This window comes from Harpia harpyja, chromosome 22 (assembly GCF_026419915.1).
Source record: "Harpia harpyja isolate bHarHar1 chromosome 22, bHarHar1 primary haplotype, whole genome shotgun sequence".
NCBI lineage: Eukaryota > Metazoa > Chordata > Aves > Accipitriformes > Accipitridae > Harpia > Harpia harpyja.
The window spans coordinates 7,997,970-8,142,148 of NC_068961.1; the positions used below are offsets into that span (position 1 = coordinate 7,997,970).

General features: G+C 38.1%; 1 protein-coding gene and 1 long non-coding RNA gene across 2 annotated transcripts; one reads left to right on the top strand and one right to left on the bottom strand.

The window, feature by feature from the left end:
• Positions 1–13,924: 13,924 nt before the first annotated feature.
• LOC128135316 (uncharacterized) lies at positions 13,925–15,088 on the bottom strand. Its single transcript, XR_008233047.1, has 2 exons — positions 14,703–15,088; positions 13,925–14,588 (listed from the first exon to the last, which is right to left on the bottom strand). It is a non-coding gene; the product is annotated as an uncharacterized LOC128135316 (long non-coding RNA).
• Positions 15,089–27,986: 12,898 nt separating this feature from the next.
• PRKX (protein kinase cAMP-dependent X-linked catalytic subunit) lies at positions 27,987–89,924 on the top strand. Its single transcript, XM_052773994.1, has 9 exons — positions 27,987–28,505; positions 58,531–58,699; positions 62,597–62,860; positions 69,235–69,354; positions 75,263–75,358; positions 79,683–79,740; positions 82,311–82,388; positions 85,429–85,577; positions 86,104–89,924. Exons 1-8 carry the CDS (start codon positions 28,316–28,318, stop codon positions 85,552–85,554), a joined length of 1,101 nt encoding a protein of 366 aa, XP_052629954.1. The 5' UTR covers positions 27,987–28,315; the 3' UTR covers positions 85,555–85,577; positions 86,104–89,924.
• Positions 89,925–144,179: the final 54,255 nt, after the last annotated feature.

Here is a 144,179-nt window from a genome sequence, read left to right on the forward strand (position 1 = left end):
GCAATTATGGTATAGTGAAGTTTGTACTATTTGCAGCTGAAAATTGCTTATTAACTATATATGAAAATTTAAAGTATTATGTCCTAGCAGCACTGTTCTATGTCATTTTACAGAACTAAATTCTATTTTAGTTTAGCAGAACTAATTTTATCTAAATAGCCAAAATGCATTACTTTAGACTACAGGATGAATGAGACAAAATGCAAATCACACTAGTGAAGGCTAATTGTTCCATTTCATTCAAGTGAAGAGCAACTCATTAAAAATCAACTTGTTGCACTGATTTCTCTGTCATCTATATTTTTTCCTGAGTTTACTATGGAAAGGCAGGAAGCAGAGCACAAAACCTAGAAGTTTTCCCTCCTGAACACATGGGCCTCTCACAGCAGCAAGTTTTAACTGCCTCAATCACCCAGCACAAGGTGTAAACTCAGCTTTACTCGAAGCAACCAGAAGGCACTGCAAATCCAGAATAAGATGCAGTACGAGGATTACCTGAGCAGAAGCATACAGAGCCTACATTTGCCTGCTTCCTTTTGTCTATCACAAACAGCGCTTTTAATGGAAAATCTTGGAACTTTTCCTGGGTCATCTTACTATGTTTTGTAGTCAGTAATTACTTGATAATTTTAGTTAATCAATATTTATTTTTTTAAATCTCTCTGCAATTGTAAGCACTTGCATTTTCCCCACATTTCTAGCCAGAAGAAGCTATCTTCAGGAGTTAGCTGGCTGCCTGTAGTCTGAGGAGCTTTAGTGAATGCAGGAGTCCTTACATGACTTTAGGCTGACCCTTGCTTGACTCTTAGTAAATCTTGGCTATGGTAAAACATTGTGGCTTCTCTGCAACATGACACATAAAGCACACCCCTCATAGTAGGTTCCATTCCTGTCTAAGGTTGTATTTGTCTGCTCGTCCTTCATCACTGGAGAAGACTAGAGCTGTTTTTCTGTGGTGACTTTCTATCCATCAGGCCTCTCTGCATTCTTTGCTCTGCTACTTGTATTAATACTTCTTTCTACAATGGGGTAGGGTTTTTCCCCCCCATTTTTATGTAGGTTTTTTCATACTACTTATTAGGTTCTCCTTTTTTTTTAATGTAAGCCTATTAAATATTACAAGTGAGTTTCTTGTTGGCAAAAGAGGCTGGATTTCTTGCATTAAAAACTGACGTGCTCATCATCCATTATTTTGAATAATTTATTAGTCCAAACCCCAAGAGTACCTTAGAAAAAAACAAAACCTTACCTCCTGTGAACATACCACACCCACATCCACAAATGCTGATCAGTTGAACACTCTGCCTACAACCTAATTAGTATATCAGAGCCATTGCTTTTGTGCCAAAGTAATCTATGGCCAAAGATTCAGCCAAAAGTATGTCAACTCTAAGTGTTTTTGTTGCTTTGCACCTGAAGTTAAATGACTTTTCAAACCTCAGACTACATTCAAAAAAGACTGATAAAAATGCATTACCTCTTCATACAGTGGGGAAGCTAGCGGCTCTGTGTAAGCCTCTTTTCTTCCCAGAAAGGCGCTGGATCTTACCACAAGATACGATGTGAGAAATGTGAGCACAAACTGAACAGGGTGGGTAGTGTTTAAGGGCGGGATTCAGCAGATTTAAACCTCAGCAAGAGTTTCAAAGGGCTGGTTCACTTCCAAAGACTTGACTGTCAGTTTTGAACTGTGCCAAAACAAACCAGTGACCTAAAAATAAGATTCTGCATTGTGTCTACCATCTTCCTCCTTGGTCTATTTTTTTCCTAAATAAAAGAAAATTGCAGTGATACAATCCATCAGGAAACAGAAGGAAAATGAAGGAGTTTTTTAAACCATTTCCCACTGAACAAAGATGTGATCCAAATGAGAAAGGGTAAGCAGACAACTGGTTTACAGTCCACATCAGACAAAGGAAGAAAGAAAATAATATCCTTCTAGCTTTTATAACTCATTAATTTAAAAGAGAAAAAAAAAAAAACCAACTCTTCTAACCAAATTAGGTTAACAGACTAGTGAGGCTGCCTGCTTCCTATTTCATCTTATTTTCATTTTGTTAATTAATTTTGAGAATATTAACATTAGCTTTAATGTTGAGCTTCCTACTTTGTAATCAGATTAAGTGATTCCAAGGTCTTTCATGTGTTTTCTAGTTCTCCTTTCAACAGCTTTCATAACTGCCTGCTTCTATTTATATTTCTCCTACCGCAAAGCCAATGTCACTGAGATACTTCTGTTCTTGCTTGTGAGAAACGTTAAATCTGCTATTTTTGGAAAGGGGATCAGCATCATTTGTGCTGACTAATTACATTAATTTCTTTCATCTCGTTTTCCGTTTTCCATCTCTTTTATTTTGCATTAACCCTTATTGCTAACGTCCTCTGGGCAGCAGTCTAGTGGAGCCAGGCTACCACAGCGCTGACAGCTCCTTAACAATAGGCAGAGATGCTGGAGTATTTCTGTGTGCCGGGCTGCAAAAAACATCCCCACTTTCTTGATACGGTCACATTCAGAGATAAGCTGTGATGGGTCACATGTTTTCCTTTCGCACTGCTTGTTCCTGCCCAATTGAGCAACGGCAGCAGGGAGACATTTTTCTCCTAGCACTCATCAAGATGTAATAACAGGGTTCCTATTGTCAGAGAGGCAAGCCTTGCTTTTGTTGGCACCAATAAGAGTTTTAATGTAAACACCGGCCTTGAAAGACAACATACTTGTAGTTAAGAGAATACAAAAATGTCTAATAATAACATATCTTCATTCTAAATTCTGACACGTGCTTCTGAGATCGCCAGACTTTCTCGGTTTAAGTCACAAACCTAACGCTATACCTTAAGTTACAGCAATCCTATAAAAGACATAGAGGTTAGAATACAAGGTGGTTTTCTCCCTCATGAAGCTTGTTTAAAGCTAATACTGAAAACACCCAGAGCCTTCTCACAAAGAAATGGATGTAAAAATAAACGTCAGGATCCTGGCTCTGCCTGCCTCTGCCTTGGCCAGAAGAACCAGCCCAGCAAAGACATGGAAGCACCTAACTTTATGCTCCTTCACAGGGCCAGCAAGGGTGACACTGACATGTGGTATGCATCAAAACACAGTGCCTCCTGCTCTTTGGTATTAGCTATCAGACTTGATTTTACTTTGCTCCAGGCCTGCACGTGCACAAAACACTTCAGGAGCTCCTAGTCCAAAATACCTTTCAGTTTGGTACATGCTGTCCCTACTCTACTTGCAAGCATCAGATCTCCATACAAGATTTAGCATGATATATATCTAACTATTAAATGTTGTTTAATAGTGTAAGTCTACCCATTAAATCTTTCTACAAACCAGGTAATTTTAGGAGTAGTCAGAGGTGATAATAAGCTTTGGTATACTGGCCTGCTTTCTCCTGGTTCCAGAAAATGAATGGAATGAAAAAGTCACTTGGTATTTCGCCACTACTATAGTTCTGATCCACCAGCGCAAAATCGTACCATAGTGAAATGCAAAGTCAGAAGAAAAAAAAGCAACTCTAAAATGTCAAGTTTGTACATCTAACACCAGTGGTTTACATCCGTGCTCAGACAGGTAACAAACCTGATCACCAGTTACTGAGGTCACAGGACCTCCACCAAGCCAAGCGTCTGATTTTGCAGATTTGGTTTCTGGTTGCCAGAGCACTGCCCAAATGTAAAGAAGTTTTCCAAAACATTATATAGTTTATTAAAAAAAGTCATCAGTGCCCTGACAACAATTACCCATAAGATCCGCAATGTCATTAGGACCAGAAAGACTGGTCATAATGATATTCATTTTTCTATTGCCCACATAAAGCCAAGGGTAATGACTGCCAGATATATCCCATCCACTTTGCCTAGGTCTTACTGCCAGGGAATGTGTATAATTTGATTACAGACCTGGGCACATTGCTGTACTATGTCAGATGCTTTTTTAAACTGCCATCTTCCAGATTCATGATTTATATTTAAAACGCCTCTAGTCCCCGTGCTTTAAAACATAAAATGAGTGTGTAATCAATGCAGCGATGTCTCTCTGAGTTCACAGTCTGGAACAATGGCTTGAAATGGCATAAAATGCCTTGTATTTCCTGGCAGGATGTTATTACTGAAGTCTGGTGACAATTCTCTTAACATCAATTATTTCACTACTGATTCTACTAGATTACTACTAGGTAATCACCCACGCTGGACGTACCTACAGCTTTTGGCAAATGTTTGCTGTGCGAGGTTAAAGACATTCATATCTTTTCTTTGCATGTTTAAAGCAATTCCCTACCTGGCCAGCAAAGTCAGGGAATGAAGAAATGTGTCTCGTCCAAATCAAACTGGTCCCTCAATACTGAAAACCAAACTGTCTTATGCTGGTTTAGGTGCCTGAGGACCCAGTTACCCTTTCTCTAACTGCCAACCTTCGGTTTTCTTTTAGCTTCTCAAATGTCTTGTGTAGCTGAATTTAATTAAATGATATTTAATATAAAGGTAATACTAGAGGAGCAGATACCTATTCAACATGACTGTGCAAGAAAGTGGAAAACAAGAAAGAAAGCACACTGACCCAGCTACTTAATTTCATGGTGCCTACTATACATTTCAAATCTAATGTGTGTCAGAAGTCAGTGTTTATCTATTGTATCTTAATTGTCAGTGATATCCATGGATAGATACTGCTCCAAGAGGAGGTTATTGCTGGGTCCACAGAGACACCATCTTAATTTTCCTCACCTACTCAGAAAACGTTCCAGTTTTCTAATACGCAGCAAATATTGCAACATGCAATGACTGTGCCACAGTCACCTTTCTGTTTTCTGACAAATTTATGACCACGCTTTCCTCAAGAACAGTTGAACAGGTTACTCCATAATGTGCTACCATGACTGTGGGAGAAAAAAAGCCAGAAACAGGTTTACTTACTAAAAACATATGCTGCCTTTTTCTTGAAGATCATTTGGTTTCATTTGGTTAGCATAAGGGAAGGGGGTGGGGGGAAGGAGAGAGCAAGCAATGTAGAATAAACTGTACCCTCTGAAAGCAGCATTTGGCACACAGACAACTCACTAACAGTTTCTTAGTAGTGATAATTAGCAAGTCAGCTTCTGTCTGTTTGTCTGTCTCCTGTTCAGTTGTGTTTTGCTATCACAACAGTTCCAGTCATCTTCTTTCTTCGCACACAGCAAATCTACCAGTAGATGAATTATTCTGGTGCTATTTAATAATTCATTTTTTTATTGTCCACAGGGTTTACACGTAGCTATTTTTGTAACATGAGTGAAATTGCATTACGCAGAGTATTTTTGAACATTTGGCCTGTCATATCCTTTGCAACTCTTATACTTGTGGAGGACGAGTTCAACAAAGTAGTTTATGATCTAGATATAGGCATCACTAAATGAAGGACTTGCTCAGGATGGGAGCAAACTTCTGGGATTAAAGTCACGGTCCTGGGGCAGCAGCATTCCCAGAGGGCAGAGAGACAGTCAGATGAAAGAGGAGGGTGATGAGCCTTGGAGAGGATGGCTTTATACCTCTTCCAGAGGCTAGTTCTTTTTTGCTAGACTGTGTTTCTGATTTACCTGTACTGTCACAACAGCTCCAAGGACACGTCATGACAGCTTTTCCCCCACTTGTGTACAGAAGAAATGTTCAGGAAAAGGTGAAGTTGCATGCTGCAAATGTTGAAGCCTCCAGACATTGAGACAGAGTCCTTCAAACTCTTCTTTTTCCCTTTTTCTCCCTTCTTCATGAGACACATTCATCTTTTCACCAGGTTTCTTCCATCTTCTTTTCTTCATCTATACTTTTACTTTCTACTTGTTCTTACATTTTAAGGAAGTTTTCTTTCAATTACTGCTACTTCTTCATTCAATCAACTATATTTTTTTTCAGATTTTGGGGGGGAATTGTGAGCAACTTATTCCCCTAAATGTACAAATAGATTGCTTCCCACTCCCATGATGCTAGAAGGAGGGCAGGTCAGGGAAAATATAAAGGATAAAGAACACAACCGAATCAAAAATTCTGTTTTGCATTCACGAACTGTTTATAAGAATAAAATCTTGCCACTGATTGTCTAGTTACAATCAAGATGCACATCCCAAGTGCGACTAGTAAAAACTCTATAACCGCAGCAGTAAAGCTGCAAGAATAATACAAATCAGGCAGCAAGGCAAAATGACTTTTCCAGACAAAGTGTTTATAGCTTTCTTGAAAAGCTTTACTGTAGGTTGGTTTGGAATAGAGAGAAGGGAAATAGCTAAAAATATCAAAAGAGAAATAATAAAACTTTTTGTATTTGCAGAAAAAAATTCTCATGTCACAATACCAAGGAGACAATGCACTGCAAAAGAATTCTGAAGTCCTGGCTGAAAAAAATACATATATCATAAAAAAATGGAACTGTCTAGAACCATCTACTATCAAGCAGGGATGAAATGAAAATAAACAGAAAAAGAAAGAATCACAAATAGATGGAAAATGTTGGTATAAAACTGCTTAGGAATGAAGATGAGTATAACAAGCTCCAGTGAAACTTGGAAGAGAAAGCAGCTTTTAAAAGCAAATTTTCCTCTTGAGGTTAAACAAAAAACAGATTGCAGAGAGATATTTACCCATGATAATTCATACTTTTCACAGGCAATTTTTGAGTGCTGAACCTAAGGCCAAGGCAAAGAACAGCCCAGACTAGAACTCAATGAACAAAATCAAGCTCTCAGAAAAACTCAAGCAACTAAATTACGGTCACCTGTGCCACCTTGACTCAGGTTCCCACTATATCATCTGCATTAGCATGGATGTTATTACATGTTCATTATTCTTTTGCTACATTCAGTGAATAATTGCAGTACACAGAGTAGATGGTGTTTATTTAATAGAAAGCAAGACACTAATTTTTCAAAGCTTCCAGCTGCAGTGAAAATGAAACTTAAGATGCTGTGATGACAATTGCCTCCATTATAAAAGCAGGCCCGTGGGACCAGGTCCTGTGATCATGCAAATAAAGGTAATACTATAGCATAAGAGGCAAGCCTCTGTCTAGCATTTCTTAATTTTGAATATTTGGAAACTTTGTATTTCCTTAATCTGTCCTTTTCTTCATGTATTTTCTAAAACGTAAACTGAAGCAAACCAATAAAACAGAAACTGTTGTATCATGGTGATGGTCTGCACAGGTTGTCAGTAGAATCAGGAACTACAACAGAAGGTTGATGACACTTAAGGAGTATCTACTTGAACCCTAATTTCTGAACAGGAGCATGTGATTGTGGTTGCAGAGCCGTCTGCAGTCTTTACCCATGCTTTTCTATCTTCTCCAATTTGTTCCACACCAGGCTTTTCCCCACGGGCTACCTGATTTTTCCTTTTTCCATTCTCCTTGACTGCACAATGACAATTTCCTCCTTTCAGCATCTCACTCCCACCGTTTGTCCAATTTGTCTCAATACTTCACTAATAACTGGATTTGTCCCTGATGACCCCAGCCGCCAAGCTTGGGTTCCTCCCTGCCCTGTCCCAGTTCTGCTGAGCTGTGTATCACAGCCTCCTCCTTCGCTTCCAGCAGACAGCCCAGGATTTTCCACCTCTGTATTTGAGACAGGCACTCAGAGAGATTTTCATAAAATGATCCTCCGGTTCAGAGAAGAGGCTTAATTTAGAAGCCTCTCACTCTTCACAAACTCTACAGGATTTTAAAGCAAAATGGGTTTGTATCTTGAAAGCCTAATTTTAGGTGGTACATCCATCACCTATAGTGCCTGGGCAGTGACAGCAGTGATGGGAGTTCCCTCATTTATCCTGGGATATAATCTTAAGGTTTTTTATTGATGAAATCTAAGAAATCTACCCAGTGGTTGTATACGACAGTTCTTCAAAACCTAGAATGGCTGGATTTCAAAAGGGACAGCAAAAGATGATGGAAACTTAGCACAGTGGACTACCTCTATTTTCATGAGCAGATGTTCAAAAAGAAGGAACACTCTGAGCATTGCTATCATATCTGAACAATCAACCATACATACAGATTGAGTTGCCTGTAAGAAAGAGATTTTACAGCAATTTAAGGATACATCTCTTCTTACTCCTTTCATACCCTGGTACTAAGGAGTGTGTTGCTTTTAAAGAGACTCAGTTGTGTTACCATAAAAATAAATACCCCTAATGTTTTCTTCTACATAACAGAAGTCAATGGGAAACCTATTCTAGGTAGGTGTCTTTGTGTGATCTTTCACAACTGACTTATACAATAAGAGTACATTAATATATCACTACTTGCATAAAGACTGCCACTGTGTGGAACTATCATTTTTCTATTTATTCAGAGAAAATCAACAACTTATGTGGCATTACACTTTGCAGTTTTGTTTTCCGTTAGTAATGCAATGTTTACTATTGCTTTATGTTGTTGGTTTGGGGGTTTTTTTCATAAGAAGTGTTGTAATTTGAAATGTGTTTGGGTGACACCTATTTTTCAGGCACAAAGTTCTAAAATATCTTGTAGTCAGAAAGCATGGCTGGACACTCAATCTCCAAATTGTAAAAATTGCTAATAGAAAATTCCTGGGTAGCAGCTCTGACCCTCTCTAAAGGCAGGTGATGATCTGAATGGGCTACTAAATCATTGTATTAATTATAACACTGGTTATGTGCTGGTGGCTTCCATTGTACAAGGCTAGCTCTTGAGTGATGAGTTCTCTGTAATTCATGACTGACATTGATTTGATAGGGAGATGCAAGTAATTTTTTTTTTTTACACTGAAAAAATGTAAGATGAGAAAGACTCTAGCGTTCAAATTTTCCAAGTATTTTCTCAAAAGTCAGTCCCTCTTCAATATTTAATGTGGGTGAAGTTTTTTTTTATTTAGAACATTATCCGATTACCAAAGGTATAGTTTCATTTGGATTTATTCATTTATTTATGTTAATTTCTGCATTTGTTCCCAATGATTCAAGTAAGATTGATAACATATCACCCACAAGAATAAAAGCTTCTTAGAATGAGTCAATTATAATGAGAATTTATAATTTGAATCTGAAAGAAGGCACTCAAGTGGAAATTATTTTATTTTAAATCGTTAGCATCAATCTGAACTCCTATAATTATGAAAATTTTCAAATACCATGATGTAGCTGAGCTACATCCATCTAATTATCCAGTTTCTGGGGAGAATACACTAAATCCTGTGATCCAGTATAAAAACTGGTAAGAGGTAAGGAGGCATAAAGCTCAGTCATGTATTCTGCTATTACATTTTCCATGTACATAGAGAGTAATTCCTAAAATTAGACACATCATTTTAGCTGAGGCCTCACTAGATCTGGAAAAAGCAGAATAATTACTACCTGTGTTACGTATAACACAGCTGCTAATACCTCCTAGAATGAAATTTGCATTTTTTTTTAACCACATCACACTGTTGATTTACATTTATTATGTTGCTGTATGCAATATCTCCAAAATCCTTTTCTGTAATTCTTCTGCCTAAGGGGTGATTCCCCATTTCGTATTTGTATTTTTTTTGATCCCCAAGTGCCTTAATATGCATTTTTCTTTACTGGATTTCATCTTACTGACTTCAGATAAATTAGAGAAATTATCATATTCGTTAAATTCTCACCTTTTTTTTGTATTGAGATATTTTGCTGTTGCAAAATTTAATTAATTCTTTAAGTGAGGTATAGCTTTCTACCTTGATAGTTATCCTTCTTTCATCCTATCTTCCCAAGAGACCCTACCTAACAGCACTTGGAATTTGCTAAGTCTCGTTTGTTGAAACATACTTCTGTCAGTCTATCCTCCTCTTCCATCCACGCATCCTCTTCCTAGAATCCTAGATACATCATAATCACTTACATCAACATACCTTCTGTCTTTGGATTTTCAAGTGGTATTGTCTGGCTAGTTAGAATGACATCTAAAACTGCTAGTACTAACCATTTATTCAAATGAAAATATTGTGTCCGTCTGACAAGTTGTTATTCCTTGTGTGAAAAGCAACATTACTCTTCCAAAGATACAAACTTAATTAAAACCATCTACTACAACCCTGTTATTTCAAAGCATTACATAGCTACACAAAAATAGCCTCATCCACCTACTCCTTCTGTTTGGCAGTTTATAGTAAATCCTTACCATTAAATTAACCTTATTCTTTTCCCCTTTCATCTTCACCCAAGTATCCAACCACACTGCCTCCTCCTGAACTTCAGAGCAGGTATGTGTACATTCTTGATCCACAGAGCAACAGTTCCCTGTGTTTTTCCTTCAGCATGGGCCGGGTTTCACCCTATGTTTAAACTAAACATGAACACGGTAACTATTTCACATAAACGTTGACTTATATCCTGAAGCCTCAAAACTTGCCTGGGTACTTTTCAGAGAAAACAAAGGATGATCTATTGTAGTGACCTGCATGTGTACCAGCCCAAGAACAATGCAGACTAGAAGTGCATGTAAGGAGAAGCTACTTGAGTAGGGATTAAAATGGATGAACATAAAAAGGCAGTATTTTATTAACACAACAAAATGCCGCACAACATAGCCAAGCGAGTAAACAAGAAAAATCGGTAACAGGCCTATAATTATCATGCAAATTGAGATTAATAATAGTAGAAATACTCATCCCATGCTCTTCTAATCAACAAATAGTAGATTACAGGGTAATTAGTAGGGTATTTATATATGATTATTAGGCTCCAGATTACACGGTGACTAATTATAGTAGCAATCTGAAGGCATGCTAATGACCATGGAATCATCTGGCAAAAAGTACAAAAATTAAAGGTGTAGCATGTCCTAGAATTGTATACATGATCAAACATGGATAGAAATATAACAAGATATTTTTCATTATTTATCCATTTCTCCAAAATAATGAAAAATAAGGCATCTAAGTAATATTTTTGAAAAACCACAAGGTATCAGCACAAGATTTACTAGAAAATATTATTCATGATTTATTGAATGACCATGACCATAAAAATATCTGTACCAGTTTCACTAATTTGCAAAAAGGACAATTCAGAGAAAATTTGAAAGCCTAAGCAGTATGATGGACACATGCTATTTTTGTGACTCTCACTTCTAACTAATTCCTGTGAGCAATATATAGGACAATCTCTGTCCTTTCGAATGAGAGCACATCCTTAAGAACTTAAAAACAATGTGAATTCTTCCTGAAAATGTAAAAATAAAATTTATGAGATTTTCTAATTCGACCAAATATAAAACTGGCTTCCTATGTTCACACAGGGACACCAATACCATGATTTTCTGATGTGGTAGGGTATGCAGCAACTGTCTTGGGTGAAACTACAGGAGACTGAGCATTAATGAAACTCAGACCTTAATTTAGGAGCCAAAAGTGAACTTTCAGTCTTCAGTTTAGACAGCCTTAAAAACAATCCTCAGGAGAAATTACCATAAAGCACTACTTTAGTATGATTATTTTAAAACAATGATAATTTATTTCCTGGGAAAACCAGAAGAGTGGGTAATTTCTGGGCAATAGAAGAGAACGTTTATACAGCCACTGCCACATCTACTCTTTCATTTATCAATGTCTGTTTTCTACTGCAATCCAAAACAATAACAATGATCTTTAAAATCAACAGAGACTCTGTAACAGGCATGAAAAGAGAGCAAGAGAGGTAATGGAATGGCGCATACACTCTGCAGAATGTAATTAGAAGAATGGAAAAGTTAAACGCTAGTAAAAAGAATAAAGTGTGGGAGAAAGACCATCTAATGAGAAAAAATAAGGAAAGAGTGTGGACCATATTCTTGTAGCTGCCTAAACCAGCTTGACTTTTATGTTCTAGTTATAAATGCTAAATAAGATCAAAAGACTTGTTCTCAGGTGAACAATTTGACATAGCATGCCTCATTCTCATATTAATAAGGACCTGGGAATGAGCACGAGAAGATTAAACTGTCCAGCGCTGCTTAGCCCTGGGGAAGATGCTTCAAAAAGTCTTACACAAAGGCTGAATTCTGCTTATCAGTTAGCAGTTCTCATAAACTGTGAAGAGCACTTACAGAATTGGGACATAGAGCATTTGATCTGTGAATCTTCCATTACTCAAGGCAGGAATTATTTCTGAAACTCTAGAACTGTCTGATTTCTTTTGAGAATGGGTTTGGGAGGAGACCTGGCACGCACAGTTCTTCCCCCTGCAGCGCAAAAGACTGGCTTGGTTGCCCCTCTGGCATCATCCAGCCTCCTTAAGCCGGTACGGAAACGTCATGGGCCGAGGAATCACACAGAGAAGAAGAAATGTTTATTAGTAGCCCATTTTCTGGAGCTAGTGATGCAGGGATCAAAACCAGGGCTGTTCTCAACCTCAAAAAAGATTAGGAAGCCTGAAGCTGTTTCTTTTCATTTTGTGCTAATATTTTACACCTTCCCTGCAGGGCTTTTCTCCAGGGCCTTTTTCCAGACAAAGCTTAGCAGTGAAGTGACTCCGGTATTGCTGGGAAGAGCACAGTGAGGCCAGAAGTGGAAAAGGATACCTTCGGCTGTGAGATGCAGTTAAAGCAGTAGACTTTATAATGACTTATATAGCTTATATCGTACTCTGTCAGCATATGTCTCTTCCTCAGCTGAATTTTTCTTTCCATATGGTCTTCACTGATGTTTTCTTAAAAACATTCCCACACTAAGGCCACTACTACAGGGCCCAATAGCGTTAATATATTTACCTGGTACAACACAGAAGTAGCATTGCTATACTAGGCATCGCTGCACCCGAGTTAAAAAGCCCTGTCAGCTGGGTACTTGCATGACTTCACTGCTTCCAAAATCCCGAGTGAGGATAACTACGGACTCTGTTCCACCCTTCACTCCACAGTGGAAACAAATTCTAACTCTTTTCTGATTTGCTATCCTTTTTAGGGAAATCCAGTTGCTGTATTTACCTTATGCTCACGTACCACCAATCTTAGCAACCCATTAATCACTCACAGGGAATTCTTGCCAAACAGATTTTGAAAAAAAATAAAGGTTCAGCTGTTAAAATAAATGTGAGATGGATGAGAAGGTCAGAGAAGGACAATGGCATAGGAAATCTGCTAAATATTTATATTCCCGCAAAATAAGTAAAAAAATTGAATCATTAGGGATCAATACATTTTTAAAGACACATATGCAAGACATAAACAGAAATGCTGCTACAGAAGGTGAAATAAATCTAAAACAGCAGAAGGGAAGACAGCTGTGAGTGAGAATGAGTGAAATATGCCATAAATTGTTGAATGTTTTACAGAAATGAAAATTAGATAGAACAGAGGGTAAGTAATTTTGTAGGCTACTAAACAACAAAAAGTAGCAAGAGCTCCAAAACAGACTGTTTGTATTACAGCATGGTGAAACAGATGAAAGATAGGGAGAAATACGGAGAAATAGAAATGTTAAATACGTCATGAGGAAGAACAAAAGCTAACACAGGTAAGTTAGGATGAATTTTACAGCAGCTCAGGGTCTAGTCTTCAAACTAACAGCCATGACAAATTTCACATATTTTATATTATAAATGGTGAGATGCAATTACAGAAGAAAGAAAAGAGATTGTTAAAGACAGGAAAAACAGAGATGTGAAATAATGGAAAAAGGAATGAAAAAACGTCAAAAATCAGAAAAGATAATAGCACCTTGATAATAACTGTTGAGAAATTCATATGGGGACCTGTCCAATATTTGTGGCAATGTGTTTCAAAGGAAGATAGCAAAGAACTATGAATGATAAAAATAAGTCAAGATTGGCAAGATCTTGGGTTAAATTTGGCTCTGTTGAGAGATTCCAGTAATAAGATTACAACAAAACAAATAGACATTAGAATGTCACATTTCAACTGCATGAAGATGGGTTCTTCCCAAATACTTGAAAGCATAAGGCCAAAACAAGAAAAAAAGACAACAAAAGACATGTCTCTGTTATAAAAGGTAGATAATGCGCTACAGGAATGCAAAAGAAATAGGAATACAAAAGAAATAACTTCACTTGGAATCAACTTGTGGATCATATTGTGAAGGACTACAGTTTAAGATTCAACTGTGAATGCAGTCCAAAGAATGCTAGAAATCACTAGAGACAGGTTTCACTTTCTTTGTGACTTTTCTGACTATTCTTATTAATTTTGATGAACCAGATTATTTCTTAGGTAAAACAATCAATTTCATAAGTAAATGTAGATAAGCAAATGTCAGTTGTTTTTTTAAGAACAGTGGTCTTATAAAACAACTTTAGATGATATCTAGATTCAGGAGGAAACACAGGTGGTGTGACTCTACTATATTCTGTAGTGAGTCAATGGCAAGAAACAGCTTGACAAAAATACGTCTCTGAGGTCATCATCTTATGTGGGTTTCTTCAGCTGCAGCACCATCGCACGTGGCTCACATACATCCTCTATTCCTGACCACCTCTTCCATTTTTCTGGGAGAGCTATTTTTGCAGCCGTGTGGTGACCCAAACCGAGGAACTGGTGAGCCTGAAAAAAGCCCTCTCTTTCTATTACATCAGTTTTCAGCCTGATGACTTTGCCAGGACCGTTCACTGGGTGGTGGTGCAACCGAGGGAACAAGTGGAAGGGGCTGGGGGAAAACGAAACAATATCAGCTGCGGGCTGCTTAACTTGGCCTGAATCCCATTTTGCCCCAATGGCTGAGGTGATACAGCACCTGCATTTCCATCTTGATTTTGTATACCACTAATCTGCATATCAAAGGTAAAGTCTTCACTTTGCCCGCACCGCACTTGCCCTTGCCTCCTCTCGCCTCCGCTCACTCGTGGATGACTACCACTTCCTCACTGAGTGCACTGGGCTCTGCAACTCTGGTTTCAGTATTACGTTAGTGTAGGTAGCAGTGCTCATTGTTTCTTCTTTTTATGCCACAGAAATAATCTAGTCCTTCAGGAAGAAACAAAGAGAATTCTGCAGAGTGAGAAGAAAAACCAGGTAATTCCCCTGCACTCACAGAAATGGAATTTTGTTCAGAAAGCCATGTGCTATCTTGAATAAATATGCCTGTTTTCAAAATTTAAACAGTGAAATTCTCAATTTTAGATGAAATTTCTAAAAGAGAACCAAAGGTACAGCATGGCATTTTACATTGTAATTATATGCTTTTGAGAAAGCGCAAAGCATAACTGCCATAGAGGCACTCAAGTAATTATCAGATGTGTCTCTAGAAGAAAAATGTTAGACCCTTAAGCAATGTTTGGTTTGAATTTGAAACATTCTGTTTCAAACTAAAATATGGCAATATAAATTCTGATTCTAACCTAGTTTTGAAGTTCCCTGCATCGGGTAAATGAACTACTCAGAAAATGTCTGATTTTCATTAGCATAAACCTAGATAAAACCGGGAAAACTTAAATAAGTGGTAGACTACTTTATGTTCATGTTTACATGTTACAAAAGCAAAAACTAATGAATAAAACAGTGAGTTAATAATTTGAGTTGGTTTTTGGAGGCAACATATAAAATTCTCATAAAAGTTTTGATGTGAACCCTTCCTTATTGTAATGATATGAAACTTTGCTAAGTAAGGACAAACAGATACCAGCAGAAATCTTTCTGTGGTATAGCAAGGGGTCTTGAAGGGCTCCAGAGGTCATATAGTTTTCCCTGTCTTCTTAAAATAGTTCCCTACTTAGACCTTAACAGGCTTCACGGCAGAGGAGATATTCTCATGGCCTTGAATGATTGTCACAGCTTCAGCAGGAACACTTCTCAGAACAGAGGCAGACCTTCCTCTCATGCAAAGAATAATCTTTTCAGGAAATTTATATCATTGCAGTTTTATTTTGAGATGTCTAATGCGTAATCACTTCTAATGACAACTTATGGTATTTCTGTAATATGGGGGAACCCAGTTCTTTATATTAACACATGTGGACTAATAGAAAATATTTTAATTCTTTGGAAGGCCTTAGCACAGAGATTTACATGTGTCAATGATGTATCATTTGCTAGTCTTTTATTTCTGCACTGCACTGTAGGGTTCATTTGGCAAGAAATTATTTCATATTTTCAGCAAATGTATAAAAATGCAAGAACGTACATTTCTAATATACTATTTCCTTTGCATCAATAGTTCCAGTTTTCATTCTTTTACTGCTTTGTGAAACTAAAATTTAGTACATCTTTGGAAAATAATAAATTGGGGTGCTAAAGAAATACTTGAAAGTGAATTTTTGAGTTTCCAGCAAATCTGTGTCATGAGCGCATCTTTTCCCTCTGTCAAATCATTATCCACTGTCAGAAACCGTCAGTGTGGTACTATATTTTTATGACGTATTCCTTGCTCTGTGCTTATTTCATGCTTTTGGATTAGCAGAAAACAATTTCACACCCAGTGAAATTAGTGTTACATGTAATAAGAATACATAGTTTGAAGCTTCATTCTGCTGAATTGGCCTGATTTGGTATAAATGGTTCCTAGAGAGCCATGCCTATAATTTAAATGGTTCAGTGAGATCAAAGGTAATTTTTCTCTTCTTCTTTCAGTGTACTCTTACCGCAACTGGAGAAAACGTTTAAATTATAAGAGTTTCAATCTAGTAAAGCACTTACTGTTATGTATGTGTTTAGGTTTTTGTTAGTCAACAAAGCACTTACTTACTTACTTAAACATTTCTTTCGTTCCTACTGACTTCAAATTATACATAAGCTTAAACTGAAACACACACGTATTTGCTTTCAGGAAACAAGGCCAAACTGAGAAATATATTTGAAATGGACTTATCCAAGAAAAGCTTCAAGCTGCCATCTGATTCCACTAAAATTCAGTAAAGATTCTATCCTGTGCAAAATCCGTGACTATAGCTAGGGAGATTAAATTGTCAGCCTTTGGAACCTTATCTAAAGTTAAAACCTGTCAAAAAACTTTAAATAACTATCAAAGTTGTCATGTTATGTTCAGCAAATAACTAGTGATTTTTAAGAAATAAAAATAATGTATGATGTAATGAGATTAAGATATGCAATATTTGTAATATTGCCAAATAAATGCTAGTAGTGCTTTTCAAATTAGCTAGTGATAGCCACTTCTCACTGAATCTCAGGAATAATATCACCAAGTATTCTCGCATCTCTTCTCAAATGCACAAGTCATCTTTGTGCTGTCTGTTTTTTTCCCCATCGAATATTATAAATTAAACAATATTGGTAGAACAGCAGACTACACTGTTGAAGATCTTGAATATTTACAGTGAACAGAATATCTATCAATGGTCAGGTAAAAGTTACTCCATCCCACATAACAGAGTAGAAGAGTACTGAATAAACCTGAAGAAACGTTTGATGTCTCCATCTTCCAATTCAGCCTTGTTACTCCACTATCTGTAACACCATCATAATATGATTTTCACATGTTCAGCTCTCGGTTTCCTAGCTTCTGAAAACCTGCCTGCATGTCCCTTTGTTAAGATCCTTGCTCATCCTACGTGACATCCACTGGGGCCACAGGCTGGCACAGCCAGGAATTACCACTGACAGAAAACCGAGGTGCTCAGCTGTCCAGCCTGAAGAGCATATGCTCATTCCAAAATGCCTCGCCAGATGTTCCCCGAGCCACCTGTGCCCTAAAACTTGTACTGCTGCATTTTTAGGGAAGCACTTCTCTCTCTTCACCGTTTCTTTGAGAAATCCCTGTATCCCCTTACCCATGTTTCTTTCTGAATTACAGTAATTTTTGTCTTTTCAATACTCCCCAAGTTCCAGCTGTTCAAATTCAGATACTAAAACCAACTGATGAACCCAGCGAAGTCATCGCTAAAGAACTTCTTTCTTCTCCCATTAATTTTAGAATCAGATTCGTATCTGGAGTCTAAATGAACCAAAGCTTACATAAACTACAAGCAGCACAGATGCTCACGTTGGCTCGGAACTCCTGGGCAGCCCTCCTCCTCCTCGGCAGTGCCGCCTGGAAGCGCTGCCCTGATTCCCACGCCCCCACCCACCCTGCATCTCGCTCAGTTTTCAAACAGGAACACTCTTTCGCCTTGGCCTATGTGTCCGCTATTATTTGTTACTGACATTTGTCATTTTTCACATACTATGCTTTTCTACAGTGAATTTGGGTATCCTTTTAAATGGAGAATGTAAAAAAAATGAAGCCACCTGGCACAGTTTTCTATTCATTTTTGAGTAGTAACCATCTCAGCTGTGTAAGTGTCACTGGGAGATACGAACCTTGTTCTAAGCAAGGAGACTGCTTGGCTCTCTGATGAAAGGGTGTGTAAAAACAGAAGCAGATAAGAAACCCACAGTATATAAACATGAGGAGAACAGCTTCTTATAACATGAAAGCAGCACCGCTGATAAAGTGGTTAAGGCAGTAAAGTATCTGAAGAATAACAGTCACAAAAAAGGAGTAACCAAACAAAGATCAAAACCTTATCGCCATGCTACAGGACCTACCAAGTGGTTAACTGCAGCCCAAGTTAAAAACAAAGTTAACACACACACACAAACTTTTATTAAAATACATATGGTCAGAATTCTTTTAGTAAAATAGAATATATAAATCTATGTGGCTTTCATGACATATAATATACACGAGAGAGAAAGAAGGAAAATAGAACTGTTCAAAATGAAACTTATTTGATTAAATACAAAAAAATTTCTTCCTGAAGTAAGTGCAGAAAGAGCATTGTTATGGTATTTGTCCTCTCCCCCACCCCAAATCCTATCTTTTTCCCCTTCTATTTCTAGTTAATAGGTTGCAGACACGCACAGGCACACCTGAGAGCTGAAGAGCAACAAGAACTAAACTTATATGTGGAAAAAAAGTGAGCGCAGATATATTAGATAAAATAGATTACAGGTACATTATGTAAAATATATTTTAAAAATTAATACATAATATTAAGGGTGCACGAGTAAAAGAAATGTCATCCATTATACCATACCTAAAAGAAATGTCATCACCTTATTCTTCCGTATCCGTTTATGCATAGCAGTATCAGACCAAAAGGAACAGGGGTTCTGGGGGATTGCTGTGTCCGCTTCTCAAGCATGGCCAGAAATGGAGAAGCAGGGTGATCAACAGAGGCTGTGGTCCCAGCTGTTTGCCTTGGGAAGCCCATCTGGAGCAGCTGGGGACTGTGAGGAGACAAGCCATGGCCGAAAAGAAAACCTTACAATTCATTCCAGTAGAAAACTAATGAGAGGTTTCTCTTGCTCTGTGGTGTGCTGATTAGCAGTCAGCTCCATGCCCAGAACGGTGAGCCCAGTGAAATCAATGGCAAAACTCCTCTTGTTTTCAACATGAGCAGGATTGCCCATCATATTTATAAAGGATAGCAGCAGCTACAAAGGTTGATCTGCAGTTCCAGTACAATCTCCTAAACATCTCTTCTACCTGCAGTTTCCTTTACCTGCAAATATACCAAAATGGAAAAAAGCTACAGTCGGAGCCAGTGAGAGCCTTCTGCACAAGAGGAACGTCCACATGCATGCAAAAAAGCATCCACAGCATTTCAGACAAACTTAAAGTATTCCATCCACATGCATGCAAAAAAGCATCCACAGCATTTCAGACAAACTTAAAGTATTCCAAGAATTGCCTATATTAATGTCAAGGGAAACACTTGATATGTTTAAACGGTAATGTTTAAAATTGGATTCCAAGTTATAATAAAGTAATTTTTAATACAACTTAAAGTTGTCATTTTTTTAATATATAGATATATATAGATATATACATCACAGGAAATGTGAATAAGCACATAATACACTTTGAGAAATTTACTAAAATGGAGAGAGGAAAACATCAGAACTAAAGGTCCTTTTCCTGTAAGCTGAGACTCCCAAAGATAATTTCTCCTTTTACAAAATCATATTATCTACTAATCTTGGACATCAGTAAGTGCAAGATTCATGTTAATTTCCACTAGGTTTGAATCAGTATCTAAACAACCACCTCTTAATACTTGAAGTGTGTCATTATTAACTAATCACAGCAAACAAACAAACCAACAAACCAACCCCAAGTGTATGTAGATTATACCTGATACAAAGCCTCTGTCATCACAGAAATATCCCTGTGCCTATGAGCAGAAGATGGGTGGATGAAGAAAAACAATCATGGCAAAAAAAAAAAAGATAAACATGTTGAGAAACTTTCCAAAACACTGGGTATAGGCCTTGATAAAGTGAATTTGTTAATGATGCGAGTAACTTCTCTGCCTCATGACAGACATGATCTGTTTCTTACATATACTTAGCTCAAAGCTGGCAAAGAATGCTTCCATTTATTTTTAGCTGTTTTAAAGCATCTCTTCTTCCTAAATGAATTTTTTCTCTGATTCAAGCCACTGTGTTCTTCATTCTCCTCAGACTTGCAGGAAATTGCATTGACAGTGCGTCAGTTGAACACAGTTACCTATCTCCTGAAATGCTATTAGCTTGAATTCCAGCTGTCAGATTTTACATTTAATTAAATAATCCTAATTTCATCTGTACAAAGGTTGTAAAATTACATCAGTCTGAAATCTGGATAACAGAATGGCTGGGCACCAAACCTCGGCTTTCTAAAAGTCCTCATCCTGAACAGAACTAGTGATCCACTCCAGCCATCCAGAGAAATGATCCATTGCCTTCCAACAAACACGAGGACTGGAAACAAGATCAGCTCAAAGGCCAGAGATCAGCTGCTAAGTATAGTAGGGAAGTTAGGTAATTAGGTATTTTGCAAAATAAATGAAGTATTGGTCTGCTTATATGTTGCTGAACTCATCTACGTTCATACTCTGTATTGCCCAACATTCACTGTGCTATATATTTGTTATGTTGACAATTTTGCAGATTTTATACTACACAAAAGCAATATAGAAGGAAAAATAAAATGTACCATAAAATAGCAAAAAATGTGAGAGCACTAAATGAATTCACATGTAAAGCCCTTGATGGTAAATTGTCCTTCTTCAGGAGTGAATGTGCCCAGCTATGTATTTATATATGCTTGGACATAACCTAGGGTTTGCATAGATCTATAATGATCATGTATTAACCTGATTTTTCCAAAAAGCCACAATGCTTTTTTTTGCTGAAGTTCATAGTTAAATGGGCAAGATGTCTGAGTAAAATGTATTTCCATTTTATATTTGAAAATAGATCCATTCTCAGTTTTGTTGCTTGAACAGTTTTATGCGTTTTGGTTCATGCTCCTGTTCCTAAAAGCACGTAAGTGCGTGCATGACTTTAAGTATGTATATAAACTCAGCTGTCGTCATTGAAACATTGCACCTTGTGACTAATTCCCTTGGCTTTAACAGAACCTAGGCACTTGCTTAAAACTAGTAGAAATTAAGTAGGTGCTTAACTACTTTGCTTAATGAGTCTGCAATGACTCTCATGTACTGAACAGTTCATGAACTGAACTGTAAACAGAAGAATGAATCACACTTATATCACTTTATATTTCTTTGGCAAAATAAATATTTGATTAGCAGAAAAAGAGTTTGAAAATCATAGATAAATTTTATTTCATACATAAGAGTACAAAAAATGAATTCTAAGAAATCTCAAATCTGTTTCTTAGCCTTCAGTAGTGATCAGATTGTAAGAATATCAGCAGAAATATCTTGAACGCTTTTCTATCCACTTTAGCTCATGTTTCTATAAGGGTATTAACTGATAGTGAAAGATAAAAGTATAAATCAGGCCAGCTTGGAGTGTTAAAGTGGTAAGTGTGCCATTACAGAGTGAATTTACAGAATTTATAGTATTTTAATTAAATAAAATTAATGAATTACAGAACACCAAAGAACAGATTAAGAAAAGAATATATTACTTCACAGCAGAAGATATCAGCTATGGGTAATAAAGGCATAATTAATGTTGCTGGATTCAACTGATAATGTCCTCTCTTTTCACAATTCCATTCCTTTTTTAAAGAGGTAGCTAACACACATGCAAGCATTTTGCTTTCAAAAAATAAGTAACAAGACTTGCTTACTTTTAGCCGTGAATATCAATATTTATAAAGCATCTTTGCATAGTACCTGTAAAACTTTGTGGATTGTGGTGTCATGTTCGTTTTAGCGATAAACTGCAAAGATTTGTAGAGATTTGCCTAAACTGGGAGTTAGTAAGGGTCAGACTTTGCTTAGCTGATTTCAAGTGCTACAGAAGTAAGAGAGAGAATGCCAGCCTCTTGCCTGGAGCTAGTAACTACCTGTTTCCTGAATAGAGCTAGGCAGATACCTCCAGAATACAAGAAATCCTGATAATCTAAATAAGGTACTCATTTTTTTCCTCTGTTTATGGCGACCCTGAATGCCCCTGTGAAGCGATTTGTTTGTCCCGAACACTGAATGAAGATCTCTCTAAAAACCATTCACGGGAAACAATAACCTCAGCTGCAGCCACGTACACCCATGGAGTATTCAAAGTGCTGATTTTTGCTTTTGAGGGGCAATAGGAGGGATGGCAAAGGCATAAGCAGAAGAAAGTGGAGGATAAAGCTGAACCAGCTTGATGGAAACGCAGCCTGCCTCAGAATTCCCCACAGCCGAGTGGTTAGGGCACTGAATGCCCTAAAACCTTGTGCGTGGCAATGGTTTGGGGAGCTGATCTGGCTAAAAACCCTAATTATTTTATAAATAAATCCCTGAACTAATTCCTGAACTGGCTCACCAGGGAGCTACCTAAATGTCAAATGCAAAAGCAAGGGCATGGGTGGGACTGCTGATGCGAGAGAGGGAGGAGGACGACAGAATTGTGGCAGCCTGGATTTGGATCAGCTTAAAATGAACCACACCTTTCTAAGCCTGAAGCTTGCATAAATTGTGACATGGGGAAAACCTGACACTAAATCAATGAAGATACGATGGACTCTAAAGCCTGGCGTCTTTCTCATTTTGATGCCTGCGACTAAAGGACAGTTTTTGCTGTCTCTTTTTCCTTCTGCAAGTCCTTAGTCTTGGATATGAAGATACCAACATGACACCAAATAGAATTTAAAAAAATTTTGAATTAAAAGATTTATTCTGTTCATGCATTAGATGTGTCTGCCTTAGAAAAGACATTATACGCAATTTCACTTTAAAAGCCCTTTAACTATTCTAAACATAGGGGAAAAAAATGGTTCGGCACAGAAATTTTACATTTATCTAACTGAGGACTCCTTGATGAGATAGCTTAGTTCCCGGAGGTTGGTAGCAACAGATGGGTTTTCTTGTTCTGTTTGACTACCCTGAATGTTATGTCTTGCTACAAAAAAAATTGATAAAGCTCATACCAATTTAATAATTTGTGGAACTTATTATTTTACAGTAGTCTCTGCAGAACCTTGACAAAATTTGTAAGAACACACCACAGTTACATACCAAAAATTGTATAAATAAATGTGACTTGTACTATATTTAATTTCTACAACTTTTGCAACATTCCACAGAGCAGTGAACTAAACACCTCATCTCATGGGCACAGTAAAAAAGGAGTGTTTGTGAAGTAGGAATGCACACTATGGGAGAATATGTCCTGCAGTTTCCTTTGGTAATTTAAAGGAAGGAGGCTGGAATGAGAACTCCTTTCATACAATTAAGATCAAAAATGCTGGATATTCCATTTGCAGAGTGACTGCTCTAACTAGTATGCTATCCTGAGTATTCAAAATGAGATGTGCTAGTATGAATATACATAACTAGTTCTTTGGGGAAAAGAATGAACAAAAAGATGTCCTAGTGTATTGCTATTCTATCCTGTCTTCCATCTGAAGAAAATATCACCATCTGTCTTTGGAGAGCTTGTCCAGCACACTGGTAGTTCAGTGTCTCCCATTAGCTCACACAGCATTCCTCCAACAATTTTTTCTAAAAAGGTGGCCACCACTTAATTTTGTGAGGGGAGCAGCTTTGCATATATGTGAGATATGCTTTCAGAATGCTTACCAGAACAAGTTCCTCAGCAAACGTAGGCAAAGCAATGTCTTGCTTCCAGATCTCAATCTAGTTTTGGCAGAAGCTAGGCACAAACTTGCTCAGACTGGGCAGAAGTCTAGACACCCTAGTAACAGCATGTCCATGTTTGAACTGGCTAAGACGATGCACTTCCGAAGCGAGGCATTGACTCGGCAAGACTCGACAGAATCACAGTTTTGGATGTCGGCATCTACCTTATATTCTTGGTGCTTAAATTCTCATTTGGATTCAGCCACTAGACTCATAATCATTTCAATGTTTTTACAAAAACATTAAACATAATCATATTGAAATACAAGTGTGATAGTTGCTTTATGAATGTGTAGATACATTCACATGATGTGTGATTGTTCATTATACGAACGGTCTTATTTCCATACTATGAAGGAACTACTTCAGATGGGTGGAAGAACTTCCCCCTTCCTTTGTCACAGGCAGAGATTTCTTGCATGAAAGGGAACTTGTTTACTTCATAGAACCTGCCTGATCATGAGATTCTTTAGCAAAACAAAACAAATGAAAAACACATACCAGTCCTAATTATCTTTACTAGTTATTCTTCCTCCTCAGAGCAGTCCCACGTTTTTAGGCACTGCACATAATGTGACAAAAGGAGACGATACAGAGCTATATATTAGTAATAACCACCATTGAAGGACTTGTCCATTTTCTCCCTACAGGTCTGAACTGGTTCTCTAGCAAACTTGTTGTAGTAGTTTTACTATGACACCGATGGTAAAGATATGCTTTAACAAGATTTGTAAGGAAAATTATATATTTGCAGGGAAGAAAAAAACATGCTTTCAGGTAGACAAATGCAAACCTGCTCAGACCACAGGAGAGACTCTTTTGTCTGCAGTCATGGAGACATTTAAATGACTGATGCCTTTCTCAGAGAACCAAAAGACCAAGAGTTAGGTGCTTAAATCATATTCCATTTGCTTGATATGTGTATCACAATGTCCCTTCAAAACGACAGAGAAATCATCTCATATCAATTCATAGTCAGGTAGAAAGTTTGTAATCCTTCCCTTTAGTTTAAAATTGTTAACCAAAGGTTTCCTGGGGGAAAATAAAAAACCTACAAACAAACAAAAAGGAAGGAATGGGAGCTAGGTTAGTAATTTAGCACCCAAAGCATCACTGAACTACTGGTGTGGCTGTACGTGCGGCAAACTGAAGTTTGGCAAACATACATACATGAAAGGCAGTATGGAGTAACCAAATTGACACCTGGGACCCTTTTGGCCCCTCAAAATTCTGAGCATATAAAGGAATATAAAGTACACTGAACACTTTTTGCAGCTGAAATGGAATAAAAAAATCCTCACCTAAAATCATGAGTATTTAGAAAACTACTTAACTACTGTTCTCTGTATTGAAAAAAAAAAAAAATCTCTTTTAGTAAGGCATTCACTGTCTTTGTAAAGAATCATCTGTAATATCTGGTACTGTTAAGGGAAAATGAAAATAGAGCTAACCCTTGGTGTAAGCATCTTCAGGGTAAAGGAATGGAAACGTAAGGCATTAAACTGTTTTAAACTGAAGGAACCTGGCTGTAGGCATCTACCACATGTGTGGGTGAAGTGAAAAAGATGAGAACTATGAATTATCGAGGGCAAGGGAAAGGCTAAGATTATTCAAAAAGTACCTGTGACCAAATGTTCACATATTAAGTTAAAATAGTAGCAAAAATGAAAGACAAAAGAAGAACAGGGCTGCAGACTTTCCTATGAAGTGTGGCCAAATTGGGCAAGAAACTAAGTTTCATATCCAGTATTGCAGCCCCGTGGCCAGCTCTACTTCCACATGCAATTTATGAAGTTATGAGTTTTGATTCTCAATCTCGTCGTATTTCGAAAGAACGGCATTTTCTTTCCCTGAAATATTGTGAATAATAATCAGTGTCTGCAAGATAAATTCTAAGTAGGTTATACAGAGGTGGTAAAGCACACTAATAATATGTTGACGTTCTAAATATAAACATTGCAATTATATTGCTACAACTACAACTAGCGAATGCTTTGGATGCCAGTCTAGGAAGGTAGGAAGCTAACTTTAATCATAAGAAAAGAGACACTTCATTGAATGGAGCTAATCCTGTGCTTACAAACCTTGCTGAATCATAGCCTTTTTGAATGTGTGCTGTCATACAGGCCACCAACTGTGGAAGTACGGCAGTAGGAGGCTCTTTAAAGAAAGTTTGAAGTTCCTGAATGCAAGTAATTTAATCACTAAGTAAAGTTTGTAGCATAAATAGAAATATCAGTTGAAAGTAATCTGTACCTTCTGTAAAGTATTTTATGTCCTTTTTCACATCTAAGCAGTGAATGATTTCTTAGTTTTTATGGAAAAAAAAAAAAAAAAAGAGGTTTCAGGAGGATCACATATTGACCTTCTTGGATAGACTGAAGTTAAGGTACTCTCTCTTGAAAATGATGATCACAATTAGCTTGTACCTTCTCCTAAATATCATCTCAATTTGCAATTATTTGGCTAAAAAACAAAGTTACATTTTTATATACACTGAGATTTCTTCAATGTTTATTTTTCAAACTGATATTTTAAGCAAAATTTTCTGTTACTGTTAAGACAGATTTGTTGGCTTGCTCACCTTTTGACCAAACAGGAACTAAATTTAGAGCCTGACAGAACATTTACAACTTGCAGTTTAGGGAATCTTTAAAACATTCAATTCAAGGCATGAATCACGATAATTTTTGTATGCAATGTACAAAACATAATAGAAAAGGAAATTAAGTAGTAAAGCAAAACAGAAGTGCAAAACTCGCATTCCGAAGAGTACACAAATGAAATTTGAAATTTTGTAGCATAAGTGATGTCATCCTTATTGACCAGTAATTCTTTTCACAGGCTGACAGGAAGCAGAGATGACCTAGCATTTTTCCAAATTAGTCATAATCCTTCATGTCAACAAGCTAAAGATAAAAATACATGCTATATCCTCTGGGTATCGTGACTATAAACGAGACTGTAAGGATCTCTTAAAGATCAGGAAAGATGTACATAAATTTGTAATTCTGATATACAATTCATATATTTATACTCATTTTTTGTACACACACACGTAGTTATTTCTCATTATTATTGAGCCTACTCCACACAGAAACTAGTAGGCCTTACACTCCCATGTTTTCACATTTAATAAAAAGGAGATGCAAAGTGCCACCTGCGTGACTTGATTTACACGTCAGCTTTACAGATATCCTGCTTATTGGAGCACAGGCTCGGAGCTGCGAACAGCCTAAAACTGGGCCCGAACAAGGCATGGAAAAAATTAGGATTTCCTTCCCAATTTTGACGCGACCGCTTCTCAGTGACTTGGCTCGCGCGCCAATATTCCCCGTCTTTCGGCGTAATCGCCAACAGTTTCTTGGCGGCTGAGGAAGGACCGGTATCGGTCACTCGGCCGCTGCCACATCAGGAGCCTTCTCAGCTGAGCTCGGCGCAGCTCGGCGCACCCGCCACCCATCCCCGGTCCCCGCAATATTTTGGGGGCTCGAGCAGGGAACGCGGAGGGGCCGCGGCCGTCGCGATGTCCGCACCTCACGTGAAAGCGGGGAGTAACACCACGCCTGAGAAACCCTTCCCAACGCGCGGGCGAGGGACGCTCGCCAACCCCGGCACCGCCGAGTTACTCGAACACGCGTGGGGAGCGACTGGCTCTCCCCCCAGCTGTCACCGTGAAACCAGGGAGGCCAGGAAGCCGCTTTGCAAGGGCCACATCAATCATTTTTAACTTGCCGTGGGGAGCGGACGGGACCTCCCCCCGTCGTTGCCCCCCCGCAGCCGCAGCACTGAGGGAACGCGGGGGCGGGCGCGGCATCCGCCCGGGCCCCCCCCGCTGCCTCTGAGGCGGGAGGCGGGAGGCCGAGCGAAGGGCGCCGGCGTTACCAGACGCCCCCGGGCTGTGCCCGCGGCGGGGGGCGAGCTCCGCGCTCCCGCCGTGCGGCGGGGCCGCGCTTCCCCCACCCCTCCCCGCCCGCCCTCTGCGGGACCGTGCCGCAGCGGCAGGAAGGCAAACCCCGCCCCTCCGCCCCGCGTGTGGCGCGGCGCGGCTCGGCTCGGCACAGCTCGGTACGGCGCGGCTCGGCTCGGCTCACCCTCGCCATTGTCTCGTCTGCGCGGCGGTCCCCGCCGCGAGTGGCGGGCGGCGCGGCGGCTGGCCGCGATGCTGAAGGGCTGCGCGCCCCCTCAGAGGCGGCAGCGGGAACGGGCTCCAGCCGCCGGCAGCAGCCAGCCCGCCTGCTGAAGACTGAAACTTTGCGTCCCCGCCGCTCTCCCTCTTCCCGCCTTCCCCTCGCCGGCCCGGCTCGGCTCGCCCTTCTCCATGCGCTGAGCGGCCGCGGGGCGCCCGCTCGGCCCCATGGACGCCTTCAGCGCCGCCAAGGCCAAAATGGGGGCGAAGAGCGGCGGCGAGGCGGCGGCGGCGGCGGCGGGGCTGGCCGCGCCTCAGCCCGCCGCGCCGGCCCCCAGCCCCGCCGGTCCCGGCTCGCCCGCCGCGCCCGAGCCCGCCGCCTACAAGCTGGAGGACCTGGAGACCCTGGCCACCGTGGGTGAGTGAGTGCGGGAAGGGGGGAGGCGGCGGGACCGGGGAGGAACAAAGGAGCTGCCCAGGTGCCTGCCTCCGGCCGTCTGCCCCCTTCCCTTGCCGGGCGCCCCCCCCCCGCCTACGCCCGCCCTTTCTTTCCGCCGGAGCCGCGGGCGTTGCGGGCCCGTTCTGAGGCAGCGGGGCTGGACCGCCGGCCGTTTAACGGCCGGCAGGTGCCGTTGGGAGCGATCCTCCCCCCCCCCCCCCCCCCCCCACACACACAACGGCGGCGCTGGGGAGGGGGCCGCCGGCTGGCCTCACGGCTGCTGGGCGCCGCGGGGCTGCCCGTGGTGCCTGCGGGCGGGTGGGGAAGAGGCGCCGCGGCCGGCTCGGTGGAGTTCGGGAGCCGCGCTTGGGGCGGGCGGGCGGGCGGGCGGCATTGTCTGTCCCTGGCGCGGCTGTGCGGGAGCGCCCGGGGGCCGCGGCGCTGCCGGTGTCGCCGGTCTCTGGCTGCGCGATCGTGGTTTTGATCTGCGGCTGAACGAGCCTGGAAGCGGGTTTGGCCTGCCTGTGAGACGGGGACGGTCACTGCAGAAGGCGAAAGAGCTTTTGGTGTAAAACCTGATTTGTCTGGGTTAACTTCACTTACCTGCATCGTGATAGAAAATTCATCATTTAAATGCAGTTGTCGGGCCGGTGGAGAGATCAAACAGGTTAACTGGAGGCAGCTAAGTATATTTCAAAACCCCAACGCGCTGTTGCCCTGAATATTGATGCAGAGATGCTTTGCGTGTGTAGAATTTTGGTACAAGGCAAGGCTGCATGTCACATCTACCACGCTTACTGAAAACCGCCTGTAATCAGCGGCACTGCAGAGTAAACGCGTGTGTTTATTAAATTGGCACTTCAGACATCAGGGATGATGTTCATTGTGTTCGTATCCACTGTATCTGTCTGTGCATTGTGTTTGAAAGTACGTATAGTTGCATACGTTTTTGCACCTGGTTTGAAGTCTTGTATGTTCAACTATACGGAAGTTTTATTCTTTCTGTTCTTCATAGGACTGTGAAATGATTTTGGATAGGTTTATTCCAGTAGGTGCTGTAAATCTTAATTTCCCTTAAGCTCTCTTTAGCCAAAAAGGTGCGATTTAAACCCTTTCTTAGTGAAGTTGATGGGTTTAATAAGTCTTTAAATATGGAGTTGGAAAGGCCTGAGAATGCTGTGATCAGTGAAGACCATGCCTGAGAATGTGATTGGTGAAGACCACATTATCATCTCTTGAAGCGCATTGGGTTTTGAGAAATTTTTTCCAATTTGAAATGTGAACAGGCATTTTATTGAGAAATTAATTAAAATTATTAAGAGACTGCTTGAAAGGTTTGTGATGCTTTTTTTTCCACCAAAATTGTTGATCTTTTTTGTTACATCATGACTAGTTGCTGTGGATACAATTGTCATCACAGAGGATTATGACTTAAAGTGAAGCATAGGCTGCAGAAAAATTGTAATTTTTAAAGAAGGCATAAAAGTCACGGAAATGTCCCCAAGGCCAAGGAAGAAATGTGGAAATAATCCTGGTGTCAATTTTAAACGGCATATCTTTTTAGAGTGTTCTGTGAGGTGTTCCTTAGAGGTTAAGGAAGAGGAAAGTTGTGATTCCAAAAGGTATAGAGAGACTTAAAAAAGTGAGGCTGCTTGATATGAAGACACAGAGAAGGGAATAAAATGTAAAAGGAGCAGATAGCTGTCTATCAGGGCACTGACAGGATACTTAAAGAACGGTCTCCCTTCCTTCTTTGTCTTCCCCAGCTTGATTTTTTTTTTTTTTCTCTTCTTCTTTTCTCAGATAGCTCCATCTGAGATGACAACCATTCTTTGCATCTCTTATGAACCGTGGCATTGGTTGTTTTGTAGTGAGAAGGAAGACAAAACGCAAAACTTGAAGGGTACAAAAATATGCACAGATAAATACATAAGGCCTTACCCTACCAAAGAAGCTGAGCTGGCTTGTTGTAAGTTGGTTTTAAAATGAGTTTATGATATGCCTGTGCACCTCAATAGAAGGCTGTGAGGAGGGAAGGGATCTAGCTCCTGAGCAGGAAGCAATACAGCAGCCTCAAAGTGATACTGAAACTCAACACATTTATACCTGCCCCTGAGTGGCAGAGTTCATAAAAGATGCAGTGCCCCGCTAATGTGTCTGTAGTGCATCTGAGATCTGAGCCGGTAACTCTGTGTGAGGTTAGGCTGCTCTGTACGCACCTACTAACATGCTACATTGCATTCCTGAGTTTAATGGGCTGCAAGTTACATCAGTGCAGAATACTGCAGAGTACTATGTAGATGTGTATGTAGTTGAGCTTGAAAGGCTCATTTTTGCTTGGCTTAAATATTTTTTAATTGAGTTTGCTAAGTACAGTTTAGGTTTATGTCACATGTACTGAAAGAGTATATCTACGGGGTTTTGTTTAGCAGTGGTTTAAGTCAATATTACCCTATCCTGTTTTGATCTCCCTGCACAAATAGATGAGCTTAATGTATTGTCATCAGTTTCACTACAGCAATTCAGAGTCGTCTGCAGTTTGATTGCTGTCATAAGAATAGCCATTTTCTTTCTGCTGATGTTCTCGAAAGCCATGTGCTCTATCTGAGATATTTGGAGATGGTTGTGGTGGGGAGGGGGATACCCAGTAATTACAGGACAGGAAGTTCTGGTATCTTCTCTACTGGAATCATTGTTGCTTATAGACATACTCAGGTTTAGAAACAGTGTGGCCTTGGAAACTATCAGCTTGAGAAAGTAGCAAAACAGGGAGGGGAGCTCCATGCTCTTATAGCTGAATGATGTTGGTGTCTGTGAGATTGTGGTCATGCCTGACTTTAGGCACCTTCTCTTGGAGGATGGAATAAAGTTCATGTAAAAATTAAGAAAAAAAAAAAAAAAAATTGGACGCGGTACCTGCTTTGACTATAATAGCTACTGTTTTAAATATCCTTCATAGTTTAAGAGGATTAAAATCTGTTGACCCGATCACCATAATGCAGGCTGGATTGGACATGTTCTCTGTGATTTCTGTTGGACACTGTGCCTGGTTTAGCAAAGAACTCGCTGTGAGGGAAGAAAGAGCAAAAGGGGAGAACAGTTTAGCATAATGATTGGGAGGACGTTTCTCTCCCCCAAACATCCCAGGACTCAACCTTTGTTTTGGTGTTTGTGGGCCCTTTGGTAAAAGGCATTGGGAGCAGAGACTAGAGTACAGGCATGCTTTTGGGGGAAGTGCCCTTATATTTGGTCCATAAAGTGGAGTTACAGGTTTGGGGAGGGCACGGGAGTGGGGTGCATACTGGTTTCTGGCACTGAGAGAGGTTGAACAGGAAGGGTATTTCTTTGAGGGTACTTCCTGAGAGGTTGAACATGTGGCTTTGAACCTTTGAGGTGTATGGGTTTTTTAACTAGTCCTCCTGTATGAAAGGTGAGCGCTCTTGCTCTGGAGCTGTTGAAGGTGCCTGGTTGTCCACTTCTGATTCTGGATTAATTTTCCTTTCAAAGGAGGTCAAAATACGAATATTTGCTCGGCAAACTTAGAAACTGCTGCTTGGACCAGGCTGAAATATTCTGTGAATCTCAGTTGAATTTACATACTCAGCTGTGCCAAGACTGAGGTAGTTCTGTGCTGCACAGAAGCAAAAATTTATAAGCCATGACCACCATGTTCATTGAAACTTAACTGCTGAAAGTTCATGGCCCAGCCATGCTTATCTGAACCCATTTCAAACTTTTTGTAGGTCTGGTTGGTGGAAGAGAGAGACTATGAACACTAGTGGCATAGTTTCTGAATCATCCTTGGTTTTGATGAGAATTTAACAAGAGCAACCTTCCTATTCCAGTAGCCAGGGGGGTTGCAGTTGGACACCTGACATATGTCCTGAATTTGAGATATTAAATTTTTAATTGTGCCATAATGAAGAAGTAATTCAGATAAACTAGAATAATAAGTACAAGAAAACCAGAAGATATTTCTTCACTTTTGGGTAGGTGAAATTGGGAGAACAAATGTTTTGTTCCTAAATGAAAAGTATGGTAATAGGGAAGGGGGAAGGAAGAGAACTCTAGGAGGAGAAAGATGACAAACTTATTCTTGCCCTCTCTCCTGTGAGATTTGTTTTCTGCCCATTTTTCAAAGTGCAATGAATTCCATAGCAGGCTTTATAAATGTAAATTGGGTTTTGTAAATCTATTCAATTGATTGAAATATTTTAATAATAGTATTTTCATGCGAAAAGATTCATTTAAACAACTGTTCCCATGAAGTGCTTTACACTAAACAAATGCAGAATAAAAAATTGGGCAAACCAGTATTTTAATTTTTATGAGCATGGGAAAATTTTTAAAAGTACATGGGAAAAGTGAGGTGCAACGTATTTTTAAATACTTAATTTCACTGTGTTCACACAGAAAATATGCTAGCCAAATATATTTCAAATGGCATTATATCAGCAGGACAGTAGGTACAGAACTGGAGTCTAATGCTGTAAGAAGGAATCTGCTCCTGTATAGGACGTTACAGTGCTAGTTTCCCTGTGTATAGTCTAGGTAAAAAATTCTGCGCCAGAATAGCTACGTTCTTTACTAGCGGGGAACACTGGTGGCTTTTTTTTTTTTTTTTTTTTTAAAGGGGCTCAAATTAGTTTTGTTTCTTACCAAGTGCTATTTTTGGTTTCACTACTAAGGTCCTCACCTATTTAAAAATAATTAAAAATAATTCTAAGGGATCTGTGAGCGTTTTTTTCCTGTTTCTTCACCTTTTCTTGATACTGAAATGATAAATAATAATCCATGATTTTACTTGGCAACATCCTTAAATGCCACAAGTTTTGAAAGAAAACATGGTCTGAATGTTGTGACTGTAATGGTGACCTGAATTCACCATTACATTTGTACATCTTTGAGACTTTAGTCATAAAGCTAAATGACTTGGATTTTGTTTTCACTCTCTGTGGAATGTCTTTCTTGCTTCATTTTTCCCTCCCACAAGATCATACTTGTCCCAAAATAAATCCTTAGTATTGTTATAGCTGATGTTCTAGAGAGAAAATGACCAGGTGTGACTCAGCTTTCTTCTCTTGCTTTTCCTGTTATCCACTGCTGAGGTGAATTTCAGTAGCATAATGTTTATTGTGGAGTAGGCAGCACCAGGTCCTTTCCCATAAGGTTCTTGTTCTCATTAGGCTGGAAAAAGTGGATTGAAACAAATACTCTTTTTTATCTTTCAGAAAGGTCAGAAAAGTGAGAGTACCTGCAATAAGTCTGAACATGTGAAAACTGAAAGTTCATGCTTCTGCTTTTCTATCTCCAGTGTTTAAAATCAGTGTTGAGGTAAACGGCTAGTCACCTGTTTGCCTGTCACCTGTTTCTTTTGCCTTAATCATATTTATATATCCAGCTGACTGTGAAAAGAAATTCAGAATTCTTTCCCTGATGTAGTGAACTTCATGGTATGTTATAGAATGGGCTTTGACACTCAAATACAATTCTTGAAGATAAATAATTTAAGTCCTATAAATAGCCCAGAGATGCCCATAAGTGCCTGATGCAATGAAAATAATCAAATAATCTTGAACCCAGCTAGTGCTAATATTTCAGAAATAAGCATGCAAAACTCCTTTTCCACAAAATCAAAAGCATCTAACACCACACTTTCCTCCTGCCAAGTTTATGCTTAAATAAAATTAATGTTCCAGATGAAGATGCTGTTGAAAAATTCTTCCATCAAAAGTGTTGTGTGTCAGCCCAAACTGAAAAAGATAGAAGAGAAATAGAGATTTGATTTTTTTTTTTTTCCCTTCCCCTTCTTCAAAGGGAGGAAACATGAACTTAAAGTACTGGTGGTTGACAGCACATAGGTTCTTAGGTCTTGACTCACCTTTTCTATGTTTAGATTCCTGAGTTTGCATGTCTGGACTGTTTGTAGTGGACAGGGAGAGCAGCCTTTTGGAGATGGATGTCTTGATATTTTGGCTTTTACATCACGAAAACTTACAGAACTTAATCCCAAGCTAAAGTGCATTTAATCCTGGTTTGGTCCACTTTAAGGGTGATATGCAATATGTAAATACCAGAAGAAAGAAAGGGTGGTGGAGTTTATGTACTACTTTTGTTTGTTATGAGAGGCATAGATGTGTATACAGCAACAAAGAGTGAATTTTTGTGAAGTAAAAGATGGGAACTTTGTGTTCACGTTGCAAGGGCTTGTCTGGGATAAGTTGTTCTTAACCAAATTGGTTTAGGTTAAACAATACAGTTCCCTTACTGTTGATACTTATGAGTGTAAAAAATCTTCAGCATTAGCTTGTACTACTTGGAATAGTACTTGGAGTAGTTTAACACGATGTCTTGGGAAAGCATCCTCCCATTCCTACACAGTTTTAGAGGTTTTGTAGCAGCTTCAAAGACGTTGGCAAGTAAAATTTTGCTGAGTACTGTGTGTTAGTGTGCACCTGGGATATTAAGGTGATAGGGAAGAGCAGTTCTCAAAATTAGACTGTATTTCTGTTTTCCCACAGGAATAGTATCTCGAATGAACAAATGTGGCCTCTTTTTTTTTTTTTTTTTTTTTTTTTTAAAGGAGGGGGCGAGGTATAAGGTACAACATTCTTTTAACCACTGTTTGCACTTCACATTAGAGTAGTGGTTCAGTTTTTATTTGAAATACATATTGCTTTACTATTATTATGATTATAATTTTTTTTAATACTGAAGGTGGATCAGAGATTTTTTCCCTTAGTACAGCCCCTTCTTTACTACAGAAACTGTAAATTTAGAGTGCTAAGGAAATTCACCTGGGAGACAGGTGAGTAAATTGTGAAAGTAGTTAACAAAACACATTGTATTTGGAAAGTGAGTGGAATGTTACAGAATGAGAGAATATTAAAAACCCACTTATGTCAGTCATCTTATTGTATTTTTGTGGATAATTGTAGTCTTGCTTTGTTAATTTTGGTAAAGGAAATGTTCAAATTTTTGCCCTTTGTATTATGTTTACCATTTTATTTTGGGTAAATAATATGTTTCAAGGGTATTGAAATAATTTCAGTTGTGATGGTAAGCTGGCAAATTAAAGACTTCTTTCTTGAGGGGTTTCAGGGGACGGTGTTTGAAAAGATGTAACCTCTGAAGCAGTGAGGGATGTTTGTTTTTTTCTAAAGGTTTAGAGGGACAGGGTATAAAATAGCTACAGTGTTTCTGTGAGCAGGTTTTCCCTAGACCCACTGATAATCTTAAAAAAAAATATTCTGAGAATAATACAGATTTGTCATTTCGGAAAGCTTCTTTGAACTTGAAGAAAACATCTTGTTCTACTCTGAAGAGCATTCTGAAAATGCTAAAATAGCAATCTCATTATGAGGATTAACTTAAGCATCTGTTTATAGACAGTTTAAGGGCTGCAGTCTTATTGAACTCTAAATTTTGTGTTTTTGCAATTCAATGTAAGCAACATAACTGTTCTTTGTAAATACCTAAGCTTTTTCACTGAAAGGGCAAAAGGTGGCTGGAGCAGGGAAAACGGTGTTGAAACTGTAAATCCTAGCATTACTAGAAGTATTCAGAATGTGGTCTTCTGGACATATCTACATTGTAGCATATACAATTACAGTTCTCCTTTTTAGGCATACCTAAACTAGATTTAAACTGTTTTCACTTCATTTCAGTAAAACTGCTAGTTGTATTGCTAAAGTGCTTGTGCTTTTGGGTTAGTGAAATAAGCTTGCCTGAGCTGCTGTGTAATGCTCATGCTGAAGGATTTGTATTAATATCTATACCTATTTTAAGGTAGTTCGAGGATGTTTGTGTTGCAGAGTTGCTCGTGGAAGCTCAGATTTTCTTTTGGTGAATTCTGACACCTGTCCTATCCAGTCTTAAATTGTGGTGATCTATGGCATTTGTTCATGAAAACTTTCCACTTGGCTGCCCTCTTTCTTCTGCCCTCCTTCACTCCAGTCCCAGCTTGGAGCAGTTGATAGCTGGTCTATTAATGGATTGACAGTAACTTTTGTGTATATGTGTTGTGATTTTTCTCCAGGGAATCAATTGGTCTGCTTCGATACGCTTCACCTCAGACAAATTGCTAGTGTGTGTGTTTTATTGATTTATTTATAACTGAAACACATTAAAATTAATGAAGGAAGCATCGTTTCCATGTGAATGAACTGCATGGTATAACTTATTTCTGTATAATACCAATGTCAACGGAATGTTAGACTTGTCTTTTGGGTTGATCTGGTCAGCAGAACCATTCCCAAAGTCCTGCTTTGACCCTCAGCTTTCTTAGTCCATTGAGGGAGCAGGGAAGTCCGGCTCAATTTGACCTACGTTATAGTTAAGTAAATCTGAACCGCACTACTCAGGCGATTTGAATACTTTGTGAAGTATCTGGATTTCTAGTCTTGTGACTCTTTATTTGTTGGGGAGTATTTATTTAATACCAAAGTAAAAGTAAATTGGTTATATGGTTTTTACTTGGTTTGCAATGTATTTCGTAGCCCTTATGCCAACAAGTTATGGTGTCTAAAACAGACTAATTTTTATGTAAAATGTTCTTTGTTCTTGTTTCTTCTCTGGATATTCAGTTTGAATATCACCTAGAGCTTTCTCTGTTGGATTATCGATTTTATATATATATATGTGTATATATTTAAATTTATATAAACTTATAAAACCTAAGTTCTAGAATTTTATAGCTTGATGTAGAAAGAATGAGAATATGGAAAAGTCTGCTCGTTCTCTGCCAGCATATATAGAATTTCTTAATTGGCTGTCTATTGCACTTAGCAGTTTTTTCTTCAAAGTATTCATACAGTATCTACAACATGTAGCAATTTTTTTTTTTTAAACAGGATATTTTTTACTTAAAGGATTGATTCTGAGCTAATTTTTCATGAAAGGTCACATATCTGGTATTTGTTAATTTGATTCTAACATGCAATTTGCAAGAATTCAGGTGTAATGATTTATATGTTGTATTTATTGGAGTACTTGGGAAAGGCAACTCAAGGCAGAAGAGCTATATAATATAAGCTATTATTAGCAGTTGTAACCTGCAACTTAAATGCGCTTTTGTTTTTCTTGTGTACACTTGACATTGTCTTATACATACTTTTAAAAAGCACTAAAACTATCAATACAATACATTATTTTGCCTGGAAAAAGCGACTATATAATCTCTTACATTGCCTAATACAAGAGGAAAGCATGTGGAGCTGCCAAGGTTTGGGGTTTTTTTGTTTCATTGGGGTTTTTTACGTGATTCTTACATTGGAGGTAATGGTTTGTTACCAAAATTATATAAAGTGACCATTTAGGATCCCCACTATGCAGTATTTGAGTTTTGGTATGGTTCTTCATTAAAACTTAGCTTCTTATACAGCATTTGTGGCATTTGCTTGAGTGTTGTTCTGTTTGTATTGAGGAATATGGGCACTCTGAGCAATTTGAAATATTTAGGGTAATGACACTGCCATTATTGTTTGAGGTGCAGGGAGCTCTCTGGATTAAAGCAAAATATCTAGTCAGTATTGCTTTTTATGGCTCTGTGGTAGCGCTCCAGTCAGTAAATTAAATGCTCCAAAGTTGTTTAGGTAGATGCTAAGAGAGAACTATGCCTCCATAGACTCTTCAGAAACAGGCTAAACTGGGTGTAAGATTTTTACTTTGCTGATCTACTAATTAGGATGCACTGTAATAGCTATATGGATGGCAAATATAAAAAACAAGAGGCTGGAGCTGACTGTGTTTATGTAAAACTTCTGGGTGCTATAATAGCAGACTCCTCTAGCCACCTGCCTCAAAACTGATGACAGACTTCTAGCCTCAGACCTCTTCCCCCCAGCTTGGTACTGGCTTCTTTACAGCTCCTTGGGTGCAGGAGATGATAGCCTGTACAGTTTTAATTTGTATGGTCTGCCAAAAATAACTTCAGAGTATGCATTGTAAATTTTTAGTTTGTTTTCAGGAAGATTAGTGGGTAACTCCTTGTCTGTCCCTGGAGAACAAACAATGAGGACAGCTGCTGGTCAGTCTGTTTCTAAACTGGGATTCTTGTCCCCTCTTTCATGAAAATGTTTCAGGTTGCATGTTGGTATGCTGAATTTGTGTTCTGAGGCCACTAAACTCTCCCTGAATTTTGTGACTTTCAAAGGCCTACGAAGCCTTCTGCAGCACGTCTTTATTTAACCCACCCAGTTGTCACACTCAGAAGTGGTGGATATAGAAGTTATACTGAATCAACAACATTCTTCTTCCTCCTTTTTTAGTGACTGACATAGTTCAATCCACTTAAAATAAGTTCATGTTAGCAACCATATATGTAGAAATTGCTCTTTCATTAATATCTTTGGAAATAATGTCATTTGGGATATAATATACTTAAAAGTATTTCTAAAAGTTTCCCAGTATTACAACTTAATTCAAAATATTCTGTTTAAAAGCTTTTTGATTCTCTCCTAGTAATTTCATAGTGAGTAGCAGTGATTCCTTGGATCTGTTCATGGAAAATTTTCCTTGATTAAAGTTGGTTTTGTTACTTCTTTTTTTTCTGCTAGAAAAGGCAGCTGGGAAGAAGCTGTGAGAAAGACGGTGTGTCCTACAAGACAGAACCATTAGAAGGAAAACAAAGTAACTGAGATTTGGAAAGAATCTGAAAAAAAGAACTAACACCAAAGTTAATGCAAAGTGTTTTAAAAGACATGGAAATATATTTCTTCTTGGGGGGAAAAAAAAGGTGTTTTTTAAAGTTAATTTTTTGGATTTCAGTCATATACATTTTATACTTAGTCGTTCGAAAGTAGAAACAAATTGGGGCACATCCATTCCTGATGCTGTAAAGCCTATGAAAGCTATTCCTTTTATGTGTTTAATAAAATAAACTATATCCTTTGTTCTAAATGTCTAAGTGAAGAGAGTTTCTAGAATTGTCTCAACTCTTTGTATCTGCAACACTTATTGTAAGCTAAAACATTTATTTTGGTGGTAGTGGAGACGTTTTTTTTGCTGCCTTTGTTGTTAGGTAGGCCTAAATTTTGCAATGCTCCTACTGCACTGTCGGTTGTAAGTTAGGCAGAGTACAGCATTGTTGGCTTGATTTGGTATAATTCTGGGAAAACAATGCTCTGTGATAGGACAATTTGAGTGAGTCGTGCATTTGGTGAAATAACAGTATTTGACATCTGAAACCCAAAGGGTATTTTGGAATTATGCCTTCCCCAACCCCCACCACCGCCCAAAAAAAGTGTAATATGATTTAATTTTGTGAGCAGAAGGTGATCGTAAGATGTAGCTAGGGTGTAATTCCATAAATATTCAACCTGACTGACATCAGAGGCAGATTGAGAAATAGAATCTTAAAATCCTGTTTAGCAAGGATTTTTAATATCCTGTTAATGTGAAATATGTATGAATTGTGCTATACTGCAGGTGATGTTACTTATCAGTGAATTCGTTTACCTGTTGAGAAGAGCTTGCAATACATGCTAATAGTAAATAGAGAAGCAACATTTTGAAATGGGAAATGCAGAAGACAACTGGCTTTGTGGCTAATTAGCCAGTCCCTCAGCAGTCCTTATTTTTTTTTTTTCTGACAGGTCTGCAGGTAAACCCATCTAACTTAGAACTAAAGCAGGAGTTGGTTGCATAGCTACTGATTTCATAGCTTAGAGTATGCCTGTTTCACATTGCTTTTTAGAGTTTCCTAGGAGTGTACCTTGGTGATAAAAGCCTGCAATATAAATAGTCTTTGAATCTTGATCTTAAATGTTTAATTGCAAGTGAAATGGTTTGACACTGTGTTTGGAGACAAGGGTTCACACCTCTGTGTTAATTTTAAACATTCTGTTTGAATTTTACTGACTTTTTTGCATGGTTGCTATTTGTGTATTAATAAAGAGGGTTCTTAGTGAAATGGGGACTATCAAAGTGGATGAATAGTCAGAGGGGGCTGGCAGGCAGTAACAGAGATGAATGCTTAGGTGAGGCTATACCTTTGGTTCAAAATGTTGGAATTCCTACATAAAAATGATGTTGGAAAAAGAGAGTAGGATAAGAGGATTTAACGCTATTTTGATACGCTTCCATTTTGTTTAGGTAGGTTTGTGTTTCCTTGATATTGTTTCTTTTCAGAGCAAAACAAGTAGAACAGAGTAAAAGTCTGGCTAGGAGCACAGTTGGGTATTCTACGTGATTGTATGTGAAGAAAACGTTACTAGTGCTTGATTTGGTAGGTATATCTGAACTTGTAGTTGTTGCTAGTTAATACTTAGTGTGTGATGTCAGCAACTTTATGTTACTGCTTCACCTGGAAATAAACCAGCTAAGGATTCACTGATACCCTAAAGCTGGGCACTCTCGCATGAAATACTGCCAGTTTATCTCCTGTAAGAAAATACGTTGATAAACCTCTCTCTAATCTTCACGTGTTTTGGCATTTAAAATATTTGTAGGAGGAAAAAATTCTCCTGCTGGCAATTAGATGTAACAGGTAGGGAGAGATTCAGAACTCCAGATATTCCCAGACTAGTTGTGATTTCTAGTCTAATTGGCTTTCATTTTTGATAGAGATGTTAGGAGTTGCATTGTTTGAGAACAAACACAGCTTTGTTGCTTGGCCTCCATTGGTTCTCTGAAATGTGATTCTTGAAATAAAATTAAACTATGATTGTAGTAATAGGAAAAAAGCATAGTTGGTTTAGTTTTATAAGCAAGACAAATCCTTTTTTTTTTTTTTGTGCAAACTATTGAATAATTTACCATAAAGTACAGTCATCTCCAAAGAGTTTTGCATGTCGTACACAGACCTCATTTTAAAAGACTGAGGAACTCACTAAACTTGACTTGACTAAAAAGGGCAATACAGTGAAAACAGGTGCTTAGGGACTCTTTAAACATTGATGGTATTTAACTTGTGTACTGGCAAATCCTCTTAAGGATAACATTTTATGTCAAGAAGTAAGATATTTGTATTAGTCATTGGCACAGCTTTCTTCTGGTACCTCCTGAGGAGGTATATTTTGGATAGTGCAATGCAAGTTTCCTTTTCTGTCAGTGATGTAGGAGGACCTCTTATATATGAAAAAATAATTTCATCAGTCTCTGTCTTGTCTTCTGAGACTGTTACTTGTTCCTAGGAGATGTGCAAGCATCTGAAACAAACTGCAGTTCACTTCATAGAATAGTAAATATCTAATATGCCTAATAATTTTTCTTGTTTGGCATATTTCATCTCTCTTCAGGGCAGAACTATGCCTTTTATCTTTGCTGCTGTAAACTTAATATGCTTCAGCTTCTGTAAAAATTGTAAATGGATGATAAACTAATAACTGTCAGATACCAGTCACCTTCAGTTACAACTGATTTGGGTTATATGTGAACCGATGACCTGGCCCAGGTAGATTGGTGTCATGGTTTAACCCCAGCCAGCAGGTAAGCACCACACAGTCGCTCACTCACTTCCCCCCACCCAGTGGGATGGGGGAAACAATTGGAAAAAAAAAAGGTAAAACTCGTGGGTTGAGATAAGAACAGTTTAATAGAACAGAAAGGAAGAAAATAGTAATGATAATAATAAGATAACAATAATAATAAAAGAATTGGAATATACAAAACAAGTGATGCGCAAAGCAATTGCTCACCACCTGCCAACTGATGCCCAGTTAGTTCCCCAGCAGTGATCCATCCCCCCCTCCAGGCCAACTGCCCCCCAGTTTATATACTGGACATGACATCACATGGTATGGAATACCCCTTTGGCCAGTTTGGGTCAGCTGCCCTGGTTGTGTCCCCTCCAGCCTTCTTGCTGTCTGGGCATGAGAAGCTGAAAAATCCTTGACTTAGTCTAAACACTACTTAGAAACAACTGAAAATACCACTGTGTTATCAACATTCTTCTGCTGAATCCAAAACATAACACTGTACCAGCTACTAGAAAGAAAATTAACTCTATCCCAGCCGAAACCAGGACAATTGGTTTTGTGTTCATTTCTGATCCTTTTATCTGGCTTTCTAATTTTAGCACGTTTGTGCTTGTGCACTATTTCTTTAAGAGTAAGTCCTGAATTATAAATTATATCAAAATGCTTATTCTTTAAAATGAATAATTTAAAATACATTTCTGTTGAAAGGTGTGCTGTGTCAACTATAACAGTGAGTGAACCTCTTAGTAAGCAATGATGCTACAATTTTGGAGAAAGTCTGCAAGGGCATGACAAGTACTCTTGGCGTGTGAACTACGGCTCATGAATTCAATTAGCTGTAATTTAATCTATCCTATCAAGGTGGTGTTGGATTTGCTATTCATTGCTCTCTTTGCTGCAGACTGTGAACCTGTTTTTAAATATCAGATTCGGTTCAGATAATTAATTCTGAGTTTTTATGGGGTGAGAGAATGGGAGAGAGTAGAAGTGAGAAGCAACTATGGCAGTAAACAAAATAACCTGTGGTTGAGTAAATGGGTGTATGTGTATATGTATATTATATACCCATATATCTATGTATGATATGGGTATATGTTGCTAAGAAATTTGTGTATGATGAAGACATACATCAGATAGCAGAGTGAAATAACTGAAAATCTAAAAGAAAATATTGATTCTTATGAAAAAAAGAGAGCTTGGTTTTCTTTTCAAGATCTGAGTATTAATGACTAACTGCTTTCAGTGACTGGAAAGCGAGAACACTGGGGATATAAAAAGGGCTCTGTATGGCTGACTAGCTCATAACTGTAACTGTGATATGATGGGTTGGAAATTCTGTTTCTATTAGTAAGGTCTATCTAGTACTCTTCACTATTATTACTACTACATAATGTCCTTGATACTCTTCATGACCATACAGAGCATTATGAGGTAAGATCCAGGAAATAACTCCTCATGGCCTGTGGAATAGAGCAATTGATAAATGTTTAATGCTGAGAATAAGTTTCCATGCAGTAGTCTAAATACACTATGTGTAAAAATTAAAATCTTGTGTCTAGAGTAGAGGTTTGTGAGAAGGGGTGTAACCAGGTAACACTAATCATGGACTGATCAGTTTTAGATCTCAAGGTTCTGATCTCCTCATGCTTTTGACTGTCACAGACAATGGAGAGGGGTTTGGGGGGGTTGTTCTGTCGTCTTGTTAAAGCTTTGTTTTCCATTTGAGGCATTCTTTAGATTAGCCAGTCCAGTTAGGATGGAGAGCTGTCCATGTGTATTGAGTCAGTGTATTGTCCAACCAGTTGTCCTGAAATGCAGTTTTTTAACATCTCAATTGACTTTTCTTGTGTACACACCTTAAGTGATTTGCCACTGTACTACTTTGGGCTTAGTCACCTCAAGTTAGTGGGTGAATCCAATTAATTGTTAGGCTGAGATTCTGCAATTTGAGGTAAGTCTTCAACACTGGGTCATTAGTAAGGATGAGATTTTATCAGTCCAAACTCAATACATGTGAAGAGTTATGTGGTCTTTTCTTCTCAATGCATTTAAAAACTGAACTAAATTTGTTTGACAGTGTTTGAAGTGCTTTCAGATTTTATGGCAAGTTCTCAGGTCTTACGGAAGGATTTGTGTAGGGTACGTGCTCATGTATGTACCTACTGTTTTCCTTCTTCTGGATTTATAGGGATTTTTTGTCTACGGTATTGTTCAAATCCTGCAACATGAAGATGAGGTGACTTTTTTTATTTATTTTAATGGAGCCAGTCCTTGAATTGACAGATAATGTTTAAGAAAGTCCTTCTCAAACAATTTAGGAGTCATAAATTTGAACACAATTGTCGTCAGAAATGACACTTGATATCTGTATTTTGAAAGATTGTATACAATTTAAAGGAGCATATACTGTCCCATTAATGGGACTTAGTGTTCTGCAATACAGGTTTTGATTTGCTCAGGTTTAAGCATTCTCATGCTACATATTCTGTTTTATATTAGGTATGTTTGTCATTCTATAAAACTAGCTATCGAATAGTATAAAATGGGTCTGAAATAACTTACCTGCATTTTGATATAAATATTCCAAGAAGTAATGAGCTTAGCATTTCTCCAGTGTTTATAATAGCTTGGAAATTCAGGAATGAATATTGCAGCTTGGTAAGTGTAAATTAAGGTAAGCTAAATCGTGCTCACCTGTCCAAACAAAGCATCCTTTGGGGAATCTTAAAAGCCTTGGCCTATGTGTGATTGAAGCATAGGTCCTGTAGGGTATTTTATTTCCCCATGTCATGGGTGTTTAATTTTGAACCTTATCCATCTCTTTGCTCTTCATGTGACTGTGTGAAGAATTCTGTTTCATATTGTGACTCATGAATAATTTAAAATCTGATAAATTCTTTATTATACATATTTACTCTTTAAGTATCTTTGTTCAGGAGCAGGTAGTAGTTATTGCAAAAGAGATTTATTTCCATAACCTTGTATGTCAACCTTGCTTTTGGATGGGGAAAACTTTATTGTTAGGGAGTTCACCTATATCCTTGCCTGTTTGTGACATACTGCATCTTCCCACCTGTGTTTTCAGATGTATGAAGTTAGCAAACTATATTTAATGCGCATGGCATTAAAATAAATGTTGTACCTTAGATGATTTTATGCTTTAAAAAAAAGAAAAAAAATGTACAGAAACAATGTCGGGTACAAAAATGCCATCTTGTATCAGCCAAAAAGTCTAACCTTACTGTTACGACTGTTAAGATATATGCCATAGCCTCTGAAACTTACTTTAGTGTTTACTGTAGTGACCTGTTCACCTCTTGATTTCTGTTTTCTTGTACAGTTTGTTTCTTGAGAGTCACTTTGAAAATCAAGGTTGTTTTATGAAAGGAATTTACTTGTAGGTTGTTTGGGTGTGTTCTTTCATAAATTCTCAAATGTTTTCATCCTGGTTCATTTTTGTCCATCTAAATAATTGTCAGTGATGTACAACCTTCTCTTTAAAGTCTTATTTGTTGGCTTGGATGGGTTTCTTGGGTATGATATTCAGAGGTATAATACTGGAGAGAAACTGGATCCCAGTTTGGAGATGGGAGGGGAAGGAAAGTGTGTGTATAAAACTAAAACGGGCAGTTGGCTTCTAAATGTGGAAATTTGGTAGAGTGGCTTTTCTTTCTTATTAAGAAACCGCATAGTAAAAATAGAAAAAACCCTATCTATTCTGTGTTTCAGTTGCATAGTAGGCTGAACTGAAGTTAGAAGACAGCAGAATTTTAATTGAGTTTAGACTTATTTTTCTGCATTATAGAGAAAAAACAGTGTAGTTGTCTATACAATCCCGAATAGCCTGAAAAATGTAAAGACCACAGTCCCTTTCTGCTAGACTATTTAAGTGTTTACAGTAAACATAACTGTTAAATTAACACTGGCATGTCTTCATTAACATTAGGTATTAATACAGTCTTCTATCAGTAATGTAATTCCTGGGCACTACAGAGATTTTCTTCTGAAATGTTTAATTGATATTTGAGAATGGAATTTGGAGACTGAGGTTTTGAAACTTAATATTTGTGCTAGTATATTTGTTCCAGTTCCTTATCAGATATAACTTTATTTGGATATTCTAGACTTACTTTCTCTTTCTTGCATGATAGCTCTTTAGGTGCAGAATATTATTATGTCCATTCTAGTGCCAAGCAACAGTGATTGCACCACCTTACCTTGGACAGTGTTACACTATTTTTTTTGTATGGTATAGTATGAGAGAATTTGGAAAGGTAATGAACACGTGAAGTAAATTCTAGATACATAATGCATCTTTACTCTGTAGTGTCTCAGGAATATCAGTTGATGCTGCCTTATGAATATAAACAAAGCCTTCTCTTTGAGGAATACTTTGTTCCACTCGTGAATTCTCAGTGTATTAACCCTCAACTAAAAAGAAATCCATTTGCAGTGCCTGTTACAGATCGAAATAGTGTTTTAGGAGAAGATTCTTACTGGTTTGAAGCTTGGTTTTGTTTTGAGAGACTTCATTTACAGAAGATAGAATACAGGGTCTCTGTGGCCCAGAACACTGTTCATAGCTTACAGATGTAAAAAAAATTATTTGAGTCTTTTGGGAAGGTATTCGTTTTGCTATAGTTACTAAGTCCTTTGTGCATGTTATGATAAAATCTCTAGTACTCAGTACAACCCATTCAAAGCAAAGATCAAACTAAATAAAATTTTCAGAGAAGGGCTTAGTTATATCAGAAATATTTTTGTTTCTGTCTACACTTGAGCTGTTATGCAATGTAAACAACAATAGTTTAAAGTACCTTCTAAGACTCTGTTGTGCTGTATAAACTTGCATGACATGTAAAATTACAGATGATACGGGTAAATGCAAGCTTGCAAATTGGATGTGGTTTGAGCTGTGAATATTTGTAAAATCTATATCTCTTGTTTCTTGTGTGTAATGTCTGTTTATTAACTATATAGGTATTTTTTAAAAAATTGCTAGATGAATGAGCTGACTTTTTAATGGCACGTTTGTGATATTGTGCCAGTAAGTTTTATTTGCGTCACAGTGCTGAAGTTGTATAGGTATCATTTGGCATAGTATTGGTGACACATATGAATAATTTAGTGAGTTGCTAACAATTCTTTTTTTAAACCTCACAAATGTATACTTCCTTACACAAATTAGCATATTCTGTGTCAGTAATTTCCATGTCATGAAATCCCATGTGCACTTAGCAGACCATATAACTTCAAGGTTGGTTTCTCCTGTCTGAACGTAGACCTATGCAGTGTAAATGACTCTCAAACCTACATTTGTAGAATCACTTTATAATCAGCAGAGGGAAATAGGTACTTCTGAGTTCATAAATTGGAGGTGTAAAACTTCTCAATTGAATAAAGAAATGCCTTTTTTCCCTATGTTGACTGGGAAAGGATTCCACCTGGCTGGTGCAAAGGTAAGCTCTGTAATAAGTGAGGAAGTTCCAGTTCAAGGTGTCTGGGGAGGCTGTTGTTTGTTTGCCTAGAAGGTGGAGAAATTCTCTCAGCTTGTGTTTGGGGTACAAACGAGCTAGTCAGTTACTGCTTGTACACTGTTAGTCTGCAACTTTACTACTTCCGTTTTTTTATATTATGAAATGACTTTTTATAAGTTCCCACCATGAATTTCAACAGGCCAAGAACAATGGCAGCCTTTCAGGACATATATCCATTGTATCTTTTAATGTCCAACCATAAAGAGATGATGTGGAGCTATGTTGTCCTCTGTGGTGGTAATCTATCTTTGAAAGAAGAAAGAACTCCAGTTTGTCTCTTTTCAAAAATACCAGCCTTCAAGTTTGAAGGTAGAATGCAAAGATCAAACTTTCTGATGCTTCGAGGCCTTTAGTTACTACTCAGTGGACAGGCTTTGTCTTCAATGTGAATGTCCAGAGGTTCATTGTTTTTTCTTTTGTTATCCTGAGTTAGCTCTAGGTCAGTGAATTTAAAAAATGAAAGTAAAAAGTCTGAGTGAAAAAAGGTTAAACTTAAAAAACAAAAAAAAACAAAACAAAAAACCAAAAAAACCCAACAAACTGGAAAAGTAGGTATTGGCCACCACTGAACTTTAATTTCACTGCTGATTTGAAAGAATTTGCTTTCTGAATATTAGCGTAAAGGCCAGGATTTCAACCCGGCCTTTCTAGCTAAATTTCAGTTTTGCTGGTACGCGTGTGCATAAATATGCAAATGTGTTTCCGGACTAGGGCCTTCTGTGCCTAATTCTGTGGTAACACACAAAATAGTAGGGAATAGGTAATCTTGAACAGTTTTCTATTAGTTGCCTATTAGCTATTTCCTGAAACACGAGAGAACTAAAACGTGCCAGTACATTTAGATTAAGTCAAAGTCTTTGATCTGTCTTCATCCAAGAGCTCTTCAAAAGCATTGTAGAAATGCCAAATTAAGTAATGAATAGATAATCTGTTTCAAAAGTAGTGCACAAAAACCATATTTTTAAATATGTGAAATGTCCCCCTCGATTTGTTTCTCCTTTAGCACTACTTTAGGTGAAGATGGAAGCGAAATGTAATTGAAAGGAATGTATAAGAGGTACCAGTCCCTCAAAGGCTTCTGTCCAGCACTGGTGAAGAAGGAAATCGGTCAAGTACAAACAATGTGGCTTTTATTACATTCGTTCAGCAATAATAACCCTTTGTACTTTAACAAGATTTTTTTGTTTGCTTTTTAAAAGGACACAGTCAAGGATATTAAGCCTGATACTTTCTTTGCCTTAATATGGGACTGACTTGCATCAAGTAGTTCTATCGGAGAAAACAAAGGAAGAAATCTGTAAGAGCTGAGTTTTGGGACAGACAAAAATATGCTGGTTATGTAAAAATCCTGGAAGTGTGTAGAGGCACATATTTCTGGACTGAAAAGGAAAGTGGCTAAATCAGGTGTTAGGTACCTTCTAAGCACCCCTATTTAGCCTCCCATAGTTCAGAGGGGGCTGCTGTTAAAGTTTCGACCCATGCTGCTGCATGTGTCTCTGATCTTTATCAGACTCCACTTCTGTGGAACAAAGTCACTCTTTAAATCCTTCATGGATTATTGCATTTGTGTTTGTTTCTTAGTCATCAAAATGTTATTTTTATTTCTTTTTCTTAGATGAGAACATGAGTTTTGGGCACAGCCGTGTTCTGTAATCGTTTGGCTAGTCAACTTCATTTTAAGGTTTTCTGTTTTCTTTGGGTATAATTGTAAGCTTTGTCCATACAGTAGTTTCGCAGCAACCTTTGGACCTAATACATTCATCTGTAGTAACTGGCAGAGCAAAAGCTACTGGAACAATCTATTAAATACCTGAACTGTGGTGCATCTTCTACAGAGGTGCTCTTTTAAACTTTTAAGACCTTAATAACTGTTTCCTTAGTTGAAGTTACTTGAAAAAGTTAAGTCTGTCCTTGACTTTGTGATGTAGCAAATTGTTTTGGGTTTTTTTTTTTGTGGAAAACTGAACTAAATATCTCCATGCTGAATTTGAGTAAAGCAACTAGCCAAATCAGTTTTGTAAATGCTTCCTGTAAACAGGGAAACTGAAGGTGAAGATAGAAGTGCTGACAAATGATGAGAGGGAAAGCTTTACTGCCCTCTTGGGTAAAGATTTGATTGTGGGAATTAAACCTAGCAACAGAGATGTTTTTTCCAATTTAATATGTCCCTGCATAGGTTTTACTCACCATCTTTCTTCTTACCTTCATTGGGAGGGGGGGAAAAATCACTTGGAAGCACTTCTAGCTCATCATCAGAATAGAATAAGTGAAAAATGGTGTATTAATGTTTTACCGGAATTGATTCTTTATGTACTACCAGAGATAAACTGCAAGTTATTCATCCTCATAGAAAATTAGAGGTTAATCCCTTTTGGCTTAGACTGCTCATGGGACATCCAGTTCAAAATTTTGAATGTAGTACTAATGCCAACTCAAGAAGTAGGAGCCATGCATTCACAACAGCAGACCCAAAATTAAACATTAATTAAATCCTGAAGAGAGATCAGGATTCATAATTTTGGGTTATAATATAAAATGTTGCCGTCATAGCTTTTTTTTTTTTTTTTTTTTAAACAATCAGAAGGAATCTTGTAGCTTAAAACCAGGGATTTGAATAATGCTAGAGTGATCTTTTTGGTTTTCCTTCTCTTTGCCTGAGCTGGCTACTTTGTGATGTGTTCATGTATTATTTTGGTTTTGGTAAGCAAAAGTGTAACATACTTCAGTTAAAAATAGTAACTTTTAGCCTAAATGTCCGTCATTTTGTTTTTGGTTTCATTTTAAGAAAGCTTTTTCATAGTATTTTTAAACACGTAAAGAAAAAAATAATTAAAGCAATTGTAAAAGATTAACTTTGAGCACAAATTCATTTAGAAAGAATCCTGAATTGCTCTAAACTTTATGGGAATTTTGAGCACCAGTTAATGGACAGGAGGTGGCTGGATGTTGGGTTTTGTATGTCTGGCTTTTGTTGTTTGAGAGATTTATTTTTTTGAAAAAACCAACACAAAAACATCCTTCTTTTTCATATTTGCATTCCAAGAAGCTCTTGGTTAACATGCTTATTTTAATCTTTCCCTACCTGAAAGAAGCAATTCTGTGAATAGGATTTGAAAGACGTTTTATAACTTTAAAAAGTCCAAAGATGGCCTATCTTGCTAGTATACTTTCTGATTTACAGATTCTCTTCCAACTATTAAAAAGTGACACTTGTTGATAATGCTTTAATTACCTGAATTCTCGTCAGATGAAATAGGTAATTTAATGCTTTCTAGTGTTTTAACTTGGAATGTGTTGCTAGCTAGAGAGGTAACCTGATTCTTAGCTTAACTGTGCTTGTCTTTTAAAACGTGATAGGTGAAGTTTTTTTAAAATCGGGTCAATACAGATTGTTATGCTTTACTTCTAGTAGGGGTTTGGTGTCATTTAAAATATACTGTTTCAACAGGCCTCCTAAATTTAGTTCAGCAAAAGTAGTATAGAGCTTAGCTTCTAGGTGAAAAAGGAGTACCTCTTTAAAGGTTTCTGTTTGAGCTTTTTTTATAAAAAAACAGTTTTGCAGTTGAGGCCTATCAACACTTCATGTGCAATATTTAATAGGTAAAAGTAGGAGTAATAGTGACTTTGCAATGTCTTATTTTCAGTACGGAGGAAAAACTTTTCATCCACTCATCTGTTCATTTTTATATCAATATGTCACGAATCACAGGTAGCAGAAGGCATGGGAAGAGTTACAAAAATACCACTGAAGAATCAAGTGGGGAAATACCAGTTTCATGAGAATTTGTTCTGAAGATTGTGGATGTGAAAGTTTTGTGAAGGGACATGGACATGCATTTAAATTCAGTGTTCTAAGAGCTGTTTAGAAATGGAAAGGATTAAAGGTTATCACCAGCAAGCTGGTGACTTTCTGGTCTCATTTATTTATTATTATTTATTTATTATTTATGGTCCCTGGTATTTCAAAATAAATAAATAAATAATAAAATAATAAAAGAGAGAGGAGAAACTTTCAAGGATTCTGCTTATTTTGTTTAAAGACACCCTGATATTTACAGTATTTTTATAGAGACCAAGTAAGTTGTGAGCCAAAAAAAAATATAATATCTGGAATTAGAAGGAACTCCCGTCATGGGCATTCTGCTGAATGGCACTTTTTGGAAATCAGGAACCTGTCTCTGAACTATGTGAAAAACAGGAAGCTTGACTGATGGGTATTAATTAGCTTGGTGATTTCTGTGTTCTTAATTCTTTAAGGATTGTAATTCAGAAAAATTTAATTGGGTGGGTCAACAGCAACTGTCGTTGACACAATTGCTTCGCATTCTCTGGCATATCAAATCTTGTGTGAAGTTGAAAGAGACTACACCAAATTCCAGATTGTTAAATGTAGTTTTAGTGGTGCATTGTTATAAGCTCCCTGTATACCAAATAAGAAGGAACCTGAAAATATGTCAGATCTTTAGAATCTGGAAGCAGCAAAGAGGTGGAATTCTTTTACAGCAGCATCTTTGAGTGAAAAGCTAGGCTGTACTTTGAACATGCATTGCTACTTTCTTTTCGACTCCAGCTGAGCTGGGATAAAGAATTAATGATACTGAGCTTTCAGTTGAAAAATGGGTTGACAAAGGATGAGTCTAGAATCCAAAACAGAAGTAAGAGAGAACCACTGCTATGCCACTGGCAATAAAATTTCTGGGACAGATAGTCTGAAAAGTGATGATGTTGCCTGGAATGTAGCAGGCATATTTCTTGCTGTGTAATATCTCACATTATTGCTAAGTAGAAAGACATTTTCCCTATCCAAGGAGTTTCTAGTGTAAACTGCATCACAGCAAAATGGATGAATGAACAAAGTCGCAGAAGTAAGCTGCTCTGGCAGAGCTGCACATGGTGAACACTACACAAGGCATCTATTTCTTTACGCTTTTAAGCTCTCTTAATCAGGCTGTCTCCTCAGATATTTGAATATCGAAGGATATACAAAAGCTTTGCAAAAAGTATTTGACATTTACTTCTTGTATTCAGTAGTATGAGATACGCAGTTCTAGACAGAACAATAGGTAGCCTGTAAAACCTCCTCTAAATTTCTTTATTTCTGTGGCATGTTTTTCAGGTTTAGATCAGAACCCTCTAGAGTGGTACAGAAGTATAGAAGCAATGGTCTAGGAGTTACAGTGAGCAATCTACAGCTGGTTTGTGGAACATTGTGAAGGCACTGAATTTGAGAAGGTTGAGTGATAGTCTGCAAGGCATTTTCAGTTGACACTGGTCTATGGGTTGGGGAAAAAAAAAAGTGAACTTGGCTACTACGATGTCCAAAATCATCATCCTCATTCTGTGTTGCCCTGTTCATGTGCCAACCATGTCTTCTGTTGTAGAAGCCCACAGCTGCTCGTGTCATGTGGTTTCCCCGTATCTTTCTTTCAAATGTTAATCTTCTGATCACCAGTCTATTTGGTCAGGCTGGTTTCCTTTGCTGTGCCACTTCTTCCCCTTCTTTGTCAAGACTTATTGACAACCCCCACTCCTCCTTGTAAGATATGTATTGCTAGGCTGTTTAAGTTCCATCCCAAGATGAGACAGAGATTAAATAGCTGACAAATTTGACATTCAATAGTGAGTTTGAAATCTGATACAATTCATTTAGTTTATCTCTGATATTCCAACAGAATTAAGTCTGTTGTGCTTATGGCTACCAATAAAGACTAACATGTGGCACAGTAGGAAACGTTTCTTCTAAGTAAATAAAAGCAAATACATCTGATGCTTTTTGTAGGCATCTGTGGAAGTCAGGACCAACCCCTTTGGGACTCAGAAAGCAGCCCTCAGGGTCATGGATCTCACATGACCTAGTTTATTCTTCATTAAAACAGATGGTATCTATCTGAGCAAGGCAAACTTGGTTTTAAGAAAGAACTGGGGATTAAAAAGATGGGAAGCTGGAACAGCTGGGCCTAATTAATGGGAGCAAATAAAGAGGCAAACTGAGCATTAAATTAGTCACCTACATCAATAGCAAAATAGTTACTACATGACTACTCAATTGTTTTAGCTGATCAAAAGTTGCAGGATTGGTTTTCCTAGCATCAAAAGTATCTAAAATTGCATCAGAAATATTCTCACATTCTTTATTCTTTTTTACCAGGCTTCAAAGAGAGTAAAATCCTGGAAACTGGCTATGGTATTTTGGCATGGTGTTAGGGACTCCAGCTTGTTTTGTAAGACTGAGAATGCCCTTCTTGTGTTTGATACCTAGGCCAAGCTGGTCCTCTGCAGTTTTTCGCCTCTTCCCTTTCTGTGTGTTTAACATGAGAAGGTTACCTAATTGAGAAGGTTGCTGGCATTCCTTCAAGTTCTGCAACCACATTAAATTTGCAAAGGGATCCAAAATTTTTATTGTTTCTGTAGTAAACAGATTGTACTGGATTAGTGGTTAGTATTTTGCATGTTTTATTCTGTTTGCCCATTTAGTCCTGAAAATCTTGAATTGTGTTGCATGTTGCAAATAGCACAGGCACTCTTCACTTGCTTTTGTTACTGGTGGCCAGAAACCTTCTTTTGCTATATGCCTTAGCAGGGAGAAGGGGACTGCGTAAATAAACTACAAATCCTCCTTTAGACCTTCTAATAACAACTGTTTTCATGAGGTATAGTTTTCTGATGTAAGCACATTTTTGCTCTAAAACTCTGGCATTACGTGCTATAATAGATACAGGTAAGGATACGCATGCGTGCCCCTGTATGTGTATAGCCATTGCTCTTCCTTCAGCAGGATAGTACTCAGTAGACCCCGGGACTCATCCAGAATGGTACACGGTCCCTGACATTCTCTTGGTTTGAAGTAAACATTAAATAAATGTCAGTAGAATACTGTGCAAATCTGTAAACATTGTATTTCCTTTCATTATTATGTGCAAGACGGGCAAGTACAGAATATTTCTATTTTAAGGTAATCCTAAGGAATGTTTACTTATCTGTCACAGAAGGTCAAATTTAGCTGGTTCATACAGCTGAGCTCTGAGGTGATCGAGGCAAAAAATTGAACAATTCTTTCATGAGGATTAACAGAAACTGTTTCAATAGCTTAGTGTCTCCTTCCTGGTGGGCAGGAGGCAGTGGTGCTTTGATGGAAGACTAGTAACCCTGCCTTTTTCTGCTTCCAAAAGCCTGTCCTCAAATTTATGGAGCTGGGCTTCTATCTTACACGCTGCCACTTTGCTGCTTCAATTTTTTAGTTTTCTTTCCATGAATGTGAGGGGCAGAATTTCCACCTAGTCACAACAATAAGACCTGTTTTTATAAAACAGCTAGATTTTCTTGACTGTCATGTCCCATCCCATTCCTCCCTCACCACCCCACCACCCCCCACTCCGTTTGCAAGGAAGAGAATTTTAAAAATCTTTGCAGAAATGGCTAAAAGCATGAGCAGGAGATCCAGACCAAAAGTTTTAAAGTTTGAAGTGAGGTATTTGAATTGTAGTCATCTTTGTATGCAAACTTTATCTGGTTGTCTGAAGACTGGCTAAGCATAAAAAAAAAAAAAAGCTCAACAATTAGTCCTGTATGTGGCTGCGCAAAGGCATAAATTAAACCCCATTTGCATGCTTTACACAACTGGTTTTAAGTTTCAGCCAAGTTCCCCTGCTCCCCCTTGTTAATGGCCCCACATGGTTAAAGTCTTTTTTTTCTTGGTTGAAAAAATATGTAGTACTCGCCATGTTTGCTCTTAGCTTCTCTTTGCAGTGAGAGGAGTTTGAACAGCTTAAATGGTGTAAGTAAATTCCAGAACATCACTATTATTTTTCTTCAGGGCTTTAAGAGAATGTATTGTTTGTCAAAAGTGCTGGAAGGCTGGTGGTTTTGTGTCTGGGTACTGTCACTACCAACTGATGTAGGCCTAATGGATTTTCTGAGAAGACTTGAATGGGAGAAAATTCATATTATGAGAACAGACATCTGAAAACAAATGTTAGATGGCTTCTTGGTCTGTATTGTCGTCTTGATTTCCATAGTTGCTTGAAATTGGGCTAAAGATGTTTGAAGAAAGACTGCAATCAGTTCAACAATAAAACTAGCTAGGGAGGTTGTATGTTCTCGCCTGTCTGTGTGGTCTTCTGGTTTTCCCGGAGGCTCTCGAGATTAGGTGCTTGCCACTATTCTGGAATAGCCTGCCAGGCTTTGCCGTTCCTGGCAGAGATGTTTTTAAAGAGGCCGTGTTTCCAAAGTTAGAACTATTGCTAAATAAGTCTCTGACAGGTCCTTCTTTGAAAATGGATGGAACTTGTGATTGCTATTATTATTACTGTTACTATTTCTCAGCAGCACCATTTGTAAAGCTAGACCAACAGCATAAGGAAAAATTAAATTGTTCTAAAATAAAAATTTCTAGGACAAGTAGAACAAGTCATGAAACATGAGATCACTGGAGACCTAGGAACAATTAGGTATGTGTTCACTTCTGACTTTCCTGTTGAATATGTCTATGGAAGCACTTTGTTCATACAAGTATAAAAATGCATATAAAACCAGTATTTACTTATGGGGTTGGTACTGTTAATTTCCCTGAGTCCACATTTGGAAGTCTTAAAAATTTAAGATGATTTTTAGTTTTGGTGTGTAAAACAGATATAGTTATTCTTGACAGTGTTTTTACTCAGAACTTAAATTTCAGCTCCTAATTCTGAAATAACCTGATTTTTTTTGTCTATGCATTCAATATAGATGTACATAATCAGTATTTTAAGTAGCTTGAACAGATGGCTCTGCTTGGAAGCTTTTGGGCCTTTTTTTTGTTATGGGTGTTTTTACTGCAGAAGCCCATCCCCGTGCAAATAAGGTTGTTTACAGGTATAGTCATGTAATGTGACTGCATTGTTAAAGGATTTAATTGCATGATAAATTTTCCGGGGTAACCTGATGGCTTACTTCACTATAATAGCAGGCTTTATCTGAGACCTATTTGCAGTTTTTATGCTTAAAGAACTGTAACTCAGGACCGGTGGGAATGTAAAACTGCTTTGATAGAATCTTCTGTGCTTGGACAACTGTAGTCCTTGGTGGGTTTGTGCAGTGAGAAGTTTTATCTCGAAAGCTGGTTTTGAAAGCTGTATTGGTAGTGGACCTGCAAGTTCCCTAAAACTGGATTGCTGAAGTTGTTAGTTTCTAGTTTGTAATATGAGTATTTTGTTTTGGTTTTTTAGTAAATGCCATGCTCTTAAACAATATTACAAGTGACTGGAAAGAATAACTGTTAGATAAAATGTAAATGTTTTAAGTGAGAATACACATACAGAAAACAAACTTTTTTTTCATAAATTCTCAAGATTCTTGAACCTACCAGAGGCAAAAACTCCCTTGCTTTTTCTCCCCTCCCCAAGTAATACAGTTTTGGAAGTTCATTTTTTTTTGGTCTTTCCCCCCCTGCCTGTCTCTCAAAAATCTATTTCCTTTCACATACGTACTCGTCTCCCTGCACCCATTGCATGTCTTACTAAATCGTCTTGTAGTATAGATTGATTGTAACAGGTCAGCACAATCTGAAATCAATTGACATACTAGTTAATAATGCTGAAACAGGTCTATGGGCTGCCTTCTTAGGGTATGTGCAAAGAAGGGGATGATTGTGAACTTAAGTATAAGATTTTGAATACTTTGAAAGGTGTTTCTCAACAAGAGTGACCTTTTATAAGTTAGGGAATTGGTCTGAATGCCAAGCATCCTTTATAGTGGCACATATTTCTGTCAGAGAATAGGATTAAAAATATCTGGTGCACTGTTCTAATGGAACCTACATGGCATTGTTTAATGAGCGAAAAAACAATGAGCAACCACCCAACAAGCTGAAATGTGTGTTCATCTTCAAATGTATAACATTGTGCTGCAGTACAAATAGCAGTGTGGCTAAATGTATTAATTTTAACTTTCATTTCAAACTAAAAGAAATACTGAGTTCAGTTATGTATAATTGTCTTGAGTGCAATGCACTTAAGAGGAACTTTAGTGACTACTGAGAAATAGAGAAATGCATAATACATTATTTAAAAGACAATGTTTTTATTTCGTCTTATATTTTTAAGAGTGAATTGAAAAAGGAATACATAAACTACAAAAAACGGGTGCCCGAAATCTACTGTTTCCATGTGATATAACGATGCAGCACTATAAGCAGATTTTTTATTTGTTTTTAGAAGGGTCAGCAACTTTTAAGTACTTTTTCCCATCTCTCCCTTATCCTACTTCACCTATCTGTGCACATTTAAGGGAATAATCTCCTCACCTGAATAATTGCAGACAGCTGTTCTCAGTCACTGAACCTTGGTAGATGAATATTTTGAAATTTTTTTTGTCATAATTTTTGTATTTTCTGTACTCTTCATGTTACGAGTTCCTACATTTTAAACGCTGATTGATTTTTAGCTACCTTGTTTTAATAAATAATATATGGAAAATTAAGTAGTTTTTTGTGTTGAGGAATTAATAAATCCATTACAATTGAACATTACATTCTTGGACAGTAATGAGATTTTTTTTTCTTTTATGCCACACACTGTGGATATAAGAAGCTGAATGCTACTTTTGAGTTTATCCCCATCCCTCCGCACTCTATCTAAATTAAAACTGATCTCTGAAGTTTAAAAGAGTTTTTCTCAGGCTTTCTTCTGCACTTGAGAACAGTTTTGCTTGTTTCATTTATATTGGTTATATTTGAATCTTACATATTACATACTTTTTTTTTTTTTTCATACATCTCCCTTACCCTCTCTCAGGACCACTTCTCTTCTTGGTAAGAAATGCTTCCAATATCTTTCCAAAGAGTGGCAGTATAACAATACCATTATTTTTATTAAATCATTATCACTAAAAACTGAGAAATCCCAAGAAAAAAATGGTATGAAAACAGGTAAAAAAAAAGTAGTACTCGTATATTGATGAGAAAAAACCAAAACCAAACAAACCAGGAACTGTGTTCCTGTAGGTTTTAGTTTAGTAAATTATCTTTGTTTTTTGTCTTTTTCACAATAAGTTGACTTTTCTTCAACTTTTCAGGCACAGGTACCTTTGGGCGCGTTCATCTGGTGAAGGAAAAAATGGCCAAACGTTACTTTGCACTGAAAGTAATGAGCATTCCTGATGTCATTCGACTGAAGCAAGAGCAACATGTGCACAATGAAAAGTCAGTCTTGAAAGAAGTCAACCACCCCTTTTTGATCAGATTGTGAGTTGTATTTTTTTTAATTCATTTAACTCGTATATAAAATGCAGTTAAGGTGTTCCAGAGTCTCACTGCAAGTTCTTAGGTATGTAACCAACACCAAGCGTTTATGTCTATTATGTAATCTAGACTAAAACAGACTTCAGACTAAAGTATTTATTACAGAAGAATCAATTTAAAATCAAGAGGCATAATTTAAACATTGAAGCAATAATTTATTATAAGCTTTACTCTGTCTTTTATTTTCATACCGCAGAAGTGAAATTTTCTTAAGTGACGGGAAAATACTAATGAAGAAATGTTAGGATTGGCTTATCAAAATGACTTCTAGAATGATTCCTGATGTTAGAATGGCAAGAAAAGAAGTATTTCTACATACATATGTCCTGTAGATACCTAGATAAAGATATAATTAGATTTAAGTATCTGCTTTTCAAAAACTTTTTTGAACTTTACGTTTGCAAACTTTATTTTTAAAGAGTTTAAATTTTAAGTGACTGCAACACTTCTTGGGCTTTGTTATTCCCATATTTGAGGTTAAGTGATGGAACCTATTGAGAAACACGATTTAAACACAGTTCATGAAGACTACATTTTAGTGGAATTGTGGTGATCCCTTTATTAAGGAGAGAAGGCATCATACTTTGCTGTTCACAGCACCACAACGCCTTTTGTGTATCTGAGTCCATATCTATTAATGAGATAACTAAACCTCTGGGTAATTGCACAGTTAATTTCCATTTATATTTTCTCATGCATGGATACAGGGCCATTGACCAAGATTTGTTTTGCATTTACAGTTTTACATAAAATTAGATAAAATTAGCCTTAGTTAATCTCTAGCTGCAGGGAGTGCAGCCTCCTCCCAGGGCTAAGAAAGTATCAGAGGGAAAAGAAGAGGCAAAAGCATGGTAGTTATCCAAAAGACAGAAAGAGCCCTGCAGAAGGAGGCTTTTTCCCTGGTGTTCTCTTGCTTTTTCTAGCATCATGATGTTATTAGTTTCCAGACAGTGTTCAAAAATACTGAGCGTGGCATAGTATTAGTTTAAGATGAGTTCTAGGGTGTGTGGAGTTCAAGATGCATGCAGGAAAGCAAGATGGAGAGGCTGAGTACATCTGGTTAGACTGGTTAAAATATGGATGGAACAGGGGGAACAGGGTTTTATATCTATATCTGTGTACACACAAATTCTTTATAAAAGAAAAACAAACTACCAAAAGGAAGCAACCCCCCCCCCCCAGCCCAGTACGTTTGTGTGTTTGGAACAGTGCAGCAAGTGTGGGAATAGAGAAACTTGGGTGAGAAGTCAGAGATGGGGATGTGAGGGTTTGTGTCCATACAGAAGTGATCAAAAATCCAAACTGGTAAGTTTTCTTGGATTTCATTCAGGCGTTATTTCCAAAATGTCAGATTTTTAAAATCACCAAAGGAAAGACACAATTCAAATGGAAGTTCACTTGTGTGCAGGACAAACATTGTTCATGCCTTCTAGCTCTCTGCCTTTTCCCTTGACGTGTTCAATGAGATGCTGGATCAGCTATGCTCTTGTAATTGTCCATGTGATGCCTTTGTCCCTTGGCAAAGGAGACTCAAAGCAACCTAGCTGAAATGAAGTAGTTAAATTTTAAGTCATGTTAATATTTGTGTGCTTTAGGTTAAACAAGCATTCATAGATGATTATCACTGAATCACTGACTGTATGACAAATAAAACTTTCTGCAGCTTTTTGTGTGGCTAACAGGTTTTTTTCAGCTGCCTCCTCCCCTGCACAGTACGTTTTTTTCCATGAATTCTTTGACTATAATTGATCAACAAAAAGGGAAAAAAAATTTCTATATACTTTTGCTTCAATGCCTTTGATCTGTGTTATCTACATGGTCTGGTTTTTATATTTTCAGTTAGCGTCACCATCTTAAACATGGATAGTATCTTCCTGTGGTTGCAAAACAAGGAATATGTGTTAGCGCAGCATAATACTGTATATTTTTAGCACTTTATGATGGAGAGTTTTAAAGTAATACTGCACATAATTTATTTCTGGCATTCATCCCTCCTATATCTTCGTATTTATAAAGACTTTTATATAAGAAAGTTTTTTTCTTTTTCTATTACTTTTGAGAAATGCTTTTCCTGCATATAGGGAGGTCCCATTTTTCTCTAGATACTGAAGTTATTTATCTACTTATTTTTTAAACTGTTTTTTGGAAATGCTTGTTTGGTGCTCTTGCAACAACTGGTCACTGGAGAGTCCTAGGCAGTCTTTACTGACATGTTTGAGTGATGTATCATACTTCTGTGGGTGCATATTGTGCTGTAATTTTGACATGTATCTTTCATTTTTTTTTTTTTCAAGAGAACAAAAATTAACAAAAATCAACTGTCTTATAGTCCTATAAGCTAACATAGGTTATTTGTCTGTAAGAGTTCAAAGTGGCATCCAAAGTTCATGCAGTGAAGCTGAATTGTAAAATTACATGATACCTTGCATATTATTCTAATGACCTCTTCTGTGATATTTTCTTTTTTTTTGTATTAAAATACCATTTAAAGCAATCTGTATTGCAAATATTGAAGTTCTTTATTTTGCTGTGTTCCATGTATACTAAATAATGTATCCATTTTTCTGTGGGTAGACAAACCTTTAAGAGTCAGTTCTTGAAGAAATTAATTCCAGTAAAAATACTGGGGTTTAATGGTCTAGGTCTTCCATTTTTTTTCCTCTGTATTCTGTCAGATGTTGCCCTTCCTCTCCCCTGTATGTGTTTTTTTTAAATATGTGGTTTCCTTTGTTTTGCCCATTCCTGTTCCTCTTTCTTTGTTTATTGTAGGTGCAACTTTGCCTAACTACTTAAAATACATCTCAAGAGTGTTTTTACATAGTCAATAAAGATATTATGAACATCATCAATAGCCAATTAATGATGTTGATGACTTTGTGATAGGGAAGTAGTGCCATAAAAGCAAAAGGCAAGCCTGGGCTCTGCTTTCTTCATCACTTTGAAGGAATGGAGGGGCTGTTGCTGATGTCTGATAGTCTCATTTTCTTGGTTGCCTCAGTGCTGGTATCAAGAAAGAAAATCTTACTGAGCAGAAGTCACTCGTGGGTTTGGGAGCTCAGTTTGCTCTGCCTATCTTTCTTGAGACTCTATGCCTTGATTAGGAACCAGCTAATGAAGGAAAAAAAACCAAACCCAAAGATATTTGATCTTTCCATTCTTGTGATACTGCAGAAGCAGTTACTAGAAGCTAAAGTAACTTCTCTTCTTATATCAATGAAGTAGGTAGGGATACAGTGTTCTTTATCTATTATCGTAGTAATAGGGATAGCTGTTTGTTTTAAAATGGTAGAATATTCTTCAGGACCTCTGCCAGATACTTATTTTCTTCTTAACTGTTGAGTTACATTTGGGTGTGTGGTATATGAGTTGTTTAATGTGGGTAGAAGGAAAAACAGCTTAGTTTTGGGGAATGTGGGAGAGAAGATTCCTATATTCTGTAATGAAGCATTTGAAAGCCACGTGGAATGATTTTCTTTCCTAGCTGCTCTTTACTGCACTCTAGTAATGACTGTACCACAATAATAGCTCTTAAATTAAAGGCAACAGGAGGAATGGAAAGTACTTATCATTAAGTTAATTCTGAGGCACAGAAATAAATCTTGTTTTGCTGTCATTTTTGCTTTTCTATTGCTTTTGTTAAAGATAACCGTAGGTTAAGTCAGGTACTTGAATGTCTGTCACATAATCCTGCTAGATTCTTGGGGGTTTTAATATTTGCGGAATAGGAAGCATAAATTAATTATGTACATGGGGCAACAGAGACCATTTTACAGAAATTTACTTCTGAAGCAAATCAGAGACATAATTTGTTTGTTCAATAAAATAATATTTTTATTACAGATTTTGGACCAACCATGATGAACGTTTTTTATATATGTTAATGGAATATGTGCCAGGAGGAGAACTTTTTAGTTACCTGCGCAACATGGGGCGTTTCAACAACAGCACAGGACTGTTCTATTCTACGGAAATTATTTGTGCAATAGAATATCTGCACTCCAAAGAAATAGTTTACAGAGACTTAAAACCTGAAAATATATTACTAGACAAAGAAGGACATATCAAGCTTACTGATTTTGGATTTGCTAAAAAGCTGGTGGATAGGTAAGTAGGTGTTTGTTATGGTAATTACGTTTGCATGTTAAACAGTTGGAAGAAAAAAAGTTTTATTTCAGAGCTCAGCATTTCACCTAACATTCCGTGTGGTTCACACATGTCAAATGCCTTAATATGAAGGAAATTATTGTCTTAAAATGGCTGCACAGAAACCAATATTACACCTTAGGTATCACTAGGAGCAATATCACAGATAAGCTACCGTACAAAAATATTTTTATATGAGTAGTTTTGTATATTTAAGTTTTCAGCAGTCATCTTGTAAAAAGGGAGTTCTGTGAAGTAATATGAGCAAATATTGAGGTATGTACATCAGCATGGTAAATGGGACATTATTCCTCCGTGCACGTTGAATTGCTAAATGTTTTGTAACTTGTATTTCCTTCTGCTTTCATTTTAGAGAGATTTTTGAAATGTGGGAATAAGATTTTAAAGCTGCATACAGTGTTCTCACTAGCCTGTTGCTGAAATGAAACTGCAAAATCTAGACAGAAACAATAAGGCTAGCTTCAACAGAAGTTATTTATTTAACTGTAACTTCTACAATACTGTCAGCCTTATGTCTTTTTTACTAGCATATGTAAACTTTTTGATAACGCAGAGGTTTTTTCCCCAGTGATTTCTCTGTTCTCTCTGTTTGAACTACTCGTCCAAGATGATAATACATGTTCTTAAAAGGAAGCAAGAGCTGTCATTGGGATTCAAAAAAAGGGAGGAAAAAACTAGCCTGTCATATTAGAAAAGCAGCATGACAAGGATTGGTATTATGCCCTTGGGCTACCTCTTGAGGGAGACTATCTGATTATTCTAGTTGAGGCAGCCTTGTAAGAGAGTTAGGCATTCCATAGGCGCTCATCCTCTTCACTCATTTGTTTATCTGTCTGATGCTGCTTTTGCAACAGTTCAGTGTGGGGGGGGAAATTCTACAACATCAATTTGAAATGAAAGTTGATCTGAGGGAGCCACTCTTAATGGATCCCTTATGAAGTGAAAGTCAGCTGAGACAAATCAAATTGTGTTATGGAGGTCATAAAGGTTGCTTCCCTATAGGTTACAGGCTCACAGTGCTGGGTTGCCTTGGCACAGAAGAATGGTAGGCAACTAGTAAGTATGCTGGTTCTATTCACCCTTAAGGTCTAAAAGTCTGTTTTAAAACCATAGTGTTTTAATATCAACATGTTTGACTGAATTCAGTTTACACTGGGCAAGCAGATAGGTCTACAAATACTGGCTTTTTTTTTTAATATTTTGTTTTTAAATTAAAATAACTTTTTGCAGGAAGAGGTAAGGCTACTTCCATGTAAGTAAAGAAGATATTTTGATACAAATTCTTATGACTTCCTTTTTACATGGAGATATTGCCACTTAGTGGTTATTCTTAATTTGGATTTCTGTGGGTTTAAGGCACAAGAGAAGTAACCCTTCATTAAATAAGATGATAGTTCACATCAGAGTGTATTTTTCAATCTGGAAGATGAATCTGTAAGTAAATTTGTTCAAATACATTTTAGGACATCAAAACAAGTTATCACCACTGTTTTTAATTGGTTTTTTGCATCCTGTATTGCTGGGGGGGGCAGTAAAATTGATCAATTTGTGTTGAGTTGAAACATAGAATGCTATAGTACTTTTATATTCGTAGCTGATTTACCTATAAATGTACAACAGGTAAGATAAATACAGAACATAAAGTTGGAAGGAGCAAGGATTTTATCAGTTAGAGCACAGGTAGTTACCTATGTGAATCTGGTTTGTTTTTTATGTTGGGGTGGTGGGTTTGTTTGTTCATTTGTTTGTTTTGGGGGTTTTTTTGGAACTACATAGTATTTTTCCCACTAGCTGTAGTAATTTTCACAGTGCTGGTTTTGTCACTGTAAAAATACACAGTTGCCAGCAATTTATTCACTAATGCACTCCAGTAGGTTGTTTTGTATCAAAAGTATAGGAGACGTTTTGTCATTTTTATGCATGGCAAACATCCGTACACATGAACCTTATGTGTATGTATGTGAGTATGTGTATATATATGTATACATATATATAGTGTATATGAATTGTGAAAATAAAACACAAAGTATGTATGTTTTTCAAACAGCTGTGAGGAAGCCTGCCACTTAGAACCAACAAAAGTATTCCTCGAGAAGACAAGACGTGATATGTAAAATAAAACATGGTCAGCAGAAGACCTTCAATACACCTACACATTTTTGATACATAATACTTCCCATGAATGGTTCTGTAGTAGCTTAATTGAGATTTTTCTGTACACATTTTTCTTTCTTGCCATTACCATGTGTGAAAGGGTGAAGTGTTCACCATGTCCATCTACAATTAAGCTGCTCTTTAGGGAGAGTAGCTGGCTCAGAGCTCATGTTCCCACTGTGGGCAGCAGCCTGCACATTTACCTTCTTATTAGTACGTTTTCTGAAGGGCTAAACTTTAATTTTTTTTTTTTTTTTTCTGGAGAAAAAGGAAAGAGGAGGTTTTCTTGTCTCCTGTTTCTTGTTGATATATCCTTCTGTTTATCCCTTTTCACTCATAGTGTACTTAGAAGTTTTTCTCCAAAACAGCGTGTCTTTGCCTCAGCTGCTGTTTATTTCTTCTCTTTTCTATTTTGGTGTTGCTTAACTGAAGACTTAGTAACCTTTTCAGTTTCTTGTGAGTACATTCACATAAAATATATGTGCCACTGCTTTAAAAAAAAAGGCAATGTCAAGAAAAGGGGGGGGGGGGTATAAATGATTGTTACCTGAAGGATGGTAGAAAGGATTTGCTTTGAACTTTATAGCCATTACCTTTTTAGAACTTTCTTTTTCTGGAAAACATACCACTTTTTGGATATAGCATACCCATTAAATATGTTTCTGATCTTTCTCACTTTTTTTTTTTAATTCCTGTAATTCCTGTGTTCTTTCAGAGAAGCACAAAACTAAAGCTCATAGAGTTTTGTATTTTTTTAATGCACAGAGTTCACTCAGAATGTTATGAAAGTTTTAGGTATAGTTAGGACTTTCATGATTTTTTAATTTTTTTTTAATTGAGGAATGTTATTCACTGTTATTTGTAGTTTGTTCAGTTTACATTCCTAAAAAAATAATAATTTTAAACTATGAAAGTCTTCCTAGAAACTTGAAATGATTAACCTTAAAGATTTTGGGGATACTTCTGCACTGTTACTTAAGCTGGATGTGCTTCATGGCTGTTCTGCAGAGTGAATTGAAGAGGAAAAAGACACAGGAAGTCTTGTTTGCGAAGAGTATTGTTTGTCACTGTAGAAGCAAGAATGTCTTGCAGAACAAACTTTGTGGGCTAGAAACAAAGCAATCTCCATTGAATATAATTATGGAGAAACTTCCAGAAGAGAATACCAAAAAGGACATTGTTGTTAATCTCTGGCTTGTATGCAAGAAGCCTGTCAGGGACTACAGACGTGGTTGCTGAATGGTGTAGAATGCTAAAATAGTTAACCATTGAGGCTTAACTCCTTCAATAATACTGTTAACAAGTTCTGCAAATATTATTTTATAGCTTATCTTTGTGACCAGAGTAGATTCTTTGTTTTATTTTCGTGTTTTAAAATTACATGTTCAACCTATCAACTATTGCTCACCTGTATTTCAGCTTTTATCTTGAAAACCCAGAGCCAGTGGACTTTTTGTAGCAGTTTGAAGGCAACAGTCTATTCTTATTTTTCTGCTTTATAATTTATCTTCAAAAGAATGATCTGGATTTTCAGATGAATATGCAACAGTCATGAAATAGTATTGATTAAAAAAAAAATACTGAAGACAATTTGATCTTTTTATAGAATTTACTTGATGCGTTTTCCAAAATATTAAATAGTTTGTTTCATGACCAACAAAAGAGGACATAAAAGTCATGATCTTACGGCACAAATACACAGCTTGACAAAGAATTTGAGCTTCCTCCAAGTTTTTGTGTACTTAGTAAACATAAATTTCTTGATTGAAAGTAAGAGAAGTAGATGACCTGCTGGTGGTAATAAATTTTATTTCCTAGTGCAGCTAGGGGACTTCAAGTTATGTTTGCCTTTCCTTAATTTGTGGTTTTCCTTTTGCTTGAATAAAAAGGATCTTGTTATTAACCTGTATGGTAATTCAGAGTCTTTTTAGTTACATTGTCACCAACAAATTACGTGGGTCCTGGAAGTCATGGTCAAGTTTTTTTCACTGATTTTTTTTTTTTTTTTGTATGTAAATGACCTTGATAAGGGATGAAAACCACCAAAGACTGCATCTTAGCTGAATTTGTGCATTCATAGTGTTGGCAATTTTGGGGGAGGAAAGGGTGACCGTTGTGAGGCATTATCCTGCAAACTGTCTAGCTTGTCCATTAAAATGAATGTGCCTGTCTGCTTTAATTGTACAGCCCTTCTTCCCAAATACAGTAAAATGGTCAGCTGCTTCATCTGCAGAGCTGGCTAAATCGATATGAAAAAAAAGTCATACGATGGATTGTAATACAGCTTTTTAAATTTGGGAGAGGGAGGACTATTTTGTTTTAAAAGACAGCAAAGCTTTGCTGTTTTCTCTGAATTGTCTAGTCCTGATCTAGGCAACTGCTAGATGGCAGTAGTGTGTAAAGCAGTGCTGTACCGAAGAATTTTCTTGAGTATGGTTGATTTGGAAAATGAGTGTTTATATTTTCTAGCAATAAAAATTATGCCACCCTTTTATGACAAAAATTAAACATGTATTCTTTACACTAATGAATGTAGTTTCAAGAACCATGCAGCACATGCGTGCATAGTGTGTCTAATGCATTCTGACAGTTTAGCTGGAGTAATTTAGCTTTTGCCATATTAAAATCAAGCTTAAAGAAATTCAATTCTGTGCATCATACATCTTCATTTAAAGTCTTGACTGCCTGTACAGCTCCTATTCCTTGATCTTAAGTATTTTTATGAATCAAGGGTAAGGCTTAAAAAAAAAAAAACAAGAAAAGGAAAACAAGAAAAAAATACCCAAAAGCTCTGTTTAAAATAATTCTGCCATCTCAGAAAAATGTATTATTTAATCTTTAAAAAGAAAAAAAATTTAAAAAAATTATTAACAGTCTGAGATTCTGTAAGGTGCATCTTGAATATCCATTTACAGTTAGGAAAAAGAAAGTTTAAGTTTAGCAGAACAGCAGTAGGAAAAAACAGAAGTTGCAAGGAGTCTGTATTACTTCTAAAGGTGATTGCTTTTCTTCTTAATGCATTTGTTTAGGACCATGTTACCAGTTTGATTGGAGAAGATTCTTCCTGCACTCACAGATAAAACAATTAGAGTTTCTTTTGCTGCAAGTTATTAATCATGTGCAGTGACCATTAATTTTGTGACTATATTCTTTGTCATATCTTACTAGAACTCTTCTTAAAATGCAATACGCTTTTTTCTTATTCTGTGCTGTTGAATTAGCGAGCACTTTTTCAGTTTCATCTTCTGACTTGCTATTAGGGAAGTGTAATTTATTCAGAACGAAAGCACATTTTTTTTTCTCTAGTGTGTATTTAAACATAAGTCAAGGTAGCAAAGCCAGGCAAATTCCACATGGGTATTTTTACAAAGAAGAGTTCACGTTTCTGAAAGAAATGGTTTCAGAATATTCTTTGTTTCAAATTGTAATTTGGTCTTTGTAAACGTTAACTGCTTATGTCTTTGTAAATATTAACTACTTAGCTTCAATTTATTTCATGAATTTATAGAACTTGAAATACATATTTCAATTAGGTAGCAATATAACACTTTTATATCCTGAGCTTATATTAAGAAAGCTATGACTAAAAATGACATTAAAATATATCAGAAATATTACTTGCATATCTCACACTTGTTTAACTACACCTTGTAAATATTTTAAATAATTAAAAATACAAAATGTTTTCCTTTTAATGGGTATTGTGGAAGTGATGACAGGTTACATTTCAATACTATTTGAAAAATGTGACTTAGATTGTAAAAGGAATCTTACTTATGTCTGCAGCTGTTTACTGATTTAAACTATTACTTTTTTTATCTCCCCCTCTTTGTTTTTTCTAAGCAAAAATTTTTCTTTTTGCTGGAAAAGGCCAATAAGCTTGCTTTTTGCTGGGCCTGTCAGAAGTAGTCCATGAACTCTCAGGGTCTGCAGCTTACAGGGCTTTACCACTGTTAATACATTGGAGAGCATCATCAAAGGAGTCCTTTTAGATCTTGTAGAGTTCTTTCTTTTTTTTTCCTGTTGCTATACACAATAAATACATAGGTATAGGTTGGGTACTCCATATATGTGTTTGGTTTTTTCTATTACTGTTGTTTCAGTTTCACTTCAGTGTGGTTTTGTTGTTTGTGGGGGTTTTTTTCTTCTTTTCCTCCCAGGACATGGACGCTCTGTGGCACTCCTGAGTACCTTGCACCAGAAGTTATACAAAGCAAAGGCCATGGAAGAGCTGTGGATTGGTGGGCCCTAGGAATTCTTATATTTGAGATGTTGTCAGGGTAAGTGATAATGATTACTATATCACAGCAATATTATGTGATACAGGATTCTTTACTAGTTCTATTTATGATTTTCGGAATAGCAAATTTGGGCTAAATTTATTAATGATATACCAGTTTCATTTCTGCCTCTGAAGAAAGGAATTGGGAAGCTGTACAAAACATATATCACTGTTCTTACAGGGATTTTTTAGTTTTTTGTGTGTGTTGTTTTTGTTTGTTGGTTTTGTTTGGGTTTTTTTTACTTAAGTCTTTTTTTAACAGCTGCTCTTTTCCTTACCTGTTTTGGAAATTCAAGTTTTGTTGAAGTTTAGATTTTTATACATAAAATCCTTTACATTTAAAGGGTGAAGAGGACTGCCAGTTTTCTTTGAAATCTCTGTAATTAATTTATAGCATAGTGAAATAATATTTGCAGTGGGAGGTTTAGCCTGTATAAATGCATAGTGGCAAGTAGGAAGACTTTTATTAGTACAGCTTGTATTACTACTGAGCACTGTTTTTCTTTAAACCAAAGGAAAAAGAACAGGGAAAAATCTTAAAAGGTCTATTTGGAAATTGGTTTGCTCAAATGCTACTTTTGATGTTTTGGAATTTGTTTGATAAGCATTGTTTCCGAAAGATAGAGAATCAAACTGAAGAGATACTTTCTGGCATTAACATAATTAACTGTTACTGACTTTGAGTATTAGGTAGATAAAAGTAATTGTCTAAATTTTCTCTGATTTCAAAAAAGAAATATTATTTTCAGTAAAATAAATAACTGGTTTAGAGAGAACGTGAAATTCTGCTTGTGTACTAAGACATCCACGTGTTTTTCCTTGGTTTTTGTCTTGGCTGTATCTTTTGAAGGCGCATGGGGGCAAAAAAAAAAAGTGGAAATTTTGAAAGAAAGTGGTTTTGCCATGGTTGGTGCAGTAGAACAAATGCAGGTGAAAGCAAGGCTTTCATAGCTTTGGAAGAAACACAGTATATTTAATCAGTTTTGGTTTTATAGTCGTTAGAACTTCTTCTCAATGCCAGGCCCAGTGTGCTGTGTGCCTTCTTGCTCCCTGAGCATGCATCGTGTTGCCTCTATGGCCTTTCCTTCTGGATCTGCAGCCCCATAGAGTGGTCAGAACAAAAAAATCCTTGCATGGATTTATTCTTCCTTTTCTCTATACCGTGCTGTCAGTTCAAGGTAACTGGTGACTCTTCCAGTGTTTGGACAAGCTCGTCAGGTTGCCTGAGCAGACTGTTCCTCTGATGGATGATCACTTCAGAGCTCCAGTCCATTGCTTGTGTTTGATGCTGTGACTTCTTCCCAGCAAAACTTTATCCCAGGACAGCACTGCTGCCCACTGCTTGCTTTCTTAATGTCCTGAAGGCTTGCACATGCATTTACTTTGAATCTCAAGGCAATTTCTGGACAGAAAAAGCATAAAAATGTACTAATAGTTCCCTACTGACCCAGGCAGCCTTGGCTGACTGGTCTAATAAAAAGTCATTATTTATGTAGGCTGATGTGTGCAGAGGCCAGGCTTCACCTTTCTTCCACCTCTCCCTGTAAGGCTCAGCAGCCCAAGTTGGTCAAGGGAATCCTTCTCGGAGGGATGAAAGGAGCAAGAGATTCCCAGCAGCCTTGTTGCCACTAATCTTAGTCCTAGACAGCATGAAGACTGTAGATAAAAGTGTCTGGTGCTGTAATGTGAGCGCAAGTGCTGCAGTCTCCCAGCTGTAGTCTGAGTGATTTACTTTCCTGCCACAGGTTTCAGTGGGACCACTCTCTGTTTGGTCTGTGTGGTCTCAGTGTAAGTGGATATTGGGCGTTTTTTCTTTCTGTGACTTACAGAGACACTGGTAGGATTCTCTCTACTACAGCAGTAATAGAAACATGGTTTCCAAAGTTAACATACTGACTACAGGTGATAATCAAGCAAGATCTCATCTCTGGAGTCATTGAGACCTCAAGACTGCATGGCGCTGAAGTATGACTGCTATATATTCTACTGAAATATGACCGGTATATATTCTTCATAAAAAAAAAAGGGAGCAGCTGCAATCATTTCTATGTAGAATCTTCTGTGTCCTGACACTATCTGGCTCAAGTGATGAGATCTGGATTTCCCCAAGGTTAATATAAACACTTTGGCTATAGAGACTCGTAACCAATGGAGATAAATTACACATTTCTAAAAGGCAACCGAGACCTTATATAGGCTGATTGACAGAGCAGCTGTCTGCTGAAAGTGATTTTGTAATGGTTTTTACTACAGTATTTGTGTAGATGTGGTCTTCATAATGATTGGATGCTTCTTTTTATTTTTTAGCGTTTGGGTGGAGTCCCTATCACCCCTTCGGATACGGACTCCACCCAAGTTTGGCTGAGTTTTTTTGGTTTTGCTCTGTGGTTTTTCGGGTTTGTTTTTGGGTTTTTTGGGGGGTGTGGGGGGTGTAGATTCATACTGTTTGCTTAGAATTTTTAAGATTCTAGGATTTGGGAGGTTGATGGGGGCAGGGATTGTGGCTCGTGTGTGTTTTCTTTAGGAAGGCAGGTTGTCACACAGGGCATATGCTTTTAGCATTTTATCAGCTTTTCGATGCTGTTGGCAGTAGTGTTCTAAAACTCAACTCAAGATGCGGCTTGATATTTACTATCAAGGCTTTTAATGCAAAAACAGTCCTAGGTAACTTTATCCCTTGAAATTCAAAGATGATTTAAGAAATATGAAAATTATTTGAAGGTGAAAAAAACCTGACTTTAAGACTAAGTTATTGTCTGCAAGTAAATTATTTAAGGCATTTGGTAGTTATTTCCTGAAGTTACTCTCTCTGAACCCCCAAAGCAATTGAGAAGATTGGTAGATGTGTGTGTAAGGAAATGGTCTCTCTAAAAACAAACAAACAAAACCACACTTTCCTGTTCTGCAGTGTCTTATTTCTGTAACTTAATCTCTAGAGGCTCATGGAATTCTAGTGCTGCACACGCTAGGCTTAAGGCATGGTCCCATTTAGGTTTAAGATAGTAAAATATAGGAAGGGGAAAGAATGGAGAAAACCAGGGGTGAGAAGAAATCTTTACAGAACAGATTAGTAATATCAAGTTCATAGAGTTAATCTAAACAAGCTAAACAAACTGTCAATAGAAATAGTTGAAAGATCTATTTATTTTGAGTAAATGTGTTCTGTTACAATCTACCATAGAGGAAAATATACTTGTTATTTAATGTTATATATGTTAGGTCATAATTGTACTCTCATTAGATGTGTAGCTAACTGAATTTTCTCATTTGATGAGGGCTTTGTGGTTTTTTGTTTTGCTTTGGTGGTCGTATGTGGTGTGCTGGTCTATCATTTTAGGTAGCTAATGATTCCTGTCTACGGTTTAATATTCTTAGACTTGTGTATTTTCCCTTGAGGTTTTACAATTTCTCTTCTCCAGTGCTAAAACTACCTGTTATCTTTGAGACCAATGTCAGTGCCATTGTTATGTGTCAGTTAGCAAAAGGAATGGTTTGCAGCTGTTGTCCTATATACAGAGATTTTTTTTTTTTTTTAGCAGCTTTTCAGTTGGTGGAAAAAGGCAGCTGTTTGTGTTACAGTGTGAAGACAGTCTGAAACTCAAGGGGGTTTTTGTTGATTTCTTAAGTAGCTCCTAGCACAATACTTGCATTGTTTTGTCTAAAATCTGTTCTGTGTTGAAGATTGATATTTACAAGTAGTATCACAGTTAAGTTACTTGGTTTGTCCGTAAGAAAACTATGTAATCTTCCAAAGCTATTCCCATTTTGCATACAGTTCAAATGCACTTTAAGCAGTATTGCCATTAAATTATTATATAGCCAAGTGTGATTTAAATTTCTCTCAAGAATTCTAGACATAGTAATTTTGGATTTTCAAAGTGGGAAAGCAAAGAGCAATTTAAACATATGTAAATATGTAAAAACTTATACATACTTCTTATTCTTCTTGATTGTACACTACTGAGGTGTGAAGAATGTTTGGAAATGGAGGGAAAAAACCTTGCTGCATTTCATATCAATCTGCTTACTTGCAGCTGGCACCTTTGTAATACATAGTTACAAAGTCTCATTCTAATTGCTTTATGCATCTATAGATGCTAATATCTAATAACAAATACAAAATTGGAAATTGAGTGTACTGTTTGTCAACTTGCTTTGGAGAATGTGAAGAACATAATGTTGCCTGACTGAAAAAGAAACTTTATATGATAGTCTCTGTGGTGTGGGAAAGTTTTATATATGTTAAATATCTATCACATTTTCCTTGTTCTTTAGTGTCAGAGCAGGAATTTATAAACACACAAATATTTTTTCCTGAGATTCTTATATTTTCGAGTTTCTTTCTAGCTGAGACTGTTCAGTTTTTCAGAGTGAAAATACTCTGGCTTTCTGAACACCATCAACAAATGTTCTTCAGTCTTTCCTTAACCATATATTTTTGTCATGCTTTTCTGTGCTTTGAAGTATTACTTTTTTTTACTTTATGCATACAGACAACTTTATTTAACTATTCTCATGGAATTTGGTTTTGTTTGTGGCTGAATTTTACAGTATTTCGAAGGAAATGCGAATTCACTTGACCATCAGCTGAATAATGAAGAAATTAGTACTTCTGAAAACACGTAATGGAAATAATATAGAGTACTTGTTGAGGAATAAGCTAGTTTGAGTAGCATAAAATTAAGGAAAGAATGTGAAATGAAGAAACGTTTTCACCCTTGGTTGTGCTACCAATGATTTCCGAAGCCACCAGCACTGTATTTGTGTGTGTACACAAGCAGTTAAGTTCTCTTAGAAAGTAATTATAAAACGTTAGGGAGATGTGAAAATATTTAAAACGTTGGACTGTAATGGTGGTTGGATGTTACTAATATGGTTGATACTCAAAATCCCTTTTTCTCTATTCTGTAGGGGTTTTGAGACAGAAGCATAGTAGGAGGGATGCTTTGGTCATGTTACAGAAGTCAAGGCGGGACTGAGATTAGTGAATGAGTAGTTAGTTATTCCATTCCCCGAAAAGGTTTCCTGTGGTAACTTCTAAAAAGGTGACTGCCACCCTGAAAACTTGTTGGCACTTGGGCTAAGCTGCTTATACTGACTGTACTGATGCACCCATACTCTGAGCCTCTTGCAGTAATCAGGGTATGTATTATACTAGTAAAGGAAGCACAACAGAAAACTTTCAATTCTTACTGTAGCTATAAGACAAGAAGTAGTCTCTCTGTTAGCTCATAACTTCATGAAGAACTTTCTAGAAATTAGCAAAAGTAGAAATTTAATTGCATCTTGGTTTACTGATCATCTTGGGAAGATTATGAAACAAGTACTTTATCTGTCCAACAGAGAAAGACAGCTGCACTTGAGAGAATTTCAGGTTCTGAACAGTCTGTCTCTTTCAAACCTTCTCTAACAAAACATATACTTGAATTCCAGAAGTACAATAAATAACGGAACTGGACAATATTCATATGAGGGTCCTTTGAAACTTTAAATAGAAACTAGTGAATAAGGAAGGGTATGCCTGCAGTTACAGGACAAGAACAAAAATGGTAATGCTGTTTTGGAAAGTATACCCTTGGGTTTTATAGATAAAGCCAAAGCATTTTTTACTTTAACACTGAAAATTTGTTTCATAATTGATATTTTTACTGTATTAATGTAACAAAAATCTCTCTTGTAATACTTCAATTCTAATTCTGTATTCATGGTGCTGTGTACAAAAATGTTTTTTGTTTTGCAATAGCAGCCTTAACTTGTTATTCTTCAAGTTAGTATTTGATTGATGATGCCCTACCATAAAGAACTATATAATAGTCTCTGAGGGGAATTACTATAACATCATAATGTTTATAAGTTATTTTAGAAATTCTTTTTCTAACCTCTAAAAATTTGCTGTATTAAAATAGGTTTCCTCCGTTTTTTGATGACAATCCATTTGGTATATATCAGAAGATTCTTGCTGGCAAAATAGATTTCCCGAGGCATTTGGATTTATATGTAAAGTAAGTCCATGACTCCCAACACTGTCTTTTATATTTTAAACACCTCCTGCGCACTGTTTCTAAAGGATCTTCATAGAAGACCAGATACCAGATTCTGATTTTCTAAAATGCCACATTGGAAAATATTTTAATTACATTTACTCTTGCAGTCCAAGTAAAATCATGTGTTTGGTAGTTTTCAAGCTGGAGATACATTTGTAAGATGGTATCTGCATCTCTTACTTTTCTGCATATTTTGGAATATTAAATGCTTTTCTACCTTGTGCAAAGCTCATTGGTACCAGGTTGGTTCCTGGAAGAAAGAAAAGAGGAGAAATATGAGGAGATAATTTAATATGAGTAAAAATTAGGAGAGCAGGAAGTGAATACTAAACTGTTCCTTTGTATGCATACGAACCAGTTAAATCACTCTGCAACATAACTATTTGAATGAACTGTCTGATACTTCAGAAGTTCCAGTATAAAATCGACTTCCATTTCTGATAGCAGGGCCCCAGTTCAATATGCAGTCTTATATATGCATGTATGGGTTTTATTCATAGTATTTTGCAATTCTGAGAGGTATATTGCAGATGAAATGCTTTTTTCCCTATTGAAAAACTCCGTAATTGAAATAATTGTTAGTACACATTAGAACAGAAGAAGTGCGATTTTAAACATGAAGTTTCTGCTCAGAAGCAGAGATGACTGAGTGAACGAGGACAGGAAGTTATTCTTACGTTCCCAGGTTAATCATTCAAGGTGTTTTGAAGAAGTGACCATAGAGATGGCACTTGCTTACTGTCACTAGGTAAATAGATAAAATGTATGGTAAATCTAATGAAATCTGTCCAACTTTCTCTGACCTGTTATGAATTCTCTTGCAAAAATAATCATTTGGGGAGGATTTTTTAAGCCTGCACTGAATCATCAGGTGCACTGAATCAAGCACATCTACATCACATTAGGCTGATTAGTGTCTCATATTTGTCTGTTCTTAACAGAGTTTTCCCTTATTATCTCGATGCTGTTTCCAATTTAATGTAGTCTCATTGTTTTGTCTTCCCAACCCAGTCTGTCTTAAGAAGAAAAACTGAGTATCTCACATAGTGTTGTGTGCACTAAAGTATAAGTGTGTGACCAGAAAATGAACAGCTCAAATTAGGTTATTATCACTAGCAACCTGTCTAACATGGTGGAAGCATTTAAAAGTAGAGATGCTGCTAGCTTCTGTTTGTGCTCGACATTCACAGACCACCACTGATTTCTACTGTCTAGAAGATGCCTGATGCTGTGAAGTTTCCTAGTTATGGTAGTAAGCATGCATATGCAGGTTTTGCTCTTCAGTCTAGACGTGACTGCCAGTGAATTGTAGGATACATTAATCAACATAGTTGTTGATACACCTCTTTCCCAGCTTTTCTTATCCAGATGTCCTTTCAGTGTGTGTTTGGCAGCTTGTTCCCAGTACGCTCCTGCCTTTAAGGGGTCTCGTGGGATTCTAGCTTGGGCTTTCTTCCTTTCACACCTTGGTTTTGGGTGATCTCATTCATTTGCGAGGCTTCACCTGCTTTCTGCAGTGAGTTGTTAGCATAATGTATCTCTCTCCTGTCAACCTCTCTTCCTTTTCTTTGAACCACAATATGCAGAACTGGATAGTCTTTGACATCTGCACCATTAGCTTAAAGCAGGTGCCAAGATTATTTTGTCCTAAGGCGACAGTCTGCTTCTTACCTTACTTGGATCCCGCTTGATTTTTCTCTCTTCTTCCTATCAGTTGGTATCTCAGCAAGGAAGAAGACTATCTTGGGTCCTGTCACATGCAGGCTATGTCTGAAGTATTAGTGCTATACTGTGTTTGTAACAATTGAACTTTAACTCTCTGCTTTTAGGCAGCAAAACTGCTTTCCTTTTTGAATTCTGAGAAAACTTTTCTACCTAGATGTACTACGTAAACTTACTGGTTGACATTTTTCTGCCCTTCTACCCCCTGTCACCCTCCCACACTTTCTACTTTTTGAATTTGTACTACTTTTGCTTTCCCTCCTGCTGCATGATGTTCACTGTCTCTTACTGCGCTGTGTAACTGCTGGGCGTCTTGTCTAAGTGCTGTTCCTTCTGGCCTAAGCTACCATCTCTGCTCTCTGCTGTGTCCCTTTTGCTAGCCACCTTGCGATTTGATCAGGTGTTTTCTCCAAGTCCTTTGTCCTGTATACATGAAGTCCTTGACACATTTGACCATTAGTTCAGATCTCTTCTGAAGAGCAACTTCTGCCCTGATGATGATGATAAATTAACCAACTAGAAATTCCAAAATAAGACTGTCAGCAGTTTTGTGTTATTTAATTTCTGATAAAACATAAGTATTAATTATGCTCCACCTATTTCTTTGGTCACTAACGAGTTTATAAGTTATTTCTTTATATTTTTCTTTTTTTGCTTTTGTAAACTTTTCTTTGCAAAGACAGTTTTGGAAAATACCAAATGAAACACCAGTGCTACAGCAGTTTAATGGTTATTGGTCTGGAAAGACCTTGGTGTAGAATTTCATTCCCTGCATACATACAGCAACATATCTATTGGATTGACTTTAACATGATCATTTCTAAATTACTCTTGAGAAACTATGTAATAAAGAAGTACTAAACAATCTATTACTTGTTTCAATTTAATGGGTGTTTGTTCTATTGAATGCAGCAAATGTCTTCATCTTTAGTGACAACACAGTATCACTGAGCAAGCTCATCCCTTAACTGTTCTTTTATAAGGTGAATTTTTGAAGCAAGCCAAGAATGATCCACTGAATGTTTTCTGGGTATATAGGAATAGGAAACTCCATGATTTATCTTTGGCCATATAGCCTGTGAATCCAGTTCTGGGTTTCTGGATTTTTTTTCAGTCCTCCTTCTGTTTTAAAGCCTGGTTATAGCCGTTCTTGTAGCCTTCTGCATAAGGAATAGTATTCTCCACAAAGAACTGGGAGAAGGTATTTCTGCGAAGATGACTATAAAAGGAGTTGGTCACATAATTTAATTCAAATATTGATTGGCTGGAATGATCATGAGAGTTTTAAAAATTGCTTTCTACCTTGACTTTTTTATTCTCCTTTTATCTAGCAATTGAATATTTTTCTAGCTGAATTTTAGAACTATATTCCTGCCAAATACAACAGCTTTTCAAACAGTCTAGCACATTAACTCTCAGTTCATATATTTGTGCATACACTTTTGTGATTTCAAGGGTAGGTGACAGAATACTGGTTTTGTTTTGGGATAGTAGGTGTTACAGTTAGCGATAGAGAGAGACAGGTGTGTCACTAATATGTTTGCATTCTTTTCTGTGAATAAAACTGTTGGGTTTTTTTAAACCTTCTACAAAGTTAAAAATTGGAATTAGCCATACTCTGTAGATTCCCAGCATTTCATGCAGCATTGCATCTCTCAGGTCTGTTTGAGGCTACAGGAGGAAGGATGGCTAAACTTTTGTTCTTTCCTGTCATTGGTACTTTATGCAATGAGTGCTATTATCCTAATGCTATTATCCTAAAAATAAATAGCAAAATAATCTTTGAGATAAAAAGTAACTGCTTATAGAACTGTGAAGCCAGATTATTCTCTCAGGTCAGAAGTAATCAAGCTAACTCAATAAATTGTAATGCTCACTTTGATTTATGTTGGGTTTTTGGTGCTTAATATTTAAAGTACTTTGCTATTAAAATGGAAGTCCGTTATGTCTCTTAACTTGCATTCATCTGTTAAAATGTTGATTTAGCTTTATGTAGAACTGTTCAATGAACTAAAATCTCAGGGGAGGCTTTTCATTTTCAATTAAATTAAAGCTTATAGATGTTAGTAGTTTAAAGCAGATGACTAGCTCTTCCACCGTTTCTCTGAATGTTTAGCTGCCACAGTTTAAATGTCAATGTATAAAGTTGAGGGTGCGGCTTTATCAGTATTTTTTTATATATATTAGAGTTGTGTTCTGCCAAATATGTTTGAGATCCATTTTGAGACTTGGAATGCCCAGCAAAATACAAAAATACAAAGAAAGATATAGTACTACTTGGCGAGGGGGGCAGGGGAGGAGAGAGAGAGAAAATTTTTTTCCTTTCTTTCTTGAAAGAGTCTAAAAGGAACTTGCAAGAATTCTGCAAGTTCCTTTTAGAACAGGTTATTCCTTTTTATCATTCACTCTTAAGTGTTCTAAAATATGTAGGAAATGAATGGGTAAATTATACATAGTATTAGCTAGCCAAAGGGAAGTATGCTCATATTCTGTAACATTTGTATGACAGTCAAATATAAATTACTTTTGTTTAACAGAGAACATGTTTTCTTTACTGCAGAGACCTTATTAAGAAGCTGCTTGTGGTAGACAGGACAAGACGATTAGGAAATATGAAGGTCAGTATAAAATGTTAGGTGTAATGCAGAACATAGCACAAGGTTGAAAGAATTCTGTAGGAATGATGTAGAACAGCTCTTCTATGGCTTTTGCTTTTATAAGCGTGAAATTGAGATGTATTTTCCCATACATTAATTCAGTTATGCAATCCTAAATGCAAAGTTTAACAGTGTATTTCTGGAAATCATATTCCTGTTTGCCTGGATTAATGCTATCCTTCTTGACAGTTTCCCTCCCCACCCACCCCACCCCCCCAAAAAAAAGAGAGAAGGAAAAAAAAGAAACCCTACCTGTTTCTTGATTAATTTGAAGATTTACATTAGACCATTACATTAGACCAGAAATGTGGTGTTAAGTCCTGTAGGACAGCGCCAGCTGATTTTGGTTCTTTCTTGGGAGTTGTTTAATCCCAGAAGGAGCACTAACCAAATTTGAAGCTTAAAAATTATTTTAAGGAATATAAAGGTTGTTGTAGTACCATGATGTTTGGTCATTGTCCTGATAGTTTGGTGGTGGGGCTGATTAAGCACAGCCAAACAGTCTTCCACCAAGAAGAATTATTCATCCCATTCTGAACAGACTTCTGAAGGCAATAGCTTACTAATGAAAAATACACTCACATGTTCCAGGTAACATTCTAGCCTACCTCAGAAATACATCTACATCTGTGATATATCAAGGAGGAACACAAAGCAATCCTGTGAATTCTGTGTGATGTCCTGATGTGGTACTACTTGTAATGCCAAGAAGATGACAGCTGTATTACAAGCTTATTTGATTCTGCAGCTGTGCAGTAGCTATGGTTGGTAGGGCAGTGAGAAGTTAGCTGCATGTGAACAAACTCAGGTACTTTAACAGACCAGCCAAACTACCACACAAAACTCAGTGTAGGTTAATTTACCCTTTGGCAGAGTAAGATAATCCTGTATTCATTGGCTTGTTATTGTTGTTACAGTGTTGCAGGTACATAAATTAGCTGTGTAATCTTTTAGTTTTATAGAGACAGCTAAAAATTCCATCTCCTTGGGCAGGGGAGGTTAGAAGTTTGCTTTTTTGCACAAAGCACAATTTACGGTGCACATAAGTGAAGAATGTAAAAGATGCAGAGTCACCCAGGTTCCTTGAACATACTGATATAAGTATAGATGCTAGAACCTGCTGTCCAAAGTTCCTTTTCAGAGCCTTTTATGGCACAAACTTAGACTGGTAAGAAAAGCTAGGAAAAAAATGTTTTTCTTATCCTTCAGAGTTCTTTCCAGTGTTTTTCGGGGCGGGGGTAAGAGCAGGAGGATTAAAACCAAACTTTCATAAGCTGAAAATTTAGAAAGTTATTGACCAGTGAAAACTTTTTTTATCTTTTGACAGTTTTGAAGGAAGACAAAAACAAAAGCAAACCTTGGTTTATTTGAACATGGGTTTTAGGAATTGTGTTTGGCTGGCTTTTGTTTTTTGGGGGTTTTTTGGTTTGTTTGTTTTTTTTTTTTGTCTGTGGTTGTTTTGGTTTGTTTGGGTTTTTTCTGTACAGTTGGCTAAAATGTCAAAATCAAAAATAGTTCTAATTAGAAGTGGGATTTGGGGTGGGGGCGGTAGGTCAGTCTTAAGTCTGATCCTTTTAAAAAATCGTAGTTGGTTTAAAAAGACTTAAATTCCATTGGGCATTTTCTGGCGAAGCATTGTCAGATCTGCTTTTGAGGGAACTAGGTGATAAATTACTCTCCTTGTTCCTTCTTTGGATGTGAGCATGGATAGTCCTACTCCATATACATCAGAAAAAAACAAATGTGTGATACGCTTCATTCCGTGGAGCTGCGTGTGGTATGAGCTTGAGTGCTGTGCATTAAAACTATGCTGTCATCAGGCCTGAGACAGAGACCCAGCTGGTTTTGCCCAGTGCTTAATGTCTTGAGAAGGAGTCTGTGCTTGTACCAAGCTTCATCCGGGGGGGGGAGTGGGGGGAGACATTTTCATTCTTTATGCACATAATCAAAACAGTCAGCTCAGAGAGAATAATCATTGCAAGACAAATATGCCTTTAACTGTATATCTAAAATGAAAACAAATGTTTTTATATAAATACTTCTGTAACAGTACTGAGAACCTCTTGTTGTCAGCATTAAACCTCTGTAATATTTGATAGAACTACGTGATTCCCAGACATAATTTTTATTTGACACCATCAACGCTCAATTTTTTTTTTTTATTAGTGTGAGAATTAGAAAGTATATCTGAATAAGAGGCATTCTCTAAAATGTTGGAGGAAACAGAAGTGAACAGAACTGCAGTGAAGGATTTTGTGGGTATTTTAAAGCCTGTTCTTGATCTCCCTTGTGTCAGAAGAATGCTGCTAAAAAAAAAAAAAAAAAAAATTGGATCTTACTGCTGGAACTCAGGATCTGCTAGGGAAATAAAACTATGAATTTATCCTGTAGAATCCTTTAATGATTATCACCTGAGAAAAGAAAAAAAGTTAGACCATTAGCCTGCCTTTTTACCACAGTTCTTATGGTGAAATACATGGTTTGGCATACATATAACTCACTAAATATTAATTTTGATTTTTTCTTTAAAGAATGGAGCAGATGATGTGAAGAGACATCGATGGTTCAGGTCTATAGATTGGGATGCTGTACCTCAAAGGAGACTAAAGGTATATTCTGCAAAATACTGTATAGGACATTGCAACAAGAAATCATTGTTCATTTAAGCTGATATGTTCAGGTTTTGTGGCCTGTTGTGTCTGTGTTCGTATGTGTGTATGAGTATGTATGTATATGCACACATCAATAATTACATGCATTTTTGCCCTTCTACACTGCAGAATTAATTATATGAATGTCTACTTGCATTTTTGTCTATATACAAAATGTCTAAGAAAAAAATCCCTGCTTTGTTTTGCTGAATCTGGTTAGTTAATACATTTAATTTTCAGTTTTAGGATTTTGTAAGTAATTACTTCTTGTAGGTGGTTTTTTGTTTGGGGAGATGAGGGGAGATTGGCAGTTTGTTGGTTTGATTCCCCACCCCCGCCCTTATATCTGTGGAAGTATTTTACTCTGGGCTTTAAATTTTTGTGCCAAGTTCAATTCAGGTAAATGCTTTAATAAAATGTAAAGCATATGGGAGTAGGAGGAATAGGGAAGGTGAAAGAGAAGAATTTATGAATGTAATTCTAACATACTTTCTAACAGCACTGAATTCTAGTATTATATGAGGGCAGATGTTTGCAAAAGCTATCAACACTGCAAAATGCTTTTTAAAATCCTTTGGAAGTAAAACTGCCTTCTTTCTTTCCTTCCTCAAAGTTCTAACTACTACGATTTCTAACAGCGGTGATTTTCAGTAACATAGGTTGCCATATGCAGTCAATCAAGTACCGCTTAAATGTTTGGTTTTCCTTCTCTTTGCGTTAGTTTCTTATGAATTTCTGGCTAGATATCTTAAATTGAGTTCTTGAAAAATAATTAAGAAATAAAAATGTTCTTGATATATTCTTGTTGACAACATCCTAATACAAAGCTGTAGGTGACTTTTTTCCTTAAAAAAAAAAAAAATTTACATTGTTTTAAATTTGTGGGTTTGGGGTTTTTTTTTAATGATTACTACACCCAGTTGATGTTTTATGTAGATCTGTTGTAATGAAGTCACATTTTTCAAATTATTTACTGTAAATTCTGCTCACATAAATCAACAAAGAACACAAACTGGGTGATAACATGTTTTATAAGTATTTCAACTCTGAAGTTTATGACAACCTACCGTATTACCAAATAAATAACAAACTAATAGTATTAAAACCTGAATGTTAGAGGACCAAATCAAAAGTTTCAAGTCCAAACATCCTTTGTGTTGCATTTTTTTTTTTTTTAAATAAAAAGTCACCATGGCATTCAGATTATTATGAATCCAAAACTTGTTTTCTTAATTTTTTTGATGGTTACATTAAGCTCTTAGAAGATGAAATGCTGTTTAATTATACTTCAGAGCAAGGATGTGAATTGGGTCAGAAATTTACGTTGTTATTTCTAGAGGCAGCTATATTCTTCAGAATTAGTTTTCACAATCTCACTATTTCATACTGGTGAAGAGACTGAAAATATGAAATAATGGATACAGTGCTCCATTTTCCCTGTAAAAAGTGTGAATTGGCCTATTGTACAAATGAAGCATTGATTCACGGTCCTGATAAGAGCTTAAATATCAGTATTATATAAATAATAGTAATGGCCGAAAGAGACAAAATAATTTTGTTAATCTAAAATAAAGGATTTTCCTTTCTCTCTTTTTTTTATTTTTCTCTTTTTCCTGCCAGAATGCTTACAGGGAGGTAGGGGTGCCAGGCATTGCCTGCAGTGGAACAGGTAGTCCTTGGGAGCAGAGCAGATTCTGCACATTTTCTTAAGCATCTGGGCAGTATACTGTGACTGCTGTATGCAAAAGTAGGACTTTGCTTTTGTCTGAGGCTTAGAAGTACCATCCCTCAGGGACCCTTTCTTTCCCATTGAAAACCTGCTGATGGCATTGTTTCAGACTGAGAAGCCCAAAAGATCAGATAAGAACTCAGCTAGCGGAAGCTGGATTTTTATCTTTTTGAGCAGGTGCAGAATAACATTTGGCTGTACTTTATCGTTCTGTGGTATGACTTTTATTAGCCAGTTTGGTGATCATCCTTAAGGTTTTCTCATTCTAAAGTGTTTGTTGGAGTCGTGACGATAGGTAAGCGCTCTGTCACTGAGAAGGGGTTAGAGAGATGAATGTCCCTTGAGAGAAGAAAAGGGGTTTGCCCTACATTAACCCCTGCGATTAATGAAATGTTCCAGAAAGGAGCTTTATCTTTATCATTGCCTGTAGCTAGAAGGGCAGAGTAATCTTGATGCTAGGTATAAGACAAGGAAAAACCACCAGCTTTGCAGTACCTGTAGGCAATACTGGAAATCCAAAGGATCCTCTGAGGAAAGAAATAGAAAACAGATATTTCTCTTGGCACCTCCAAGCTTCCTTGAAAAGATCTATTTGAATTAAGATGCTTTTACAGACATGCTTGTGAAATAAGTTTTTACAGTGCAGCAATTTCTTTACCTGCTCGAATTTATTGCTAGTCTAGGAAAAAGCATGGTAGGTATTATGAGGCATACACAAATTAGTCATCTCAACCTTCTTGAAAGCAATCAATCTATTTGAAAGCAATGAAGAGGAAGCTTTTTTCCTTCAATTAGAAAGCAGTTCCCCACACTGCCATCAAGACTCTTTCTTTCTTGAAAGGAACCTAATGTGATTACACTCCTTTTTTGCTCATAGGACACAGAAGAGGGCAAGAGTGAGGAAGGAGAGTGGCAGATTATGCTGTAACAACACGTGCCTGGAAGCTTAGTTGTAGTAATCTTTTACAGTAGCTACCTTCGGTCTGCAAAGTAGCTAGAACTTGAGTGCTAAATAAAACAGGTATCAGTATTACAAGTGTCTTTTAACCACAATATTTAACTGCAATATAGACAAAGTGTTGGGACATGTCTATGTCGCTGCAAGCTTCTCTCTCTCATGCCATTCATTATTTGTGAAAAAGGTGAACTTTTATAAATACGTACCCCTTTTGTTTAATCAGTCTTTTACAGAATTTCTGCTTTAATGTGATGGAGAGGAGCTCATTGAGGAAACTGTACTAACATTTTTGTTGTGCTTGTTCTGACTAGCCTCCCATAGTACCAAAAGTATCCAATGATGGGGATACTTCCAATTTTGAAGCTTATCCTGAAGATGACTGGAACAAGATGCCTCCGGTACCCCCTAAAGATCTAGAAATTTTCAAGAACTTCTGAATGCGACATCTACACTGGATGAGGTATGTCCAAATGTCAGGAGTCCTCTTCAAACAACTACAGGTCTGTGAATGACAGCTGTATGCAGAAATTACATCTTCTGATTCATAACAGTGATTAATACTTCCTTATAGCTCATAAAACCAACATGAATCGCAGTAATACATAGTATAAAGTAAACTGTTGAAATAAAATATTGTGAAGCAGGCTTATGGAATGACAAAGGTAATTTATCTCACAGGCTTTGGTGTTCTACAGTGATGAAGAGTTATTTGCGTAGAGATATTTAAGTTGTTCTGTCCTTAAAACTTTTAAAATAGTGTGTTAAAAGCAAATATCTAGATTGATTTGACAGATAAGGAAATGTGATTATTCTTGATTGCAAGATTTTTGTGTTAAGAATGAAGACTTCAGTTAGAGGAATAAGATTGTCAGATTAATTCTATACCCTGGATTCTGTCTTGTAACTGTGATTGGCTGATAGTTGTCATTCAATTCACATGCTCCACATTGTATTTTGTGTTCCTTTTTCATTATTTTTTGTCTTAGAAACTGGAAGGAAATTGAAGTGGTAAGAGCAAGTCTGAAGAAAAATGGAGTTCATGCGTAAATGAAGACTTCCTTTGTAGTTAAGAATGATACTGCATTCAGATATGTATTAGTATATAGTAAATATCTAAAGAGATGGAGGCAGGCAAGAATAACTTTTTGCTGTAAACATTTGACATTAGTTTAGTAAATTGTAATATTGATAGTCTACTCTGAAGTAGACTCACTAAAATGGTATATTTTAGGATTTTTTTTTTTTAACTTATGGTTTAGTTAAGTTTCCTGCTATTCACAGATCCTTTTTGCATAGTTAACTCATAGACTTAATTTTATAAGTTTATACTAAACTTGTGTAATTAAAAGCACAAATTAGTATATATGTATATAATGAATACAATACAACTAAAGCACAGGAACTGTGCAAAGATGTAAATTTTTGTACTTTGCAGAGTCTATGATTTTTATTTTTCAAATAATGTTTTTCAAGAAGTTCTCTAGGAATAAAAATCTTAAAAGGATAAATGAGTTTTTCATCATCTTATATACATTTTATAATTCTTTGTAAAAAATAAAAATAATTAAGTTTTAAAAAAGATTTGTACCTAAAATTTCCAATGCCTCACACTTGCAACCATAGTACTTGAAAGCAGAAAGACAAGGGCATGTTTTATTGTTGATTAAGATGCAACTTAATGGCTAATTTATGAAGTTCTGTTACAGTGATGTCTCTTTACAAACCAGGATATTGAGTGATTATACACTGTCTGAAATGAGATTCCTCACATGAAGACTCTCTGTAAACATGCAACTCGGTGCATACTGATAAAAGGGCTCTAGCTGGCTCTTACAGGAGTTGTTCTCTCTCAAGCTTGCTGTCTTCTCCAAATGTAAAGCATGAGCCATAACAGACTTTTTTCGTTATTGAAATAGTTGTTGTTGAATGCTTGGCACTTCAGAATATCAGAGGGAAGACTGAATATATATTAGAGCCTGATTTTTCTGCTCCTGCTTTTGGAAATGTCCTAAAGTCTCTGCTGCCAGGAATTCCATATGTACAGAGTTCAAACCTTAGATGTAAGGAGTCTCTTTTTTCATCCTGTACTAACATCTTTCTAGCAGCTTGAGTACACTGTATTTAGGAAGTATTTGCAATACTGCTTCATTTTAAGTAGCACCAAATATCGGTATGTGCATATGTATGTATCTATGTATATGAATACACATAAACATGAAGGTAGATTGTATACAAGTCAGGATCTTTTTTTAGGTTTTTTTTCATGTTATGTATTGTGAAACTTGTGTTAATATAGCGGAATTGATTCTGAAGTGCTTCAATTTCAAAAAGTAATTACATTCTTTCAGATGTTGTGGTTTTAGATAACTTTCAGTGAAATTATGATATTTAGACCAAAAATATTTTTTTCGAAAGCATATCAGCTCACTGGAATTCCACTACTATGATGGCTCTACATAAAACTCTTTAAGTAGATCATACAGATAGTTTCTCCCACAAATGGCTCTCCACATTTTTGATCTGAAATGCCATAAGAAATGTAGGCCAAAGATTCATTTTTCTGAACTAAATCCTGAATGCTTATGAAGTAGACATTCTAGTAATCGCTACTGAAATTGCCATGTTTATAATTTTGACAGATCTGCAGCTGGAGTCTCCTCATGAAAAAGTGACCTCCATTTTCTTTTGTTTAGCTCTAAACGGTACAGAAATGCTGTTGAGAGCTTGCAGTTTCTAGGGTATTAGATCTATTTCTTCATAAAGCAAGTCTAACTTTAAAAGATTGCATAACTGCGAAAATGCACAATATTTAACAAAATCAGGATACTTCAAAGTGCTAATTCTGGAATATCATAAAGTCTTCTTGATGTTATGTAAGTGTCACAAGTTGATGGCCCCAGCTACCACTCAGTAAATACTGTGTAAGAATGTATAATGTAATACAGGAAAATCCATAGAAAATTATCATTTTAACCTGGTAAAAATACTTCATTCTCTTGGGAAAAAAAAAAAAAAAAAAAAAAGAATCTGGTCCACTGTATTTGTATCTGTGGAATTAGTTATTCCAAATCAATTGGGAACAACTGAAGCACATAAAACACAGCTTACTTTGTCTAAGGGGAGCAAGCACAGTTCAGGCTTTTTTTAATGTATAAGCTTACAGTATTTTATGGAATCTGAGTACTACAAAACCAGTTTCTTACTTAAAAATGTACAAACTGAAACAAGCAAGTATGCTAAATAGAATTTTTTTTATTTTTTTTTTTTCCAAATTTAAGAACTGCACTGTGTTCAAGTCTTCAAAAGCTGAGGAAATGAAGTTGCATCTGACTAATGTGCCACAGTGGTGGTTAGAAGTTTTGAATGCTTGAACAACAGGCAATCGTGGATTTTCTTTTTATGAATCTTATCCATTGCTGGCAGTGGATGCACTGACACTCATTACGATAGAGACTAAAGAAATGAATACAATCTTATTAATAATGCTAATCCATTGACTTAACATTGTTTTCAGAGCCATGTGTACATATGCCTAACTACTGACCTCGTCAACATGCTTTCTAGTACAAAACTGCTTTCAAATTTTTTTATTTAAAATCCTTCACTAAAAGAAAAACCAAAACATTGTTGAAGCATTATTTTAAGTGATCAGTTATTTTCTCTACAGTCTTGAACTTGAGCTGTTATTACCTGCCCATTTTATTTATTTGCACAAGTTAATATTTTATTTTAAGTCTTTGCTGGGACTTCATGGCCCACTAACATAGTCCTGTCTGAGTGCTCACGCAGAAGTCCCCAGATACACACTGCACTAAGGACTCTGGTTTTATGGGGGTTTTTTAAGCAGACTAGAACACTTTTTTATTTTCGATTCAAGTGTGGTAGTCTCTGAAGTTCATTTTATTTTGGTTGCTTCTGTTAACGTGTTTTTGCGTATAGACTGTTGCATAAGGACTGTTTTCTTGGAAGAGCCCGTAGGCCTTTGGTATTCTGCTTCGGTGAACAAGAATGTTAAACATTAAAAAACAACCTTTATTTTTGAGTTTTATATATATATATATTTTTAATTGCCCAATTTGAGGTTTTAAGTGATAAACGTGCATTGTAAACTCAATTGCCTTGTAACCAAATGATATAAATGCTTCATGAGTTCAATGGAGAACATGCTGTAGATTTTCCTGTAAATTAGCTTGATCAATGAATATGTGTGCTACTGAGCTTTAACTAATGTGATCTTCCACTGTAGAAAGTCATTGTTAATGGATCAAATATAGGTACTAAACTATGTTTAAATGGATGAACAGGGATTTTGCAGTTTTGAAAGCAATTAAGATATGGCTGTTCCTCAGCCCATCTGCTTGCCATTCAGAAGAGTCGTGATGCAGTGCTTCCTATGCTATAGAATTATTTTTCAGCTTTCAATGACTGTAGCATGATTCCTTTTTGTACTGTACTGTGTACAGACTTTCCATGTTTTGCACTTTTCTATGGCAAACCTTGACTGCTTTATAAATACTCTGTTGTGTAGTAAGTAGTGATAGTGGTAGCAGGCATTTGTGTACTGCATAATCAGTTTGAACTGCTAGACTTGCGAGGTTAACTTGGACTAACGTATGTTGCTGGTTGCTTGTTGTAGCTCACATGTATAAGTACTGTTCAAAGTTACAAAGTCAGCCCTCATTGCACAATGAAAATCACTGTGATCTGTACATAAACCCTAGTAAAATTTTATTGCTGTTTAATTTATGTAATATCTGTCAAATCTGGATTCATTTAATAAACCTTTATATCTTTTTAAATGTTTAAACCTAGTTTGCTTCCATTTATGTTGGGAGGAGGTAGATGTTCTTCATCCAATAAAATGATGCAAGGAAAGAGGAGAGGAGTAGAAAAACAACTGTTCCTTCTTTTCAGGAGTTAAGTCTTTCCAGAGCAAGACACAAGTGGTGGAACGTATTTCAGTTGGCATGGAAGAAGCACCAAAAAAGTATATTTTCAAATTCATTTCAGGTAGTGCACCAGTAATGAAAAGTGTTAACTCAGACTTCTCATTAAACTTTGATTATATGACCCTAATTGCTCCAAAATTTTCACAACTTAATGGCCTGAACACTGTCCAGAACACTCATTTCAATCTGTTTCTTTAGGCATCAAAAAATATTTTTATGAAGTCAGGCACACCTAACTAAACCTTTATTTCATCTTCCATCAAGAACTTCAAAAGTCTGTTTTTAACAAAATTTGTTTAGCTGTTGGTGTTAAATTACTTCTCCTATGTCAATTGTATTTTATTTCTTACCCACTAGATAGCTTAATCTTGTAGAGATAATTATATAGGCATAGAACCAGCTGGATACAGTTTGGACTAGTTAAGGGTTGGGTTTTTAACACAGAACTTCATGCTTTCTTTCTGCCTGGCTTAATTCTAAATTTTGTGCGTTGACTTTTTTCTCTTGTAAACCACTATGGCATGTGCCTCAAGAAACTGCTAATGGAAAGTGAAGGAACACGGCAACAAGCCCTGGCAAGCTTTTAGTCATGTCTTTGACATGAATCAAAAGAACCGCTCAGTTAAAACATACCAAAGTTTTGAATGTTAGCAAGTGTCCAGGGTGTTTGTAAAGAATTTGGTTTGGCGTCTTGTTCTTACCCCAGCCTTTTGCCATGTGGTAGAGTTTTTGTTCATTCGTTCTAACCCGAGTACTGTGTCTTTTTTGATTGCATGTGTAACTTCAGATCTTATCCAACAAAGGCCATTTTAAATACGCTTTTTCACTCATGCAGGGCAGGTAAGTTTTGCTGATGTATAACTTTGTCTGGACCATACTCACATAGCATTACTCACTACTCCCAAATCTGTCTCACTTCATGGTTCATTAGCCCCTTTTACTGCAAAACACTGTTAAAACAGCATTTGACAAGAACCTACCCTTCCATGACCTACTGTTAACCAGTACCAGTATGATATTATAAGAAATGGTTGAAAGCAACTGGCACTGTTGCAACTCTGGATCTTGCCCAGTACTTTGTGAATTGATATATAATTCACATACCAAGCTCTTCTGTGCGCGAACTCCTGCTAGCTGCTACAATCTCAGCTTCAGAATTGAGGCAGCTTTTCACAGGGAAGGTAAAAGGCTCTTCTGCTGTCCTCAGTAGAAGAGTCTAGCTTTCCTTTCTCTCTCCCGCTCCCCTTTTCCATCTACCCTTCAAAAAACCACCATGCATGAATATATCTTAAGCTTCATATTTATCCTTGAAACCGGGAATATTGTAAAATTTTTCCAAGCTGAATTTTAATAATTTCTTTCAATGTTTCTTAATATTTTTCTAGTCTTGTGCAGGAATATTCCCAAATGTGACAACAGAAAATTTTAGCAGTAGGTAGGGCTATTATACCAGCTTTGACTTATGATACAGTTTTATCCGCTTTGCTGTCTTTGTTTCGGTGCCAATAAGAATGAGTTGTTGGGGCAGTTGAGAGCCAAGCATCTCTTACTGCATCTGTGATTTAGGACACCAGCCAGTGTTTCTGTAATTTAGGACACTGCAGTCTCTGAGGGAAATCCCAAAACTGATGTGTAACCTGAAGCACCAAAAATGCAGGCCTATCGCTTCTAGTTAAGGCTCTGTGCAGGTGCTGTCTCTAGTGCACTGATTTTTACTTAGTTTATCAGAGTATATTATAGATACCTTGAAAAGTAAGGTCTGTTTCAGCTTAAACAACTAACCAACTTGAGGTGGGGTTTGGGGGGGGGGGGGGTGGTTTTTTTGGTTTTTTTTTTATTTTTTTATTTAGTCCTCGTCTCCAGCATATTGTCCATATTCTAGACTGTGGTAATAAAGGCAGCAAATGGAAGACAGAAAATTATTTGGGGAAACTAAATAAGCTTGAACTTGGTATGTCTGAACAGTACGTACTTGTGTGTGTACTTGCTCTGTAACTAAAGGTTGTAGAGAAAATTGTGTCTGTTCTAGCTTTGTGCTGGCTGCTAAGCTATAAACTGGTGCTCTTCCTCATATTGTATAAAAAGAGATAGTTGTAGGAGCCAGAGGTTATTTCAGCTTTAGTCAGTAATTAGTGTAGTTTAGAGAATCCTTGAGACTAAAACCCCTTGGTTAGAGAAGGAGAAATGTGCTTTACAGTCATCATCCTCTTAATTTTCTGTTCTGCGCAAGTCTAAGTTGTGCAGAGGAGGTGGTTGTGCTTTGAATGCTGCTACTGTTGTAAATCACATGAAGAAAACAGCAGCTCGCTTGAGCATGCAGTGTCAGGCTTCCTTCAGAGCCTAAACTTGTCTTCTCACCTTGAAGGACCAAGTCTTTTCTCTTTCAGCAGCTTTGTGAGAGTGTAACTGAGCAGTTTAGCAAATATTAAGACTGAGCCTTAGAAAATCTCTGAGCTTTTCAAAGGCAGCTTTCTTTAAGTCCACATTTCTTCAGAAGTTAAGCATTAGACAGGTCAATTTTTGATTTAGGATACAGAAAAGACTCTCAGCTGTTTGGTGCTTCTGAAGTTTGGTGAACAAATGTCATAAACATGGAGTGTTTCAAACTGTATGTGTAATTTCTAGTACTTTCTCTGACCTGATTTTAATTTCTCAATTAGAAAGAAATTTTAAGTTAATTTAGGACCCTCTTCCAATCAAGGTGCTTGTAAAAATAACTGAAGCAGGGCTGCTAGACTGTGTTAATACAGTAAAACCTTCACAAGTGGCATGTCTTTCGTTTCTACTGTTTAACAGTTGCCTTTGAGGAACATTGAACATTCTGTTCTTAGGTTTTGATAAAGCTTTTACCCTTCTAGTAACACATTTTGCAAAAAACCAAGTACAGATAAGTAAATAAAGTAGGTAAATTATTTAGTCTTTGTGTTAATAAAACTGAGCTGGGACTACATATGTAAACGCACTGTCGAGGCGCAGCAAAGTTTGTTCCAGATTAATACACTCATGGTTTGAGTGTATTCAGATTTAGGATTTTTCTTACTGGCCTCTCTCTTAAAGCAGCGCTGCAGTCCTGTGCCGTCACACTTGCTTCCTCCTGCCAGTCTGCCGTCATCCACGTAGCAGCAATAAGTGAGCCCGTTAACTCAACTGATCTGTAAGAAATGTTTCCCTGCTATGAACTGAACTTTGGATCAAAAGCACTACTTCTACTTAGTTGATCTGAAAAGGAATTTCCAATAACTGAGTGTAGCTGAAGTCCTATTCTCTCTGCAGGTATTTGTCAAGGGGGAAAAAAAAAGACTATGGCAATGTGCTGTAAAGTAACACAAGATTCAAACAGCACGTTTTGAACCCATTTTAAAATATTTACATAAAGCTCCTGTGACTCACGTAGTCCCCAGCAAAATCCTGTTGAAGTCAGAAGGAAAGTGTGGTGGTGGTGGATCGCTTAAGTAAGCGTTGTTAGGGACTGAGTCGCTTCTTCAGTTTCACTGTCCGGCTATTGAATAAAGGGAGTTGGGGGAGGTGGTGGTGGTGTGGTGTTTTGGTTTGTTTTTTTTTTTTTCCTAGGCAGGCCATCGGTATGTGAGTGACCATTACTCTTGAGTCAGGTTTTCTTACTGACCCTTGGTTTTGAGATAATGAATTTTCAGATTGTGAAAATGTCTGTGAAGTCTGTTTAGAGACTCTGTAGATTCTGCCAGTAATTAACTATTCTAAATTTATTTATACAGCTGGTGATTATTTACATGCAAAATATGACAGGTTTGAAATTTAACATTAATTTGTTTAAAATTTTTATACTTTAATACACTGACATGGTAATCAAATAAAGAAAATCTGTGCATTCAATTTAAGAACAAGATATTTAAAAATATCAAAGCTTTTGATGTGAAATATTTTAAGATTGGAAATAGAGTCATATTGTCTGAATAAACAGGTATCAGGAAGGCGGGCTGATTTCAGTTCTTCAGCTGGGGATTAAAAGGGGAGGCTATTGAATGAGGAATGAAAAGAGGAAGTTGGCACCCATTCCTCTTTTCCACCCACCTGTCAAAAATTGTATAGTAGAAAAAAATGTAGCTACGGCACTAGCTAATGTCTGACGCTGCGATATCTACAGGGCATTTCTTAAAACTGCAATCCATGTCATGGTGAATGCTCCACAGCTTGTCCTCTGTTTTGTATTAGACAGATTTTACTAGGGTGCTTTCATAAAAAAATTCATGAGATGAGGCATGTTGGGAGTCACTTACCTCCTGAAAACAAATTGTTGGTTGTTGTCATTCATTGATATTCTAAATGCCTTTTGTATGACTTTGAAGGGTAAGTCTTTGATAGAAGTGCGAAATCTGGCTTATTACCCCCAAAAGCAGTGTTTACCTGGATGGAAAAGGAGCAGCTGAGTTAATAGTGTTAACTGTGTCTTTTTTTTTTTTTTTTTTACATTCAAAATTACTAAGTATCTACATGAAACATTAAATGGTTTGAAGTTCAACATGTGATGTGTCCCATTTTTTAAGCAAAGGAGGGATTGCAGCTTTAAGATATGAGGCTTTTTCACTGTTTTTGTTCTTGTACGTGTATTAAGCAATACACATGGATGTCAAAGGAAGAGTGAAGTTGCCAACACAAGCAGGTTTTCAGCTTCTGGGCTTTCTGCAGAGATATCTTTTCATAGGTAATAACTTTACCAGAGGATGGGATTCATGGAGTGAAATAGCCTACATTAAGGATAACCTATCAGCTCTAGGAGACAAACTTCCATTGAGCTTGTGGTGATAGACAAGAGCTGCAAAAGATTTTTTTGAGTTTAGTATAAAATAAGATTCAATGATCAAACAGTGGAGTGATGATTTTTAGCATTGTAATTAAAAAATAAAAACAAATAGACTTTCTTATCATCCAGTGCCAGAATCATGAACAGTACCAAACATATGCTCCTTATTTAACTTTGTTATGAGTCTGTGTGTTCTGGGTCTTTTTCTGATTTCAAACTGTCAACAGTAATAGTAATTAATACCATAAAAATGCAAATGAGAAGACATTTACCTTGTAATGTCTTTAAGCTTCTAGTATATCCTGTAGACTGAGTGGAGATTTCATCCTACTTGAAATAATTCAGTCCATAACTTTTTTCTCTCTAAATCTCTTTAGTTGACCTTAGATTGATCTCTTTACTTGATCTTAGATTGGCATAGCTTCAAGGAGCTAAAAAGAAAAACTGCAAGAAGATGATAGAAACAGTCAATGACTTCTAGAACATATGTTGTCCAAAAGTGTGGGGTTTGGGGGTTTTTTTCTCTGCATAGGGCTGTAGCATATGATGTATTGGAAGGAAAAATACAAGCCACCTTGAAAATCAGGTTTGAGTTACAGTATAGTTTCATATACTGCCAAAAAGTTGGTCCATTTACTGGCTACTTTTAGCTAGTTCCCTTTCAAGACATCCGTAGCTGTATTTTCCTGTATTGTTTTGGAAGTACTTGCTTCATGTTCAAGCTTGTTTCCCAGTTGCCCTGAGGGTGACGTTCAGTGGAGTTCATTTCTGTTTTTTCTGTCAGAATCTCTGATCGTGTTTCTTCTCAAGGTGTTACAGGAGATGGCAGCAATAAATTACAGATTGAAACAATGCATTATTGTGAGTCACATGAAGGACTATGAATGAGAAGTAGACAGAGAGAGAAAGCCCCATCATGCTATAGAGTCTTTAAAAGGATTTCCAGTAACACAATTAAGTTAAAACTCTGTAAAACAAGGTCTTAAGATACAAAGCTTAAGGATCAAAGACAATTTCTCCTATTAATGTCATTTGTTCCGTCTACCCAATCTATCTCATTTTGTACATTTTGAACAGAGGGAAGTCAGTAAGTAGGGGTGTGCGTAACTGGCTGGAAAAAGAGGGTCTCTGGGTAAGGGAATAAGTGAAAAAAACTATTTTCTACAAACTGCTCTAATAGAAATGTAACACCACATAACAAATGTTTACCTGTGGCAAGAAGGGGAAGAAAATATATCTGCATTGCATTTGTTTCCTGGTATCACCATAGCACGTTTAGGCAGTGTTCCTTTCTTTGGTTGGGGTTTTAATTTTTTCAAATTGGAAAACAGACTATGTGAAATAAAAATCTTCAACGCCTATTTTCTTTGATACTGTATCCTCTTACTTCTATAAGAATAAAACCAAAATCAACTAAAAAAACTCCACCGCCCACAAAGTAGTTGATTTAAGGCAGATGCAGCTTCTAGGGGTGAAGAGAGTACTTGAAACTAAAGAATAGCAATGTCTCAGGAATGGGAGAGGAAGTGTTATTTCCTTGGTTTTGAAAGTTTTCTATCCGAATCTCATACTCGGAGCCTTAGGTTACACCAGAGGGACTCGGGACTTCAAAGATGAAATTAGGTAAATTAATTTGGAAGGGGGAAGGAAATATTAGGAAAAGTTTTGACTTTCACTTGACTATTTCACAGAATCACAGGACGGTTGAGATTGGAAGGTTCCTCTGGAGGTCACCTGGTCCAACCCCCCTGCTCATGCAGGGCCATCGAAAGCCAAAACAATAAAACAGTATTTTGCAATCATCCCAAATGACATTTTTGGAACTGTCCTCAAAAGTTAAGTAAATAAAATATACAATGCTCTTTTTTTGGTATTTCACTAAAAAATACAGCATTTTTTTTAGATTAATTTTTTTCCCATTTTAAAGTTTTCCAAACAGCCACCAAACTCGTAAATTAATTGTTCTCGCAACTTTAACTTCAGCAGAGTTGAAATAACAAGCTAAGGAATTTTTTCAGTTCCTTCTCTTCTCAAATGCTGTAGAAGGACTGTTCATCCTCTCTGGATTTAATGGAGGTCTGAAGTTGTGAAATGGACTATGTGTTGATGTCAACTGCTTCACGTTGGTTGCTCATGACAAGCAAGTTCTTCTGTTTGAAGGTGGTGCTGATTTGCTGTCCTTATAGACAGCTTTGGAATTTCATTTGGAAAAAAACTGATTTTGTATGTCAACCAGCTCATGGCAGAAAGAATGTTACCTCATTGACTACCATGTGTAGAACCAAGTTTCCAGCAGTTCATAAACTTGTTTACCTCAGAGGTGTTTTAAATGCTTGTGCCATTCAACCTTGTTTCTCTCAAGTCTAGAAAGCTAGCGTGGCTTTCTTCTGACTTGTGGAGGGGGGTGGAAATCAGTGCAGGACCCAGCTCTTTGCAAACTGAGGGCCAGAAGACCGGTGTGCTCACATGTTGCTGGATGTGCACTGAATCCAAAGAGTACTGGATGCTGCTCAGAATACGCCTCTGTCAGATGATGAAGTTTCACCAGACATTTATTTCCACCCAGTTCTTTCTATGGTGATGCGACAAGCTGGCAAATAATGAAGTCCTGTAATGTTGTGCTTGCGTTTCCACCAGACGTGGTTGTCTGGATGACTCATAAATGCTGATGAGCTCCCGTACAGCTAGCTGGAGTGTGGAAAGAGAATGCGTCACCACAAAAAAGCCCTTCCAGGAACCATGAGCCCAAGCATGATCACGTTCAGCTTGCCAGCCAACTTCTTCATCACAGGCAGACAGGAATGGAGCACGGCGAGACCTCTCGGAAAAGAAGACATTACCTTGGGCAGGAAAGGCGTTCAAGGCAAAGGCTGGAGCAGCTTCGCTTCTGTTCCTTGGGCTGGGTGATGGAGTTGTGCGGTAGGTCCAAAGACATAGACCCGTCTGCACCCACCCAGCTTTGTTCAAACACCCCAAATTTTAACTACCATATTGCTCATGCAGGGTGCCTCATGTCAACAAAACAATTCCCTCTAATACTTTGGCTTTTACTAATACAGAAGGTACATCTCCTTCCTCCTCCACTGAAAACCGTGCCCTGGGAATTGACCTGGAATATGTTTAATTGAAAACAGAGGAAGACTGAGGCCATTTCCAAGTAATGCCTTTCTTGTGATACACTCCTTGTTTACTTAGCGATTGGTTTATGTACATACAGTAATAACACCATCTATTTTTTTTAATATTCCTCTTTTGAAATACCATATAATGAAAAACAAGAACATTCCAGACAAAGCCAAGAAACATTTGACCACTGTTCATTAACAGAACCTAAATTGTTCTTCTCCTTTTGGTGACAGGAGGATAGTGGAAGAATTGTTCTCCCTCTAAAAAAAAAAAAAAAATATGTTAGGGAATAAAATAACCACAGAAGTACTTTTATAGTATACTCCAGAGTCCTCGTATTTATTTTTAAACAATCGTAAATCATTCAATTGTTTCAACCAGGCTTAGTTCCAACCAGTTCTAAATTTGGAGTTAAAGAATTGATCTTGAAAAGACGTGCAGGAAAACAAAACACTCTTCCTCTCTCGTTTCCAGTTTGAATTGATGAGAATTCGGGCTCCTCTTTAGTTAACTTGGCAAGCATTACTCCCCCATGAACTCTCCTTTTAGTCAAGGATCACAGAACGTCCTCATATGAAAAGCATGAATTGATAATCCAGTGTGTCTTGTAAAAAAGGTTTTTTTTTTTTCCTTATAAATAAGCCACAGCACTATTAAAAGCATTTTAATGGTTTTACACTACTGTGGACAGAAGTGATTCTACTCTCAGCTTGCTGTGTTTTGAATACGTTATGTATCGCCTTCTAATACTGCTGATCACAATCTTGGAAGTATAATACATAGCAGCAAAAGCACAGCAAGGCACAGTGAGATAACATCAGCTGTCACCCACCAAGTGCTCTGATTCCTCCCGATGGTCCTGATTCAAAAGGAGCAATATAAATGAATCGGGAGATGGAGATTCTGCCCCAAGAATTTAAGTAATGGCCAAGGAGCTTCAAAATGTCCTTAGACGTAAAGGAGATTACACAGCCCTCTGGAGAGGCTGCGTCTCTGCTCGCGTGGGGCATCAAGGATTTCTTTGAGACGTTAAGTGTGGACCTAGAGTATAAGGAGGCTCAAGGCTTTTTATTGTATCCTTGTGAGTCTGCCCAACTTGATATTTTATAATTGAAATATATATTTTGTGATATTTATGTCTGCAAATACTAGTGATTCTGAAAGTGACAGCATCACTGGGGTCAGTGAGAGCGGTAGACGTCACTCACAAAACATAGTCCATTTAACTGGGAGGAATCTAATGGGAGCATTTTCAAGAGCAAAGGTAATTTTGGTTTTGGGGGGTTTTTTTGGTATTTCTGGTATTTTCTAACCTAGAGTGGCAATTGTAGGTTTATTCAGATGAAAACTATGCAGCTGTTTAACTGAGTAATCATTAAAGATTCCCTATTCAGGTAAGTCAAGGTCATACAAGTAGTTCTGACATGATTTAAGAAGGCCGTGATGTTCTGCTATCCTTTTAGGTTGCCTTTACTCACTGAAAAATAAATTTGTCATCACGTAAATGGCACCTGTAAATTTGGCTTACACTTAAACATGGTAATGAGATTGGAAAGATTATTTCTTCTGTAATAGTTTAGGAGTTTTAAAGCACTTCACAAAAACAAGATAAATTTCTTCCCATGTCTGTGAGTCCATCTCCCTTAAGCCAGTCATAGTGGGTTAACATCGTCATGTTTCTGGTTTTACTGAATGAAACAATGTTTATTAACTTTGAATGGATAAATCAGGCATTTTGAAGGGAAAAATGTACGGTACTTGGGCTAGCACCAGAGTACTGTGAAGAAAAAAAAAATCCAAACCTGAATCAAAATTTCTGGGTTTTGCTTTAAATAGTTTCCCAGTGGAGTAGCTGGGAGATGAATTAAGGACAAAGTGATTCGATTCATAAGAATGCTTCAACACATGATTTCACAGACAAGAAAAACCTTTACTAACACACACAAATATTTTCGTATCCAGGTCCCATACGTGATTAGTAAAAAAGTGTGATTCAACAGGCTGGAAATGCATCATCCTCACGTACAATGACAGTGCCGTGATCCAATAAAGAGCTTCTGCAGACCTTTTTCAATCTGAGTTTCCACAATATCCTAGATACGTCCGAGTAGTGGGTAAAAATTCTCTCGAAGGCCTGCTGTACGCTGGATTTTTGCATGCTGTCGGACACTGTACTGAAGGGAGCCTGGCACCCTGAGTCACGTATTTCAGCTTGGGCCAAGGCTTACTACCTTCCAGGCAGTTATCCAGCATCTGCATGAGCAGTCGCTGGAAATGTCCTTCTGGAGTCAAATTAAGACTTAAAATTCTTTGATACTTTTATCTCTTCAAGCGTCTGCCGGCGTTAACGAAGCGGAAGGCGGCGGATGAGCCAGTGCTGGGGAGGGTAAAACCCTGCCGGCGGTGGCACGGCGCGGGGAGGACCAGAGGGACGGGGACGTGCCGGCTGACGCAGAGCACTCGCCTCCACCTCGGTACCTGCTAACGGCCGGCACGCAGCCCCCGAGGGCCTTCTAGTGAGGACTTTTGTGGTGGGGGTGTCGAAGCATGCCGCCGTGCAACGCGCAAACCCAAACACCTGCGCGTCTCTTCTGTCTTTCAGCAGACTGTTTCTATAACGGTAGCATAAATATATAGGAGCCAAAATAAGGAGTGGTCTTTTTCCATTGTATTTTAGTAAGGTGAGAGTCTGTAAGCATGGTCCAAGGGAAAGCAAGCCAACAAAAAAAAAAAAAAAAAACCAAAAGACTTGTGGGGTAGAGCCTGTGGTCTGGGGTTTGCACAAAGATGTTAAACAACAGCTAGAGAGAGAAAGCAGAGCTCTGACAGCTAGCTGGGGGAAGAGGCGAGATCTGAAAGAGCAACGGGGTAGGAAAGGGAAGCTGTCACAAAGCCAAGATGTATTAAAAAGGAACGAGGCTGAAAGGACTTGAACGGAGAGATTTCATTTGCCTCTCTTCCCGGATGAAGCAGCAACCTCCGTAGAAAGGAAAAATATTTTTAAAGTGCTTTTAGCATGTTGCTCCCTCGGAGTAGGCCTCTTCCTATGGCATAGGTCAGTCTGCAGAGACATCGCCTTCTCCCGAGGGGAGCTGGGGACCGAGGACACCCGTGTCACCCCAGCCAGCCTCGCAGCGGTGTAACGCCACTGGCTTCAGCAGGCAGGGCTCCTCGTTCTGGTGGCTGCTGCTGTTGCTTTAGCAAAGCTAATTGCCCTGCTGGGAACCCCTGGCTGCTTTGGCTCTGGAGGCTGTCGATGCGCAGTTGTTTGTCCTCTCCTTGCAGTCCTCTCTCTTTTGGTTGCTTTTAATGAATGCTATTTTATTATATTGTGGGTAACTTAAATAAACATATATATTACTCTAGTTACATATGTAATGATGTAGGCTTCTCTCCTTCGCTCTCACAGATTTTCCTGTAAAAAGCAGATAGCTTAATCTCATCAGCTGTAGTAATTTTTTATAGTAAGACCCTATATTATTGCTACCTGTGCTATATCTCCTATGGATAAATTTGTCTGCCTGGTACCTTTGCCTAGCAGTACATTCATGACTTAAGAACTTCGACTGTCATGTGAGAATTTATGTTTTTCAGTACTCTTGGGATAAAATTATGTAGAAATACTGTAGTGGGAGGGAAGAGAAAATTATTTAGAGCTAGGGATACTGAATCTTTTTCTGCAGCCAGAGATGGAAAAAACACCAGAAAAATTACAATGTAGGGTAAGCAGGCAACTGGTTTTGCAGCCTAATTACTAATAACTAGCTTTTGCTGTTAGCTGAACAAAACCCTTCTGAGAGTCGTAAGACAGTTTCTGCTCCCGTTTCTTACCTGCTCTGTCTCCCTATCCTTTTTCTGGCCTTCCTACAGAAGAACTGCTGCGCCCACTTGTTTGTAGAATGATAGTCTGGTGGCAGCAGTACGGGTCAGGAGGAGAGAAGCGAAGATCAGCATAAATTATAGGGCAATTATTTGAAAGATTTTAAAATGAGATTCAAAAATCCAATGGGATGAGCTTAGAAAGAGAATGATCTAAATTCTTACTGTGCAAATGAATCCAGACCTTGTACTTGCTCTACATAAAGGTCTCTTTTTTCAAGAATAAAATATCATACCCTACCTAGAGCTATAACCAGATCCTGTCTGATCCTGACAAATTAAAAAGAATGTTGCTTGGGGTTTTTTCAGGACCCTACAAGGTCAAGAAAGATCCCACTGGTGTGAGCAGAGAGATGTGTGATTCCTACGAGGATAACTCTGGTAAAAGACTCAACCTGCAGACATGGAGCTGTGAATTTCCTAGAGATGTCTGTGACTGAGGAAAGAGTCCTGCTTCTCCAAAATGCCGCTCTGCCCGCTCACAGGGCCAGCACAGTTAAACCTTCCCTTCTTGGCCTTAGGAGACGTGCCAAAATGGAGCATGCGGTTACTCACATAGTAAGAATTACTGGAGGATTGTCAAACTGGCAAAAATTAGGTGTGTATCTGAAAAAGCGAGTAAGTGCTCCTGCTAGAAATAATAGGCATACTGCTGTTGTGGGGCTGAATTTCCTCTCCTTTCTTGAGCTTAGGCAGGCACACACAGGCACGCTCGCAAGATGTCTCAGTCTGACTGAGTGAAAGCCTCAAATCCTCTTACAGGTTGGCACAGGTAACCATGAAAGCACAGCCTCCCAAGGAAATGCTGCTACTGTCATCTGTTGTAAAATAGAGTGATTACTTACCCCCAACATGAAAACAGAAGTTCAGAGACCACCGTTTACTTTCTCAGCTCTGACCACGCATTTTCTTGAAGCTAGGTGATATTCTAGGGGCAAGGATCTAGTACGAATGGATGAGAAAGAGCAAAAGCTCAGGGGTTTGCAGCGTGGTAGGGAGTCTTGGGCTCCATCCCTGCACCAGAGAGTATTTTTATGCAATGTAAACCAGCCTAACTAGGAAGCACATATCCCTGCTTTCTCAGCATCCAACTACTTTTGTAGTAGTTGTAGGTTGTAATTGTACACTCGAGAACTTGCTGTCTTTCTAGTCCTGAGCATGTAGGACAGAAGACCTTGGAAATACTTCAGGTTCCTTTCTTTGCTTATTAAATTTCTTTTGTTCCTTTCTTTCCTGAGGAAAGTGAAAGGATAAGGAATAAATCATGACAAACAGATTACTTATATAATCATATAACAATCAAGAAAATAAACAAAATGCAAACAGCTCAAATAATTAGAGCTGTGTTGCCAAGCCTTGGCAGCCTGGCTTACTGAGTTTCACTGTCCCCATCCACCTAAGATCCCACCGAGGCTGCAAAGAGCCAGTGTTCATGGGAGGGGAGCTTGCCTGCCTCTCTCCTCTTCCTCGCATACCGTTTCCAAGGAGAGAGCCCCGCACAAGCAGGATACCAGCACAGAGCCGCTTTCCTTGCTTTCTGCGTATTTTTAATCCTCTTCCAAAGTAGGGGCAAACAGCTGTGAGGTCAGTGCAAACCATTTACTGTAGGTCATATGTCGAAGGGTTCCTGTGCCCTTTCACGGCTGTGAACACAGTGATGATCTATTAGCGTTCACATGCAATACAGATGTGGTACAGCTGCAAGTTGTAGCAGTGCTGCAAGTGATATAAATGAGGCCGGCCAAAGCTCCTTCTATCGCTCTACATTCTCCAGCTCTGGGGTCTACACTTGCATTGTGTTACAAAGACTTTGGCCAAACTCCTTTCTTCCCCAAGGAAGCTCAGCGGAGCTCCCTCACCCATCACAAAGTCTAAATCAGAATCACATTTCTGGACAAAGAGCCGGACTCCTGGCCCCGGACCCAGCTGCTATGTCTGGCTGGGGAAGCACATAACAGCCTTGACAACCGCCCTGAACACGCTGCGGACTAAGACAGAGAGGAAAATGGCTTTTGCCCATCCTAAACACTCACAGCGGTAAGGGGAGATGGACATGCCAGAGCTGGCTGGGGTTCTTGATGGTGCCTAGGTTAAAGGAAACATGTCTCTCCTCCCACTCCTCAAATATCTGCTCCGTTGATTTGGTCTGATTTTCCCCTGGCATAAGAAATTTAGGGGGTGGAAGCTGAGATCATTTTCTGATAAAGCAAAAACATCTGTTAACCTTGAGTGCTGTCATGTCTGCATCCAGCAGCCAAGAAACCTCCATTTCTGCTCCGCATTATCACTGGGTGATACTTTGATCAGCAGGAAAAGTCTAGGGAAATCAGATTTATGGAGAACAGAGCTTTGCTGGTGTGAATCAGAAGGGTGGCTGCTCTCGCTCAGCAGTGAGGTCCCTTGAAATGCAGGTCCTCTGCTTCACTTGCTCCACGAATTAGTTGTGCATGGTCAGTCCTGCACGGAGGACTCGGAGAGGGAAGGAGTTTCTGGTAAATCAATAGCCAAGAAATGGAACTACAGAGGATGCAGGTGGCAAACCAATGTCTTCTCAGAGTTATTTTAAATAACAATATTTGTAGGGGGTTTTTGGTGTGTATGATGATCCCGGCTGTCACTGCATGCAAGTTCTGCATTGTGAAAGAGAACATTTGAGTAAACAAAAACCTTGGTTTTTTCAGTTCAAAATTGTCTGTGCAATCCTATACGTGTAGGGATTCAAACTGAGAGTTAGTTATCTTAAACAAATAGCAAAAATCAATATCTTCATTTAGGATGTCTGTGACAGTAAAATCAGGTGGCAGTGTCTCAGGCGTAAAGGGTGGACTCTCCCAGGACTCAGACAGTCGGTACCCTGGCTTCCTTTCTGGGTGTGTGAGAATGACAGGCAGTCTTAAAGTTCGCTTTGATACTTAATTTTTCATATATCTGTTCCTGAATCTTACCTCTAAATGGCCGGAGATGGTATTCATTTTGCTGAGACTCGTGGTCTGGGACATTGATACTTCCCCGAGTATCTCTAATCAGAAACATTTGTAATTGATATCCGTTTGTGTACATTTGGTTACTGAGAAAGTAGAGCAGAGAGATGACATCTGGTACACTGTTTTGATTACATCCTAGATACTGTGTTCTGCATGAAAAATTGAACATTTTGCAGTGAGGTGTCCGATATCTAACAAATCATCAATTATGTAAGCAGGATTTTCTACCTAGTATTGCCATGGGTATATAGTTGTTACTCTTTCAAGGTTCTTTAAATACATCTCGACAGCAATGCTAACAGCTGTGGGTTCAGGAATGCAGAATGCAGTTATTATTCAGGAGATCTGAGTGAATTTGGACACTTTCCTTGCAATTTACTGTAATTATGGGATTGCAAGAGGTGCAGTTAAACATTTTAAGGGTCAGCGAGAGAGAATTTAATTATATCATGCTGACAGTTCTTTTGCTTTCCACACATAAAATATTAAGTGTTAAAACCCTTGGACTGATTAGTAGAAAATCAAGATTAATGTCTTATCATACTGCAAAGAGAAGGAAATGTAGGCTTTGTTAGCAAAAAAATGAGCCCTGATGAACTAGACAGCTATAATCCTTTTGTGGGAAGGACTGGGATAACAGAATATGACATTTGGCTTTGTTAATGAAAAAAGCCTTATGAAATAAAACAAAACTCAGATGTTTGATCGCTTCAGGGTGACATCATATAGGCGCTAGCTGCCTCCACGTATCCTCGCCACTTGCCTCCTATGCAGACCTCACTGTGGAGGGGGGTGGCTGGAAACAGCTGCTTTGCCTCAAGTATTCCAGATAGCAGCTTCTCAAAACAATCTGCTGGTGAGCAGGGAACTTGTTGTGACTAAGTCATTTTTAGTGGATGTTTCATCTGTCTTATTTTCAAAGCTCTGCTTCCTTCAGGATTTTCTATTGCAAGAGTCATGAAAGGCACCTAATGTTAATGTTGTTTGCATTATGGATTATTGTTACTTTGTCCCTAACACATGATTTTACAATCTGTATGTGTGTGTGTGTCAGTTTTGTACTGTGTTCAACGCAGATGGGTTGACTCTGTGACCAGGGCTCTTGGATGTGAGTCATGCACATAATTAACAACAGTACCACCCACCCAGAAATCTCCGTGTCCTGGATATTACGAATGACAGTTATGAGGGAAAACTGATGCGCAGAATGAAATGACTTGCTGAGAGTCAATTAAATGTTTAAATTCAGCCTGCCATCCAAAACTCCTGACCTCCAAAGCCTGTTTCTTCTCTAACTGATCCATTGGTAATACCGCATGACGCAGGAGCACAGCAGAAAAAAATGCAGCGTGTAGCTTCTGTTTACAGACATCTGTGTTAAAATGAAAAGCAAGAAATAAGATGGAGTTGAGTTACAAAAGACTTCAGGACAGCTGAGATAACTCTCGACAACCTTCTAAGACCGTGTTCCGCAGTGGTTAAGAGGAACCCATTTCACATCCTCTCACCTACATCAAAAGCCAGATCTGGAACGTAGATGGGGAAACATATTTCAGATTGAGTGGAAGTGAAGACAAATTCATTGCATTTACATGCCGACTGAAACATAACTCAAAAGAATGAGGTAAACACAGACTGGTCTTTTCTCTCACTTACAGAAGAGCAAACACAAACTTGTAGTATTTCCTGATTGTCTTTTGGCTATCTGTGCATTTAAGTAGAAGTATTATCAAGAACAACAGTGTTTGAGTTTAATGCAAATATTATTGTTTTTTTTTCAACAACAGTGAAGTTACACAGCTTCAGAATTCTTTAGACCATTTTCTGAATGTTTTTTTAGTGCCCATCTGCCATTGTTTTTTGGATATATTGATTAGCAAGTACTCCATCAAGTCCCCATGGCATTTTACTTACAGTATTTTCTACAAACCACATGATGAAAATGTATATCATTTGGATGAAATAACGAAACTGACCTTCCTTGATTTCCTTGTGTAATGCTGCCAAAGTGCGTAACAGTAACGATGATAAAGTCAGAATTTCTTAGCCAAGATTTTGTAATGAAAAAGCATCAAATTCCACAGACATTATATTCAGCTGTGTAATTACTTTGTAGGGATTCTGAGATAGAGCAGGTGGTTGGGAACAGAAATGGTTCAATTTGCCTCACATGGGTGTGTGTTTACACAGTGAAATGCTCTTCATTTGTACGTAAAAATTATACAAGAGGCCAAAGACACCCCCAGAGTGCACATACAAGGGTGTAAAACTGCAACATAGCATAAAATAGAGCGAGAGAGATATTTTTCAAAAATACAAATCTCTAGTCCTAAAACCAGAATACCCTCCAAAAATGCCAAATTGCAACAACAGCTTTAGCCATGTCCATGTTTACCTCCTAAAAAAGCACTATGCAGTCATTAAAATCAAAATTATGATTAATATATCCACACAAACCTCTGCTCTTTTCTGGTATTTGCATGCCAGACACTTAAACCTGATTTAGCTGTTCCATTTGAGACTGTCTGCGGAGGAAGAAAACAGGAGCTGTAGGAAGCAACTCACCAGTGACCTATCAGGTTTCACTGAAACTGCTGTGTGGGATTAAGCGGAGAGATTGCAGAAAAGGAGGATGGAAAAATCTATGCATCTTTGTGTCCTGAGGCAATGTCTGACAGTTAATTCAAGCCTTCTTAGACCCATATATGTACTGTCCTATCAGCTGAGAACCAAGATTTCACTGCCTAGCTGGAGCTGCAGAGGACGTGCGAATTGCTGGTATTCCCAGCTGACTTGATAACAGCAGCACTGGTGCCTTCTGCTATTGCCTTGGTTTCACAATAAATACGTAGGTGGTGGGTGGGTATTTCCAGGCGGCAGTGTCTACATGCTGTGTTTAGCAATAGTCGTGTAGGTGTAAAAATAACCAAGCCAGACTTTCCCGACAGCTCTCTTCCCCTTACACTGAAAGCAAGAAAGGCAAAACATACTGCTTGAACTTCCCACACCCTGGACATAATTTTAAGGACTTTCTTTTTTAAACTCACACATCTTAGTTTCCTTTCACTCCCCTCTCCATCCAGAAAATATTAGATGCATAATAAAATCTTTAGACAAAGCCGCAGGTGATGGCAAGTCTGGAAGTAAATAACTATTACAGTCCTGCAAGGTGCTCTTTGGCCTTTATCAGTGCAAAGACAGCCTCATCTCCCTTGTTTGTTTTCCCTATCTTCTCTGTGACTTTCAGCTCAGCTACAATTTCCGATAGCTCGTAAAATACATTAAAAAGATAACAGTTTTCTCCTGATCATAGCAGAGACATCTTGGAGCCTCAGAACGTGGAGTCTGGCTCTGTTGTGATTGGACCTGTTTTCAGATGCAGGAATGCTATGTGCAGAGAGAAAAGATTTACTCCATCAGTCTACACATCTCTTTGCCAGGGCAGGAGTGTTCCCCACAGCACATTTTCTAGTGTTGTCTAATTTTAAACGCGGCTTTTACCGCTTCCTCTCACTAGCCTTTCGTACTTAAAGTTGATCGTATTGTCAGGCAGTTTTTCCATATGTTCAAATGTTTGCTTTCTCAATTCCATCTTATTACTCCTAATAAACTCCCTCATACCATGTTTAATAACTTCTCTTCTTACTACCTCCAACTATATGCAGAGAATTACATGTTTCCCTGTAGTCAGAACTTAATCAGCTTGCACATGCTAGGCACATCAGGACCTTCCAGGGGTTTGTGTGCAGAACGGCTGGCCTCGTGTCACCGGATTTTTCTGAAAGAGGCCGGTCCCTAACACATGCCAATGACCTGGGAGCATCAGTCAGAGCTGCTGAAGGGTGCTCCAACGGGAGAGTGGCCAGGGGACAGAGAAAGAGGGACTTCATTCCCTTCTAGCACCTAGAGGAGACCTGGGCTCGGGTGGCAGGGAAGGGAAACGAAGCTCTGCGTTTATCAGATACCCGCTTCCAGCAATACGAGGGCTGAGAGCCTTGTATTGAATGAGAAACCTTCCTGAGCATCTCTCCTTCTTCCTGACAGCAGGGAGAGGAACGGAGGGGATAACGTCTCAGCTCGCTGTTTCATGCCAGACTTCCTCCCTCTCTCCCCCCTTCCTGGTGCCTAATCTGTATTTACCATTTCCCATGTATTTTAGGCTTCTGGCACCTCTAAGATATGTGTGTTCAGCTCAAATTGGGGTGAGGGGCACTGGCTGAGTGCAGTGTGACCTGGTGGACAGTCCTGTGGGACCAAGGAGTGCTTCCTCCCAGCTGTAGAGGAGAAACAGGCAATAGGGAAGGAAACAGTGAAAGGGAAGAGGATGTTTGGATAAGGTAACTGTTAATCCACTAAATAAAACCCGCAAGGATCCCTCATGTTAAATTTAGATGGAGGTGGATAATGCTTCACTATATTATTCTACTGGAGAGATGAGGATAGCAGATCTTACTCATCCCATTACATGCAGATTTTCGCAGCCAATTTGCATCTCCTTACTATGAAGGAATTTGCATCAGCATCATGTGCTTGTGAGATGCACAAAGCTCTCCTTGAGCTGCCACCTTATCTCATAGGCATGTAACATCCACTGCCAAACCTACGTAGGTATATTTAGTCCATCGCTGTCCCAGTAGGACACAGTAATCAGTACGTTTTTGCTAATGTTTGGACGTTAGGACTGGTTTTACAGATATGTTCTGAGTATCTAGAGTAAATAAGACTGTGCCCAAAGTTGTGGCTCCTGGCTTTCCCAATATTTCAGTGGAGAGAAAATTCATCCAATTTGTGCAGGATCCAGTTCAGTTTCTTCTTTGCTTGTCAGGGTTTGAACCAACATCACCTCCTCTCCAGTGGATGTACCACTGAGGAAAGTCCTTTCCTGCTGACTAATAAATGTTGCTTACACTATGTACAAAATTCTTTAATACTCAAGCAAATGGGCAATGGAACCCGGTTTATCTGCTTTTATGGAAGAAAGCTGGTCTGCAAAGTTATCCTTCTTTATAATCTCAATGTAAATGCTGAATGACCAGACCATTAGGTATCAGAGATGCTCGTTGCTTCATTTTGCCTGAAAAGGAGTTATTTCAAGCAGCTAATTAAAAAAAAAGAGGGGGAGGGGGGGATCCCAGAAATAGCTTGGACAGGTGCCCTATTCATCGGGACAAATGTTGGTGATTTGGGACAACATCATATCCCAATGACATGGGACAACTCCTTAGTGTTGGCATTTACTACTAGGTAGCTCAAGTAGCTCACCGCAGGGCTGTACGGATCTCCTGCTTAGGTGTCTGTGCATTTCAGCAGAGTGCTCCTTGCTGGGGACATGGATTTGACTTTGCAACCTGATACAAAAAATAAATCCATAACTACTCTCCTGCCTCCCAGTTGAATGCCCTAGTCAATGTGCTATAGATTCACGCTTTCACTGTATCTCTCCGTGCTTCCTCTTAGAGTGAGCTTTAAGTGATTTTTACGCACAGCTTCAGTGGGGGGCCTGAGGCATGCTCCCGCCCAGGCTTCATGGGAACTTTGGGTCTGAATCCCTCCAGGTGGAAGGAGACTTTCAGTGCTCCCACCGAGGGATTAATTCGGTCCAGGAGTGTGCTCAACAGAAGCTTGCTTTCTTTATATCCTCCACGGGCTGTGCTTAATGAAAAACTGTGCCTGGACTCACCTTTAGCAGAAGCTTCTGGTTTTTAAGGAGCTTTTCCTCATAGGCACTTAAGCACCAGAAGGCAGCACTGAAGACCTCCTTCTACTTAGTATTTTCCCATGAATGCTTTCCTACTCACAGGGTTGGATTTTTTAAATAATTGTATTTGAATCTACCTTTTTTTTCCCTTGTGCTATGGAGGGAGGCCTCAGTGCTTGTATTGGTTTTGTGTGGCAAGGTTTTGGTAGCGGGGGGGGTTACAGGGGTGGCTTCTGTAAGAAGCTGCTGGAAGCTTCCCCTGTGTTCGAGAGAGCCCATACCAGCCAGCTCTAAGACAGACCCGCCGCCGGCCAAGGCCAAGCCAATCAGTGGTAGTGGTAACACCTCTGTGATAACATTTTTAAGAAGGGAAAAAAAAGTTGGGACAGACGGTATTCGGCAGCCGGAGAGAGGAGTGAGAACATGTAAGAGAAACAACCCTGCGGACACCAAGGTCAGTGAAGAAGGAGGGGGAGGAGATGCTCCAGGCGCCGGAGCAGAGATTCCCCTGCAGCCCGTGGGGAAGACCATGGTGAGGCAGGCTGTCCCCCTGCAGCCCAGGGAGGTCCACAGTGGAGCAGATCTCCACCTGCAGCCCGTGGAGGACCCCACGCCGGAGCAGGTGGGTTCCCGAAGGAGGCTGTGACCCCGTGGGAACCCCGCGCTGGAGCAGGCTCCTGGCAGGACCTGCGGATCTGTGGAGAGAGGAGCCCACGGAGCAGGTTTTCTGGCAGGACTTGTGACCCCGTGGGGGGCTCACGCTGGAGCAGTCTGTGCCTGAAGGACTGCACACCGTGGAAAGGACCCATGCTGGAGCAGTTCGTGAAGAACTGCAGCCCGTGGGAAGGACCCACGTTGGACAAGTTCGTGGAGGACTGTCTCCCGTGGGTGGGACCCCACGCTGGAGCAGGGGAAGAGTGTGATGAGTCCTCCCCCTGAGGAGGATGAAGCGGCAGAAAATAACGTGTGATGAACTGACCGTAAACCCCATCCCCGTCCCCCTGTGCCGCTGGGGGGGTGGTAGAGAATCCGGGAGTGAAGTTGTGCCCGGGAAGAAGGGAGGGGTGGAGGGAAGGTGTTCTGAGATTTGGTTTTATTTCTCATTACCCTACTCCGGTTGATTTGTAATAAATCGAGTTAATTTTCCCCAAACTGAGTCTGTTTTGCCCGTGACGGTAATTGGTGAGTGATCTCTCCTATCCTTATCTCGACCCACAAGCTCTTTGTTATATTTTCTTTCCCCTGTCCAGCTGAGAAGGAGGGGGAGTGATAGAACGGCTCTGGTGGGCAAAGCACCAAAGTCTGTCTGACCTGCCCATGGATATTGGGCATTTCCATCTCTGCTGGTTCACTGCAGAGAACTCAGTTTGGGGGGTTTTTTTATGTATCAAATCTAAATTTATATCAGGCAATATAAATAATCTCTATCCCTATTTTTCTCTTCCTAATATAAATATGTCAGAAAATGAAAGCAGCTCAGGTAAAATACAATTATTATTATTTTTTTTAATATCTATTTTGGCAGATGTTTTTTTTATAGCTCACCAATTTAACTGTCCAGTTGCCTTGTATTTTAGATTGTTATGTCTCCTGGGCAAGGACCATGCCCTCTTTTTGGTTTCTAGCATACTGGAAGTCGGTAGCATATTTTTAGGTAGTAATTATAGTAAAGCGATAAATTAAGAAACCTAATCAAGAAATAGGTGAAAAGGCCTATTGAGATGTCTTTCTGTTAAAAACACTTCCATTCATGACATCTTCCCGGACCTCATTGTTTTTCTAGCATAACAGAGTAAAATGAAAATAAATTATAACCGCTTGCATTGTTTTGAAGCCCAGAATGTGACTGACTGACTTACAAAAACAATTTGGGATCACAATGAAAATGGCTTATTACCAAAGAAGCTGAAATATCACCAGATTTAATCCAACACCTACCTGTCTGGCAGTAAAATTATGCCTTGTGTGTATTTACTACTCTGCCCTTCCAATTCTGCATGTTAATACATACAGAAACTTTTTTTAAAAAGATTAAAGAAATATAGAACTGGCATTAATTGGAGAGATTTTGCCCTATCGGAGAGAATAATAACAACCATACTCATGACAGGGGTCCTACACACAAAAGCCTTATGATAGGATTGAAATGCTCTGAGGGTGGAGGAAACGTCTGGAAGTTGTTCAGTGCAGCCTGGACTTCTTTTTTTCATTTGAAAGGAAGGCTGAGCTGTTCAGTCATGAATGAGAACAATAGTGGCTTTTAAAGGAATGCAGTTGGGAAGGTTGGCTTTTTATTGGCAGTTTGTGTAAGGTCTGTGCTTCCAGAGTGCTGTCAGATGCAAGTCTGGAGTGACTGAGGAGCTGGACCAGCTCGTTTGTGTTGCGTAAACTCAGATTTGGTCCTGCGGTGCACAGACCGTGATAGTGGCACCAGCCCAGCAATAATCGAAGACAGACAGGAAAAAGAAGAGAGTCTCCTCTGAAAAGGGCACTGTAAAAATTGAATTATAAACCAGAATGTGCAGATTCCACTTGGCTGGGTGGAAAAGCCCACTGTTTCTCTGTTGTTGCAGTAAGGTTTTAATTAAAAGTCGGTTCTGGTTATAAATTTTACGGCAACCGCATCTGGATGGTTTCCTAGCACTTAGGTGAATGACTAAAGGTATGGCTTTCCCAAGATTTCAGAAGGAAAGTTTCGTATGGTATTTTTCTCTTGGCAGATTTGAAGCTTCTGTGAAACCAAGAATTAAAAAGAAATCTTCAGCAATTCATTGACTTTTGCTGACCAAAAATAAGGTTAAATCTGTTCAATCATTTAATGTCTCTCTTAATGGAAAGTCACAAATGTGTAGGAAGGAACAAATAGTTCCCAGAATAGGGAAGCAAAAAGCATTGGCCAGGTCAAAGCACATTCAGATGCACTGCAGTAATATCCTGAAGAAGGAAGCCTGGCAGGCAGAATTGTTAGCATTTTATTATTATTTATATTACTACCGCCCCCGAGGAGACCCCATTGCGCTAGAGTTGCTCAGGCCTGTCCCAGAGCGCCTTTGACCTGCTCTCCACCAACCTCTTTGCCAAAATCATGTTCTGCAAGAAGGGCACTGTAAAAAATACGTAATGCAAATTAAACATATCATTACCAGACTCTTCCGTGTCAGTTTTGTTACAAATAGAAGTGACCACTATGATGAATATACAGTGAAAGGGAATAAAGGTAGTCAGTATAGGCAAATCAAGCCTATTCAAAGGGGGTTATTTCTGAACAGAAGGAATATTTAGGTGATCTAAGTACATTACAAATATGTGAATTTCCTTTCTCATCTTGCCATTTTTTTCTGGGACTTAAACTCCATATTCAGTAAGCTATTCTTTCCGAGTGATGATCTTCTCGCAAAGCGTACTTTGATGCTACAGGGTTTTTCACACAGTCAATACGGTGGTGCTATTTCAGACTGTAATAAGCATGAGGAGGTATTCCAGATGTACCGTCCCATTTCCACCACATACGTGTGCACTGAACTATATTTCTCTCCTAACATGACAGCTTTATCTCAGAACAAGTTTCTGAAACTCCCACTTACCTTGTAAATTCCTTAGATGCAGTTATATGACGTTTAGTTTTATGTAAAGAACCAGACTTATATTGCAGGATTGAAAAATTCCTTTTATCCCATTGGGTTGAACATGTTAAATAACATGAAGAAATCCAAAATACCTGTCCTTTATTGTAGTATTTCTGGAATCCTGGTATATGCAGGAATATACTTGTCAGAGGAAAAAAAAATGTGTCTGTGGTTATACTACATTTGGGAAACAGAATAGCCTATTAAATAATTTTCTGGGTTCTTAAGTTGGAAAAGTGCAATAAAATTAAATCCTTTTATTAATCATGTTTATTTTCCTTGCAGTACAGCTACAAATCCTGGTTAGAGCCTACTCTGCTATGTTTCATATAAAGGTAGCCTCACCCTAGAGAGCCACAGCCTACACTCGTAATGCAAGTCACATAAAGAGAGCACGTAAATATGGAAAAACTGATGGAGAAAACAAGCAGAATACACAGAGGAGGCCAATTCTCCACGAGCATTAGCTTTAAGTCCTTCCTTGTCATTATCTATTATCGACAGACTCAATCGTGGATTACAAACCAGTAATTTGTTTTGTCATTTTTATAATTTGATTCCTGACGTTTGTCTGATGTTGGCTGAGCAGGAGCCCGTAACGCATAAAGGCTCCAAAAACTTGATCAGGATACCGGGAATGAGTTACAAGGGGCACATACTTTACAGTATGAGGATTTTTATCATTGCCTTCACTAGATTCTCTGTATCTGTGGTCTGGTTGCCAAGTGGGATTTTTTAACTCATTCCATCCTATGTGAGAGAAGCAAGCAATACAGGTGTCCCCAGCTGCAAGCACAGAGAGGCAAGGGCTTCTTGCCTAGGTATTTGCCCAGTGTTCAGAAAAGCTGGGCTCTGGCCCTGACCGAGGGCTGAATTTCTAGTTTAGTCAAACATACGACATTATTAGACAGATTACCTGTCACTCATAATACTTCACCAGGTTTCTCTACACCTGGCCACCAAGCATCTGTGCGAAGGTACAATACTGTCTTATAGATGTTCCTGTCTTCTAAAAACATTTCTGAATTGGAGAAAACTTTGCATAGGCTTTCTGACAATTTGAATTTTAGAGCACACAAAGCCATCTGCATCTCATAATCCCACCCACTCCAAAATAGCTATTAACTGCAGCATTGTATACTGTTTTTCTACAAAAGTTGTGCCAAGTTCCCTGTTGATCTAATTTGTATTTCTTCAGTACATTGCTGGCTCTGATAATTTGTTTTACACTGTTTCAGGTAGTCCACATCGACAGACATTTCACTTAATTTATTGAATAGTTCTCTCGCTAGTGCCTGCTTTAGGCAACATAAGAGAAAAAAATGAAATTTTGGGAATACAGGAATAGAAAAGAAGCAGAATGCCTGGAAAAAACCACTTGTTTAGGACTGTGAGAAAGAAAGGGTTGAGGAGAAGACAAACACAAAACCAAAGAAGAGTAAAAAATCATTTAGTAAAATCAGTGATAAGAAAATAACCCAATTTATTGTGCCTTTACTCAAGGACTGCTGACAATATTAACAAAAATCACTAGTAACATTACCTTTTTCTTTTCAAATCCCTTCTGAATTGCTGTGCAATTCTTTAAAAAAAATGCACTGCCAGCCATTGAAACCTTGCGTGCACAAACTGCATGTGAGAACTGCAGCAGGGTACAGCACTTCCCCTTCCCCCTCCCCTTCCCTTTCACCTTACTTCCACTTCCCCTTCCCCTTCCCTTCCCCTTCCCCTTCCCCTTCCCTTTCACCTTACTTCCACTTCCCCTTCCCCTTCCCTTCCCCTTCCCCTTCCCCTTCCCTTTCACCTTACTTCCACTTCCCCTTCCCCTTCCCTTCCCCTTCCCCTTCCCTTTCACCTTACTTCCACTTCCCCTTCCCCTTCCCTTCCCCTTCCCCTTCCCTTTCACCTTACTTCCACTTCCCCTTCCCCTTCCCCTTCCCTTCCCCTTCCCTTTCACCTTACTTCCACTTCCCCTTCCCCTTCCCTTCCCCTTCCCCTTCCCCTTCCCTTTCACCTTACTTCCACTTCCCCTTCCCCTTCCCCTTCCCTTCCCTTCCCCTTCCCCTTCTCCTTCCCCTTCCCCTTCCCCTTTTTTTAAAGAGGTCTGTCCTTAACATGTATCGAGTACCAGCTCTAAATCAAAAGATGAAACATGAAAGGGAAAAAAAAGTCAGAAAGCTCAGAGGAGGAAAAAGAGTCAGAAATGAGGGCTGAAGTCTCCCAACCCCAGGATATACTTTTTATGAGAATTATACTTGAATGAGGCTTCATAGGCTTGGTCCCCCATCCTGGGGATCTCTTGGAGATGTTGATGTACTTTCCTACAGAAATCAGACTCCTGGGAAATGGTGCGTACCTGTATCTTTTTCCAGAATGGAGCTAAGGTAATTCCCTGTACCTGGGAACTGAGGAGAACGGTACTTACCAATATAGCAGTTAAGAAATGAAAACCGCATTTATTAAAAAAATGTTTTGGCTCTTTATTGAGCCCAGAAGATGTAGGTGTCTCAACAGTCTTGCTTGTTTTTACAGAAACCAGAGAGAAAATCTCTTTTCATATGAAAAATATAAATAAATTCAAATAACCTAAATTGTAATCTCCACCACTAAAGTCAGGAATGTTATGTAATGCATTAAAAATGAAAATCTTTATCCAATAGAGATCAATATTTTATATGAACATTAAAATAGGTGTGGTTTTATTACTTTCCACTGCTTTAATAATACAATAGACCCCCAAGCGTAATGGAGAAGGGTAAGTCAGCATGATGTCTGCTTTGTATTGCTGAAATAGCTACCAAGAATAGTAATGAATGGGATCTCAGTGGATGCATTATAAAACATATTCTAATGAATTTTCCCTTTTGAATAGCCGTTTGGCAGATGAACATGGCTACATAAAGGGGAAAGCTAGGGGAATGAACGTGTAACAGTGTCCATTGTTAGGATATTATTGCTAACAATATGTTCTTGCCTGTTTTATATGAAGCCTTCCAGAAAACAGTATTTTAGTAGAATGCAGTGTACTGCTTTACCTTCTGATGTCCCTTCCTTGAAACTTGTGGGAAAGAGAGGAAACAAGGCCTTCAAAAGAATAACAAATGGAGTGAGAACCTTTACAGTCTTCAAAATCCATCGATTTTCATACAGTTACCTCTGAGGATTAGGGGGGTTATTGATTTTCTGTGAGGGTTCGCTGGGGAGTTGCTCTAAGAGCTTCCACCTAGGATCTCTGAACTGTCATGCTGTAGTAATTCTCCTCTTTTATTTATGACCATCTTTCTGGAAAAGGAGTCTTTATTGTCTAATTGTCTTAACTTTCTTAGTTTTAAAGAAAAATTATTCCTTGTGAATTCAGTTACAGCTACATAAATAAGGTGCGGGGAAGGCTGCTATATTAAAAAAAAAAATGTTAGCGAAGACTGTTTTCCATTTGCACAAGAGTTGTTGATCTGTGTTCGATGACCAAGTTGGTTGTTCTGTTCATTTTAGTATTTGAACAAATAAATCTTTCATTGCCAAATGATAGTTTTAACCTCTTTTAATATGGCATAGTCTTCTCCTGACTGACACATGGAGTGTGTTTTTTCTCTTTTCCCGTATCCTGTAAATGCCTGACTATTATAGCTTGTTTCTTGACAAATACAGTGAGTGCAGTGAAAGTAGATGATGTGTTATCTCTTGAAAAGGTGTTTAAAAACACCCTGAAGCTTCTGGAAAAACAGAAGGCAGCTGGTTTGATCTTAAACTGGATAGTATAATTTTTCCTGGAAGACTTAGGCTGACTGATGAATTATCTGTCTGGAAAAGGTATCACCATTGATTCTTACAGAAATTAAACAGTCTTTCTTTTTACAGTTTTGAATATTTGCACATGAAATGGTTTGTTAAATATGAAGAAATGGAAACACCCACTTAGCCAGTGACTACAAGTTTTGCCAGGTTGGTTGAGCCTTAAAACTATGGGAACCCCTATCTGCATACACACCTGATACATGAAAATCATGTGCCCACACCAAACCCTCTTACAAAAACATAGAGAACTTGCACAGATCGTTTTTCTTAGTGACGTTGGCCTGTTTCAACAGTTCTTTGTGTGACTCTACGCTTCCAGGGATCTGTCTGGGAAGTAAGAGAAACCTACTAAGATATAAACTGATTGCCTTATTGCACCACCAGTGCTGAGGCCAAAGTCTTATTAGATGCACCACGTCTTTCTAGCAATTTTCCTCCACAAATTCTAAATGACCAAGGTAATAATTCTCTGTCACTTGCTTTCATGTTTCTTTTACAGTTTTATAATCCATTTTTCTGCTCTTTTTTTTCCTGCTAAACCCTACTTCTCCTCCTAATAAATAACAGTAGTGGGACATTTTTATTTTTATTGAAAAGCAAAAGATAGAAACGTGACAGGTTTTTAAAGCCTAGATTCACATGACTGCATCTACAGATGTAAAAAGGTGATCTACGAGTGGAAGACAATATATTAAAGTGATATTGTTGTCTTTTTAATTGGCTAAGGTTTGAGCTTAGGATTCTTGGGTTCTCCTGTACTAAATTAAGACATCACTAACATCCAAAACACAGCAAGGAGCTGAATGACTTAGACAGCTTTGCATTTAGAGGGGGAACCTCTGGATGGATTTGGCATTAATAAAGGAAAAAAAGGATAAAACAAAAAAATCCAGCAAAAAATACACTTCCAGAAATCTGGGGTCTGTACTTATGTTTGTAACTCAGGCCCATTTCTATGACAAGGTGATGTCATGAACTTGACTTTTAAAAAAAAGGGTAATTTGTTTTTAAGGCAGTAAGCATGTTTCAGGTTTTACTTTGGAAAAAAAAAAGGAGGTAAGATCACAGAATTATGAGTGATTATTTTTTTTTTCCTGGCATAAACTATAGAGACAACCTTTTTATTTCTTTATTTAAAAAAAAAAAAAGAAGAAGAAAAAAGAAAAAAAGAAAAAAAACCCTCTAAAACCAGAGAATGGATTTTTCAGGCAAATGCTGTGCCTTTACTAGATTTTTGAATAGAAACTCCATAGACATAAACAGGAGAAATATGGAAACTCGGAAACTCTTCAATACCTTACAAAAGAAAGAAATAGAATAAAAGAAAAAGAAAACGCCAGAAGCCAGCAGTCACACTGTCTTTTCCAATACACTTCTTCATTCTCAGGACCAGGTCCAAATCTGGTGACATTGTTCAGTAAACACCCTTTGCAGAGCTGATTGGCGCAGATCTCCATCAGTAAATATCAGGGTTACTTTCACAGCTCAAACTGTACCTAGCATGAGTGTGAAGCAGTTAAAGAAAACCTCTAATGAGCAACATGAATTTAAAGTATCTTCCTTCTCTTTTAATGTCCTGTTGGCTTACTGATTTCTTTTCCAATCTGGATTCAGGTTTGGATTCAGTGCCTGGACTGAGGAAAATTGCAGCAGCAGAAGTTGTTCGTTTATGTTTTCTTTCTTGTTCCTCCTTTTTATTTGTGATCATTCCTTGTCCCTTCCTCTCCCTACTGCAGCTGTAAGTGCTGGGTTAATTGTTTCAAAGGGACAAATAGATTACTTGACTTGATTAAGCTTTTTTTTTTTCCTAAGTCTTGCTTTATTTATGAACTTTCTGATTGTTGTTTTTACTTTCTACTTCAGAAGCCACAAGTTAGTTTTGCCTTAGACTCTGGCAGTTAATTATAATTAATTATTTCATTATTTTTATTTAGCATCTTTCTGGAACAAAATAAAATACATTTACTTCTTACAAACGGTGGTTTTCTCTGAAGTTTGTTACGTGATGATGGCTTGGAACAAGGGGACCCGGCAGAGGTCTGCCTTGCTGGCAGAGGTCTGACAGATATTTTGTAAGTATTTTGTAAAATGATCTTTTGCATAAAATTGCGAGCTGTTCCAGCTGGCTTTTTTGACTGTGTCTATACAGAAAGGCAAAGGAGAGGGTCTGAGAACAGGCGTGCAATTTCCAAGCCTTGCGCATACTACTGGCGAGCACTTGGCCGTACCTGCGGCTCAGTTTCCCTGATACTTTTTGTATCTGCCAATGATTTTTTCAGATGACTCCCATGCCTCTGCAGGCCACATGAATAACATAGCGAGCTTTTGGAGCACTGGAGCAGGTCACTGAGGGAGGCTAAGGAGTTTGTAGTTTTTAAGAACGAGTTGGATATGATGAGTGAAGTAGGAACAACTTGAGGAGGCAGATGGATCTCAGTATCACCTGAAGCTCGCTCCAGCACTGCCTATTATTCTTTCATGATACGTCTGGCTATACAACGGCATGCTAAATGTGTTGGAGACTGGCTTCTGCAAGGAGGACGAAGCACATTTTTAGGGTAGTCTGTCAGCTCACAAAGTGGTGGTCTTGATGAACCTGGATTAAATTTAACAAAAAAACCTGTAAGCAGAACCTAGGAATTCCAGTTCCCTACAGATAAGGGTATCTGTCAGGAAAAGCTGAAATTGCACATTGTACAAACACATGATTTAGGCTAGATTAGGCCTAGGCAGCCCTTGGATGAGATTGAACCTAGAAGAAAGCTTAGAAAGATAGTGTCACTTCTTCAGAACTGGCTTCATTTTTCAAACATCTTCGGTGTTGTTATAGGACCATCTGACGTATTTGGCACATTAAACCTTACAGACTGTGCAATAAAAAATTGACTACACAGGAATAATGAGATTACCTTTGAAAAGAGTAGATGCTAAATATACATATTTTTAACAGAAGATAGTTCAGAAATATTTTGTGGTGTTTTTTGAGAAGAAGAATGTGATTTCTTTGTTCTCCTTCTTCATCCTCCCACAGAGTGATAGAAAGAAGTTACTACTACTCTGTGGAGGTGCTGTGTAGCACCAATTGTGGCATACCAATGCACAAGGCTCATAAAATAATTTGCAGCTTTCAGGCTCTAGTATCTCAGGAGAGGTTTTGTTTTCATTTTAGGTTTTTAAGAAACTGTACACTGCTAAGAGCTAGGGGAGAGAATGGGAGAGGGACCTATGCCCCCTAAAGGTCATTAAAAGTTTTCTGAGAAGAAACAAACGTTTTTCTGTTATTTGCAATACTAACACTGAAAATGTCATATGTAAATGAAACATACAGTTGCTTAGGTTGCATAATGATAAACACAGCGTAAAAACATAGATATATTTTAGGCAGTCAAGCCATGTAGTAAAACAGAAGTGTTTTATCTATCAGCATATTTGAAACCCCAACTGTATGCATTTGTTATAGCAGAGGTAGATGTTGAATTCATGTAATTTTATATATATATATAAATTACATATATCTACATACAGACACATATGTATAAACCTGTCTAAAAATGTAACCTAAGTGCTTTCTTCCCAAACTGGATTCTACTGAACTTAAATTAAATAATGGCAAATCAGAGTTTCTCCTTAAGTTAAATTGTGAAAGTCCAGTTTCATTCTAAGGATGCTGAATTTGAATTTTCATCAGCACAATCCTCCCAAGCCCACACTGGCAACTCTGGAAAAACATTTTCCCTAAAATATCATATTTTGGGGGTTGACTGTTTATGAAGTGAGATCTTTAGCTGAGAAGTACAGTAATGCGCAAGAATTGTTTGCCATAGATGTTGCTTGCCTGTGGCAGCAGCTACAGTGATCTTGGCCAGCACGTGGTTTTCAGAACCGGTGAAGCTGACCATGTGCAACAGTAGTCCATTTTACTGCTTCAGTAATTGTGAAGGTGATATATCCAGCATAGATAAGGATGGGCTCCATGGGATTTTCCTTACACTCCAACTTGTGGTGGATGATAGTGATTACAATTTTCTTCCCAGCATCATTTGTACTAAAAATTATTTAACACAGACTGTGATTTGGTGCTAGCTGGGAGGGCCATGGCCCACAGCTGCCTCAGGCAATGCCCTTCTGTTAAAAGTAGTGGAAATGGCATTGTCTCAGAAATGTACTGGGCAAAAATGCTTGATAAAGATTTATATGTATAAACTGTACTCTAACACAGCATAGGTGTTAATGATACTTGGGGAAAATGACAAAGAAATAGCTAATAGAAAATCCCTCCAGAGATATTTCAAATAAGCATGTTGGACTGATGTTCATGTGATTCTCCATTAATGCACAGCTGGAATAGTTATTACACCACTCAGCGGGAAGTTCACTGTGCTCCCGTCGTGATTAAGTGGTGTCTGACACCTTCTGCTTGTTCGTTTTATATCACAGTTCCGTAAGGTGGAAAGCAGGGAAGAAACAGGCTTTGTGTTTTCATTTACTATAGTGTCATGGCAGACTTAATGGCATTTTCAAGGGAAAAAACCCAAACTGAACCAAAACATCTCCACTAGAATAGTTATAAACCAGCACAACCTCAACAGAAATGTTTGTTTAAATGACATTTCCTCTTTTTTTTCCCATTTTTAAACCTTTGTTTTTGTATTTTTAGGTGGAAGGAAAAAATCCTTGGTAGGAAAAACAATACAGAGCGCAGGCTGTGGAAGTTACAAAGACTGGTCATGGATTTGTCCACAGAAACTGGGTAAATTGGTCAAAAAACAAAGGTTTTTTTTGGTAAGTACTTTCTAAAGTTTATATTTTTAAACATGTAATAACAGTGGAAGCTTGATTTGCATAGAAATCCTCAGTGTTTCAGGATTTATAGGTCTGTGTTATTGGACGCTTACATGTGGACACTTGCAAATACAGAATTTATGTATGAGCAGGCACACCCAGACACTTTGGAGCAAGCTATTTCTCTGAGCAAGCTCACTAGAAATGATTGAATTTCCATTCAGGGATGCCAGAAACACTTTCCACATTTCCTAAATACTGTAAAAGACAAGTTTTGAGTTATATGCCTCAGTATGCAGTAGAAATATATTTTACCAGTAAGTTTCTGAATCTGAGCTTTTCCCATATCAATTTTAATCTTTTATTTGGAAGATATAAGGTTGTAATGCAATAAGCAGTGTTAATTTCATGCAAGGTATGTCCAAAACCTGCTTTCCTGCATTTCTTAAAAAAGTTTGGATACCATCCCTGGAACTGTTTCTGCAAATAATTCTAGGTAGCTACACCAGGGGCTAATTTTTGTCACCTTTGCAAAGTCTATTGAAGTTCCAAGGTGCTCAAGTTGCCACTTGTTTTATCTTTTGTTTTGTAAAGGTAAAGGTCCAAATATTTACCACCGAAGATTCCAGTTCATTCTCCTGTTTTCTTTTTGGATTAAATAAATCCTCTCCTTCTTCACCTCCATTTCTCTGGGTTTACCAAGCAAAACAAAACCAAATCAAACCAGAAAACCCCTGGATAAAAAAAAAATGACATATTTCAGGGCCTGAAATGCATGGGACATCTTTAGTGACACAAACATAATTAAATGTAAGTATGTAGCACAAAGAAGTGGCAAATCATGCCTCAGACGTGTGGTGTGTTTTACCAGGAACCAAGAACTGGGCAGGTTCTTTCTTCTGAACAAGAGAAAGCTTCTGGTAGGTTAATGCTAAAATGATTAAAGAATTTCTCAGAACCTTAATCTACATAAGGTTTCCAAGTGTACTTACTAGAAATTTGTATGATCCAATCTTATAGCTTTGGAGAGCATTAAGCTTTGATTAGTGGGCCTGTTAGGAGGACTGTGACCAATGGAGCCTTGCTGGTCTATAGTAGCATTCATGTCTCCAAATCTGGAGGCAGTAAGTAGTAATAATAAATTTTCCTCAGCTCTTAGATAAGCAGAATACAACATAGTCAGGTAAGACAAAAGTAGAACCTGGTTTGTGATTTCTGTTGAGTAATCCTAGTTAATCAAGCTCTCCAACCCCTTAAGAAGATTCAAATCTAGAAATAAGGACCTTGATGAATTAAAGCCTTGATTTAGAGGTCATACAGACAATGGCTTTTTAGATTAAAAAGTCAGATCATCTGGTTTATTTATAGTGGGAAAAATATGTGAGTTGTTGACCTTCTTTGTAAGATGTTTAAATTTCCTGTCTTTCTGTATATACTGATAAGCAAGCTCAAACGTACTGTAGGAGAGATATGTGGACGAGGAAGTTAGCAGTATATAACAGAAGGGCCCTTTTTACAAGGAAGAACTTGGAGCAGTGTTTGGCACAAGATGAATAGAGGGCTCCATTCATGGAACACCAGATTATTAAGAATGAAAGTAAAGAAAAGAAGGAAGAGAGGAAGCTCTGCCTGGCTGGCTATGAAAGACCCACAAGGTTTAGGGTATGAACCCAGATCTGGGATGTCTGTAGACCACAGTGTTATGAAACCTGGAAGGAGAAATTACTGAGGGCCAGCATGCAACTTTCTGGGATTATTCTGATTGTGTTCTAGGATTTATATGCCATTGCCATTAGCAACTGTCTCCTGATAACACCAGCTTTCAGAAATATGTGGGATTGCCCATTCACAGTAGATCAGGGTTCAGTGAAAGACAGTAAAAAGATTTGCCATGTAGCACACACTGAGTGACATTCCATCAGCCCCTCTGCAGATGAGAGTTTCCCAGTGGACACACTTAATTTCCTTGTTTGTTGTTTCACAATTATTTGTTATATGTTAAATGCCATTGAAATCATTCTACCATGAAATTAAATTTTTAGTTATTTCCATGCTGCCATTCTGAAGTTGTGGTAATGGTTATTGGAAATAGCAAGATAACCAAAGATGATTTTACCTGCTAAAGGTTCAGTAAGAAACCAAGCTTTTGTGACATACCACAGCATGTACCAACCCATTTTAGATATAGGCAATTACAAAACCACCAGTATTTTAGACAAATGATGGAATTTTCTGAACATATTAAATGCCTACTTACTTGTAAAACATGATAACTCTGTCAGTTCAGGACATATCACATTATTTTCAGAGCATTAATTGGTTGTCATCAAGCTGCAGGAAGCAATAGGGAATCTCTTTTAAAGCCTAGGAAGCATTTTCAAATTGTTATTTGCAATAATAATGTTCAACAAAAGGCTCCATTTTGGACAAAAATGTTCCCTTCGTTCAGCCAACTCTATTTGTTTCACTGTTTTGCTGCCAAGCATTATAATGATCATGCAGTTCAGTTATGTTGTTTATTATCTTGTTGGGAATCTCTCAAGAACTTTTAAAACAAAAATAATTGTCAGTAATCCTAAAAAAAAAGAGATCTCACAATGTAATCTGCATGTATGTGTTCTTCCTGTGGGGATCCCTGACACATGAAGTATTCAGCATTAGGGGATGGGAGGAAATGAAGGTGGCTTTCTGCAGTTGCTGATAATCAACTGCGAGTTAAATCCAGACCAAAGCACAGCTTAAATCCTCATGGTTATTCTCCAGCAAGAGATCACTGCCCCCCAACTTTTTTTTTTAGTTCAGCGTGCATAAAATGTGAAAGACCTGTGTTGTAGACTGAGTGGTACAGCCAATATGGTAGCATGATTGGAAGAGAAGATATATGCTCAAGCATTCATCAATTTATAGTGCTGAGCACCGAAACAGCTAAGGGATGACAGCAATAGTTTTTGTTGCCTCTGCTTTTGAGACAAAAATCTCCATCTGAGGAGACGTGCTGTAACATGTCCAGCAGTGCTCATCTGTACCGAACAGCATAAAATCCTACTTAGGCTGGCAGAAGAGGTAAAGGAGTGTTGTATGATTCAGTATTCTCAAATTTAAAAACAAAGAATAATCTACACCCAGAAGGAGAAAACTGAACATCTTTATTTCAGATTAATTACTTGCTTTACATTAGCTAAACTAAGATTCCACAGTGATGCATCAATAAAATACCAACTACTTTTCAGTCTACCAAGGTGCCAACTTCATGCAAGTAACAGGTTTGTGGGCAGTTATTAATATGTCCATAGACTAACTGCCTCAGTAGTCTACTCTTGTAGGGCTCTAATCCTTTTTGCTCATGAATGATGAAAATTGCTGAATACTAACGAAATTAATTGAACAATTGCACTGCTGTACTGTTCAGCTTATCTCTAAGAAGTTCTCTCTAACTGGTCAGATGAACCCTTCCCTCGGAGTACCCATTTCTCTCTGTTGATGACTGTGGGTTCCCCAAGTGACTGGCTCTGCTATAAGAGACTCTTCTGTAGATGTCTTAAATGGGCCAAGGTAAATGTCACTTTAGCAAGGTAAGGTTTTACCCCAGTTTAAGGGGAACATTTATATTCCAGCAACACTAAAAATGTTAGTGGTGCTGTGATTCAGGCACTTTGACCTAGTTGTGTTACAGTGCTGATAGGGCTTTAGAAATGCGTGGCTGTCATTGTGTCCTAACTCCACAGTGGCCTATAGGGGCTGTGAGAGTCAGCATTGCTTCGGCTGCCTTGCCGACACCAGTTCTGGCATCCAGGGTGAATTTCAGTACTATCATCAGGTCCATCAGAAAGGACAGGGAACACTCCCACACTACCACAGAAGATGATAGTCTGGATTCTTGGTCACTCATGGGAGCTGAGAGATCAGTCTGAATCCTTTCAGGCAGAGGGGGTAGGTGACCCATGGTCTCCTACCTGCTTCTTTGACTTCCCACAATTACCAAGAAATTTACTTTTGGTAAGACTGTCCAACCGCAATAAGAAGTAAAAGGAGGAAATGAAAAGTAAAGAGGTAGTTCCCACTGCATGTTGCATAAAGACCATTTCGGCAAGTGCGTTCTGTGAAGAAAACTCCTTTCCCTTCAGGTAAGCAAGGCAAAACCATACCCAGTTTATGTGTCCTGACTAAATATGTGATACTCTTCTACTGCTCAGCACCCCATGACTCAGGTGACTGTGGGCCTGCCCCAAATCAGAACTGTAAAGATCCTTAAGATATGTAATATTAAAGGAGTTAAGGCTCCCACAAGCTTCATGCAGCTCTAGGATTAGATAAGACTGAAGCAAAAATTTTGAGGATTTATACTTGGGACTTGGAGGCACATCACCAGCATTTTTTTTCTACTCAACTCTTCTCTACATTGCAATAAGCTAAGATGAAGGATTCTCACATGGCTATTTGCAGTGCAGATGTTCTGGATCGAAACACTTTTGAGTTGAACCCAATTTTCCTATCTTTTTGTAAGGATGTTTAAATTAAGGGGTTGGATTCAAGCCTATCTCTGATTTATATGTATCTATCTTACATAGTGCTATACATATCTATATATTTAACTATATATTCCTATTATTGGCAGCTTTTCTTCCAGAAGATTAATGTCTGGCACTTACATACAGTTACCAATATACAGAGATAATAAATATGTCATTTAGCCTAACATAATATGTTTGAAATAAACCATCCCAAGAAGCATATTTGAAAATATTGCAGCTGTCATATTTTTGTCTGAAGACAGGAGCCACTAGGGGCCACCATACACCTCAGAAAAATGAGATTTCTTTCCCAGGGGAAAATCTTAATACACATTCCACTTGTATATAACTGACTTCACCTTTCTCATGAAATTTATTTGCAAAATTTCCAAAGAAAGGCTTTTCTTGTAATTAGGTTTTCCTTTTTATCTCCTTCATTTCCAGTGGCACAGTTGTGCGCATGTTCATGACAACAGACTGAAGGTTGGGAAGCACTAAATGATGACCTCTCTTCATGAAAGGTGCTTTCTCTGTGAATTACTCCTAGATAAAATGAGCCGCGTTCAACATTAGTTTTAAAAATTATTAAAATAGCAAAGTAGTCTGCTTTGTGTTTTCAAATAGGTGCCTTTTGAGAGAAGACCATACAATTACAACATGGAATCATTTATGCCAAAGCTGTAACTGAAGTTATGATGCATTGCAGTTAATTTCATTGGAGGTAGCTCTTCACTTGAGGTCTTTAGGATTTTCAAGGAAAATGTTCTGTTCAGTCACTCAGCTAACTACTTATAATACACACAATTTCTGCAGGAATCACAGGAAAAATAACATTTAGAAAAGCTATCTTGTTTCTTTGGCAGAAGCTGCATATACATAATTTTCCACCTCCACCCCTTCTCTTTATCCACACATTAATCCCAGTTGAATAGTAATTGACAATACAGAGCATCCTGTAAGACTGAGTCCTTTGTTAGTGTTAGAAACAGGAGAACCCTGAAATCCTGAGTGGAAAGAGTTTGTTTTAACCAGTATGCATTTAGATTTATAAGAGAGAGAGAGAGAGAGAGAGACAGAGATACACACAGCTAGCTGGATACTTGGGCAGATGTTCAGTCCGTATGTGTATTGATGATATGATTCCATTGGACCCAGCAAAACTGTCTGTATAAATTCCTACAACCTAGCCAGTAAGATTCATGCTTGCCTTCACATTTGTTTATGGTTTTCATGTGAGAAATTTAAAGCTATATTAGCAAATATCTAATATAAGCTACTAGAATTCAGATTCCAACTAAAATCTTTTTTTCTTTTCCTGCTTCCATTTGGGATATTCTGTAGAGAATACTGGGGTTTCCCTTCTCAAAATTCTTACATTTAGGGCAAGTTCTTAGCCACAGTGGAAGGATTAAAAATACCAAATTATACCAATTAATATTTCTCAGTTAAGATCATGAAGCATTCACTGGAGTCATAATGAGACTCTTAATAAAATAAGACTGAATCTTGCACATTTACATTTCTGCCCTTTTATACACAGAAATAGTTCTTTAGCTGAAAGCTGCCTTTCTTTCTTCTGGTTATTCCTTGATCTCTGCGTTCAACCACCTGAAAAGCCTCTGATGCTTTGCAGAACCGAAGGACCTTCAGCTGCCATTGCCTTTCTGGAGCAGCCTAGACAAAAAGAAGAGTTTATTTAGGAGGTTAATACATACTGTTATGCTATGATCCATATTTGCAGTGCATATTAGTTTCAAACTGAGGCTCCTTTGACAGTGTGAGATGGTCAAAGAGGGTGTTAAATTTTGTTTAATATTTATTGTCCTTGTCCTCATTTGAGAACAATTTAAAGCATGAAGTTATTGAGAAATTTAAACTCATATTGAAGCTCTAAGGCTTTGTTAAGTCACTGATGAGCTCTGTAATGCAGCATCCTAACGTTCATGATCTGTGCTCTCACAGGTAAAATTCAATGGACAAATATAATGAAAACAGAGTGCCTCTAAGAAGAGTGGGTGATTCATGAGAGGGATAGAGATCAAATGTTGTTCCTGCATGTTCTTTATTTTCTGAAAAGTCAGAACCTCAGTGTAAGATGATAGTGTAAGAATAAGAAGTTGCCAAGTGTAATACACCAGGACAATTACAGACTGGTGAGTTCTGGCATAAGATACTGATCAAGACATAAATCGTAAGTGGGGGTAGCAAAAGCATTTGTGATTTATTACAGAGTAAACCCTGCTCTTCTGTAGGATGGTACCATCTATCACAAATGGTGTCCTGGATTTTCAAAGGATCCACTGGATATTAGGCATCGAGTTCTTGAGAGCGTTCAGCAGGATTTGATGATTGTACTCCTTTAAGAGCTAAATGTTGCTTGCGTATTGGGAAGTGAATGTATGTGAGGGAAAAGATATGGAGAAAGAGCTCAGTATCAGTTATTCCATTGACACATGTGGAGCCGCATTCTCATTCCTTCACTCTCAAACACACCGCATACTGGAAATTTTGCCACCCTAGCTGAGTGTTTTCTCTAATTACTAAACCATAAATGATAATCAGCAACACATAACTGCCATGTTGGTGCCAAATTTCAAGCTGAGCAGTATCTCGCTGTCAAGGGGATACTGCCTTGAGCAACAGTTATGGCTCGTGTTTTATGTCCTCCTCAGAAGAAAAATGCTGTTAATTTATGGGCCCCTTGGGAAAGCCATGTCAGTGGGTCCAGGACATAGTGGCCACTTCTAAAACTGGTTTTGTTTGCTTTTTGCTGGTGTTTTTGCTTTCAGTGCAAATAGCTTTGATCATAAATCCATATCCAACATTTTTTTTTTTTTAATGGATGATATAATGTGTGTCAAAGTTCACCTTTTAAAATGGGGATGAAAAATGTTTTGTCTCCTCATGGTTTAGCTTTGGAAAATGTATTTTTAATTTTTGCTTCAGACAACTGCTTACTTATACAAAGACATCATTTTCTGACACCTAAAATTGTTACAGAATTGGGTGAAATTTAAGCAACAAATTTTTTTCTGGGGGTGAGTCAGAAAGTTGAAAGATTTCATTTCTAGCCTCATAGCATATCTATAGTTTTTAGACCTCTTGCAGTGTTTCCATACTTTGTTCATAGTATTTGTGTTTAAAGTTAATGAATCTATAATTTTAGACAGTTTTTGAAGAGTTTTAAAAAATCAAACCTGAGTCTGAACTTAAGCTAAGTTAAGCTGACATTTGTGTGTGTTTGTTTGTTTTTCATTGTTCAAAGGAAAAAAAACCACATGGATTGCATATGATGTTAAAGTAGGGGTCTCTCCGACTCCGCAGTTGAGCAAATAACTGAAAGTTTACTCACTACCATAGTTTTATTTATAACTTTTCCAATGGCACCTTTCATCTTTTGGGTTTTTTGACCCAGCTACCTGCAGCTTGCTTCTTGAGAAGACCTTTCCTCCAGATATCATTTTTCAGTTAATCTTTTATTTCTCCTTCGCATGAATGCATAACCTCTCTTAAAGTCAGCAGAACTTTTTTCTTTTTCTACCCCCTGCTTTCCAGAAACTCAGCTCATTTCCTTCCCTTCTCCTAGATTCACCCTTTAACTTACCTGTCTGCTTTTACCACCTTCAGTTCTTCTGGACCACCATTATGTGTTTCTACTAGTTTTGCTGTTTCTTATTCAAGAACTTGCACAGATTTGATGTAAGGATCTATGCATCATTTTGAATCTGTGCCCCCAGTAACTAACTCTTCGGCACAGTCTTTCACCATGCACCGACTCCCCCTCTCCCCTCTCTGCTGTTCCTAATGGGCAAGATGACCCCCTGACCCATGTGCAGCAAGCTGGAACTCCCTTTTTCACAATCCTAGCAAAACATTCCTCTTTCGTGATTCCCAGAGGAAGTGAATGAGTTATAATAATGGAGGGAAGGGAGAAAAAGTTGCCAGTTGTTTCCACCTCTGGATATTTTGGTTGCAAGGAGGGGGGTTACTGTATTATTAGGAAAGGATGCTGTGCTATTCTGAGCTCTCAAAACAGGAGGAGGGTAAACAATTTAATTTTTTATTTCCGTGTTTATGGATATGGGAGACGATCTGTCTCATTGGTCCGCTGGACTCAGAAACTGATTATCAACATCTGCCTTCATTTGGGGGTTTAAGGTTGTGCTCTGGACTGGAATAAAACGCACACTGACCTTTCTGAGGTTCAGTTACCTGTTTAGCTTGTGACTGCATCTCCAACACGTACGCGGGGGCTCTGCAGCGCGGGGGGCTTGTTGCCATCGCTTCTCCCCGCTCGCAGGTTGCCTGCAGCCCGCTGAGATCCCATTTCCCTGTTGGAGGCAGGGAACGGTGCATCACTGAGAGCATCACCCCGCCAGCACCTCCTGGGCTCCAGCCCCGACCCCACAGTTTGGGGCTGGGGCCGCCTGCCCCGGGGGCTGCCCCGGGCCCCCACCTGCCCCAGAGGGGCTACGGGGCCCGAGGGTCTTCTGCAGAGACCCGTGCTCCTCAGCCCCTTGGAGTCCTCTTGTGTTTTGCCATTAATGAGCTCGGAGGACTGTTAACGAGCTGGTAACCCTGGTTCCATGCCCATGTGGGTGTACATTTATAGGACTCAAAGCGAAAGAAAGGTGGATAGCAGATGCAGCAACGTTGCGTGTGCTACAGGTAAGTGCTAACGAGACATCTTACTGTAACAATTAGACATGGAGTTTCATCTCTGGTGCATTAACGTGTATGAACATCACTTCCCAGAGTTTTAGGTAGAGATGAGGCCCTGAAAGGTAACTGTTTTGCCTTACATTTTGTCAAACAGATGAATCTGAGATGTAGATCAGCTCTTTCCCCCCATTTTGTAAGGTAAAAAGTTCAGCATTTTTCTCCCTTTTTCCATTCAGCCCTGCGTAGATCAAAACTGATTTATCAGTTAGGTATCATTACAGACAGCCTTGGAGCCAGGATTATTCAACCGCTGTCAGAGCGGCATGCTGTTACCTACACCTCCTGCACTGTGGATGGGGTACCCCCGTGTCAGAGAGCCTGCTGACAGAGGATCGGCAGCTGGGACCCATCAGGTACTGCTGTCACGTCCAGCAGCCGGTAACACAACCTCTCCCAGGAGAAATAGGTACTGTAGTGTTACTTGATTTGGGAGGCCAAAACTGCTTTTGCTGCTCCTGCGTTCAAGAAGAAATAAACCGTGGGGCTTTTTCAAATGTCTGCAGGTGGCTGAGAAAGACGTTATCAGATAGACAAAGAAAAGATTAAATATCCTAATGCAAAAAGCATGTAGGTAAGAGAGTGAGACAAAGTAACAAAGTAATGATCTTTTTTTTTCCCCCCTATTATACATATCTGCATGATTTTTCTTGAGTCTAGACTCTTCTCTAGAAAAAGCCACCCGCAGGTATATCTGAGCAGCAGAGGTTATAATCATCATGGCTAGGATTATTGCTTACAGCATCTGCTTTACACTGATAAGTATGCTCCTGTCAGAAAGAACCGTTTAAAATTAGCACTAAGATATTGTATATTAAGATAGTGTTGAATAAATAAAAACACAAAGGAGAGAAGAAAAGAAATGGCACTCCAACAAATAACAAATCCGTTCACCCACGTCTTAGCTTTTGACACCTCAAATTGAAAATGAAGGTTGCTGCTTTGAAGAGTGCTGAACTAATGAAATTCTGCTGTTGAACACCATGTTCATAACAAGCTGTTGAGATGGCATGATCTTGTTATCACTTGGGGAGAGAGCTGTGATTTCTATGCATTTTAGCTGGCAAACAGGATGAATTATGTCAAGAAATGTACATTCATAAGTGCTGAAGGATTACATACATTTATACCAGACTCTTTATACCAGATTAATTTTAATACAACAGAGTGACATGAAACTTTCCTCCTCAATTAAATGTTTGGTGTGTGGTTGAGCTGAACTGGTTAGAGATTAAATAAAAAGGTGTTCTCAATGTTATTTTTGGTCTGGAGATGATTTTATGCTAATAAATTTCACATGTTGCATGCCATACCTAATCAGTGTTTATTTTCCCTGGGGCATAGTAACATTTTCTATTAATGTGTTTAACAGCACCAGTTACTAGCATTACGCAGGGTGTGTCCATATGTCTTAAAAGACTACACATACATGAATACAAATTACTCAAATGGGACCATGTCCTGCTTTAAACAATATTGAAGCTGAAAAATGCAGGTAGTGCACAGGGAAAAGAATTAGACCCAAAGACTCTCCATTTGATCTATGCATATAAAACATGGCACATGTGTATGATTGGCAAGGGCTGCAGTAATCCTAGACTTGTTGCCCTGGTTCTGACACCTCAACGGCTATGAACTTAACATATGGCATGTGCTTCATAAAACAATTCTGCCATTGTCAAGCTGCTTTGCACAGACAATGAACAAATTTATTGGACTATGCACACTGTGCATGAAAATTCAGTCTCTAAGGATTACTTTTTGTTTGTCAGAACCTGAGCTATTTCCAGGACTTTTGAGGACTTTCCGCAATTGGAAAACATCTAAGTGTGGGTGTGGGATAAACAGGGAGAGAAAAAGTAAAAAGCTTATAACTGCTAAAATTTCCACTAATAGGATTGAAAGCTGGGAGTGGGATGCCTGGGATGGCAAAGAACATTTCACAGAACGTTGCATACCCAGGATTAGCTATTCCTTTTTACATGTAGCAGATTTGTGGCATGTACGGGACAACATCCCTTTGTATGCATAACAGATATAAACCTACTTATCATAACAGGAGGAACACTTCAATAGATGTCGTAAGCCTTGTTTCACATTTAAAATTTCAAGGGTTGTTGCTGTTTCCAGTTGCTGATATAACCTTACTGACCATGTCTTTCAAAAGTTCTGGGATATTGCAAGTTACTGCGCAAAAAGAGCATTGAGAAAATAAAGTGACAGAGAAAGCAAAGGAACACTGCATGACCTCCTGTTTTCAGGCTACACTTTGGTGGCAGGAGTTACTGCTCTTACTTCATTTGATGTGGAAATGTCTTTATGGGTGAACACTTCCAAATCAGTACAACTTCCTTTCTACAAATTTACTATTTGGCTTTGGTAATTGTTCTCATAAAAACGATAATGCAAAGTCCTCATACCTTCAATTTTTTGTTAGGAAATGGGATCATTATTCCAGTTTTACATATGGAGGGACAAACAGAAGGAAGTCCAAATGCCAGGTTGGTTGCATAACTAAGCAAAATATTGTTCTCATTGCAGTTGTGCAACCCCACTGATACAATGAGAACAAATGAAAACTGTAAAGCAAGATGTAATGTGATTGTGCCCTTATCTGGGGATTCAAATTCTTACGAGTATTTTGGTTTAGGTCCCAGCTAATTAAATTTTGGGCACTAAAGGCTGAGACAGTAATGCAAGAAAAACATGATCCACCTAGCAGAGAAGTCACCTGAAATCATTAAGCATCTTCCTCTTTGGCCTAAATATTCCCTTGTAGCTGTATTTCTGGTGCTGTAGCTACTCAGGACTGTCCCAGCCTGAGCACCCAGATGCCCACTTTCCCTCCACTCCATACTGGGATCGGGGAGGCTGGCAGAACCATCCCTGACCTTCTGTGCAATGCCTGGCAGTTCAAGCACATGGTGAAGAAAGGGAAGCCTTGGGACCCAGTCCCTGACTCTGGTACTATTTCTATTTGCTTCTTTTCTGTTTCCAACTTATGTCTGTATTCTGTCTCTGTTCCCAGAACCATTCACACATTTTTACATTGAATAGACATTGGAATAAAACAATTTTTTCCACTTTCTGACCCCCAGACATATAGCCCAGTGGTTAGGTCTTCTTTACTAGAAAAAGCAAAATGTGAATTTGTCACTTCTTCAGCTGAGAAGGGGATTGAATCCTGGCCCACCACTTTCTAAATAAGTGCTGTCATCAAGGGGCTGTTGTTAAGGGCAGAGGGCACCACTTCCTATTGCTTTAGCATCAGTATCTTAGAAGAGAGATCACTGGCTTTTTCAAATAATGTTTTATATGTGTCTACACTCGAAGTTTTTAAATCCTGCTTAGGCAGAATAGCCTCTTCTTGTCCCTTAGTCACACATTCAAACACTGGAGAAGGATGTGATTTTTGGTCCTACCTTCTGCACAGCGTTTCTGAAGAGGTGTAGGTAGTCCCCTGTCCAGTTTTGTTTTGTGGAGCTGCTACTGTGAACCATATTCCTTACGAATCCTCAAGGTTTAATTCTGGGTTGTCAGTTCAGTGGGGTGACGAGCCACCTAAAAGCCAGTGTCAGGCTGATAGGAATGGGTAAGCTCTTAAGATTAACACATCTAGGAAAAAGGTGGGCAGCCTGATCTGGCTAGGCAGAGAGAGAGTGACTCTCAGGCAAGAAGGAGCATAGAGAGCTGAAGCTCTTCAGCATCACTGCAGGGCCTTGGAAGAAGATCCTGGCAAGAACTAAAACATGAACATGAACAGTTAGATTTATTGACATGAAAGAGAGCCACAAAAAGTGACTGTTTGATCTTTACTATTATCCCAGCATAATACAAAACAAAAATAGGATTGGACAAGATTTGCAGATGTTGTATGGTAGTTCTAATTTTTCCCTCTTACCTCTCAGAGGAATCTGCACATATGCTTGTCTAATCTGCTTGTAAAGACATCGAATAATTGAAACAATCTCTTCAGATGTTTTATTGTTTTTATCTCTCCTTATTTCTAGGAATTTCTTCCTAGCAGCTAACCTGAATCTCTTTGTAGCTGAAATTCATGTTATCCTGCTTTTGCCCATGAACCCAGAACACAGATTTTTTCCTTGCTTCTTTACAGAGTAATGTGAAACAGTTCTTACTTTCTTGGGGACTCTTATGATATTCTCCTTCAGTGTTCTGTTCTCTAGTCAAAACAAACCTATTTTCAATCTTTTTGCTCTAAATCAGATTTTCTGACTCTCAGATCGGTTTCTTTTGTCTTCCTCAAGTGTTGTGTCTAAAACTGGACACATTATTCTAGCTAAGGCTGTAGCAATGCTGAATTGACTGAAGAATTACTTAACATTTCTTATTTTTATTTATATATCTCAATGTGTTGTGTGCCTCTTCTACAACAGCATGATATAGTTGACTCATGTTAGCTCCACATATATGTCAAGATTCTTTCACAAAGAGCTGCTCACAGCTTGTTTTACAGCTGTGTTTCTGCTGTTGATTATTCCTTCATGAGTGTAAAATCTTGTATTTGTTCTTATCGTGCCCCATTTTTTCTGACTCTCTCTCCAGTCTGTCAAAATAAATTCCTAATCCTGGTTATTTTGTCCCTACTCTCTCTTCGAATAGTCTAAATTTTATAAGCCTTTCTTTTCCATCATCTAGGTTCCCAAGGAAATATTAGAGAAGACTAGAACCAGAAATAAACCATTATTATTATATATCCTTCTATTTTGCTGGACTTGAAAGTTATTGATATTTATTAATAATAAAATTACAAACTAGAATGATAGCTTGAAATCTAAAAGTGAGGAGGCTTAATTTATACTGTGTGCCCATAAAAAAATGAAATCTCTGGAAGGTCAGACTTCATTTGAAATTGCAGAAGCAGGGAAAGTTCTCTGAGGAATTCCTGTCTGACCCTAAATTAATGAGAACCGTATTAACTGTGGCACTTTGCCAGATCTAATTATCACAGATAAGATAGTAATTGGAATTAAAGATCCAAAACTACAGATAGGACTTCTGGAAGATGCAGGCTTAAGCACATGCAAAGCTTATGTCAGTCTGCAGAAATCACTTAAGAGAGGCTGAAAATACAAGGTGGCAAGCAAGATGTGGGTACATCAGGCAGATTGAGCAGTGGGACAGGCAGCTGGAAAGCAGATGCTGTAAAGTAGAAATACTCAGATCAAACAGCAAGAAGTCACAAGAACAAAGTGCACAAGAGATGGGAACATGCAGGCTCAAAAGGTGTCTGGAATTTAGAAAACGCTGTAAGAACAGTGAGAAATGTAACAACTTCAGAAAAAAATCACAAGCCAGAGCAAGAGAAGCAGAAGCAGGAAAACACAGAGTGAAGAGGTGAGTGGAGTGTGAGTGCAGAACACAATGAAGAAAACTTGCATAGAAACCCTGAGTGGCATTCATCTCATCTTTCTTCAGTAGTCGAAAAAGTGAATTATATCTTCTAAGCTAGATGAGTAGGCTCCCTCTGCAATCAGTGGTAAGAAATAGACATCTCGATAAAAAAGGAGGTTAAATAACCCTGCAGCCTGGGCCATAGGCAAGTGGGGGACAGGGCACTGCGGAGCCCAGTAAAATCATGTATAAAATGGAGAAGGTGAGTAAGGAACAATTATTCTTGTTAGCTGTTGTCAAATAATGACAGAACTTGCAAACCAGTGCAGAAAGGGATGAGAAATGCAACTGTTTGTCAACATTTAAATTCAGGAGCAGCAGAAGTGGGAAACAACTCATAAATATGCTGCAACAGCGTCTAGAAGAAGTCACAAATGCTGTTCAGAGATGTCTAGTCATGCCTACAACCTAGAGAAAAAGGTAATTGCAAGCCGGGAGGACAAGAATTGCACAGTAAATATCGCAACACACTTGTTCACTCTTCTTGAAGCATTTAGCATTTATCCCAGTTGGAAATGTCATACAGTACAAGATGGAGCTTTGATCAAATCCACTGCGGTTGTGCTGGTGTCTGGAGACTCGAGAGAGCAACAGTAAAGTGATAAAAACTTACAAGTGTTCTGGGAGATCAGGAGAAGTGGGCAGCCTCCAAGGAGCTTATGCCAATTGCTATTTGTAATTATACGATTTTCAGTTATGAAGGAAGTTACAGATTAGACATAAACCCTAACACTTCCACAGGCAGGAGGTGGATAGGGTGAGGTGGTTGGATACAGAGCATCCATTGGTCCAGGAGGTGAGATGGAGAAGACTTGTCCCATTGTGAAATGCTGTTCCTACTTGGAGCCTTGCTTAAACTTGCCTTCTTTTAGGATCTCAAATGACATATTGGCCATTTACATAAATAAACCATACTCTTTATTTTGGCACATCCTTCAATGTTCAGCTGACAGACACCTCAGTCTAGCTGGAACTTAAGCTAAAGAGTAGAACTACTGAGTCAGCACCTTACGTTTGTCTGAGTTAAGGATAATTTCAGTATTACACAGTGTAAAATCAGTCTGAAGTGCCAGCTAAGCTAACAGGCCTGTAAGGTTCTGTGTCCACCAAGACTGTTAATGATGCTATGGAAATTAGCACATTTCATTCTGTGAGCTACCTTTCCTCTCAATACCAATATACCTCAGTTTTTTATCATATGTGAAGGGTTTTGCCTCTGTGTAGGTGAAGTTAGGCTGCTTATTTTTAAAAGCAGGAAATATTTGTTCAGTTCCAATGTACTATTCTGGTGATTTCCTTTCTAAAATACCAAATGAGTCAAAACAAATAGAAGAAAATCAGTGGGATATTCTACTAGGCTAATAAAAAGCAATTCACTTGGAAACAGTTGGCAGGCTGTTACTTGCCATGTCTTACTGAAGGAGGTGTAGGCAGGCTGCAGCAGAGAAAAATCCTCAGAGATCTTTCCATTTCTCAATCGATGAAGCCAGTATAGTTCACACAGAGTCTTCACAGAGATGAAGGTATTCATAATTTTTGAGTCATGCATGAAAACATGTAAGACTTTGAATCAGTTGTACTTCATATATATAGGATTTATGTATATACATGGTCTGGAACTTGACTTCCAATAATGAGGTTTTGAGCCAGCACAGAGTGGTCAATGCAATAATTAATGCTGCTCTATCTAAAATTGTGTGTTATTTATTTGGATGTTTAACAACAGAAACACATCCAAGACACTCTACTATTGGAAAATGAAAGGCAGTTTAGCTTTATGTGTCTTTTTAAAACATTTTTTAATAAGAGGTATTGTGGATTCTGCTGGACAGGGTTAGGGAAAAGATGTTAAAGAAAAAGTTAAATTGTATGAAATTTAGCAGGAGCTGTGAATGAAGAGTGAAAATAGGATGCAAATTAATTATGTCCTAAAATGCTCTGTGATGATGAGACAATACAGTTTGCTCAAGGGTTTCACAGCTCTCTCATATAAATCCCTGCATAAGCATAGGGGAGAATCAGTGCCATGATCAGGCTTTGTGCAGTGCCACAGGTCATGCAGACAAAATTTATTTTATTATTGCATGGTGGGTCATATTTGCTTCTGCAAACACTTATCCAGTGGGAATATATGCAGCATTCTTGGTTTTTACTGTTACTACATATCCAGATTAGCTTAACATCTTGGAAAACAATCACAAGCTAAATTACAAACTGTATAAAGGAGTAAAATGTACTGTTTACTGACCTTAGTTTGGCCCTATGTTGCCATTTTATCAATCTTGGCTACCATTTCACATCAGGACCACAACATTGGCCAACAAAACCAGTGTTTAATTATCTATTCTATGGGAGCATTAACACCCAATTTCACTGGATATTCATTGTCTACTATTGAATTCAAGTGGTAACCATGTGTTAAATGTTAATGAGTATCATATAATTTCATCTTGATTATTCTAGCTTTCACTCAGCTGCGATGGAAAAATAAGTGGTTTTTTTCTTGTGAGGGCAGGGCTTGTAAAATATGTTGTGTGTTTGTGGTATTACACTAGAGCCTGAAATGGAAAATATTCATCCATTTGGGTGACTTTACTCACTTAAGGAGCTTTGTGATTATAGTACTGTGATAGAAAAGGCCTTGAAATGCTTAAGTAATTAAGCTATTCTGTAACTGCTGTGTTTCTTTTCCAGGGTAATACATAGACTGCAAAGACAGTCTTTTTCAGAGGATGCCTGAGGAAAGCGTTTGTAACCTGGTCACTAAATGTGTCCTAGAACAAAAAAGATAAATTAAATACTATGTTGGACCTACAGGACTTGAAGGCACATGCAAGTATTTGTTGAAGAGTTCTGGCATTACAAAGGGTTATTACACTTAATTACAATAGCTCTTTTGTCAGGAAATATAACTATCTTTAAAATGACCACTTTTATTTCAGTTGAATAGGGGAAAAGCTGATCGGAGAAAAAAATCTACAAAACCAACTGAAGGGAAGTGACCTTGTTTCCTTGGAAACTGGAATAAAATAACTGAAACTTTATAGAACTTGCATGGAAAAGATTGCATAAGTAGAAATCTGTTTGCTGTAATTTATCTCTGAAAACATCTGGTCTTTCTTGTTAAATGTGATTAGTGGTACTTGAATCAAATTCAAGTACTTCATCAAATTATCAGTTTAAGTTGGTGGCAATAATACTTATTATATGTATGAATTAACACTGATTTTCCTCGCTAGTATTTATCTTCAATATTTAGCGTTTCTCATCCTTATGATCAAAGAAGACAGTGGTGCATCAGGATAGCTGAATCAAGCCTGGCATAGGTATATACTCTAATTATGCCACACAGGAGCTTCTTGAGGCTTCAGGATTCATCCTTCTGGACCATTAATAATCTTTGTTATTGAAGCTTCTCAGGCCATTCAGCCACAGGCTGGCCATAGCAGTGTCTTGCAATCTGCTGAGGAGTACTCACTAGCTCGTGGACAAATGTCTGTGAAATAATGTTCAATCTCATAAAGTTCCAGTCTACAATACCAGTGTAAAAGCTTTAACATGGGGGAGAATGAGATCATGTAAGGACCGCACGCATTTTGCTTGCTTGCCTTTGTAGAACTGAGAGATGACTTCGCCATCCGCAGTTTCTTCAAAGCTGACTTGGAGGTCATTTCCACTCATCTCTCCCGTCCAGATGCCGTTTTATGCCTATTATTGCTTTTCCTCAAATGGAAATGTAGTCCAAAGCCTACCATAAAAGTAGCAAATCAGTCCTGTTCGGTGTGGCTCATCATCAGCCTGTGTTTGTCTATAGAAAATTATGTTTTTCTTTTTGGCAGTCTTAACCCAATGAATTAGGATTCTGAAGAGTTTAATCAACTCATCTGCAGCTCAAAAGTGACTGCTAATATCAGTTACAGGGCTACCAGATGATGGTCTGCATAATACATTGGAAATGGAATATGCACATCAGCCTTACAAAGAAGTGGAATGGAGTTCTCCCAAACTTTATTCTGGCATCACAGCCCACAGCTTTCTCAGAAGCATCAGAAACCGTACGGGAAAGGCCTCGCACAGCTCCGCAGGCTAAGCTTGCACACTTGGCTTTTATTAGATCAGTGAAAGCTACACAGAAACTGAAGCTTTGCTCTTGATAAAGTAGATTTGTCACATGCCCAAAGGATGTTGACAAGTGATCGGCAGTCAGTCATCTATCTTTTTTCCACACAGCTTTTGATAACAGCTGCACCATTTAGTTTCTGAAACAATCTTGGTATCCAGAGTCCTGAAGGAAAGTAAATGCAGTCTCTCACTCAGGATCTGCCATTTGGCAGATTTCTAAAAAGATGGCATACCTGCCAGGTTCCCAGGCTGGGCGTCTTTTACAGGTACATAAGCTATTCAATGCTCAGGCCTCTTGAGCTATTTGGTTTTCACAAATCTCATCTACGTTTGCAGGCTCAGAAATGACCAGGCTTCTCAAAAAGGCTACAGGTCAACAATCATGTTTGTTCTGAAGAGATATTAAAAATTTTAGGTCTAGCACTACCTTACGCTTTTGAGGTCGGTGACTGGTAGATATTTGTCTTTGGATTTGACCAGACCCAGACTGGCACATGTACCAGATTGAATCAATACTGGTACATTCATAAGGGGTTCATCATCTTCAGCCTGAAAATCGTTAATGCTGATTTTTCTTTTAACATTGCCTGAGCCGAACTTGTAGCAAATCTTGTTATGGAACAGCTTACCTGCAGCTGAGGCCTGAGCAGCACACACTGAGTGCTTGGATTTTGTTTATCTTGTGAAGTTGGTGATATACATCAAAAAAAAGACAGTCCTAGACATGAAGTGTTATTATGTAGCAAAAGAAAAAAGTATGTGTAAGTAGGGACAAAGGGGAAAAAAAATGCTTTGATACATATTTTTCAAATAAAAATAAAGGAAAAAGGCAAATTGTTAATCACTGAGCAAAAATAAGCTTTCAACTGTTGTCAAAAGGCACTGAACTTGTTGTGTCTAGTAATTTTTTTCAGGAGATGAATACCATGGATTTGTTTTTTATTTACTATTCATGTGCGGTTAATGCTTTTCTAGCAGCTCTCTGCCCAACAGCAAGTTGGCCTCTTAATCACTCCTCCACCCCCCAGTTAGCTCACAGGTGTTCTACTTTCCACTGTAATAAGGGCATCACAGATATTACATCATATTGCTTAAGACTTTATCTTAATTAGCATTGCTAAGAAGTACAACCAAAGGCCTGGGTTGTTGTCGTGGTTTAACCCCAGCCGGCAGCTCAGCCCCACGCAGCCACTCGCTCACTTCTCCACGGTGGGATGGGGAGAGAATCAGAAGGATAAAGGTTAGAAAACTCGTGGTTTGAGATAAAAATTGTTTAATAGGAAAAGCAAAAGCTGCACACACAAGCAAAGCAAACCAAGGAATTCATTCCCCACTTCCCATGGGCAGGCAGGTGTTCGGCCATCTCCAGGAAAGCAGGGCCCCAACACACGTAACGGTGACTTGGGAAGACAAACGCCATCACTCCGAACGTCCCCCCTTCCTTCTTCTTCCTTCAGCTTTATCTGCTGATCATGACGTCCTATGGTCTGGCATCTCCCTTGGGTCAGTTGGGGTCAGCTGTCCCGGCTGTGTCCCCTCCCAGCTCCTTGTGCCCCCCCAGCCTGCTCGCTGGTGGGGTGGGGGGAGAAGCAGAAGAGCCCTTGGCTCTGTGTGAGCACTGCTCAGCAGCAACGAAAACATCCCTGGGTTATCAACGCTGTTCTCAGCACAAATCCAAACCATAGTCCCATACTAGCTACTATGAAGAAAAGTAACTCTATCCCAGCCAAAACCAGCACAGCTGTGTTTCATTTTTTTCCTTATACTTTCTAATTACTTTTTAAATGTAATTCCAGCTTGTGTAAGTGGTGAAGAAATTACCTCCTTCATTCAGGGTAAATATTGAAAATCAATTTATTTTTTACACAAGTCAAGTCATGCTATATTTACTGTTCTACAAGATTAAATTCTTTAGATAATATTTTAGAATTAAAAAATACTTGCAGATACATTGCTATGTCAAAATGAATCATTACTCCATCTGAGAATATTGAAATCGCACTTAAATAATTCTAAGATGAAGTTATACATTGCAATATAGTCAAAGATAATATTGAATTATAACAGTAACTTGTAATTGTGTTCTGTTATTATCCTTTCACCTTCACAATGTTACAAGAAATATAAAAAAGGGGGAAATACTTTCAAGGAGTATTTTTCCATCACTGGCAAGACATATTGGATTAGATCCTATGGCAAAATTTTTTATCCTGTGGAATGTTCAGTAGTTAAAGAGCAAAACCACATGGTAACTTTTGAGGATTCATAGAACGATAGGGTTCAGGGTCAAAAAAGCACTGTTTGTGGTCACTATACATGCTGCCTGCATTACTGAAACTAAGACTAATAACATCTTTTGGGAGTAATGAATTACACAGGTAGAATTATGATTTAATGAAGAAAATATTAAGTATTTCACAGAAAAATCAGGGATTAAAACATTTAGTTCTGATTAATTTTTTTCTGGAGGGTAAAACAAGAAAAGAGAAAAACATGGTTATTGTTCATATACATTCATATTTTGCCTTATTTTATTTATGTACTTATTCATAATAATAATTTTGCCATTCACTTCTTCAGTCTTTACATCAAGTTATTAGCTAATCTAGGTATTTAGTTTCTTAGATATTTTTTTAAAACTATTTCTCAAAACTCTTCACCCAGAAATCTGCATAG

Excerpts from the sequence above, each read along its gene's own strand:
- PRKX (XM_052773994.1), top strand. The coding sequence starts at position 28,316 with ATGGACGCCTTCAGCGCCGCCAAGGCCAAAATGGGGGCGAAGAGCGGC. Across the intron at positions 28,506-58,530 it reads GGAGACCCTGGCCACCGTGG|GCACAGGTACCTTTGGGCGC; the intron begins GTGAGTGAGTGC and ends TCAACTTTTCAG. Across the intron at positions 58,700-62,596 it reads CACCCCTTTTTGATCAGATT|ATTTTGGACCAACCATGATG; the intron begins GTGAGTTGTATT and ends TTTTTATTACAG.